Source organism: Apodemus sylvaticus, chromosome 12 (assembly GCF_947179515.1).
Source record: "Apodemus sylvaticus chromosome 12, mApoSyl1.1, whole genome shotgun sequence".
NCBI classification, from domain to species: Eukaryota; Metazoa; Chordata; class Mammalia; order Rodentia; family Muridae; genus Apodemus; species Apodemus sylvaticus.
In genome coordinates, this window is record NC_067483.1 from 90,089,842 (window position 1) to 90,197,266 (window position 107,425).

The window sequence follows — 107,425 nt, forward strand, 5'->3', positions numbered from 1 at the left end:
AAATGTGCATTGTATCTTTCTTTCTTTCTTTCTTTCTTTCTTTCTTTCTTTCTTTCTTTCTTTCTTTCTTTCTTTCTTTCTTTCTTCCTTCCCTCCCTCCCTCCCCCCTCCCTCCCCCTCCTTTCTTTCTTTCTTTCTTTCTTCCTTCCTTCCTTCCTTCCTTTCTTTCTTTCTTTCTTTCTTTCTTTCTTTCTTTCTTTCTTTCTTTCTTTCTTTCTTTCTTTCTTTCTTTTTTTCTTTCTTTCTTTAATCCAAGAATACATAGAAAGTAGTTTTAATGTTACTAACCATGTGATTATGAAAATAAAAGAAATATTAAGTGGTGTGCAATACTTTTTCACAGGGTGGGGGGGGGGGCGGCCACTGAGGATCATACCTGATCATTTTGTGGTCAAAGTCTCTTTGGTTGATTTTTTTTTTCTTCCCTACCTGACAATTTCTTTCTCCCATCCAAGTGCTGACCAGATCAGACCTTCCTTAGTTTCAGAGATAGTGTGGAGATTGGACAGATTCAGGGTGGTGTGGCCTAGATGTACCTTCTAATCTGAACTATGTTTGGGAAAAACCATCTTGATTTATTCTGCTATCGTTAGCTAGAAGATTCTTAACCACAGAGTTATTTTCACATACAGACAAGGCCTTAAAAAAGAGTAAAGTGCGTTTGCATCAGTTCTGAAGAGTCATGAAATGGATTTACCAACAATTTATGTGTACCTGACCTTTGCTGCTAACATGTTAGCTGTTACACCCTGTGGAAAATGACTGGATTGGCACACTTTAATTAACACCACATTATGTTCTTCTCTTTAGAATTCTGAGAAATTGATGCTTCTCCAGAAGACCCCAGATAAAAGGCAACAATCTAGAGCTGAACTGGATTTACGCAGGAGGCTGTGTGGTGTCTCTAGGAGTCTTCAGCGTTGTACACGATGTTAGCATACTTCTGGGAGAAGGGGATTTTTAATGCCTCATATCGGCAAGTTAAGTTTTAGTTTTTATACCTGGGTTATGTACTTTGCTATCAGTTTAAATAGCTAGCTATATGATTTACATCCTTGCCAGGAATAGAACTTAACAGAATCTAAGCGGGCACAATCTTGTGTTTGTCTTTAGGTCTCTGTACCAACTCCATCACCTCCCCCCTCTTAATGGTATTCAGCTATGCAGTCTACTTTCCCTGGGACGTTGCTTTGCACATTTAAAAACCCTTTCTAGAACTACCTGATTTTCATTCATGCTAAGGTTTGTGTAAGGGCAAGTGTTCCTCGTCTCTTCTGGGCATGTTTGTAATAACCAAATTAATATAAGAGAACTCCAGGGTTATAATTAATTACTACCATGATGTTTATAATTTTGTACAAAATGAAAATGTGGCCATCTTCAAGCCCCCTAAAATGCTGTTAACATCACCAAAGTAAACCAGATGTGGTGGCTCACGTATTCAGGCGGCTGAGGTGGGAGGATCTTGAGTTCAAGGTAACGTGAAGGAAGTGCTGAGCTGGAGTTTGGCTTGCAGGGTGTTTATCAAGGATCAGTATCTGTGGGTAGGAAGGGAAGGAAGAAGTCAAATGTGACACAGTTGTGGCAGAGCCTTGTCTACTCCCAAGGAGCACACTTGTCCATACGGAGCCCATACACGGTCTATCAGACCCACTACAGAAGGCTAAAAGGTCTGGGTCTCTGCGCTTGCCTTTTATCATGTGTTGGATCAGAACCCCCGCAGAGGTTGGGCTGATGATTAGCAGGCAGTTACATTCAGGCTGTTTAGAACTTGTCCCACTAAGGTAGAGAGCTACCTCACCCATCTAGCTTGACTGGTATCTTCAGAAGAAAGCAATAGCAAACAGAATATAGGGAGGTATATGATGCTGCATCCCAGCCAAGAGTTTGGGTCTGTTCCAGAAACAGAGGACTGCTTTAGCCTGCTTCAACACCAGGGAAGCAGGAGCCACCATGGACTGGGTGATCTGTGTCAACAGAAGAATGCCTAAGGATAAATACAGAAAGGGCAAAACTGCAGTAGTAAGAAAGGCGCGCCATGCAGACACTAGCCACAAGAAAACCAGCACACCTCTGTTAATATCAGACAAAATGAAGTGTTGTTAGAGGCTGAGGTAAGTCATGTGTGGTGGCAGAAGCTCAGATCATAAGAGACAGTGAGGCGATCAGAAGGTGCATCAAGGGGACAGGCTGGAGGAACTCCTCCAACCAGGTACCAGCTTAGATAGCTCATTTCTTTAGAGCAGCCGTGCTCAGCCTGTGGGTCATGAGCACCAGAAAACACAGATCTCTGATGGTCTTAGGAACTGCAACCCCACTCGGTAGCAAGATTACTGTTATGAAGTGGCAACAAAAATAAATTTATGGCTGGGGGGGGGTCTCTAAAACCATCGGGAATATGTGTTTGCTGATGGTCGTGTCCCACAGGCTGAGAACCACTGCTAGAGCATTCTTGTGTAGTTTTGTTTTTTTTTAAGATGTCATTAAGTTATAAAAAAGCACGGTGGAAGCTGTAATTCATGTTTAGTGACCGACAAGGCCTCATGCTGCATAATTGCTATGAAGGATCTTCTGGAAAAGACAAAACTATGCAGACAATACAAAGATTGTTGCTTTGTGGATGGTGGAGAGGGGAGGCAGGGCAGTATCACATGGAGGAGGTTTAGGGCAATGAAACCACTCAAAAGACACAGCAATGGCAGACCCATGTTGGTATACATTTGCACAAGGCCACAGAATGCCCAGAACCAAAGCTGAACCCCAACAAAAACTGTGGTAACAGTGATATCCACAATGTATCCCGGTAGCCCAAGACATTAACAGAACAGCAACTGTATCTGAGAGTGAGGGAGTATGTGGGAACTCCATGTTTTTCTCTAATTTTTCTGCAAACCTAAAAGGGATCTGGAGTCTACAAATTTAAAGTGTTACCAGCAGACTGTGTATAGCGATTCTTCTGGTGTAAGTTACAGAAATCTCCTCAGACTAAGCCCAAAGTGAACATAAATATAGGATAGGACTGGGCCCTGCGGAGTGATGACTTAAGTCTAAGGGCATGATAAACGTATGGAGCTCGATGCCAGGCTGTGATGGTGCGGGACTTACACAGAGGGCTCGTTAGGGCTGTGAAGTAGTGAGCAGCCAGGCTGCGGAAACACGCTGTACATCTAGCATGTGAGAGCAGTTTGCAAAATCACCAGCGTGAGGAGGAGGAACTGGGTAGATCTTTGGTGGGGCTGCTAAGCATCAGGGTACGAGGCCCAGAGCCAAGCCCCCTGGCAGGAGCGGTCACTCCCCTTTCCTTCCACAGCCCTGCTTTCTCTACAGTGGACGGAATCCTGCAATGCAAGTTCATTGCATTGCATTCATATACATTGCCGGGTATACACAAGCAATCCTAATGGCCAGCAAGGAGAAACTGAGTCAAAATGTAGTCCCAGAGTAGCTACCAGGGGCTGGGCAGAGAGACGAGTAACTTTTTCCCCCATAAGCTTAGAGTTTCATTCTGGGAAGATTAGAAATAGTTTCCTGAATGGGTAGTGCTGGCAGTGGTGCGCTACAGTGTGGATACGCCGGGTGCCACCAGTTCTAACTTTGTTTTTGTTGCTTTGATAAAGTAGCCTGACGGAAACAATTTGGAAAGAGGAGGTGTTCATTTAGCTCTCAATTCTAGGTTATACCATCATTCTGGAAGCCAAGGGGGAGAACTTGAACCAGTCAAGAACAGAGAGGAAAATGAATGCAAACATGCCTGTTAGTGCTAGCACCCCTCCCTCTGCATTTATAAGGTCTAGTGCTCACTGTCCACAGTGGAACAGCTCTTCCCACTTCAGGTAACGTGAGACAGAATCCCTCACAGGCATGCCTATGGGCCAGCTCGATGTGGACAACCCCTCGTGGAGACTCTTTCCCCAGGGGATTATGGGTTGTCTCAGATTGATGATACTGACCCCCATGCCACCAAACTGTTCACTTGATAATAAGTTAGAAGACTGTATGTCATATGAAAACACAAAAACTGAATGTAGTGTGCAGATTCCAGGATGGCGCGGAGGACTGTGGGTAAGAAAGTTCAGTCTCAGGACAGGAAAGCAGAGGCATGGAGCGTCGCTCTCCACATCTTGTTTCTTGCTACAGGCCTGGAACGACACTGTTCTTTATACCGTTCAGATCATCTGTGTCTGAGCCTTCTTATCTGTTCATTTTATCAGTTGCTAAAAGTATCAGATTACCATCTCGCAGTCAGATGTTGTATCTTGCCTCCTTTGACCTGCTTCATGCATTCTGAGGCTGTGTTGAGTAGACAGAATTAAACTAGTTAGTACATCTTCCCAGTGGGCACACCGTCCACCCGTCTCGCCTTACCACTGGCAATTGTTTGCTTTCAAGGCAGTTTCTGCGATGTTAGCTCAGATCTCCCAATTTTCTCTTAGTAGCTTATGCATCTTCCCTGTTCTTGCATCATCACCTTTAAGCTGTACCACTCGGTCATTTTGCGCTAGTCTAAGAATTAATTCATCAATTAATTGGCTTTTAGTTCTGGGCCAGATCCTAGGGTCTTTATTGGTTAATTTTTATTGTCAATTTGACATAAACTAGAGTCAACTGAGTCAAGCGAGAATCGTCTCAGTCAGATTGGCCTGCAGCAATGTCTGAGAGATTGTTTTGATGGATACCAGAGAGCCCCACCCACTGTGGGCAGCGTCTTACCTAGGCAGGTGGTCTGGGTTGCATAAGAAGCTAGCTGAACAAGCCAGAGACCAAGCCAGGAAGCGTGTCCTGCAGCCCGGTTCCTGTCTTGAATGCCTTCCTGATTTCCCTCAAAGTCAGACTCTGACCTGGAACTCTAAAAGGAAGCAAAGCTGTAAGCCTCCCCCTGCCCACGCTGCTTTGGGGTAGAGCGCTTTATCACAGCGGCTGAATGAACCGTTCTGGGCCTTAAGCCTGTGCTACACACTGAGCTATAGCCCAAAAGATGTTTGTTTTCAAAGTGTAGTTACTAAGTCCCACCAGACCCAACAGACCCAACAGAACCACTGATTTATTGGTGTCTAAACCTAGCACTTCCTTTTTTTAAAAAAAAATTTCCCTACTGCTTCTAGGTTCTTTTCCTTTTCTCTCTGTGTTTTCTCTTTGGTCAACTCTTTCAAATTATTCTATTTCACCAGTAGACAGGTTAGTTAGTTATTCTGCTCTTTTTGGTGGTCACCCAGAACATGTTAGTCAGGCAGGGGGTGAGAAATCCGTCTTCATCTCCTATTCCTCTACACCCAGTTACTCTGGAGATTTTGGAGAAGACAGAGCTGCTCTCAGGTGGCTCAGGTCATTCTGTTTTAGCGTATCGCAAGACAGCATGTCCCAGGCACAGATGCTCAGAATGACAAGAGGCTTGGGTGTCTCAGCCTGGCCTGTCCGTCCCGAAGCTTCTCATTAGCCTTTTAATGTCACCATCCTTGGTGACAGCTGCCACTATGCCATTAGGGACTGCAAAATGTTGACTTCTGTCACCTGTTCCCTGATAAACTGCAATTCTTCCATAAGGAGAAAGATTATCAATTATTCTTACTATTTTGAATTAAAATTTTTATTTACATCTATCTATCTATCTATCTATCTATCTATCTATCTATCTATCTATCTACCTACCTATCTACCTACCTACCTATGTTTGGAGCAGGTATCACTATATAGCCCTGGGTGGCCTAGAATTCACCATGTAGACCAGGTTGAGCTTGAACTCATAGAGATCCGCCTGCCTCTGCCTACCGAGTGCAGGATTAAAGGTGTGCATTCCCACACTTGCAATTATTTTATTTCATTTATGTGGATGAGTGTTTTGCTTACAGGTGTGTTTCTGTACCGTGTGTGTGTGTGTGTGTGTGTGTGTGTGTGTGTGCGCGCGCGCGCGCTGGGGTTCACAGAAGCCAGAAGAGGGTGTTGGCTTCCCCAGGACTAGAGTCACAGATAGTTGTGCGCTGCCACGTGGGTGCTGAGAATGAACTCAGGTGCTCCACAAGGGCAGCCCTCTTAACCACTGAGCCATCTCTGCAAGTTTTATCAATTATTTAATTATCCTGAAAGGCAGTCCATAGGAAAGGCAGGGCAAATGCCCAGTCTTTTTCCTTTATCAATTTTCAGTCACTTAAAAATGATATGTTTTGTAGGTGTTTTCCAAAACACCAGTGAGACCAGCAAGAGTGGCTGTTGCTGCAGAGGTGATGCTAAACCAGGCAGTTTTAAGCCATAGGCTTGTTGGGAGCAATCTGGGTCCTAGAGGGCAGCAGAGACCAGCATCTGCTGCAGTGGGAGCAGCTTTGGTTTCTTACCTTTCACCATTGTCACCACTGATTTGAGCTATCTCACATGCTGTATCCCCATGATCTCTACAGAATACCCCATGGGCCCTTGTTACATGTCTCCTGGGGCGGGGTGTGTGTGTATCTCCCAGGGACTTCTAGTGGGAACCTTGTAGTCCCCAGGGGGTTCTTGAGACTAGATAGCACCTTTCAATGGTTTAAGTCTTTGGGAAGATTCAACATGCTGTAAAGTGATTCTTGAGCCATTAAACTAGTGGTTCTCAACCTGTGGGCCGTGACCCCTTTGGGTGTGTATATCAGATTTCCTGCATATCAGATATTTACATTATGGTTCATAACAGTAACAAAGTTTAGTTATGAAGTAGCAACAAAATAATGCGACGGTTGGGTGTCACCACACCTTAAGGAACTGTATTAAAGGGTCACAGCCTTAAGAAGGTTGAGAACCACTGCTTTAAAGAAGTGCCAAGTGTATCTTTGGACCGTGGTATTAACTGAGACAAATGAGCTCAAAGTTTGATTCTGTTAAGGATGGGCATTGTGATGAAGCCCCCTTCCCCCATCTGTAGAGCATGGCTGATGGTGTTGGGCATTGCACAGGACTGATGCACACACAGGAAATGGTACAAGGTAAGGCCCAGCTGGTTTTGCTTTCTTGAGACAGGGTCTTGCTGTACATCGTTGGCTAGCCTGGAACTTGCTGTGGGTAGAGTAGGCTGGTCTTAATGCATTACTATGCATCACTCCTGCATCACTGTGGTGGCCATTTTAATTACTCTTACAATCAAAACAACAACAAGAGAAAGAGCAGCAGCAGCAGCAGCAACAGCAGATTTAACAATAAAATAAACCTTCAAATGAAGCTGGCAGTTAAAGGGGAGCCACCATACGTCTGTCAGAACCCTGAGGAGCACATGCTGGTAGTGGCGGGACTTCTTTTTTTTTTTTTAATTTTATTCAATGTATTCTTTATTTACATTTCAAATGATTTCCCCTTTTCTGGGTCCCCACTCCCCTCAAGTCCCATAAGCCCTCTTCCCTCGCCCTGTGTGACAGGGTTTCTAATGACCTCCATGATGGTCGGTAACGCGGGCTCTTGTGCCGTTAGCTTCTACAGAGTAGAGCAGGGCAGGCTCCAGGGAGTGCGTGCACACTGATCCCCAGAATGCAGACGCAGAAAGGGCTCTGGAGGCTGTAGCTGGAAAGGGGGCACCCATCCCCACCACAGCCACCAATCGCTGACCCTGTCCATGACCTCTAGGGCCCATGTGACATGGTTCAAGGAAAGATCTGGGACAAACAGGATCTCCCCTCTTAGGAATTTAGGCTGAGAAACAATGGAATCCTGCAGAGGCTGTGAGGAACCAGTGGGGGTTCTTTGTTGTGCTGGGACAAAGATAATGAGTGTCTCAGGAGGCTAGCTGGGAGCGGGACTGGACTAGATGGTTGGTTGGCCCATGCCAAGGTTAGCAGATAGGTGAGCAGCACTGCTCCGGACCTGCATGTCCTCTGGGCTCCTGAAGCTGTGCTTAACCATGCAAATAACCTACCTTCTGAGATCTGGAGGCTCAGCTCCATGCAGTCTCTGGTCCTGGACTTCCTGTTCTCAGGCCTAAGATTTATTTTATTTATTTCATGTAGTTGAGTACACTGTAGCTGTCTTCAGACACACCGGAAGAGGGCATCGGATCCCATTACAGATGGTTGTGAGCCACCATGTGGTTTCTGGGAACTGAACTCACGACCTCTGGAAGAGCAGTCGGTGTCTCAGTCTAACCCTTCTTAATCCAGCATTTGCCCACAACCCGGCTGACCCGCATAGCAGGGCATGACTGTCTTAGGGCACACGATCAAACTGCAGTAGTTCAAAGATATTCCCTTAGAATCTCTCTTGAAAGGGAGTGGCCAAACTCTCCCTGATGAGAGTGGGTTGGGCACAGCCATTGCTTTAATAGAATAAATCGTAATTGTTCGTCACTTCAGACTCTGCTCTTTCTCAGGATCACGTGACCTAAAACATGGCAGTCCCTGTGTCATAAGGATACACAAGCTGCCCAGTCCCACTGAGGCCACAGGCCTGTCTGTGACCTCGCGGAACCATGCGTGGGAGCCATCTTGGTTCTAGCTCCCCCGCCCCCCCTCATGCCATCCTTTGAGTCCAGCCCCCTTCCCTCCCCATATCTTCCCAAGCTGCAGCCCCCTAAAAGTCACTCCAGGCCAGAGCCACCCCTAAATTCACTTTCCTCAGAAACTGTGGGATAATAAATGTTTGCTGTTCTAGACCATTAAGCTCAGGATAATTGGTTAGTGGTGATAGATAAATCATACACGTGTGGATTGGCCTCACATTAAATTAATGCTCTCCAACGTGAATGCCCCTGAATGCTGCCTTCATAATTATGTCTCTTGTTCTTTCACTTAGACTCAGCCTCTCCCTCCCCCCCCCTCCCTCCCTTCCCCCCTCCCCCACTTCATTTTCATGCTTTCCTAATAGCCTGAATACCTATTTCCAAGAGAAAGTCAACCCAGGCTCTCCCAGGAAGAGCTTCCAGGCTCTGCGCTCACATCTCCCTCCCCACTGGATCTGCCATGCCCCTGGCAGAGGCCAGCCTCTCCCCTACACTCTAGGTATAATCTCTTCTGGCTTCTTCTAGGGTCTGCCTTCTGGAATCCACCCCAGCCATTTTAGGAGGAATGGTGGCTAGCCAGGGTGTCTAATTCGCTACTTGCAGGTCAAATGCAAGGAGGACTCAGAGTCAATCACTGGATGAGAAATATCAGGGGCCCAAGGGGTCCTGGCCCGTGGTTTACCCTGAAACTCTGCCTGGAGGGACAGCGAGCAAGAGACAATGAATGCACACATTGATTTCAGTAAACTTTATTGTGAAAATAAAAGCAGAAACCAGATGTGTTGGTTCACAGTAGCAGAACCAACTAGTGTTGGTAACTCTAGCCCTTAGAAGGCTGAGGATAAAAGATTATCTACATTTCAAAGTCAGCCTGAGCCATACAGTCTGGACTAGCTCAGCCTGGACAGCAAAGACTGTTTCAAAGAGCTGAATTGAATAGTGGTGATGGTGGTGGTGATGGTGATGGAGGTGATGGTGGTGGTGGAGATGGTGGTGATGATGATGGTGGAGGTGGTGGTGATGGTAGTGGTGGTGATGGAGGTGGTGGTGGTGGTGGTGGTGGTGGTGATGCAGGTAGTGGTGGTGGTGATGGAGGTGGTGGTGGTGGTGATGGAGGTGGTGGTGATGGAGGTGATGGTGGTGATGGTGGTGGTGATGGTGATGTAGGAGATGGTGGTGATGATGATGGTGGAGGTGGTGGTGATAGTGGTGGTGGTGGTGGTGATGCAGGTAGTGGTGGTGGTGATGGAGGTGGTGGTGGTGGTGGTAGTGATGGAGGTGGTGGTGGTGATGCAGGTAGTGGTGGTGGTGATGGAGGTGGTGGTGGTGGTGGTAGTGATGGAGGTGGTGGTGGTGATGCAGGTAGTGGTGGTGGTGATGGAGGTGGTGGTGATGGAGGTGGTGGTGGTGATGGAGGTGGTGTTGGTGGTGGTGGTGGTGATGCAGGTAGTGGTGGTGGTGATGGAGGTGGTGGTGATGGAGGTGGTGGTGATGGAGGTGGTGGTGATGGAGGTGGTGGTGCTGATGGTGATGGAGGTGGTGGTGGTGGTGGTGGTGATACAGGTAGTGGTGGTGGTGATGGAGGTGGTGGTGATGGAGGTAGTTGTGGTGGAGGTGGTGGTGATGCAGGTAGTGGTGGTGGTGATGGAGGTGGTGGTGGTGGTGGTGATGGTGGTGGTGGAGATGGTGGTGATGATGATGGTGGAGGTGGTGGTGAAGGAGGTGGTGGTGGTGGTGGTGGTGGTGGTGATGGAGGTGGTGGTGGTGGTGGTGATGGTGGTGGTGGAGATGGTGGTGATGATGATGGTGGAGGTGGTGGTGAAGGAGGTGGTGGTGGTGGTGGTGGTGGTGATGGAGGTGGTGGTGGTGGTAATGCAGGTAGTGGTGGTGGTGATGGAGGTAGTGGTGATGGAGGTGGTGGTGGTGATGGAGGTGGTGGTGGTGATGGAGGTGGTGGTGATGGAGGTGGTGGTGGTGGTGGTGATGGAGGTGGTGGTGGTGATGGAGGTGGTGGTGATGGAGGTGGTGGTGGTGGTGATGGAGGTGGTGGTGGTAGTGATGGAGGTGGTGGTGGTGGTGGTGATGCAGGTAGTGGTGGTGGTGATGGAGGTGGTGGTGATGGAGGTGGTGGTGGTGGTGGAGATGGTGGTGATGATGGTGGAGGTGGTGGTGACGGAGGTGGTGGTGGTGGTGGTGATGGAGGTGGTAGTGGTGGTGGTGGTGGTGATGCAGGTAGTGGTGGTGGTGATGGAGGTGGTGGTGATGGAGGTGGTGGTGGTAGTGGTGGTGGTGATGGAGGTAGTGGTGATGGTGATGGAGGTGGTGGTGGTGGTGGTGATGGAGGTGATGGAGGTGGTGGTGATGGAGGTGATGGTGGTGATGGTGGTGGTGATGGTGATGGAGGAGATGGTGGTGATGATGGTGGAGGTGGTGGTGATAGTGGTGGTGGTGGTGGTGGTGGTGATACAGGTAGTGGTGGTGGTGATGGAGGTGGTAGTGATGGAGGTGGTGGTGGTGGTGATGGAGGTGGTGGTGGTGGTGGTGATGCAGGTAGTGGTGGTGGTGATGGAGGTGGTGGTGATGGAAGTGGTGGTGATGGAGGTGGTGGTGATGGAGGTGGTGGTGGTGGTGATGGAGGTGGTGGTGGTGGAGGTGGTGGTGGTGGTGATGGAGGTGGTGATGGAGGTGGTGGTGGTGGTGGTGATGGAGGTGGTGGTGATGGAGGTGGTGGTGATGGAGGTGGTGGTGGTAGTGGTGGTGGTGATGCAGGTAGTGGTGGTGGTGGTGGTGGTGGTGGTGGTGATGGAGGTGGTGGTGGTGGTGATGAAGGTGGTGATGGAGGTGGTGGTGATGCAGGTGGTAGTGGTGGTGATGGAGGTGGTGGTGATGGAGGTGGTGGTGGTGGAGGTGGTGGTGGTGGTGGTGATGCAGGTAGTGGTGGTGGTGATGGAGGTGATGGAGGTGATGGAGGTGGTGGTGGTGGTGATGGAGGTGGTGGTGGTGGTGATTGAGGTGGTGGTGGTGGTGATGGAGGTGGTGGTGGTGGTGGTAATGCAGGTAGTGGTGGTGGTGATGGAGGTGGTGGTGGTGGTGATGGTGGTGGTGGAGATGATGGTGATGATGATGGTGGAGGTGGTGGTGATGGAGGTGGTGGTGGTGGTGGTGGTGGTGGTGGTGGTGATGGAGGTGGTGGTGGTGGTGGTGGTGATGCAGGTGGTGGTGGTGGTGGTGGTGATGGAGGTGGTGGTGATAGAGGTGGTGGTGGTGGTGGTGGTGGTGATGGTGGTGGTGGAGATGATGGTGATGATGATGGTGGAGGTGGTGGTGATGGAGGTGGTGGTGGTGGTGGTGGTGGTGGTGGTGGTGGTGGTGGTGATGGAGGTGGTGGTGGTGGTGGTGATGCAGGTGGTGGTGGTGGTGATGGAGGTGGTGGTGATAGAGGTGGTGGTGGTGATGGAGGTGGTGGTGGTGGTGGTGGTGATGCAGGTAGTGGTGGTGGTGATGGAGGTGGTGGTGGTGGTGGTGATGCAGGTAGTGGTGGTGGTGATGGAGGTGGTGGTGGTGGTGGTGGTGGTGATGGTGGTGGTGGAGATGGTGGTGATGATGATGGTGGAGGTGGTGGTGATGGAGGTGGTGGTGATGGAGGTGGTGGTGGTGATGGTGGTGGTGGAGATGGTGGTGATGATGATGGTGGAGGTGGTGGTGATGGAGGTGGTGGTGATGGAGGTGGTGGTGATGGAGGTGGTGGTGATGGAGGTGGTGGTAATGGAGGTGACATGGAATGATTCAGATATGATGACCACTTGGCATCAGGGACTAAGGGCAAGGAAGTGTGTCAGTGAGGTGCCCAGCAAGAACAACCTCCAATCCGTGTGTCCAGCCTGAGATGCTCGGGGAGTCTGTGGAGGCCTTGGGGCCATGAATCACCGCAGCTCATGTCTCTATGACCTTTTTTAAAACCGTAAGGACTCCCGGTGTGTGCCACTGCTTTCCTGGAGAGCAGTTTCTTTTCAGAGGAGATGCCAGCGTCCTTCCTGTTTCCCTGGACGGTAACTTCCGAGCTGCCCCAGTGTGTGGGGTGTGAGGTCAGGCTAGTGGGGTCAGGACGATCCAGTGCTGAGAGACCGGAAGCACTGCCCACTTGTCCCTGCCTACAGCCCACTCTGTTTCGGACCCAGATCTGGGCTTCTCCCTCCTGCTGACCAGTTTTCTAATACAAGCTGTATCTTACAGTTTATTAGATTCTGCAGGTCCTCTGAGGCCAAGGTTCAGACCTACAAGACTGCCCACTCATTAGATCTCATTGCCAGGGATGGGTACCCACTGGACCCACTCCTGTTCAACCTGATCAAATCTAAGATATATCAATTTGTGAGAGAAGGTCTTGTCTTGCTATATAGCACAGGCTAGAATCAAACTCAAGATCCTTCTGCTTCAGCCTCCCAAGCAATGGGATTATATGACATTAAGTGTGCTGCCACCCCCTGTCCCTCTTGGTCACATGGGAAGGTTCCCAAGACATTGATTCCATTGATTTGAATAGCTTATCCGACTTGAATCAGAGTAGGTGTACTTACTGAGGTACCAGTTTGGTATAGAAGGATAAAATTCATAAGTAGCCTGTTGGAAGGAATGCTGGGAGGGGGTGGGGGCTGAGTGTGTGGGGAGGAGGTGGAGACTCCAAGCCCTCCGTAGATGTACCACCGCCCTTGAATGCCACAGGGTCCACATCGTTGTACTCAGAAGATAACCGCAGTGGAGAGTAACTCAATCCAGAACTTTCATTCCTGGAGGATGGGACTCTGAAGCAAGTTCCTGGCTCCTAGTAGCCACTCCTGATCCAGAAGCCTGCCCAGAGACACTTCATTAAAAGGAAAGATGTTTCCCACCCAGGAAATCCCAGGGACGTAGGAGGTCTGTGTTGGGGACTTTCATCAAAGACTTGTCATTGGTGATAAAAGAAAGAGAGATGGGGTGGGGGTGGGGGTGGGAAGAGGAGAGAAGGAGGAGAGAGGGAGAGTGAAAGAGAAACACACACACAAACACACACACACAAACACACACACACAAACACACACACACAAACACACACACACACACAAACACACACACACAAACACACACACACACACACACACACACACACACACGGTGAGGTAGAAGAGAACCCTGAGCACACCTCCTCTTCATTGTTACCCATCTCCCATCACCCACAGCCTCTCAGAGATGGCAGCTTGGGAGCTAGTTTCTCCCTTGTTGTCACTGTTACCACTAGTCTATTGTGTCACAACCAGTTCTTGCCCAGTTCCAGAAGCTGCCTTCTAACAATGAGAAAATGTCCTTGCCAGGTAATAGCTATCAGGGTCCCTCCATATCTCTTCATCTTGCCTCTCCTCCACTGCACTGAAGTGCATCGCAGATACACTCTTAGTGCCCAGTGCACGGCGTGCTGTGTGCAGGGTCGTCCTCACTGCATGCTGTGTGCAGGGTCATCCTCATTGCATGCTGTGTGTAGAGTCTTCCTCACTGCATGCTGTGTGTAGAGTCTTCCTCACTGCATGCTGTGTGCAGGGTCATCCTCACTGCATGCTGTGTGTAGAGTCTTCCTCACTGCATGTTGTGTGCAGGGTCATCCTCACTGCATGCTGTGTGTAGGGTCTTCCTCACTGCATGCTGTGTGTAGAGTCTACCTCACTGCATGCTGTGTGCAGGGTCTTCCTCACTGCATGCTGTGTGCAGGGTCATCCTCACTGCATGCTGTGTGTAGAGTCTACCTCACTGCATGCTGTGTGCAGGGTCTTCCTCACTGCATGCTGTGTGCAGGGTCATCCTCACTGCATGCTGTGTGTAGAGTCTTCCTCACTGCATGCTGTGTGCAGGGTCTTCCTCACTGCATGCTGTGTGTAGGGTCGTCCTCACTGCATGCTGTGTGTAGAGTCTTCCTCACTGCATGTTGTGTGCAGGGTCATCCTCACTGCATGCTGTGTGTAGGGTCTTCCTCACTGCATGCTGTGTGTAGAGTCTACCTCACTGCATGCTGTGTGCAGAGTCTACCTCACTGCATGCTGTGTGCAGGGTCTTCCTCACTGCATGCTGTGTGCAGGGTCATCCTCACTGCATGCTGTGTGTAGAGTCTACCTCACTGCATGCTGTGTGTAGGGTCTTCCTCACTGCATGCTGTGTGCAGGGTCATCCTCACTGCATGCTGTGTGTAGAGTCTACCTCACTGCATGCTGTGTGCAGGGTCTTCCTCACTGCATGCTGTATGCAGGGTCATCCTCACTGCATGCTGTGTGTAGAGTCTACCTCACTGCATGCTGTGTGCAGGGTCATCCTCACTGCATGCTGTGTGTAGGGTCTTCCTCACTGCATGCTGTGTGCAGGGTATCCTCACTGCATGCTGTGTGTAGAGTCTTCCTCACTGCATGCTGTGTGCAGGGTCTTCCTCACTGCATGCTGTGTGCAGGGTTGTCCTCACTGCATGCTGTGTGCAGGGTTGTCCTCACTGCATGCTGTGTGTAGAGTCTTCCTCACTGCATGCTGTATGCAGGGTTGTCCTCACTGCATGCTGTGTGTAGAGTCTCCCTCACTGCATGCTGTGTGCAGGGTCTTCCTCAGTGCATGCTGTGTGCAGGGTCTTCCTCAGTGCATGCTGTGTGCAGGGTCGTCCTCACTGCATGCTGTGTGCAGGGTCTTCCTCACTGCATGCTGTGTGCAGGGTCTTCCTCACTGCATGCTGCGTGTAGAGTCTTCCTCACTGCATGCTGTGTGCAGGGTCTTCCTCACTGCATGCTTCGTGTAGAGTCTTCCTCACTGCATGCTGTGTGCAGGGTCATCCTCACTGCATGCTGTGTGCAGGGTCATCCTCACTGCATGCTGTGTGCAGGGTCTTCCTCACTGCATGCTGTGTGTAGGGTCTTCCTCACTGGCATTGCTATCCTGCTTCCCACGTCTTACATGCCTGCTTCTCACCGTCTTTTCTCCACATCCTTTCCCTTAAGCCCTTTCACAACCAGAAACCTCTTCCCGAATCCCTCCTCATACTCATGAATCTTACGGTCCATCACTCCGCCGTGATTGCACCCTTCTTGCCATGGTTTGGAGGGGGCAGGCTGTGCTCATCTGTGGCCCCTGCCCTACTAGTTCTCTCAGGATGGCACATTCCATCTCATCCTGTTATACAGATGCCTTGGGAATTGTAGGCCTTAGTGGAGATAACAAGATGTCAGATCAGACTTGGCCTCGAATTTGCTACCAGAGTAACCTCGGAGGAGCCTGGCTGTAGGCTGGCTGTGAGATTCATCAGCCATTCAATGTGAAAGCCCTGTGTAGACCCAGCTTGTTCCATTGAAGGGTTTAAGCACCCTCTCTTAGCCAAGCTGGTTCAGCTGGACCTGCATTGGCCACTGGAGGGCAATCTTAGCCAGCCTCCCAACTGGACTTGATTTGTTCCCTTCTTGCCAGAGATGAGGGCCTGAGGTATAACCCCAAGGTTCTCTCTCTCTCTCTTTCTCTTTCTCTCTCTCTCTCTCTCTCTCTCTCTCTCTCTCTCTCTCTCTCTCTCTCAGCTAGAGAAGGTTCTGCACACAGCCCAGTACTCTGTAGCACAACGAGCCATTCGATGTCCTGGGCAGAAGGCAAGCCAGGCTTGCATTCATTACTGCAAGTCTTCCCTTATATAATATTTCCCTCCCTCCTTTGTCTTTCTGTCCTCCCCACAGCCCCACCCTCATTATGATGTCATCCAGTCTGGCATCAGATTCACCTTGTAACTCAGACTGCTGAGTGTTGACATCCCAGGCATGAGCCACACAACTCTCCGCTGTTTAGATTGCGCGCTGAGATGTAACACACACAACACAAGCACCACCATTTTTAGCCATACATTTAAAGGGTGAGTTTTAGTTGTACAACCATCACCCCGAGCTAAGACCATCACCACACAAAAAGAAGCTGTGTACCTAGTAGCAGTCAGTCCTCATGTCCCATCATCCCACTTCCCGGCAGTCACTTTCTGTCTCTATGGCTTCGCCGCTTTGAAAGTCTCATGTAACTGGACGTGATGGTTGATCTTGATGTCAACTTGACTGGACTGAGGAGCGCCTAAGAGAAGAATAAAGCATTCTGGGTGAAGGCATTTTCAGAGGCTGCTAACTAAGGGAGGGGGAAAACCTGCCTTGAATATAGATGGCCCTATATTTAAGAAGGCTCAGAGGTCAGAAAATGGGAAGAACCTTCTGGATGTCAGCCATTCTTGTTCTGGGACTGCCATGATGTGAGCTTCTCAGCTCTGTCCCACTGTCCCTGCCGTAAGGATGAAAACGTTGGAACCTGATTGTTAGATGTTTCATTACAGTCACATGGAAAGTGACGTCTTCAGGGAATAGCTTCATTTAATTTTGCATAAAGTTTCAGTGCGAGAAGCAGTATTTCACTCTTGGGGGATGGAATTTGGGGCTGTGCTCATGTCAGATGAATGGTGTACTGTGAGCTACCCCCCTCTCTTGCTGGGTCCTCTGGGCTAGCTTTGAGCTCATGATCTTCCTGCCTTTGCCTCCCGAGTGCTGAGTTCCCAGGTGTATGACATCACTCCTAGGCGCTGCATTCATTTCTTATGACTAAATACTATTCCGCCCTCATCCTCAGGAAGTACCACACTTGGTCCGCTCACCCACTGATTGGTGTGCGCTTGTCTCTCCCCTCTACCATGAGGAGCTCTTCATCGTACAAGGTGTGAAGCGACATCTCCTCGCTACTCTCTAACGGTGAAGTGCTGCTGGGAGCTGGCGTGCAGCTCCACGTCTGGCATTTTGCAAAACTGCCAGACGGTTTTCCAAAACATCTGCACCACTTTCCATTTCTGCCAGCCGTGTAACAGAACCCCGAAATGCTCGAGACATTGAATCCAGCTCTTGCTTCCCTTAGCATTCTGAACATGGGAGGCTCAGGAGACAAATCCACCAGCTTTCACCCTGCCTTTCCCAGCGTTATAGCTATGCAAGACAACAAGCTTTACAAATTTTAATTGCCTGAGAGGCATACTTGGGCCCTTGGGTGCAGCCAAGGTGATCTATCTTTCTTGCTGAGGGGACACTTACTGCCTGGCTCCCCGTAGGCAAGGAGGGTTTGTCTGTGGGTGAGATCCAGGGCCTGAGTTGGCTGTTCTGCACTTGGGCTATTTGCCAAGAGGTGCTTTTATTAAGTAGGAGCTGCCAGGCAGGGGTCTGCACAGACTCCTTGCCTCTGTAATGGATCCTGAGACTTCCTGGCAGGGAGCTGGCTCTTACTCCTGCAGCTGTCTCGGGCTTAAAGTTGGGAAGACATCTGTCCAGATGGACAGAGACTGTGGGTACAGGTTGCGTCCTCCTTGGTGCCTGGCTGGATAACAGGTAGACATGTCTGCTCAAGAGGAGCTGCTGAGCTGGGGCCTCTCCGCTCCATTTACTTTTTTTTTTCCGTGACTGGGCGAATGAGGGCTCTATTTGCAGTGGCTCAGATCTGCCTGAAGAGGAAGGGCTTCTTGGTTTAGCATCTGGATCAGGAACGAGGTAATTTAGGAAGGGGGAGTGGGAAGGAAGAATAGATGGCTAACCCCAGAGGAGCTCCCTCTCGGGGAAGCAGAATAACCAGCTGTGCAGCTCCTGTGCTGGGAAGAGGAAGGACCTGCTCATTTTTGTCAGTCTGAGTGGGGGGATGCTTTGGGAAAGCTTAGGGAAAAACACAGAAAAAACCTGCTCCCATGAGGTCTTTATTAACTGACTAGTGACCCTGTATGGGGTTGCCAGGTCTGTAACGTCTTGCCTCTATCTGTCTACTGGAAATCTAGATATATGGTTGTTTCTTCATATAACAAATATTTACTGTGTTTCTGGGAGTGTCCTAGGAGCCAGAGACTGATTGACAAATAAAACTGGTCTCAATAAGTGTCCTTGTGGGACACAAACCCTGACAGAGCAGAGAGCTTTAATCCACCGATGGCAAGAGTCCGGGCTGCACAAGGCCTTGCCTACTCATCTGATAATGTGTGTGTGTGTGTGTGGGGGGGTGTGAGCTAAATTTGAGGGTGGGGTTGGGGAAAAACCTTCCTGGGGCTCCGGTCTGAAGGATGAGTATACATCGGCGGAGCAGAGGAGTATTTCGGTTTGGCAACAGAAAGCAATGCTCCTGGGGAAGAACGTAGAGGAAGGAGAGACATGGGGACAGGTGGCAAAGCCAGCAGGGCTGGTGTGCTTGGGCTCGCACTAGCCGTGCAGAAGCCTCCTGTGTTTTTTAGCTTGTTGGGGCTGGACAGAAAACTGTGCTCAGAATGACCACTGGTTCCTGTGATTCAGCACAAATTTCAGATGATTAGGCGATAGAGTTAGGAATAAAAATACCTCCCTCTGCCCCAAATTAGGGCTGCAGGGCTCCTAGACTCCTCAGTGTTCCAGGCAAGCTCAGGGGATGGGCTGGAGCTGGGGTCCCAGTTTAGAGGAGGGTGGGTCAGCTTCGTGCAGGGTGAAAACTCAGCTGTGACTCCTCAGGGAGCCCAACATTGAGCGAGTGTTGATTCAAAGGAAAAGATGTGCTGAGGGAATAAAGGGGGGGGGTCCCAAGGCCTGGGGGAGCTAAAGCTTTCAGATAACCGCGTTGAGCGCCTGAAGGTCATGTTGACCTTGTATTTCTGGTGAATCACGGGAAACCCTGTTTTTGTCTGTTTCATGTTTTGGGAGATAATTGTGTTTTCAGAGTGGCAGGCCTCAGTGGCCATCTGGTTCAGAGTCCAGTGCAAACCCCTGTTTCAGAATCATCTGCAGGCGAATGGTCTAAAGACTGTCATGTGGGTCTTTGAGACTTATCTCAGAATGGCTGAAGCATGATTATTTTATATTTTGTTTTATTTCATTTTAGAGACAGGGTCAAATGTAACCCAGTCCAGATTTGAAGTCACTATTTGGTCCACAGTGACCTCGGACTTCTTATCCTCTGGTCTCGTCCTCTGAATGTAGATTGTCCTGCTTGTGTGGCAAGGCCTCTATCCATGGAGGCCTCTTACGGGCCCCAGAATGCTCTTAGAGATGGTGGCCATAATGCAGACTACTAGGGAGACTGTGTCATGGGTAAGTGGTTCCGAGAATTCTTGTCACACTGTATTGGTTGCCTGTATCTTCTGTAACAAATGAACACATGTGACTGAAAGAGCAGAAGTTGGAGACAGAGCAATGGCTTAGGGTTTGAGAGAGCTCTGGCTGTTCTTCTAAAGACCTGTGTTTGATTCCTAACACCCACAAGGAGGCGAACAGCTGTCTGGAACTCCAGGTTGGGGACTCTGGCACCCTCTTCCTGCCTTCCTGCCTTCCTGATCACTTATTTAGTGCACAGGTAAACATGCAGGCAAAGCACCGTGCACATTAAAGATCAAAGAGCAGAGGGTTATTCTCACTCTGTTCTGGAGACTCATAGACCTAGGTTATTTCTACTAGACTAAAACCAGGGTATGGGCAGGGCCGCCCCTTGTAGAGCCTTTGGAGGAGCCCTATCCAGCTTCTGGAGACTTCTGATAGCCTCCACTGTGGCATGTGAATAGTCTGTGAACAGCAGGAGAAGGTGGGGCAGACTTACCTGCTCCTTGGGTACATATTTGACCCTGTTTATGACTCATGTCCTTTTGGGACAGGACCTCCCTCAGGCTGGAAGTTTACATGCCCCGCCTCCCTGTGAGCTGCCTTATAGGGCAGCACCCCCAGAAGGCAGACGTCTGCTTTCCTGTCACCTGTAGGTCGCACAGCCAGGCCATGGCAGCCTCGGCAGCCGGAATATCCAAGCAGCGTGCAACTGCTGAGGGTCTTGGCTCTAACCAGAACGCTGTGAAGTATTTGGGCCAGGACTTCGAGACCCTGAGAAAACAATGCTTGAACTCAGGGGTCCTATTTAAAGACCCAGAATTCCCAGCATGCCCATCAGCTTTGGGCTACAGGGATCTTGGACCAGGCTCCCCAGAAACTCAAGGCATCATATGGAAGCGACCCACGGTAAGGCGGTAGGGAAGTGGCTATGGCAAGGCACAATTGAGTGTCACATGGGGTGAATTGAGGTAACAGTGCTGGATTCTGTTTTCGGATCCCATAGTTCTGATATCCGTTTACTTCCTAAAATTACATCTAAGGAAGAACATACACAGGCTTTAGAGCTGGACAAGTGAGTCCCTCATGAGTGGCTCTGCTGATGTGGCCTTGAGCGACATCTCTCTGAGCTTCAGTTTTTCCGCCCTAAACATAGTACAGCTGGAGCCATTGTATTTCAGTGTGGTTAGGAGAACTAGAAATGAATCTCAGGGTGTAATTACCCTGCATGTAAGAGGCACAGAACACAGGGCACTTAGAACTGCATAGTGGCCCCAGGCCAGCACACAGGGGAAAAAAACCAAGGTTAGATACAGTCAGCTATGGGCAAACGGATAGCATCGCTGCTGAGAGACGTGGATTACTGGAGGTCATAGAAGGTTCCAATAAGGCTGGAGAGGAAAGGTGGAAGCCATCCCAAAGGCAGTGGGTGTGGTCACACTGCATCTCCCTGATGATAATGGATGCTGGATGTTTTCACCTTTGTGCTTACAGGATACACTGGTGTATCCTGTAGAGAGACACTGGTTTAAATGCTTTACCCGTTTCTCAATGGTTCTGTTTGCTTTTTGTTTCTTTGCTTGACTTGGTACTTTTGAGGATAACCCTTTCTTTACTTTAGGAGCTGCCTTGTGTGTGTGTGTGTGTGTGTGTGTGTGTGTGTGTCTAGTAATCCTGGGAATTAACCTGTTTTCTTCATTTGCTTATCCACATCCTGATAGCTATGCCTTTACTTCTACAATTTCCCAAGTTTCACATACAAGAGAAAATATGTAATATTTATCTTTGTGAATTGGGCTCACTTCAGGTAAAATGATGATTTTTTTTTTTGCTTCTGTCCATTTTCCTACAAACAACACAACTCTTTTCTTTATAGTGAACAATACTGCACTGTAAATACATACGTTGTACCTCCCCCCACACATAAGTATACATTTTTTTTATTCGTTCGCCTGTGGATGGGTACCCAGGTAACTCCATGACTATTGTAACTAGGGCTTCAATAAACGTGGTTGTAGCTGACTGTGACTCTTTTGGATCTACACCCGGGGAGAGTATGGCTGCCTCTGCTTATTCTTAAGCTTCTGAGTAGAAGGTCTACCTAGGCTCTTGTGTCAAGGATCAGAAGACACATTTGTCTACCTGAAGATCACACTTGGGTTCTCAAGATGAACTTTCTGTTGGGAGGTTGAAATCCTTTAGGGCTTTTCCGTCTCTGGAGGGCGAGTGCAGCAATTCTACCCCAGAGACAGCGGCTGGTTGCGCTGAACTCAGTGCTCTTAGCTCCTCGTCTCACAGTCTGCACTCGGCATCCATCCCAAGCTCCTGGGATGCATGCAATGCCCTGTGTAAATGGACTTAGTGCAGCCCAGTCAATATATTTTTTTTTCCGCCAGAAGTATCCTTTTCCCTTCCTTGGCAATTAAGCAGCTTATTGATCTTAAGGAGAAATACACAGTCAGGAGTGGAGCCACGTCAGGCAATAATAAGGACCCCAGCTAGGAGACACCTGGAGGGTCGAGTTGTTGGAAAGTTAATGGATGGACGGCGATAGGCTCAGTTTGGTGCATCTGATCTTTCTCTAGCTGTTACCTCTTGGATAGTGGCCTTGGGGTTTCCAATTCAGCCATGATTTGCTGTGCACTTCTCCTGTGCAGGGAGGAGTCGTGAGGAGCTTTGGCTAGTTGAGGAGGGGGGCAAAGATTGGGCAGACAGCCGAGGGATACTGTGGTGGAGAAGAATGTGGGCTTGGATGTCACGCGGTGGTCAAAGTTCTGGTCCCTCATGTATTATCCACTGGCCGAGTGACTCTGGGTAAGTTACCAACCTCTCTGAGACCCAGTTTCCTCATCCGGGAAGCGAGAGCCACAGTATTACACACGTCCGTGGGTTACGAGCGAGCCTGGATGGAAGAATATGTAAATCCTTAGAAAATGCGTTGTCTCTCGGTGGCATTCCCTGACAGAATGTCCAGAGAGTAGACCATTAACGGTTAAAATGCACGGGCGCTCAGTGACGAATCACTGAAGCTCAGCTGTGCAACCGGACAGAAAAATTAGGAAAGAGGGCTGAGCTGGGATTGGTGGAGAAAGAGGTCATAGGTAAGAGCCAAGGTGCTGGGCTGCAGAAGGCTGTGCAAGCAAGACAGAGAGGCCGTGCTGTTCAGAGAGGGCAGTGGTCCTCAGAGAAGACAAGACAGGGTGGGCAACAGGTGAAGCTGGAAGCATTCGGGGGACCAGGCCTAATCTCTCTGTGGGCTGTGGAGCTGAGGACTTTCTGTGGCCCTTGAAGGATCCATGTGACATTCTGGTCATGGCTATTTTTTTTTCTTTCTGGATGACTTTGCCAGCATTCAGTCTTCTTACCCAAACCTAAGATTGTAACAGAGATTAACAAACACTGGACACACATGGCCTTAGCTTCTGTCACATGAACAGTGTGATGGAATTAAGCAGACAGGTCAGAGAGTCACTTAGGAAGCAACAGCGTCATTTACGGTTAGTAGTTGAGTTTGATTGATGTCCCCAATACCTTGCTCATGAGGACACAAGGGACATGACAAGAAATGGTGGATGAAATGGGGCCGGGGCAGAGGCCGAGGACCAAGTTCAGGGTTCCTGGGTTCCTAGAGTGAGAAAACAGGAGTCCACAGGGGAAACTGAGGTAGTGTATTGAGAGAAATGAAACTCAAGAGCTAGCGAAGACACATGCCTCAGAGAAGGCTTTTAGAGGGAGATCAAGCCAATGGTAGCAAACATTAAGGAGCGCCCAGTGAGATGGGTTGGAAAACGCTCATTCTGGGGTTGCTGGTGGCATAGGGGATCAGTTTTATGGCACTATGAGGAAGGTGGATTTCATGGGAGTAATGGACGAATTAATTAAAAATATTTTTTATTAAGTATTCAAGAATTCTAGATATGCTTACAATGGCCATTGGTCATATTCACCCAAGCGCTCTAGCTTCTTCCAGACCCGGCCCCCTCCACCTTCCCACCCTGTCCCTGCTTCACGAGTCCCCGAGTGTCCGGCCCTGTCCAGAAGACACTGCTTTGCTCTGGCCATCCCACCCTCTGGCTCATCCAGTCTTTCTGACCCCTCTTCTGAGATGGCCCCTGAGTCCTGAGGGAAGGAAGTGTGACCCGGTTGTCCCATTTGTGACTGAGCATTCCGGTGACACCCAGTCTCTGCATTTGGAGGCACTGCCCTGCTGTGAGAGTCGGTGGTGTAGAGATTCACACTTGGAGGCCGGTTTGGCACTGTGTGCTCTTAGCAGATTAACAGTAGGAGGGGATTTTTTTTTTTTTTTTTAAGAATTGCTTAAGGAAAGAGACTCTTTGAAACCCTCATGCAAAGCGCTTTCTTTTCTTCTGTCTCAAAGTTACTTCCTTCTTTCTACAAGCAACATTTAAATTAAAAGATTTTCCAATCTGTTACCTTTTAGCTAGTGTTTTCGAATTCCTGCACCTTTTAGTTGTCAGGAAATAATGGTTCAGAGGATAGGAGCTCTTGGGCACCTGAGAGCAACACTGTAGCTACAGTTTTTATATTTAATGCAGTGTGTGTGTGTGTGTGTGTGTGTTATGTGTGGGGATGCATGCTGTATGTGAGTGCTGTGTGTGAATGCTGTGTGTGTGTATAGGGTATGCCTGTGTGTGTGGTGTTTATGTGGTTTGTGTGTATGTGGTATATGTGATCTGTGTGTAGTATGGTGTGTGTGTATGTGCTGTGTATTTGCTGTGTATGGTGTGCATGTATGGTGTGTATGTGGTATGTGTGTGTGTGTGATGTTGTATGTGTGTTGTGATGTGTGTGTTTGTTTGTTTTGTGGTGTGGTGTGTGTTCTGTGTGTGTGGTGCATATGTATGTTATATGTGTGTTATGTTGTATACTGTGTGGGTGTGTGTATTGTGTATATATGGGGTGTGTACCAATGTCCATCATGTATGAAGGCAGAGGAAGGTTCTCCTCTTCCCTCAAATGAGTCCTCAGGATTTGAACTCAGGTTGTCTGCCAGGCTTGGTGGCAGTTACCTTTACCTGCTGAGCCTTCTCCCTGGCTCATCATGCCCTTCTTTTCTTTGCCACCAGAGACTGCAGAAGATTAAAACAAAATAGAACAAAAATTAAATCTCCCTCACTGGAGGACTGGCTGAATGATTCATGGTACTTTTAATGTAACTGTAAAATTCTCTTTGTTCTAATAAAAGATTTAAAAGGTACCTATGATCATGGACTCAAATGTAAGCGTGTGAGCACACACACACACACACACACACACAGTGAGGTGGTCAGTCTGTCTGCCTCACCACAGACCCTCAGACAATGGAACTGATCATGGACTGAACCTCCAAAGATGTGAGCCCGAATGGGATTTTCCCTTCCTCTCTCTCCTCCTCTTCCTTCTCCTCTCCCTCCTCTCCCTCTTTCTTCCTCCTCCCCTTTCCTATTCCTCTCCTTCTCTAAATAGAGTCTTTAATGTAGCCTCAAAATAATGATCTTGCTTCGTTCTCCTAAGTGCTGGGATTATGGATATACACCACCATGCCTGACAGCTTTTCTTCTTTGTAAGTTGATTACCCTGGCTACATTCTTATAGCAATAGAACAGTTGACTAGGAACACACATGGACATGTTCTATTACATTAAAGATGGTTTTTGGAAGGTTGTGTTAGAAATCTTAAAGGGTTTTATTACTTCCTGTTGGAATTTTGTATCACTAACACTTTCTCAATAAAAAAAATGTAAATAAAAAGTAACACGTGGGTGGGAAAGTGAGGTGTTAGGGGAGAGGTGCTGTGACTGGGCATGAAGGTGGGAGCTGATAGATTCATATAGAACTGTAGGACTGCCTTCCAGAAAGTTCTCTCTCCTACTGTGGGATCTCAGAACGCCTGTTCACAGCTCCACCTGGGCCCCACCCTTCTCACTCAGTTCACTTTCTTGCCTCCTTGTCAGGTCGTACACATCATTTCTTCATGTCTCTGGAGTGAGCAATGCTTCTCACTCTGTAGCTAGCCAGACCCTCTGTGGTGCAACCCATTGATTTAATGCCTCTCAGTAAATGTAGCCCGAGCTCCCTTTGATCCCTTGAGGTCCCACCCTTTCCCCTTAACAATTTGTCTTGTGTCCTCCCTGACTGTCTCCTTTGGACACCCCTCTGCAGACTGTACTAGAGCCTCTTTTCTTAAAATGTATTTTAAGAGTTATTTATTTATTTATTTATTTATTTATTGTATGTATATGTGTATACTGTAGCTGTACAGGTGGTTGTGAGCCTTCATGTGATTCCTGGGTATTGAATTTAGGACCTCTGGTTGCTCTAGTCGGCCCAGCTCGCCCAGTCCCTGCTTGCTAAGGCCCAAAGGTTTATTTATTATCATAAATAATTTCACTGTAGCTGTCTTCAGACACACCAGAAGAGAGCATCAGATCTCATTATGGATGGTTGTAAGCCACCATGTAGTTGCTGGGAATTGAACTCAGGACCTTTGGGAGAGTAATCAGTGCTCTTCACCACTGAGACATCTCTCCAGCCCTGAGCCCACCGTTCTAGTAGAGCACCAAGGCCTACGTGTGTCCAGCTGGTCAGCCAGGATTCCTGTTGGACTTGTAATATGCACTAGTCTTTTTTACTGTTTTCCAATAATGTCAGCTTGATTTGCCTGCGCAAACCAAAAGCCCTTTCAGGCCAGTGTCTTACCTCTGTTCTTTTCAGTCCACCATCCTCCCCTCTCCCCTGCCTGCTGTGAAACCATAGTATCCAGAATGGGGCCCAGCAGAGCCTTCCTGGGCAAACAAAGAACACTGCAGAGAGCAAACCTCCTGGTCCCTCTCCTCTAGCCCAGGTGACATCACAGTGAGCAGAAGCCAAGTGAAGGCTGGTGAATGACCATGACCATCCGAGTCCTCCTGTCTGGAAATGGTGCTTCCTGACAGGGAGTGCCCCACTTGCTCCCGGACACCGTCAGGATCCCATCAGCTACAAGATCCCTGTTTCCTAGTCAGGTGTTCAAGGGGTGTCCACAGTGTGCCTTGCTTTTTGGCAAACAGCCCTCTAATTGGGCCTCTGTGTAAAGAGGGCTGTTGTCCAAATGGGCGGGGTCATTTCTTTAGTGTATTAGCGTCTCAGCCTTTGCCTTTCTCCTGCAACAACACACCCTGCAGCCTCTCCACACCCACTCAGCACACACCCACACACCCAGTCTGCAGAGTAATCAAAATCCTGCTCGTTACAGGGGCTTTGAGCTCCAGCTTTTATCCTGTGGACTGGTAGCTGTGTGTCTCTGGGGTCCTCCCTTCTCTGGTCTGAAAGATTTGCCAGAGGAGTAGTGATGCATGTGTAGTGGTAGGCGACTTATGGGCTTCTTCCAGGTCTGAGCTCTGTGTTGATGTTTTAGTCTGTGCTGCGTCCACCCTGAAACAGCATCTCTGACTTGTGTTTTCTCCTAAACTGCTTTCAGGAATTGTGTCCCAACCCCCAGTTTATTGTCGGTGGAGCAACACGCACAGACATCCGCCAAGGGGGTCTTGGTGAGTAACTGGGTTGAGTCCTGTTTATTTAGGGCGAGGGCGGGTGAGTGTGCAGAATGAGCAACAGCAGATTAAGCTGTTAAGGCACGGCCAACCCAATTACGCACATATGGGCTTCTGTTTTCTGCGGCTGCGTGCATCATGGTGGGTCTCAGTGCTGTGACTAACTTTTGGCTTCCCTTAGCCGGCCATTTTCTGCCAGCTCATTTGAACTCCTTTTACGCTAGAGTGAAGAGCCAGGATTACCTTCCTATGGTAGAAACCCCGGGATATTTTCCATAGCTGCCCTTAAGCAGGCAGAGCTTGTTGTGGAGTGACCTTCTCTGTGTAATGACAGCAGAGGAGATGCCTCGGTCGTGAGTGTGAGTGAGAAAACATGATCCTATCTTTTACAGCCGAGCATTCTTTCACAGGTGGGGGAATCCTGGAAATAAGGGCTTCCTTTTAGGTGGCTAAGGAGTCCTGGAGGAATGGGTACCAGCCAGGAGGAGGTCCTGGGTTCAGTCTTCCAGACAAATGAAAAGGGAAACAAAGAAACAAATTAACAAACACCCACCTCGCTCAGAAGAACCACCATTTCCCCAAGTCTCACAGTCTTTTCAAGCCAGCAGCAATTCAATTTAGAAACTATTTTTATTTCTATTTTGTATGTTCTAGGCTTTCAGGGGTGTACCTCAGTCCCTGAGGCCATGCTGGAATACAAGAGGCCTCCTGGTCCACTCCCCAGCACCAAAACTAATAAAACAAAGTTTACCTATCAGAAGAATTTGAAGAAACACAGTAACAATTCACTTTGCCCATTACAAAGTTTGTATCTTATTTCCAAATAGGCAGTTCCTAATCACTAATTTTTCATATCTTGTCATCAGAGTTTAAATATGCTGAAGATATGAATAGAGACATACCTAGGACATTTTTTCAGGTGGGGGTAAATTTTATCCTAAGTGGCCCTGAGCTGGCTGAGGCTGGGAATCGAACCCACAGCCTTTGGTGTAGCAGGGCAATCCTCTATCCACTGAAGAACATCCCCAAAAGGACTTTTTTTTAAAATATCAGAATATTGTTGGGGACCAAAAGTTACCAGTTCTTAACTGTTTAAACACAAACTAGGTACAGCTGTTGCCTTACTTCTTTAAAAGAAAAATAATGATCGGCTCACAGGAATAGCGTGATCAGGAGCTGTGTGACTGACTACCTTTTCTTAGTATGGAGAGAGCATTCAGAAATGCTGTTCTCCGGGCAGGGGCTCAGTGGTGGAGTGCTTGATTAGCTTGCAGGAGGCCCTGGGTTTAATCCCCATTGCTACCAGAAAACAAACAACAAACCGCCCTCTCCACACCGCGTGGCTCCTCAGTCCCGTTATATAACTATTTCCAATGTTTAAAGGGTATAAATCTCATCAAGAAGGAAGAAGCATAGGCTGTCCTTGGTAATGGGTTAGTTCTGTTGGCCTCCAGTCCTCCTGACCCCACAGCTTCCCTGATGGGAGTTTCTACACAGAATTGGACAATATTTAATAGGTTTTATGGGACAATGGGGTCCTAAATTAAACTTGCTAATCTTCCATATTGCCTTGCTAACTCTCCTAGTTAGTGGAGAGCTACAAAACACAGATTAGAGATGAGAGAGAGAGAGAGAGAGAGAGAGAGAGAGAGAGAGAGAGAGAGACTACTTGATGAAAATAAGCAACACCCTCTTTCTATACCAAACCTTTGACTTTGTTTCTTAGCCAATTCCCCCTTCTCTTCCCTCCTCTCCCCCTCTCTCTTTCCCTCCCTCCCTCCCTCCCTCCCTCCCTCCCTCCCTCCCTCCCTCCTGGTACAGCCTGGAGAACCATTTTCTCCCCAGCCTGTGGGAAACCATCATGACTTGGAACATTGCAGGGCAGTTGATTTTAAATGCTTTTCATGTTGTGCCCCCCAGTGAGTACAGCAAATAGCTTAGTCAGAACTCAGGCGTCATGACGACAAAGCAGCAAACACAAATGCGGTGCCCCACTCCCAGAAACACATACCCCACATCTCCCTGGCCCTGCTGTGAGGCCCCCAGAGCGGCGAATGTGCTGACCTTTTGCATGCCCCGGGTGAGGACACGCTGCCCTTTTCCTTCAAGCTAAACAGTTCGTTTAATTTAGCGCACAGCCCAGGGAAACACAACTTTGAATGTCTGCCTCTAATGGTTCCTTGTTAGAGACCTTTTAACTTTGGGAAAGGCTGTTAATGAGAGCTTTTTCATTGATTGACTTGGTGGGATTGTCCTTTGATTACTGTTAAGCAAGGAGATTTGAGAGCTTCCAGAAGGGGCTGGAGCGTTTCCATGGAGAATGTGTGCAGTGGATGGAGAATGTGTGCGGTGGATGGAGAGCCAAACCAGAAGCACAGGAAATGAACCTGACTGGCTCTGACTCCTGCTCACATTGAACCGACTGGAGCTGCTGCCATTGTGGTGGTGGATTTTAATGAAGAGAGCTAGGAAAGGGGCCATGAGCACCTGAGGTGAACAGGTGCCGGGTCCCTGCTTATCAAGACTGCATTTAGTGTGCAGAAAAGAAGGTGTCTCATGGCCGAGGCTGAAACCAGTGGCCGAGCCACTGCAGCTCATGGCCTGTGAGATCGGAGTCAAGGTCGGTCCTGAACAAGGAGGGAAGATTCCTCACTGGATATAGCTCACCTTCCCGAGGGCCCAGGAAGCTTGGTAGCTCTTGCCAATTTGGGCGTGGCAGAAGGTAATGCTTGCTTAACGCCTTGTTTGCATTCCAGAGTCCAACACCGGCACTTGGGTGTCATAGTTTTTCTTTATTTAAAACTTTAAAATAATTTATACACTAAAAAGAGGTCATTTGTTTATTTCTATTGTACTGGGGCTTGAACCCAGGGCTATTGGGCATGGGCGGGAGTGGTACCACTGAGCTATACCAAGCCCTCCCTCCTTTTAAAATTCATTTTAGCACAGAATATTACGAAGTTGCAGAGACAGGCCTCACGCTCACTCTGCGAGCCAGGTGGGCCATGTTCTCATGCTAATTCTGTCTTAGGTTTTTCTGAGTGCTGGGATTATACGTGTGTACCAAAACACCAAGCTGAAAACGATATCTTTTTCATAGAATTTTTATGATAATTTTTGGTAAGCACATTTAAAAATCAAAACGTTGTAGTATCTCTAAACAATACTTGAGAGTTGTGACACTCCTTCACTGACCCCCATTACAGTCCTCCATTCCTCTATAAAATGCCTATTTTCTTCACAATGCTTCAAAGACCCAATTAGAGTGTGTCATTGTCCCATCAGAATATTCTACCATCCTATAAAGGTGTTCTACTGCCCCATCATAGTGCTCAACTATTCTATTCCAGTGTTCTACCATCTCATCCCAGTGCTCCACCATCCCATCCCAATGCTCCACCATCCCATCCCAGTGCTCTACCATCCCATCCCAGTGCTCAACCATCCCATCCCAGTGCTCTACCATCTCATCCCAGTGCTCCACCATCCCATCTCAGTGCTTCACCATCCCATCCCATCCCATCCCAGTGCTCCATCATTCCATTCAGTGCTCCACCATCCCAGTGCTCCACCATCTCATCACAATTATTTACTGGCCCATCACCATGCTGCATTGTTTCATCATAATCCTTGACTTATTCTAATGCTATATTCTACTGTTCCATTCTACTGTTCTACTGTGTCATCCCAGTGCTCCACTGTCCTGTCACAGTGCTCCACCATATCATCACCATGCTCCACTGCTCCATCACCATATTCCCTTGTTCCTTCATAATCCTTGACTTTCTTATAACAGTTTTCCATTGTCCCATCCCACTGCTCTACTGTGCCATCACAGTGCTCCAGCATCCCATCACAGTGCTCCAGCATCCCATCACAGTGTTCCAGCGTCCCATCATAATGCTTTTCCGTCCTGACTCACCACAATGCTCCACCATATTATCACAGTGTTCTAATATTCTATCACAAGGTGTGTTCAACTCATCACAATGTTCTGTTCATTGCTTCATCATAGTGTTCCACTATCCCAAGATAGTGCTGCATGATCCTATCCCTGTGTACCACTGTGCCATTGGTGTTCCATTGTCCTATCACAATACCCCATTGTTTCATCACAGTTGCCCTTCTATCCCAATGTAGACCTGTCTCATCCCAGTTCTCTGTCCCATTGCAATTCTCTACTGTCTCACCATTCCATTTTCCTATCATAGTGCTCCACTATTTCATCACAGTGGTATTATCTCCGTGCTTCGTTGACTAATCACGATGTGCCTCTGTTTCATCACAATGCTCAGTCCCATTATAATGTCGCACTGTCCCATGCTGGTGCTCCACCATCCCATGCTGGTGCTCCACCGTCCCATCAAAGTGCCCCATGTCCTATCACAATGCTGCATCATCCAATCAAAGTTCTTCACTTGTACTATTGGAAAGCTCCACTGTGCATCAAACATTATTACAATGCTGCACTGTCTTGAAATGACAGTCCCTTGTATCATCCCGGTGTTCTGTCTTTCACAATGCCACACCATCCCATTGCAATGTTGTACTTCCTCTTTATAATACTCCACTGTCCCATCAGAGTGTTCCATGTCCCATCATGGTACTCTACTGTCCACCACAGAACCTCTGTCTCATATCAGTGCTCCAGTGTTCCAAAACGATGCTCTCAAAGCACAGTGCTTCCTATGAACTCTCCCAATGTTTTAAATTTCTACCACACTGCTATACCTTCCCTGTATAATATTCTACCATAGTGTTCCACTACCTCATCACAGTGCTCCACTACCTCATCACAGTGCTCCACTATCTCATCACAGTACTCCACTACCTCATCACAGTGCTCCACCACCTCATCACAGTGCCCCACTATCTCATCACAGTGCTCCACTACCTTATCACAGTGCTGTACTACCTTATCACAGTACTCCTCTACCTCATCGCAGTGCTCCACTAACTCATCACAGTGCTCCACTACCCCATCACAGTGTTCTACTACCTCTTCACAGTGCTCCACTACCTTATCACAGTGCTGTACTACCTTATCACAGTACTCCTCTACTTCATCACAGTAATCCTCTACCTCATCATAGTGCTCCTCTACTTCATCACAGTGCTCCACTACCTCATCACAGAGCTCCACGGTTCCATGATTGTACCCATTTGAGCCATCACACTTGTCCACCATTGTACCTCAATGTCCCTTTGTCTCTATCTTAGTCTTCTAGTGTCTTGCCATGGTGTTTCCTTACCTGTCCTTGAATTTTGGCCAGTGCATGTCCCAGAACATCTGATGTCTCTGTTTCACTGAGCTTAGTGATTGTCACACAAGAAGGTACATTTGGGTATCAGAACTCATTTGGTGCCTGGCTTTAGATGTCCAACCCAACTACCCTAAGGAAAATGAGGAATATACTGGTTCACAGATAGGAGATTTCTCTGTTGGCATTGGTGGAACTGGTATCCATGGATCTAAATGTTTCTAGAACACCTTCTGACCATCTCCAGTCTCTGCTAGTTTGTATGGGTGGGATGTTATCCCTTCCATGGAAGAGAAGACCCATGTGATGGAACATCTGGCCACTACTGTTCTCCCATTCTCGCCAGTAACTCTGGCTTTATAGATGTTATAGGAGGCTTCTGATTGGACAGTTGGGATGGTCATCCACACCCTGGACCAGTGGATGCAGACAGAAGGGTAAACTTCCTTATAGCCTGGACTCATTGGTAGGATTGTGAGCACCCTACAAACCACAGGGAAGACTCTCCAAAAGAAATGGGCAGACACTCTTGGTAGACAGTATAAGAAAGGACAGTGGAACATTTAAATGTATGTGTATGGGGTAGGGACAGGGGTCTGTCTTAGCCAGGGTTTCTATTCCTGCACAAACACCGTGACCAAGAAGCAAGTTGGGGAGGAAAGGGTTTATTGAGCTTACACTTCCACACAGCTGTTCATCACCAAAGAAAGTCAGGACTGGAACTCAAGCAGGTCAGGAAGCAGGAGCTGATGCAGAGGCCATGGAGGGATATTTCTTACTGGCTTGCTTCCCCTGGCTTGCTCAGCCTGCTTTCTTATAGAACCCAAGATTACCAGCCCAGGGATGGTACCACCCACAGTGGGCCCTCCCACCCTTGATCACTAATTGAGAAAATGCCTTACAGCTGGATCTCATGGAGGCATTTCCTCACCTGAAGCTCCTTTCTCTGTGATGACTCCATCTTGTGCCAAGTTGACACACAAAACCAGCTGGTACAGGGTCTGACACAGTTTGGGCTTTCCCACTGCTAAGTCATATCTATCCTCTGAGCCCAGGGTCCTGGCTTCTTTCGTCCTCCAATCCATCACCCTGGCACACCCATCCCTTCCCTGGGGATTCCTGTTCTCTCTTTGTATTAGTAATTAGGCAAGACTCTTGGCGCATGTGTGCAGACCTGGGTCTTCATGGTTGGCTGATGAGTGTCCTCTCTACCATTTTTACAGTTATAATTAAATCAGTCAGGTAAACGTGGTTAGGGGGCTAATACTTGCTTCCTTATCACCCTGGAAGAGGTCACTACCATGAATGGAAATGGTGGCTAACAGCCCTGGGCATCACAACCAGGTCCCATGGGGCGGGGTATGAAGCAGCATTCAGAGAGGGTTTGCAGCACTTTGCTCTTTGACCTAAGCCCTCTGTCACTGGGTTATTATTGAAGTATTAAAACTGATATAACCAAAGCTGATATAACTTCTGAAAACATTAACATGTGGTGTCCTTGGTGCTCAAGACTGTGGAAAGGCAAAGGACCCAGTGGCCTTTAGTGTCTTATGGGCCCAAGTGCCACACGAGGGTGCACTCCCCAAGCAAGGCAAAGACCTTGGTCCCTGGAAAATGAAATGTGGAAAGTTCGCTGCCTTCAGAAGAAGAGCAGTTTTTCTCTTTAACAAATATGGACCAGAGCTTCCAGGATGTAGAGAGAAGTCAGTGAGCTTTCTGAATAACTTACCATAATGTTTATCCAAAATTTAAACCTATTGGATGTTTTTTTTCTTTCTCTTTTCACCCTCCCTCCATCCCTCCTCCCCTCCCTCTTCCCCTCCCTACCTTCCAACCTGCCTCCCTCCTTCCCTCTTCCTTGCCTTTTCTTTTGGGTTAGGGAAGACAGACCCTCCCCCGCCCCAGCACATAAATGCTCCACCACTGACACATTGTCTCTCTCTTTTATATTTCATTGTCATGTGTGTCTATGTGTGGTCACTTCCCCCTATGCTGAACCCCCCCTCCCCCACTCCGTGGTTCTCTATTGACCTGAGTTTTCTGTTCACCTCTCTGGAATTGATGTCTTAGTCATCTCTGTTGCATTTATTGAACAGAGTTTTGTATTCTGTATTCATGTTTCCAAAAGAGAGTGAGTGAGACATTTCATTTCTCTAAAGATAATCGAAAGTCCTATGGCAATGACATAACCTCACCACCCTCTTGGATGGAGCCCTGGCATTGATTTTCTTCGGTGAGCCAGCGTTTCCCCCATGGGCAGGGACTGGAGTCCTGGGGCAGAGACGGGCATATGCACTCGACAGTAATTGAGAGTAGTGTCAGCCACCTTAAGACATCTTCTGATCTGTAACATCCTCCCAGGACTGGGGCGAAGTAGATCAATTCACTAGGTCCGGATGCTTACTTTTAATGAGCAACTGGGGAAGCTTCTGCAAGCACAAAGGACCGAGTCTGCTCATTGATTCTGGAGAGCACAGGGTCAGACCTCCCGGGGGTGGGAGGAGTTGCGGGGGTGGGGGGGGGGAAGCAGTTTCATGCTACCCAGGGGGGTAAATGGGATGCTGGTGAGTTGGATTCTGATGGGGTCTCATCTTCTGTTTGCTGTTGTTTCTTTCTGCTCTTGTCCCCAATGCTCTCCTGTTCTGTTCCACTGTGACCCTTCACCTTTCTCTTCTGAGCAAAGGCGCAGGGGACAAGCATTAACATTTGCTGTGAGTTTGACACACTGAGTTACTAAAAGATATCATTATTGGCTATTATTCCAGAACATGGAAGAATTCCACGCTATGCTCTCAGTTCCATTCGCCCTCACTTACCTGTTCCCTTCTTGTAGGGCTGGAGTGCAGAAAAACAGGGCTGGCAACTCTAGCCACTTAGTATCATAGAAGAATTGCTACAATTACACAAAGTATCACTTTGCCTGACACTTTGTCCCTATTAACGTTCCTTAGGCACTCCCCCATATCTTTAAAGAAGCGAATGAAGCACAAAGCATTGTAATTTCAAAACAAAATCGATAATTCCCAATAGACTTGGACTTGAAGAGCATCACTTTTTATTCTATGCATGTAGAAACACTATTCTGAGATCAAACTTATGGCTTCACTGAGCTGCTATCAGAGTTGTGACACAGGCAAGATGGAGGTCACATCATAGGCAAGGTAGAGGTCACTTACAATACGCCAGTCCCCTTCTCCAGGTGAAGATTTGTCAGGTTGTTTTTTGTTTGTTTGTTTGTTTGTTTTTTAATTTAGTATATTCTGGTTTTGTGTGATTGTATAGAATCTAGCTCAGTGCAGCACTTTCTGTCCTTGAGGAAGGAAATACACTTCTTAGCTGTAAAAGGTACAGGTGAGCCTCTGAGTCTCCCGGGAGGCATTCTCTCCATCCCAGGAGGAGGCAATGTACGGGCTCAAGTTACAGGCTTCTCTTTATGCCTCAGTCTTGGCTGAGGAGCCTGAATTTGGATGTGCAAGCTATATCCCACAGTGTGGCAGGTTTCTATGTAGAGGGTTCCGTCTGAAATTCACCCGTGTTATTTTAATATATCCCACACTGTGCCCCACTGGAAGCATAGCTGCTTCCTCCCCTCTCATGGCGTGCATTTTGAGGAAGTCCATTGGAAACCTAGAGAGGCACTTTTCATCATTGGCCAACCATAATGGTTGGGTTTCTGTGTTCTCCCTGGTGCTTCAGGGACCCCTACCTCAGACATCAGGTCAAGGCACATGGCTGGTTACAGGACAAAGGTACAGGAGGCTCTGGGCCACCTGGGGACACACTGATGGAGCACTGAGTACTGGCAATATGATGCCTCAGTCCTCAGAAACCTGGGATGCAGCTGAAGATACAGCTGAAGAGAAGATGCAGGCTGGGGGCGGGGCTGTGAGGGTGAAGCCTCAGTATAAGCTCAGGCCCTTTCCATTCATGGAGCTTTGGGGCATCCGGGGCTGTGGCTCAGAGATGTGTACTGTCTGTCAGTCTCCTGTCTGAAACACGATGGAACCCACGTGGGCATGGAACCCACGGCACCTGTTGACACAGTTCCACGAGGCTGCCATTCTGACACAGGGAATCAGACAAGATTCCACAAGGCATTCAAGGCATCGTGCAGTTTTGGGTGCTTTCTCCTGCCCCATCCCTTCCTGTCACCTCTTGATTGGCATCTCTGGCACATTGCCCCAGCCCCCGCCTCCAGCAATCTCCCTCCCACCACCCAGCTTTATTTTCTTTATGGCTTTTACCACCACCAGGAATGTTGTTTATCAGTGGTCTTCCTTACTAAAATGCCCACGCAAGATGTCAGAAATTGTCTTTGACACGTACACGTAGGGCCAGGAGTCACACTTGGCCCAGAGCAGCTACTCGGTGACCACTTGTGAGATGAGTTTGTACAGGAAGTCTTTAGTAGCTTCCCCTGCAGGGCCCCCGCCTCCCTGTTCAGAGCTCAGCTTTTGTCCTTTCTCCTTCCTTTTACTCCTTTTGCTCTTGTGAACTGTGCTCAGGATCTTTACCCAGCCTAAAAATGCCTGGTTTCTATCTCTAATGCTCTTGCATTTTGACGGCTGAGCTGCTTGCGATTGGAAAGCCGTCCTCACTTTCCAGGGAGATGCTGGGCTAGCCTGTGCTTGACATGCGCTGTACTTTAAGAACCCACACGTCCCTTGAGGCCTCTCAGCTCTTCCACGGCCTTCGCAGCACCAGCCAGCTTTTTGTTTTGTTTTGTTTAAGATTTATTTATTTTATGTCTGTGAGTACACCGTAGCTGTCTTCAGACACACCAGAAGAGGGCATCCGATTCTATTACGGATGGTTGTGAGCCACCATATAGTTGCTGGGAATTGAACTCATGACTTTGGAGGGCTTTAAACAAAGCTTTAACGGTGGCTGGTGCAACTTGCTGGGTCTTAGTAACACTTTCTTCCATGGTCCTCTCAGCATTCAGTATTTCCCTATTATACCTGTCTTACAGCGTTTTTCTGTATTCTTGTCATTCCAAAAGGCATTATAATTAAACACAGTAAGCAAGTTAGGCACTGTGTGACATATTTACATAAATCCCGAATGTATATACCTAATGATATTCCCACTCTGGTGAATCAGTTTCATTTTTATAATCGTCGAAGAATTTCTTTCCCTCTTGATAGCATTAAAGGTCTGATTTGTGGTGGTAGTAGCAGGGACTCCCTAAATTGTTTTATGCCAGAGAGTCTGATTGCTTCAACAATAGCTTAAATCAGATAAGAGTTGGTCTACAGGGCTTCCCAGGCAATTCCAGGCGTTCTCTCTCTCTCTCTCTCTCTCTCTCTCTCTCTCCCCTATTGTTCTTTCTTTTTCTCCCCACTGATGAGTTAGAAGACAAAACATGATGGTCTTGCATTCACACACCTGATACCCCTTTCTGCTTTTCTTCCCCCCTTTTGTGACTACATTAAGTCTGGGCTGCTCTACAGCTCCTAGAAGCAGAGCCCCCCCACCCCCAGAACTGTCCTTGGGCAAGTGCAATTATTCACTGTAGCTGTCCTCCATGCTGAGATGCCCCACGCGGACTGTGGATCTGCTGTCAGGCCTGAGAAGCCTTTCCTGAGTCACCATGGGAACCAGGAGTGGAAGTGTGGGGCGACCTGTGGGGCAACAGAAGTAGATTATTTAGTGCATGTTATTATTATATGTAGTACAGCCAGAAAGAATTATTTTGAGGACAATGATTATAGCTGCTTTGAGGGAATAGGCTCCTGCCACACAGGAAAACATCAGGGGGACTCAAGGCTGACTTTTGAAAGTAGCTGTCCTAAAGGTGACCATGGAGTACTCCACGTCCCACAGAGAACATGACACTGGGCTCTTAAGAATTTCTGGACGTGTACAAAACATAAGATTGACTCTTCTTCTAGATCAATGATAACCGTCTGTAATGAAGCTATGGGGCTTACACGATGCTCCAGAAACCGTGCTAGATAGACCCTTTACTTGCATTTGCAACTGAAGAGGTCATTTGACGGTGGTAGGTCCAGGGTGACAGGAGATGCTTCTAAGGGGTAAGAAACATGTGATTCACCCTGCACATACTTACTGGTCAGAGTTAGGAAGGATGTTCCCAGCTTTTCATTCAGTTGGCAGAGTAGTATGTTTCTTTCCCATGGTAGGAAACAGGCCATGAGCCAGTCCCTGTCTCTTTTCCTCTGGCCTGCAGGCAGCTGGGGGAGGATTCTTGGCAGTAGCGATTTGAAGCAGCTCTCTCACCTTGAAGAACATGGTTAGGGTGCTAAGATGGTGTAGGGTAGGGCAAACAGGAAGTAGGAGCTCAGAGGCCACACAGGGGGCCAGATCATGCCTAGCCCTGACTGCGTGTGGAGAATTTGAAAACTTCTGGATTATTCCTAAGGATAATGGGGCAGCCACGTGGATTGTGAGCAGAAGTGTGTGCGGGCAGATGTGGAGTGTGGAGAATGAGGACCCCAGGCAGGACACAGTTGTACCATGAGAGACCCTCACTATCCCCAGATAGTCATAGATCCATAGAGGAAACCTCATTTCATAACAAACTGTTTCTTTAAAATGATGTGATTAGCACATCATTTTGATAAATGATCTAAGAGATTATGAAGCATTTTTTTCATAGCTCACCTTACTTAGGAAATAATCTCACACAAGACAGGGGCACCGTACTCTCGGTGCCTCATTTGTACTGTCAGAGCAAGATCTTGAAAGCACTGGCAACTCTGGGTTCTTCCAAGATCTCACTTCACCCCTTAGCACTCAAACTTACCCCATCCCAGGTGCCTGTCCTGCCTCAGCTGCTGAGGTTTCTCTTCCTCAGCTGGGCTCAGGTCTGTGGCTAACAGCACAGTCACTTCCCAGCTCCTCCCAGTTCTGCAAATGTAGCAAGTCATTCACTGCCACTATCTTAATCTATGTGTGCTACTGTAACACAATACCACAGGCTGGGTAACCCACCAATCACAGAAATGCATGTGGCCAAACAGTCCAGATGAAAATGCAACAGACTTGATGCCTTTGTCTCCAGAACAAAGGTTTGTTGCTGTGTACTCTTAGAAGCTAACATCTTGTCCTTACACAGCCGTGGGGAGCAGGGCAAAAATGTGGCAAGCCCTGTCAACCCTGGGAATTACCCATGTGTGAGATCCAGCCTATCAAGGTTTGGTTTCCTGTGAATAAGTTCCCAAATGGGGGTGAGTCCCACGTGAATGTTGAAGGAGACACAGACATTCAGACCATGGCAGTCACTTTGTTACCCATTGGCCTTGTGTTCGCAGATGTGCTGGCTTGGTTGGTGGTTAGGACAGGTAATAGTGTTAAGTGGTGTTTGGCTGTCTTTTTGTGTTATGATAACCACTACGATTTCCTAACTATAGTACTAGGTAGTGACTATTTGGAGAAAGGGTCCCTTAGTGTGGCAGTAGGAGCAGAGTGCCGGGGGAAATGGGATTCCAGAGGCCTCTAGGGCAAAATTCAAGGGCATTTGGCCAACAGTTGGATGTGGGGAAGGAGAGGGAAGAGCAGAGGGGCTCCCAGGCTCAAATGGAGACAACTGTAGTGGCAGTGTTAGTTACAGTGTGTGTGTGTGGGGCGGGGAGAGGGGGTGCTAAGTGGGAGCAGGTGGGAATCAGACTACGCTTCGCTTCCCTGGTGACTCAGGGAGACCCCAACAACTAACTACTGTCATTGTAAGTTTTGTTTACTTACAGGTAGCAGATACTCCATAAATGTCTACTGATTCATATTTTGGGACTCCCCATGTTTGGATTAATTGTCGGTGATAATAGAGAATAATGTGGGTGCTTATTGAGGGGTTCTCAGGTGTCAGGCATCAAGCATTACACGTCTTACCTCATTTTTATCTTCCTAATAACCCTAAGGGGTAGTGACTGCTTCATGCGTCTGCCCGGTAAGTAGGTGCTATTATGTGAGGTAGGTGCTGGGTGAACTCAGTGCTAATCAAGGTAGGGAGAGGGCGGTCAGGAAGTGGAAGGAAAGCGAAGTGGAGGGAGAGGCTGAGAAGCTGCCTGTGGGAGGTGCAGAGCAGGGGCCAGTCCTGAAGACTCTGGTCCCCTTTGTGCAGAGGTGCAAGGCATCTATTACAAACGGTCATGATGGAGGAGCGGTGGTGGCACATGCCTGTAATCCCAGCACTTGGGAGGCAGAGGCAGGTGGATTTCTGAGTTTGAGACCAGCCTGGTCTACAGAGTGAGTTCCAGGACAACCAGGTCTACACAGAGAAACCCTGTCTCGAAAAAGAAAAACAAACAAACAAACAAGCAAACAAACAAAACCAAATGGTTATGATGATGCTGGTTTCAGCCTCCGGCCCCACAAGGAGAGGCAGCAAGCTCATCGCCCAGTTGGACGCTGACCCTCTGACCTTGGAGATCACTTGGCTGGTCAGGGCCTCAGTTTACTCATCTGCACGTGGGTATCCAAGTTACAATCTACCTGTTGAATGCGTGTGGAGAGCCAGGTACAGGAACGAGTCATCGTCCTTGGGCGGCCCAGCAGTGAGGGGGTGAGGTCTGAGAGTGAGGGACCTGCTGGAGGGGGAGGGGCTGAGACTAGAATGAGTTTTCCTCATCTTTATTTTGTAGAAACTTGTTGGGGAGTTTTGGATCCCACCCCCCCACCCCACCCCTGCTCAGAATGTACTTCTTCAGGATTTATGGTGTGCAGGAGACTTTCAGGCGTGCAAGGTGTATTAATCCTAAGGACGTTGTTGTTGTTTTCAGGCTGACAGGACGTGTAGGGAAAGGGCATTTTGAAGCTGACTCCGCAGGTGTGTGGTGACACGGTGACCCACTTAGAGCAGAGCCCCAGTGAGGGGCTCACAGGAGGTTATCTCTGTCTCCATATTGTTCCTTCAGGGAAGGCAAAGTTACCCTCAGACACTGACAGACATCCTCTAACCTGCCATGATTCAGGACACACTGAAGTTACTGTTTGCCCTGGTTACAGGGAGGTCAACGGATTTTCCATTTTGAGCAGAGAAATTGTTGCTGACTGAGGGAGACTTCACTGAAGTACCTAAGTGCATAGCAAGTTGCCTCCTTAGTAAGCGCCTTAGTTCCTAGATTGGGCACGAGGACATGGCTGACATCTCAAACTGCTTTGATCTTTTGTGAGAACCCTCACCAGAGACCCGGGAACCTAAATTTACTCTCATCTGGTTTATAATTCTGTCCAATCCAATAACTGAAACCGTATTTCCAGGATAACTTAGTTCCGTTGGGGTGAGTGTGCCTCTGCCCTTCTCTCTCAAGATGGTGTTGAGTGTGTGGGGAGCTGGCTGCTGAGGTATGAATGGCCTGGGCGTCTCCATGGGGACCTTCTGCTTCTGTTCCTTGCTTGCACTGAGCACTTCTCTCCTGTCCGTTGTCTTTTGAGGCTACAGGGAAGCTGAGGGGGCTCTGCAGAGCCATTCCTGTCTGGTTGTGGCTCCATCCTCTTCCAACCCAGGAGTTGCCCAGGTCCAGGCACGATTCCTCCTTTTTATGTTGTTTTTTCTGTGAGTCAGCTGAGACAGAGGCAAAGCAGCCCTGGGTCATCCACACACTTAGCCACAGCCAGCTGCTTTGTCCGTGCTCTGGGAGTTTGGAGACCTCACCTTATTCTTCTCGCTCTTTCTTCCTGCTTCTCTTGAGTGGCATTGGCAGATGGACTCAGGGAGATAAGTGTTGGTTACCCATAGGGGAAGGCTAATCAAGGCACTCACCTGGGCTCCACAGATACCATGCTCTCTGGTTCACGCATCTCATGCCCACGTTCTATGCCATCTTCATAGATGGCCTCCCTATTCGACTAGAGATATTTAATCATACACCACCTAATGACAGAGGCAGATTCTGAGACATCTGCTGATAAGCCAGTATTGTGTACTTGCCAACCACTGGTACAGGCAATTCCTTGATGACATTAGGAGATGTCACATGCGAATGTGTGAAGCTAAGGCTGGGGTAACAGGGGATAAAGTTTACAGTAAATTCTACAAGTAGGAGTTCACTCTAATGATAAAAGCAATTACAGTATAGTAAATAACAAACTGAAACATGGTCATTTGTTATCATTATCAAGTACTGTGGTTTGTGTGTAATTACCCATGCTAGCCTTTCATAGGACCAGCTGGCCTCTACAAACAGGCCTAGCGGGTTGCATTAGGACTATAATAGCTCCAGTGTCACTAGATGAGGGAATTTTTCAGTTCCATTATGATTCTTAGGGGACCCCATCAAATATGTAGTCTGTGGCATTTGAAAACAATATATGTTTTTATATCTATTTAAAGCATGTAACATGTATAACATAGTTTTCATATAAATTTCATAAATTGTATATTTACAGATATAAAAAATACATAGAAAGCTTATATTTTATGCCTGAAAAAGAGCATGTCATTTTATATATTTTATAATATATTTACATACACACTTATGTATATTAGTACCAAGATGCTATATACTTAGTATCAAGATATTTGATACTTAGTGTCAAGATATTTGACCCTTTACAAATATCTTTACAAAAGCTGTAGGGCACAGACCCATTTTATAGATGAAAACTCTGAGGTTCACAGGAGTTGAATCTGGCCAACCTGCATGGATATGCCACCAGAGGTGATATGTCTTGGGGGGCAAGTGACAATAATCTTAGAGTAGACAAGGTGTCATGGAGATGCCAAAGGCCAGAGCTGAGTTAGAGCCGGGTGCTACCAGGCTGACCTGGGGAGAGGGCAAAGGTGAAGGGTGGCTTTAGAGGAGAATCCAGGTTGCAGAGGTTCTGAAATGTCTAGCTTGTCCACAGGAGTGAGAGATAGCAGCTCTGTTGTTTGAGCAGAGCCAAGAATTACATCACTGTGTGGCGTGAAGGCTCTACTGGAGGTCAAGAGGCCAGCCACCCAATTCCTGGGGGACCTGAGAGACTACTGTGTACTAAGAACGCTCAGAGACATGCGTATCAGAAGCTGTTGCTGTAGCTGCCAGAGGCAAGGCAGGGACTTCCTGTAGCCGAGAGATTTTCTTTAATCAGAGAAGGCAGGCACTAGTAAAAGCAAGGAGAAGCAGAAAGTGGGTCTCAGGAAACGCTAATGGTGTCAGGCAAAACTAGAGCAGGAGACTTACCATTAGTGACAGTTATAATATTAAGCAGTTGTATAGAACTGTGGAGAGAAGTCATTCTGTCTGTTCTCCTACCAGTGTGAGGAAGCTTTCTTCAGATCTCCGCCTCGTGTGTGTGTGTGTGTGTGTGTGTTTGATTCCCCTTCCTTTCACACAGAGGACATTTGGCAATATCTATATCAATTTTTGCTTGTCACACAGAGGTGGGGGATGGGGAAGCTGCTGTTGACACCCATCAGCTACAAGTCAGGTACACTGCTCAACATTCACGATGGCCCCTACCATAAAAAATAATTTATTTCATAATGCCAGCCACGTTGTAGCTGAGAACCCTATGCTTGCTCATTGCACTTCTATCGTAAGAATTTTGCTCTGATCTAAGCCTGGTTCTTATCTCACACAGTATCGACACATGCCACGTTGAGTTTCTCTGTTGGAGAAGCCTTCAACAAGGGCTGAACAGTAGGACTCCCTTAATGGTCCAAGTACGTGACCTGTAGGACTTGTGTTCAAATCACTTCTGACAGCGCCACCCTGCGGTGATGTGATGGATTGTGTGCTGGGGTCTGGGTGGAGCCCCTCATCCACCTGCAGCCAGCATCCAGTCTAGGCAGAGCCTAACCAACCAAAGCAGGAGCAGCCAGAAGCGCGCGTGTGTTCTGGCGCAGTCAAACTGGCATGGATGAAGTGCAGCGGACTTGAAAAGGCATGCTCACCAACAGGAGGGAGGAAGGATGCTTCTGAGATTGCTGGGCAGTGAAGTGCCAAGCCAAATTAGTGCCCTGTGTGTAAGAACATTTTGAGCAGTCTTATGGAGGAAGAACAGGCAAGGGTGCTTTAGCTGTGATAAAATATTGAAGATTTTTTTTTAAACAAGCATTTGTTAGTGGGGTCAAAATCTTTGGATTGCATCTGAATGTGTAATCAGGGAGACTGTTTGTCTTGGCTATTTTCAGCTTGCTAGGGTGCCCCCATTTCTAGTGAGCGCGAATGGGCGGGAGGGAAGTGGAAACTAGCCAATCAGAGGTATCATGACTCTCCCTGTTCTAGGTTCTTGCCTCTTTAGAACACGTAGTCCTCCTTCAGTTATTCTTTGAGAGAGCTATTATACAGGGGAATGGTTTCTTTGTCCCTTTGAAATTCATGAAAATCCAACGGAGTAGAGGACGTAAGGAGTTGGTTAAGTCATAAGGGTGGCACCGTTATAAAAGAGCCTCTGGTGAGCTCTTCTCCCTTCCACTATGTCAGGATGTGGTAAGACACCCCTCATCTATGAACCAGGAAGAGGGCTCTCAGACGATGCCGAGTCTGCCAACATCTTGATCTTGGCCTTCCAGCTTGTAGAACTGAGAGAAACAGATTGGCGTTGTTCACAAACCACCTAGTAGGTAGTATTTTATCTTAGCATCACAAGTGGACTTTCTCAGTGTCTTGTTGCTCCCCAAGATGGAAGCTCAATACAATGAAAGCCAGAATGACTTCGCAACAGAAGGGGGACCAGATGGTTCTTGTACAGCCTGGCACTGGCTGCCTCCTGAGAAGGTGATGGTCTCTTTTATGGTCTCCTTTCCTGGTTTATCAGGGCCCAACAGCCGTGCCTCAGGTCCCTCTGAATGCCCCCGAGCTCTACCCACATGAGCCATCAGTTCTTCATCAATTCATCTGGTATCTGAGCCCTGAGACCACTCCAGGCCTCTGCAGGGGGATGGGCCTGCCCTTCTTTCTCCCTTGCCTTGGGCACCGTGATGTCATCTTCTCCTGGACTCTGTGCCTCAGTCCTCCATGTTACCATGTTCCAATGCCTCTAGATTTCTGAGTTGGCAGCTGGGCACAAGGACTGCCTGGGCCGGCTTCCTCTTCAGTTTATCTGGGGTCGTAATGTCATCTGTCCTCCAGTCATTGCATGTCCCAAGGTGAGGAAGGTTCCCTTGCTGGGTTCCAGTGTTTACCTTCTCCCCCTCCCTCCTCCTCATCTACCTTCAGTCTGGAAGCATCTCTTTCTACCTAGTGTTTGAGAAATTCCCTGAAGCTCGAGTTCTTGTACAATGGCTCTTGACATATGCAGGCTTTAATTTTTTTTTTGTACATGTATCATTTGCTTCTTTGTGTTTCAAGACAGGTGCTTGCTATATTGTCCAAGCTAGTCTCCAGCAACTAATCCTTCTGCCTCAACCTCCTGAGCAGCTGAATATATAGAACCATAATTAAAACAATAGGTGTTGTTGCTACTGTCTCCACATTGCTAATTGCAATGGTCAATGTTCAGTCTTTATCATCTCAAAATTGTGTGCAATATCCGTCCTGCTGCTGACCCGTCTACTTCATGCCTCCTTCCTTTGGTTGCCCAGATACCACACTGGGATGGTTTTGTCTCTTTTCCTGGCCCTAGCAGCCACTTAGCAGCCTTTTCTTTCCCATGAGGAACTGTAATTTACTGAGCTATAATTTAATGGCCCCTTTCTGTGTTCTAGCTGTTACAGATCCCATGTGGTGAGTTAGTACCCATCCCAGTGGGGATCAGTTAACACTGCCAGGGTGTTGATGGTGAGCCTCTTGTTGGGTCCACACAGCTAGTAAATAGCAGAGACAGGAGTCATTCCTACTTGTGTTATATTCCCATTAAGGGAACTGTACCCTTTCACTAAAGTCAACCTGAAAAACCTCTGGGAATCTCTTTCTCTTCGGCTTTTTCAAAGAAGCAGCCTTGAGTGACATTTCACATTCTTCATGAAATGTAGAGCCATCAACAGCCAGTACCTCTCTCTGTTGACTTTATGTCTTCAGCCGGTCTCTCTTGGAAAGCATCATACTTGGGTGGGTATCCTGTTTTGAACATGAGAAGTATGTCTGAAAAAATCATTTTTGTATGTTTGTACTTGCATGAGTTTATGTGCATCACACGGGTGCAGGAGCCCACGGAGGCCAAACGAGGGCATCCAGTCCACTGGTACCAGGGTTATAGATTGTTGTGCGGCACTGGGTGGGTGCTAGGAACCGAATCCTCATCCTCTGGAAGAACAGTGAGTACTCCAAACTGCTGAGCCATCTCTGCCACCAGGAAAACTTTATCTTAAAGACAAGTCATTCCTAATCAATGTTGAGAACAGGCTCTTGGGACTCTGGCTCTCACTCATGGACAGGTTTGCCCTGGTAAGTGTTTTCATATCCCTGTCCCTCTGTGCTTCCGGTGAGGCCCACTCCTTCCCAAGTGTCTTCAGATGCCCACTCTCTCACCAAATGGAGACACTAGTGGGAAAGGCTGTCTCCAGTGCGCCCTCTAGTGAGTCTGTTTCTGTCCTGTGTGTGCTTGCCATTCACAAAAGACCTTCTAACTCATTCTGTACACTGGATAAAGAGAGGAGAGAGTCTTCTATTCTCTTCAGTTCAGTCTTATGTTAGTCTGGCTCGGTTGGGCCAAGGGGATCTCAGATTACTCTGACCAAATTCCTCATTCATTTCTCCCTCTCCCTGTCAAAACACATGGTATCCTGCCTCTCCCTCTCCCTCTCCCTCTCCCTCTCCCCCCCCCCCCCCCCCCGTTGTCTCTTTCTCTCCTTCCCACACCACCTGGACTCAGAACAATTATTTGTATTTTCCATGGTTTGAATAGTGAGTTCCCACTGAGACTCTTGAAGTGTGCTGGTTTGGGGGAGGCAAGGCAGCTTAAGTGATGGCTGAGTTTATTTGGAGCCTGAAGAGCCTCTGGGAATCTCCTGGAGAAGGACTTGGCCACCACAGGACATCAGGCTTCTTTCCGCTTTGCATGCTCTCACTTGCCCATCTCTTGTTTGCCATGAGTTGAAATAGCATGAGACATTTGCTCTTAGATTTCCTAAACTCTCAGAGCTAACCATGAGCTAACTGGAGTCCTCTCCTTTTTAAATCGCCAGACTCAGGTATTCTGTTAGAGCAAGAAAAAATAGACAAAAATGCCCATGTCCCTGTCTTAGTTTCATTTCCTGCCACTGGAAAAAAAAAAACCAACAACAGCATCTTTAAGGAAGAAAAGGACTATTTGGCTACAGTTCCAGGTTCCAGTCCATCATGGTGAGGAAGTCAACGTGACAGGAACGTGAAGCAGCTTGTCACATCAAGAACTGGGAGAGAATGTGGGATTGTGTGCTCTGTTTGCTCTCTCTACTCTCACACAGAGTGGAAGGGCACCACCCACTAGTGCAGTGTAGAAGGGCACCACCCACTAGTGCAGTGTAGAAGGGCACCATCCACTCTTGCAGTGTAGAAGGGCACCATCCACTAGTGCAGTGTAGAAGGGCACCATCCACTCTTGCAGTGTAGAAGGGTGCCACCCACTAGTGCAGTGTAGAAGGGCACCATCCACTAGTGCAGTGTAGAAGGGCACCATCCACTAGTGCAGTGTAGAAGGGCACCACCCACTAGTGCAGTGTAGAAGGGTACCACCCACTAGTGCAGTGTAGAAGGGTACCACCCACTAGTGCAGCGTAGAAGGGCACCACCCACTAGTGCAGCGTTGAAGGGCACCACCCACTAGTGCAGCGTTGAAGGGCACCACCCACTAGTGCAGTGTAGAAGGGTACCACCCACTAGTGCAGTGTAGAAGGGCACCACCCACTAGTGCAGTATAGAAGGGTGCCACCCACTAGTGCAGTATAGAAGGGTGCCACCCACTAGTGCAGTGTAGAAGGGTACCACCCACTAGTGCAGTATAGAAGGGTACCACCCACTAGTGCAGTGTAGAAGGGTACCACCCACTAGTGCAGTGTAGAAGGGCACCATCCACTAGTGCAGTGTAGAAGGGTATCACCCACTAGTGCAGTGTAGAAAGGTACCACCCACTAGTGCAGTATAGAAGGGTGCCATCCACTCACTCAGTTTAGAAGGGTGCCATTCACTCACTCAGTGTAGAAGGGTGCCACCCACTAGTGCAGTGTAGAAGGGCACCACCCACTAGTGCAGTGTAGAAGGGTACCACCCACGAGTGCAGTGTAGAAGGGTGCCACCCACTAGTGCAGTGTAGAAGGGTACCATCCACTAGTGCAGTGTAGAAGGGCACCACCCACTAGTGCATGGTAGAAGGGTACCACCCACTAGTGCAGTGTAGAAGGGTGCCACCCACTAGTGCAGTGTAGAAGGGTACCATCCACTAGTGCAGTGTAGAAGGGCACCATCCACTAGTGCAGTGTAGAAGGGTACCACCCACTAGTGCAGTGTAGAAGGGTGCCATCTACTTTTTGGGTAAGTCTTCCCAATGATGACAATCAAGACCCTTCCTCTCACAGGCGTGCCTAAAGGCCAACCAAATCTGGACAGCTCCTCACTGAGACTGTCTTTCTAGGAGATTCCTGACTGGGACACACCCACAATTAGAACTCACCATCACAGTCCCTCCCACAAGGCATCCTTCCTGTCCCTGGAAGCACACCTATATTTGCTGCTGCTGAGGAGTGCTTGGGCTTTCTCAGCAAGCTCCTCTTCCATGTTTCGGTTGACTGAGACTCATAAGCAAATGCTACTCTCTGGTTCCATACTCCATGATTCTCTATGGTGGTCAGACAGACAACCCAGACAGTATCCCCAGAACACAGACAGCCCAATCAGTGTTTAGGATAATGCGCGTATTTCAACTCTCCCTACTTCTGATAGTTTTAAGAACTCCTTTAGTAGTTTCTTTTAGAACCATTTCAAAAAGCAGGTTAATCACTTTGTTATTAAGTCCAGGAAAATGTTGGCTGAAAGAACTATCAACCTCTGCTTAAACAAGTGGGGATGAGGAGGTCATAGTTCTCTGAGATGGGAGCTGGAGGTGGGTGGCCCTGGGCTACTTCTTAGAAATCCAGACACGGGCTGGAGGGATGGCTCAGTGGCTAAGAGCACTGACTACTCTTCCGAAGGTCCTGAGTTCAAATCCCAGCAACCACACGGTGGCTCACAACCATCGGTAATGAGATCCAACTCCCTCTTCTGGAGTGTCTGAAGACAGCTACAGTGTACTTATCCAGACACACCCTGGGCTTCTGCTCTGTTTCCCCACGTATCCTACTCTGTAGCCCTGGGTTTCTGAGATGTGTATGGATTTCCAGGCATAAGACAGACCTTCTGGGAAAGGAGATAGAAGAGCAGTAGGCAGAAAGTCTGCTACACTTCATTAGGAAAGCTATTATCAAATTCCCACTTCAAACTTAAGCTCTTGGGAGTGCTACCCTGTGCTCACTAGCTAGGAGGTGGCTGAAGAGAAGAGACCTGTCTGTGGACACAGTCCTAGGCTTTCTTGTCTACCTCAGTTGCCAACAACTTTGCCAATGTGGATTCCAAAGCGTCATGACTGCTTTTGGAAATCAAAACTGTGCTCGGAGACCAAAGTGCTGTGGCTTTGAGGCAGGGCCCTCAAACAAATGTGTAAAGTGTTTTAAGCAGAAGAGAAAATGCCTGTCATTCCAAGAGTGCCTTCGGAAGGAAGCACATTTGTTTGGCACTTCAGAAAAAAACATCCTCGTCAGGAAGAGTCACTGGAAAGGCATGTAGTATTTGGCAGGGATCCACATGTCTATACCTGTGGCATTTTTTTTTTTTTGTATCCCATTGTGCTTACTGCAGCAGCTGAGTGGGCCCTGAAAAATGCCAGGAATGAAAGAGAAAGAAACATTCAACTTTTTGTCGGCTGGGCTGACATATTGGATGTTAGCCGCTGAGGGATGTCTTCTGGCATGCCTTATTGTAATGTCTAGGAAGCACTCAGGGTGTGGTGTTGCAGCAGCTCAGACTGTGAGAATTGTCATACCAGAAGGGAGTCAGGGCCATACCTGTCTTCACGGCTGAACAGCAAGCATCTCTGGTTCCCCTGAGAAGCTACCTGCTTCAGACATGGCAGAGCAGTCATTCTGCCCCTCCCCTGGGGCCTGTGCCCACCTCACCCGCCACCGAGTTTTGAGTAGCCAAGCATCTTGTGTAATGCGGTGTCATGTCTGAGAGTTATGAGGTTTAAAGCACAACCCCATTCACTTCAGCCCAGATCTGGAATCGTCGGGTGAGGGTAGGTGTTAGGCAGGATTATTCACTCCCCAAGGGACAGAACATGATTCATGAACTCCCTTGGTCATTTGCTGACATGTTTTTCTTTGTCAAAAATTCACTGGGTCATCTTGGTCAGCTACTGGGATGCTCCTGGGAGAAACTCCCTGCTCCTTCTCATCAGGAGGAGATCAAAGAGGAACAGGTTTGAGAGTCCCATATCAGGTGGTCTGTGGAGGGAGGGCTTAGGAATGTAGGATTAATTAGGGATCACAGGAACATGTCGCCTTGGAGCCTCCCTGTGAGTGAACTCGGGGGTCCAGCTTGTGTGCTGTGATAAGCTGAGAGGGATAAGGAAGGTCTCCAGAACATACAACAGACAAAAGAAGCGTCTTCTGAGTAGACCCCAAGCCAGGCTTAGAGGGGAGGTGTGTGTGAAGACTCAACTGGCCAAGTTGTAGGAAGCACCAGACAGACAGACAGACAGACAGACCGACCAAATAAGAAAAGATCAGGCAGGAAAAGTGATCAGGGTTCATTTTGTGCTTTCCAAGTTTGACTGGAGGCTAAACTCACAGAAACACAGCAGGTGGGGTGGAGTTACTCTGGGAAAGGCTTTTATTTTGTTTCTAAGCAAAGCAAGGCAGAAAAATGACATTGTAACATGAGTTCACAGGAGAGTTCACAGGAAGAAACTGAACTGTGGGGAACCCGGTGCTGGGGAAGGGAACTCTTGTTGGTTTTCCACTCTTAGGAAGTTGCTTGTTGAATGACTTACCACCCTGCTGCAGTCTCCTGGGTAAGGAGCAACATTGTGCAGTGCACTCATGCAGGGCCCATCTCTAGCCTCACCCGGAACTCCACCTTGAATCCCTGTGATCATCTGAGGCGTAGCATTTGTTGGTGCCGTGAGGGAGGTATAAGACCATGCCACTTCAATTCTTCAAAAAGGAACTCTGCGTGCGTGTGTGTGTGTGTGTGTGTGTGTGTGTGTGTGTGTGTGAGAGAGAGAGAGAGAGAGAGAGAGAGAGAGATACAGAGACAGAGACAGAGACAGAGACAGAGAGACAGAAAGAGAGACAGACAGAGACAGAGAGACAGAGAGACAGGGAGACAGAGACAGAGAGACAGAGACAGAGAGACAGAGACAGGGAGACAGAGACAGAGTAGGGGAGAGACTGAAGAAGAACTTAGTTTGGGATGTAGTCTTTCTTGAGCCTCCGTTTGTTTTTTTGTTTTTTTGTTTTTTGTTTTTTGATTTTTGTTTTTTTGAGAAAGGCTGGGGGTGAAATTGTGACAGAGCTCTTGCTGGTGGTGATAGACACAGATCCTGGGTCATAGTTTACTGACTACATGCTCAAGCAGTCTAGCTGTGAAATACCAAGTGTGTTCACTACTCCTGGGTCGTGGAAGTAACTTACTTAGTCCTGCCATTAAGAAGAGAACATAAAGTTAGGAAAGGGCCTGGAAACCATGTAAAATGTTGCCAGACTTTTAGTCTGAAAGATCATAGGAGAGGTTGAGTACTTACTTACTTGTTTGTTTGTTTGTTTATCTGAGCATCTTTTTATCATATATGTATATATGTCTCTTGATCATATCCATCCCAAAGACATCCCCCATCCACCCTTCCAAGAGTGTGGGGAAGGGGCATCCACCCTTCCCAGACACCGACCAGCACATCCCCTCACCTTCATGTCTTGCTTTTTCCTTTTAGATTTAGTTTATTTTATGTACATGGGTGTTTTACCTGCATGTATGTTTGTCCTCTCTCTCTCTCTGTGTGTGTGCGTGTGTGTGTGCGTGTGCGCGTGTGCTTGTGTGTGTGTGTGTGTGTGTGTGTGTGTGTGTGTAAAATGCCTGTAGAGGTCAGAAGAGGGCACAGAATCCCTAGAACTGAAGTTAAGAAGTGTTGTTGGCCACCATGTGTGTGCTGCAAGCCAAACACGGGTCTCTGTTCTTAACTGCTGAGCCATCTTGCCAGTCTCTTCCTTTTTTCTCTTTTTCCTTCCTTCCTTCCTTCCTTCCTTCCTTCCTTCCTTCCTTCCTTCCTTCCTTCCTTCCTTCCTCCCTCCCTCCCTCCCTCCCTCCCTCCCTCCCTCCCTTCCTTCCTTCCTTCCTTCCTTCCTTCCTTCCTTCTTCCCTTCTTTCCTGCCTCCCTTAAACAAATATGACCCTCTGGTCCAGCTGCTGCTGCCTGCTGAGGTGCCAAGGATCTGCTGCCTTGACTTGGCCCAGGTCTCGCGCAGGAAACAGTGCAGTGGCCACGCCCTGTCTAGAAGACAGCATTTCACAGCGGTCTACCTTCTGGCTACTCTGTTCTTTTGGCTCCATCTTCCACAATATGTCCCGAGCCTTGATGGAGGAAGGAATGGTATCTGTGTCCTACTCAAGACTGAATGCTCAACGGTCCCTTGATCTCGGTGCTTTGATCTGTCGAGTCTGTGCTATTGCCAATGCAGAAAGGGGCTTCTCTGGCTAAGGCTGAGAGATGCCTGGAGGGCACAGGGAGGTGTTAGAGCAAGAAGAACCATATGAATAAGAGAAGCAAGGACTGCTTCGCCAAACCCTAGACTCTGGAATGCACCGGAAGGCTGGTAAGAAGCAAGATTGCTCAAAATGACGCCATATTGCTTTATACAGCGTGAGAGACACTAAGGATATTTTCCCTCGCACTCTGCAGAGCTATGAGCATTTACACAGGTGTGAGCAACTTCACATACCTTCCAAGATGCTGGTCCCTCCCACTCAGGAGGTCAAGGAAAGCATGTCGTGTCCAAGGCCTGTGAGTCATCAGTCAATGCTGTCGCCAGGAGTCAGTGGCACTGTCTCTGATGTGTCTTTTAGGGGCCTGGGCGGTCTGTCTCACACAGAAGGGGGCTTTCTATTTGCTTTTAAATATTCTCAGATATTCAGAGTGACCAACACCAAGCCCTGGGATGTTTAACCTCTCTTGACTTTTATTTCTTCTGCTTCAAATTATGATGATTTCATGCTAATCAATACCTCAAGGGTGTTATATAACCAAGGCTCTCACGGTGAACTCTGAAACACAAAAGGACCATTATCCTCCACACAGATCATACAAAATCAACCCAAGGCCATAATGGGAAAGGATTGATCAGTCAGTCACAGTTACTTCTCTCTCTCCCTCCCTTCCTTCCTCCTTCCCTCCCTCCCTTCCTTCCCTTTCTCCTTCCCTCCCTCCTTCCCTCCCTCCCTTCCTTCCCTTCTTCCTTCCTTCCCTCCCTCCCTTCCTTCCCTTTCTCCTTCCCTCCCTCCTTCCCTCCCTCCCTTCCTTCCCTTTCTCCTTTCCTCCCTCCCACCCTCCTTCCCTCCCTTGCCAGGATCTTATATCCTGACTGAATAGGTTCTCTGTTTTCCCCCACCAAATGTATTTGCTGACAACAAATGGATCAAATGGACGGATTTCTTTCTCTCTTCCTCTCTATTTCCATCCCCCTGCGTGCGAGCCTGGGAGCTGTGAAGTGCTCCTGTACAAGGGCGGCCCAGTAATAAAGATGAGCAGAGTCTCCATGCCTGAGTAGCACCCTCCCACTGAGGCCACAGGAGCTGAATGTGTGTGCACTTCAGTCAGGAGAGGAGAAGCCACCTGCATGACTTAGGAGAGCGCTGTGGTGCCTTTGGTCAACTATGTGTCCTCCCAAGATCCGGTGACAGCCCCCAAACCCAGTGTGATTATGCTAAGAGGTGGGCCTTAGGCATCGGTGCTCCTCTGATAGGGCCGGAGGGTTAGCCAGGTCCTTTTACCGGTTCATGTTTCTGTCAGTCATCAAGCAGAGAGAGTGGCTCTCACCAATCCCAATTCGCCCATCAGCTTCTCGAATGGTGACGCTTGCATTTCTGTTGTTTATACACAACCCTCTCAGGAACTGTGTTACTATACGCCAAGTATAGTAGAAGACACAGACTCTGGAGCGATGGGGACAGCGAGGGCTTGGCCCATCAGTCATTGTCTCCTCTGATTCCTCGCAGGAGACTGTTGGCTTCTGGCAGCCATTGCCTCCCTCACCTTGAATGAAAAGCTGCTTTACCGAGTGGTTCCCAGGGACCAGAGCTTCCAGAAGAACTATGCGGGCATTTTTCATTTCCAGGTGTGAGTCCCTGCTTGCGACCTTTCCCACTACTTTTGTATCATAGATATTACTTCAGATCAGTGGCATCAGAAACTCTGCAAGTGAGGCTGAGTTACTGACTGTAGATTATCCCTCTGAGTGATTTGGGTATGCAGTCCAGTTTGAGAGCCATTTTATATATCTCTCCAATCATCTCCATTCTGTCTCCTTTCCCCCCCAGACCACAGGCCAAGAGAATCTCTGTGGACTAGGGACCAGGAGAGAGATGGGTGTCTGAGTCACCCGGCTCCCTGGGTGGTGTTTGAGCAAGCTCTCTTCTTCACAGACACCAAGAAAGACTAGATGCTTCTTGGTGTCTGTGGCATCTCCTGGGTGCAGATGGGGCATAAATCCTTCTCTCAGAGTGTTTAAGGCTCACGAAGGTTGGGGACTTGCTCACTGACTGCAGAAACCCCATCCAAGGATGCCACTGAAGGGCCGCCTCTGCTTCTGCGTGTGATGCGTGTTCTGTTTCCCACCCTTAGTTCTGGCAGTACGGAGAGTGGGTGGAGGTGGTCATTGACGACCGGCTCCCCACCAGGAATGGACAGCTGCTCTTTCTACACTCCGAAGAACGCAACGAGTTCTGGAGCGCTTTGCTGGAGAAAGCCTACGCCAAGTAAGTGGGAAGGTGGAGAACTGGAAGACCCCGTAGCCTCCCTGAAGGTTCTCTCCCGCCCTCCCACTCAGGGAGCCATGGCCGAGTCCCCCGCCCCCCCCACCCCCCATCCAGACATCCATAGGCTATCCAGGAAGCACCACTCTGAAGAGAAATGGAGATGTGGGCTGGGAGTTCTAGATCTCCTCTCTGGGGCTGTGGATGTAGCTCAGTGATAGAGTGGGTGCCTAGCATGCACATAAAGCCCTGATTCAATCCCCGGTACCAACTTAAGTAAGTAAAAAAAAAAATGTTATTTCTTTTTTAGACTCTAGCTCTGTCTCATAAGTATATCTCTCTAGCCATTATCTTATTCTCTCTCAAGACCCAAGGTAAGATCGCAGGGCAGCATGGACATTTAAATAATAATGAAGATGATGAAGAAGAAAAGAAAAGCAGTCAGGGCAAATTCTGGAAGGTTATACTTGGTTTTGAAGTTGGGAGGCCTGGAGGGTCTGTCTAAGGATCTGTTTCTAATGAAATCCTGGGGTATCTGTCTGAAACGGAAACCTGTGCGGTGATGAGGTGGCTGTCTGAAACAGTAGCCTGTGCGTGTTCTGAGGTGTTTGTCTGAGTGTTCTGAGGTGTCTGTCTGGAACAGTAGCCTGTGTGTGTTCTGAGGTGTCTGTCTGAGTGTTCTGAGGTGTCTGAGTGTTCTGAGGTGTCTGTCTGGAACAGTAGCCTGTGCGTGTTCTGAGGTGTTTGTCTGAGGTGTCTGACTGAGTGTTCTGAGGTGTCTGTCTGAAACAGTAGCCTGTGCGTGTTCTGAGGTGTTTGTCTGAGGTGTCTGTCTGAAACAGTAGCCTGTGCATGTTCTGAGGTGTCTGTCTGGAACAGTAGCCTGTGCGTGTTCTGAGGTGTTTGTCTGAGTGTTCTGAGGTGTCTGTCTGAAACAGTAGCCTGTGCGTGTTCTGAGGTGTCTGAGTGTTCTGAGGTATCTGAAACAGTAGCCTGTGCATGTTCTGAGGTGTCTGTCAGAGTGTTCTGAAGTGTCTGTCTGTACAGTAGCCTGTGTGTGTTCTGAGGTGTCTGTCTGAGTGTTCTGAGGTGTCTGTCTGAAACAATAGCCTGTGCATGTTCTGAGGTGTCTGTCAGAGTGTTCTGAAGTGTCTGTCTGTACAGTAGCCTGTGTGGGTTCTGAGGTGTCTGTCTGAGTGTTCTTAAGTGTCTGTCTGAAACAGTAGCCTGTGCATGTTCTGAGGTGTCTGTCTGAGTGTTCTGAGGTGTCTGTCTGAAACAGTAGCCTGTGTATGTTCTGAAATGTCTGTCTGAATGTTCTGAGGTGTCTGTCTGAAACAGTAGCCTGTGCATGTTCTGAGGTGTCTGTCTGAGTGTTCTGAGGTGTCTGAGTGTTCTGAGGTGTCTGTCTGAAATGGAAGTCTGTCAGTGGTTTGGGCTTCTCTTCACACTTGGCCAGCATCTCCCTGGCCCTCTAGTCCATCTTGGCATTGTCCCTTTCTACGGCCCATGGCTCTGGATGGTGCATATTTTCTTTCTTTTTCCACAGGCTCAATGGTTCCTATGAGGCTCTTGCTGGAGGCGCCACAGTGGAGGGATTTGAGGATTTCACAGGTGGCATCTCTGAGTTTTATGACTTGAGGAAGCCTCCGGGGAATCTCTACCGCATCATCCAGAAGGCCCTCTGCAAAGGCTCTCTGCTGGGCTGCTCCATTGATGTGAGCCTTAACTCTGTCTCTTTTCTCTGGTGACATACTGGCTTACAGTATACAGGAAATGGTGAAGCTTGTGAGTGGGTGGAACCAGGATTGGCCACATTTTAAGATTATCTTTGGCTGGTAACTCTTGGAACTGCTTTTGTATGGCTAGACTCATCCTGAGAGCACAGCCTAGATCCCAGGTGTGATTTACTTACCATCTTTGTGCTAAGTCACCTCAGTCTTTGGGAAAACAAACATGGCAGATGACAATATTTCATGGACTTGGAGATTCCTGAATAGAAGTAGAGGATCCAGCTCTGACAGGAAGGTTGACTGAATGCAATGCCAATGTGGTCTTTGAAATCAGATCTGGAAGGCACTAACCTGAGGACCAGTTGTTATCTATCTGGTCGTGTGCTCTCTTTTCCTGTGTGTCTGTCATCATGGGTAGGTTTGTTTGTTTGTTTGTTTTGAGGCAGCATAACTATGATCAATCACACTGCAGCCTTAGCAGCTGCTCAGTGCCTGACTGGCTTATTAAAGTGGGTTCTCTAGAAATGGGTCCCTCTGCTCCTGGGTCACGGCGACCCCTACATTCTTCCCACCTGGGAGATCCCTGGCTGTGTTCTATACTGTTAGAAAGCACAGGGCTGGAGAGATGATGGCTCAGTGGTTAAGAGCACCGACTGCTCTTCCAAAGGTCCTGAGTTCAAATCCTAGCACCCACATGGTGGCTCATGACCATCTGTAATGTGATCTGACGCCCTCTTCTTGTATGTCTGAGGACAGCTACAGTGTACTCACATATAATAGATAAATCAATCTTTAAAAAGAAAAAAGAAAAGGAAAAAGAAAGCATTGTAGTGCTGACCCCAAAGAGGTCAGGGTCAGCCTTACTGCTTGGACTTTCTTCTTGACACAGGTCTCCAACGCAGCTGAAGCAGAGGCCACCACCAGGCAAAAGCTGGTTAAAGGTCACGCATACTCTGTCACTGGAGTCGAAGAGGTAGGAAGGGGTTAATATGAATGACAGCCAAAGTCTGGTGCATCCCAAGAAAGATGTAGGAGGTGACACTGAGAAGCCTTGGAACTTCCCTGTTTGTCCAGGGCAGGTTTCTCTCTATATTCAGAGCCCTGGACAGATGTGCAGTTAATGCCTGTTCATAACAGGATGCCCCCATGGTTGGCTTCTCAGAGGACAGTGTCTGAGCCACTCTGGCATCTAGCTCTGGTTTTAATTAAATTCAACTCTTTTATGAGGTGTGGTCAGGAAAGTTATAGGGACTGACAGTTAGATTCTATATACATTTCAAACAAATGTTCATGTAGCTGAATCAGTATAAATCTGTAGGAGTCCCTAAAAGAAATAACAACTTCTATTGCTGTGTTCAGGGTGATCTTTAATAATGAAAAGGCGCATAGTCCTCACTTCCTGGCCCCAGCATTTCCAAGTACTATACATGATTTTTATTTTATATGATTCATCTATGTCCAAATAGGACTTGAGTAATTTGGTTTATGGTTGAAAGCATAGATATAAGTGGACCAAAAGACAAAGGTAAAATACATCAGTCTAAAGGGTACAATAACTGAGAAGTGAATTTTCTTTAGGTTTTCTAGTGGTCGGTGCAGAAAGAGCCACACGCCAGTTCTCCAACTTGATGTCTGTTGTAAGGGTGACAACATTTACTACACCCCTCCCTGTTGAGTGTGGTATTATAAAATCAAGTCAGCTCCATAAACATGGATTGAATATGTATGAGGGAACTTCAGGCTGGCGTTTCATGGAAATTATGAGGATAAAGACTAATAGACTGGCATCTTTATGAGTGTATATGAGTCCCAGCATGTGTGCAGGGGTGCACGAGACCAAACTCCAGTGTTCACTAAATAGTAGGGTGAGAGAGTGTCTTAGTTCATTTTCTGTTACTATAACCCAATACATGAGTCTGGGTGACTTATTTTTTAAAAAAAGAGGATTTAAAAAAAATTTCATGTATTTAGAGGCTGGGAATTCCAATACTGGGTAGCTTCATGCTGCTTCCTAACAGCTTCAATCGGAAGGATAAGTGGGCACAGAAGACAGACGAACGAGTCAGGCAGGATTTGCTTTCTATCACTCTTAGCAACTAATCCAGTCCTGAGAGAATAAGAATTCACACCAGAAGAATGAATGAACTCAGGCTCTTAAGACAAACATTAATTCTATTTCATGTTTTAATTTCTTGAAAGCTGTACATGCAAGTCTCATAACAGCAGTGATAAAAAATTTACCACAGCTGTCTGTAGACATTTATACACGTAGACTGTGGGGATCCTCTGCTGGGGTCCTGTCCTTTCTGTGGAGAGGTGTGAGTAAACATCTGCTCACCTGGATACAGCACCAGTGACAGATCAGAGAAACAGTGCCACCCAGATCTACCTCAGTGAACCAGTGGTTATATTGGGGTTGCTTCCTAGAGCCAGTATTCCTCAAGCACGGTGGCACATAGGTATCCCTAGAGCTGCTTGTGTGATCTGAAGGTAGCACTCACTGAAGAACCTCGCTTGCCCTGCAACTGTTCACTACTTTTATAACCTCAGGGAGGGGATTTGTGAATCTTGTCACTTTCAGGAACATCCTGGGCCTCCATGTTTCCTTTAGTCCCCACATCTTATGAGTTTTCTTCAGGAGGTGATAGTTATACAGCTAAGTGATTTTGAATAACTGACCTTCTCCAAGTCTCATATTTTTTACGTCAAGCTGTGAAGTTTAAATGCAGTGATTGTGTGTTTGAAAGGCTTATCACTTAATACCTAACCCAGTATTAAGCAATGAATAAAACTGGACCGGGTGGTGGTGGTAGTGGTGGTGGTGGTAGTGGTGGTGGTGGCACATGCCTTTAATCCCAGCACTTGGGAGGCAGGCAGGCAAGCAGGTTTCTATGAGTTCAAGGCCAGCCTGGTGTACAGAGAGAGTTCCAGGACAGTCAGGGCTACATAGAGAAATTTTACCTTAGAAAACAATTTTCTATCTATCTATCTATCTATCTATCTATCTATCTATCTATCTATCTTTCATTCTGTTGGCTTTGTTTATGGGGTATTCATTAGGTGCTGTCTTTGATACGGAAAATGAGGTCCAACTTAGTCAACTGCAAAATTTAAATCTAAGTTTAAGTAGCAATATAGTTTTTTGGTTTTTTTTTTTTTTTTTTTTTTTTTTGTGTGTGTGTGTGTGTGTGGTAGATCCACTCTTTACTTGTTCTAATAATTTGCGAGAAGAAAAGAACATTTGACCAAGGCTTAAAAACAAGCATGGGAGGGAAATGAACATGCAGTTTTATGACTTTTGGAAGGCTGACCATCCTGGGTGCAGATAGGCACTGTGGGCAGCAGGAATGGTGACTCTCCTGTGTGCTGTGTGGCTCTTGTAGGTGGATTTCCGCGGCCGCCCAGAGAAGCTGATCAGGTTGAGGAACCCATGGGGTGAAGTGGAGTGGTCGGGAGCCTGGAGTGATGAGTATGTCCCTCTTCCCCTTCCTGCTCAGCTATCCCTGGGCAAAGGTGCCCTAGAACACACACTATACACAATGAGACCCATTGCTCCGTGGGTCTTACCTGCTGTAGATTATACAGTCTGCTGTGGAAATAGTTTCTAGGATGGAAAAGCAGAATAGAAACCACTCTGCTGACGTTTCTGGATTATGAATTTCTGCTTTGGCACTTGAAGCTTTGGCATCTCCATGGAAATTTGCCTAGTGCTGAAGGGGTACTTATTTCCTGCCTACCACACCGGGTACTACAAGGGTCAAATCGATAGCTCACAGATCTGGTGTTTCCATGCCACAAACACTGCTCCCTCAGTACCAACAGAAAACTAAGATGCCAGGAGAACCTTGATCCTGGGATCCGTGGCCCATGAGGCACTAACATATGAGAACATTGAACCGTGAGTTCAGGCCTGGATAGGTGTTGATCCCTGGCTAGAAGGGAAGTCTTTGGCTGCCTATCCAGGGCTAAGGGGAGTCCGTCAGAGGAGGTGAGCTTTACTTTGGTACCCATGTCCTTCATGTCACCTACTATCCAGGAACTGCCTGGGCTATTTACCTGCTGGCTGTTGGGAAGGCCACCAAAGGTCTGAGATGACATGTCTAAACTCAGCTAGCATCCAGCTGTGTTGCTGACATTTGAAAACCCCAACAATGACAATAACAAAATCAAGCTAATCAGTAGATTTAGATTAGATCTACAGTTCTCCATCAGATCCCTAACCTTTATTTTTATTTTTTATTGGATATTTTCTTTATTCACATTTCAAATGTTACCCCCTTTCATGGTTTCCCCTCTCCCGGAAACTCCCTATCCCATTCTCCCTCCCCCTGCTTCTGTGAGGGTGTTTCTCCACCCACCCACTCCCACCTCCCCACCCTCAATTTCCTTACACTGGGGCATCTAGGAGCCTTCATAGGACCAAGGACCTCTCCTCCCATTGATGCCTGACAAGGCAATCCTCTGATACATATGCAGCTGGAGCCATGTGTACTCCTTGGTTCATAGCTTAGCCCCTGGGAGCTCTGGGGGGTCTGATTGGTTGATATTGTTGTTCTTCCTATGGGGTTGCAAACCCCTTCAGCTCCTTCAGTCCTTTCTCTAACTCTTCCATTGGGGACCTTTATTTTTTTTTAAACAAGCACACTGTGGGACTCAGTACTGATTGAATGAATGTTTCAATACCTTTAAGAAGTCCCAGAATTCAAGTGCTGAAGGGAGAAGCTGGGTGTGGCTTTCTTCTCGGCTGGGGAGGGAGGACTGGGGGGTGTTTTCTGAGTGTGCTCAGAGAAGAGCTTTAGTTTGTTTTTAGGACTGGTTCTATCCCTGTTCCCTTATCTAGATATTGCACTTGTATCTCAGGAAAACCCAAAGATGTGAAAGTCAGGCAGCTGCAGATGACATTTGAATAAAGCACATGGATATCGCCACAGAAAGGCCACCAACGGAACACTTGAGAAAACTTTCTATGAAACTGGACCTGATGATCAAAACTGTAGACTTAGGAAGTGGGCAGTGTCTATGTATCCAGCGCTGGCTGGCCCCAGTCTGACAGAAGACGAGACTGGCAGACCACTAATGGATAGAGGAGTGCATATCTTCTGTGTGTCAGGACCTCCTTATTCTTACTGTCAGATGCTGGGAGTCTTAATTGGAATGTAAAACTTGCCCAGAGAGTGAAAATCAGACAAAGCCATCACGGTTCAGCTGCACGCCCAGGCTGTGCAAGAGCCCGCATCCGTGGCTTCACCCGTTTCCCTAGTGATACAGTACTTCACACCAGGTCCCGTCTGCTTCTTCCCTTGATGGGGTGACTCCCATGTGTGGTCCTTTGGGGACATTTAATTGCAGTAAACAGCCTGAGTCTCAGGAATGACCACCTCTGGCTCATTTTTTTCCCACACCACAGTGCACCTGAGTGGAATTACATAGATCCAAGGAAAAAGGAAGAGTTGGACAAGAGAGCAGAAGATGGGGAGTTCTGGTGAGAAGCTGCAATGAAGGGCCCTGTGGCGGGTCTGCTCTGAAGTATACCAGAGGGCCAGTCTCTGGGACTTGCAGAAATGTGACAGTGTCCTGAACACGGGCTTTTTCCCCCTTCCCCTTTCTCTGGTATAATTGTATAATTCTACCTCCATTCTCATATCTAAAGCATTGGAACACAGCTCTCTGTGCCCACAACATGGCCTGGCCAGCAGCCTGTCTGCCTGCTGTGAGCGTAAAACACCCCCCCCCATACCCCCTCCCTATGCATTCTAAGGCCTAGCTTATAGTCAAAACAGGATTCTTTCCTTTCCTGAGAGATGAAGGTGGGGGTGGATCCCTTGGAGATGGAATGTTTTAGAGGAAATCTCTACACTGTATATCATGGAGAATTCCTCAGAAATGAGCCTTCGGTGGCCTTAACTGTGATCCAGCCTAGAGGTGAGGGCTATGTTCATGCCCCCGCTCCCAGGAGGAGGGGAGGATTCCTCTGGTTCACAGTTCCAGTTCTGTGTGGCTGGTAGATACACTGGGGAGATTCTCTAGGAACTGAGACACTGGCCGCAGCAACAGATCTGGATGGTAGCTCTGCTTGTTTGCATGACTGGGCTATAGAAGGAAACTCAGGCAGCCCACGGCTGTGGGAAGACAGAGCTCTTTCCTGGGCCTTGGATCTCTCTTCCAGTCCAGCCCACTTTACTCCCTCCCTCCCGGCTCCTTTGTGCTTCAGGATGCCCTTCTCGGATTTCCTGAAGCAGTTCTCCCGACTGGAGATTTGCAACCTGTCCCCGGACTCTCTGAGCAGTGAGGAAATACACAAATGGAACCTGGTACTCTTCAATGGCCGCTGGACACGGGGTTCTACCGCCGGGGGATGCCAGAACTACCCAGGTGAGGCCAAGGGGCCTTCGGCGTTCCCTGCAGAGGCTGCGTGGCTTTTAACATGGATCTGTGGATAATTAATGCTCGTGGCCCTGGGGTAATGCTTCTCTTCTGGCTCTGAGGCCAGGCCGGCAAGGTGGACAGTGGCTTTGCAGCTGCCTGACTGAGGCCTCACCTCAGCTCCTCTGTGTTTAAATCGTCTTTGCTTCACCCCCTTTGCTCTCCCAGCCTGAGGCTTTTTGTCACCTCTCCTAGACCATCATTAAGGCCTCCTGCTCTTCTCTTGGGCGTCTGCTTTCCCTACCTGGCCCAGCTGACTGACACCACCCCACTGAGCTTTGGGGCAGAGTAGCTAATGCTGTCCGAAAGCAAGCTACTGCTTCTGTGGGCTGCTATCAGAAGGGCAGCCATCCTGCTTTGTGTTACCTGAGTTAGAGTGGAAGGGGCAAGGCTGTGGGGGTCAGGAATGGACGGACATACATGGGCTTTGTATGAGTCACATTCCATCCTGTGGGGGTCACCAGGGATCTATCTATCCCTGTCGGGGATGTCCTGGTCCAACCGCTGCCTCTGACTTAACTCATCTTGCCAAGGTGAGAGCGACCTCCCTGCTTCCTACATGATGACTAATACGTACTTGTGTAGGCTCCTCCTAGGTGGAGTCCACTGAGGCAGCAGCTGAAGAAACAACTGAGAAACAACCCTTCAGCTCTCTGGAGAAACAAAGGAAAGAAAAACACGCACCTGCTTGGGTGTTTCCCGCCTTCACACTTCTGTGGCTTGCTGTCGCTCTGTTGATTTGTGTTGATTGACGAGGTATCTCTGCGCAGGGGCGAAGAGCTCTGGCTTTCTTCCCAGCCAGAGCACTGCGTGCTGTAGAAACAGCAGCATTGTGCAACCCTGTGTGGGTCCAGACTGGGAGTGCAAGGTCCTACCTCCACTCCCATCTATCTCTATCTGGCTGCAAAGACCAGTTCTTGTCAGGCCTGAAGGGGGAGCTGATGGCCTGACCCCATCAGTCAGCTTACCGATTGTGAGACCTGAGGGGCATTCCTTTCCTGGAGATTCAGTCTTCACAATGGTTCATAATTCCTACCTTCCAACTCACGGGGGCCCAGTGAGCATTGTAACTCGGAGTGCACAGGGAGGCGCTTTGTAAACTGTGCCGTGTTATACAAATGGGATGTATTATTTTTATGGCCCATTCTCTTCCTATAATACTGTTAAGGAGTAAACAAAAAATGTAGGGATTGTGGTAATGCTACATTTGGGAGAAATTAAAATATGCTCACCATTAACAAGCTCTTAGAAAAGGCATAGGAAATTCGCATGGCTCATTCTTGGAAGCTCAGAACCATAGGGGGTTCCCAAGGTATCTGCACGCACCAAATCATAATCCCATCTGTGCTGCCAGCTAGCTGTCAGGAAGAAATGGATTGTTCTTGCCTCGTGGTAATGAAGTAAATACAGAAGATTACTGAATTTTCTGTCTCCCCAGGAATCCACAGACACCTGATCTTAAAAATCTATATACACCTGAGCCGTGAGTGAAAAAAAAAACCAAAAAACTGGAAATAGAGGTTCTGGGAAGGAGGAACTGCATAAGTACTCTCGCTGTTAGGGAAAAAAATAAAAAATGTGGGTTGGCTGTATGTGACTACTATGGTGTTTTATAGTGTTGTATCACTCACTGTACGGAGATTGTGAAAACACCCACAATCCCTCCTCACCCTAAAACAAACATTCCTCCCTAACTCTTTGATGCGATTGAACACCTAGCATGGTGAAATCTGCCAGGCTGTCTTCTTCAATTATACTCTAAAATCAGCTCCACCATAGAACCTTTGCTGGTCCATGGCTGATCACTTAGATTTCTCCATGCCTACCTTGGGTGGATACAAAGTTGAGAGATCATTTTTTAAAATTGTCTTTGAATAAGGGCATCATGTGAGTGTGTGTGTGGGTGGGGGGGGTGTTGGTTTGTGCCTCTGTGTGTGTGCACACTTGCAGATATCAGGTGTCTTCCCAAATCAATACCCACCCAGTTCCATCACCCTTTGTCCCTATGCCTTTGAGACAGGGTCTCTCACTGAACCTGGAGTTATGCCAGCAGGGCCAGAAATCCCTGTTTCTATCCTCTAATGGCACTGGGTTTACAGTCACAGTCATAGCCATGACATTTGCCATGGTGTTATCATCTGAACTCAGGTCCTCTTGTTTGCACAGCAAGCCCCCTTACCCACTGAGCCATGGCCCTAGCTCTAGAAGGCATCTTTTTAGGGATCCATAGGTGGGTGGGTCAAGAATGCTTAATGACACCATGGTTTCTCTTACATTATTAAATGGTTTGTCTGGAAGGGCATGTGTCTCATCAGTAGACGCGAGACTGAACGTCATTGGAGGCTTCTTGGGCTAAGGGACAGAGGGTGGTGGATCTCAGGGCCTCGTGGGATTAAAATCCAAAGCAGGAGCTTCTCCTGGGTTTGTTGGAGCACGCGGCAGTCAGAAGGCTTTCAAACTATTTGGTTCTTGTGGGTCTCTACCCTCATCCACCAGTTCCTTCCAGGTGGAGTCTTTAGCTAAGAACAGGAAGAAACGAAAGACTTCCGGGAGGCAAGTCTACCACTTCCTGGTACAGTTCAGAGCATCCCAAGATGCTAGCCACTCAGTCATTTCTGGGCAACTGGTTGATTAAGCTGATAAGATAGCTGTTCTCAGTGTCTACCTGTAGGACAGGTCAGGGAGTAACTAACTGCCAGTTCTGCTGGGCCAGTCAGTCAGGACAGTGTTGTTCTTTCACTGGGATGATGGAGATTCTTGCCTCTTTATTGTTTCTTTCGCACCCCTGTTGGACCACCATCACTGCACGACTTCCAGCCACTTACTGGACCAACCCCCAGTTTAAAATCCATTTGGACGAGGTGGATGAGGACCAGGAGGAGGGCAGCAGTGAACCCTGCTGCACGGTGCTTCTGGGTTTGATGCAGAAGAATCGCAGACGGCAAAAGAGGATTGGCCAGGGCATGCTCAGCATAGGCTATGCTGTCTACCAGGTATCGCTACGCCAGCTTTCTCTGTCACAGTATACTGATGTCTTTGATGAGGATGTTCCGATCAGTAACTGGCCTGCATCTTTCTTGTTGCTTAAATTCTCTTAATACGATGTTGTCTTTGCTTCCTTATATTTTTAGAAGTCTCACTGAGGCTTGGGTCTTACAGTTATTCATCCCCGTGGCTAGAATTCCATCTGTTAACCCTGAGATATGCAGTTCACTCCATGTGAGAACTCAGTATAAATGTGCCTATTAGACTCTTGTCTGAGAAGAGGTGTCTCAGGGCACAGGAGCCCAGAACATGGAGGCGAAAGACATTTGAGCAATAGCATGCATTCAGAGTAGGGCAAGATGGCTGGACACAAAAGCCAGATGTATACATACACCTCCTTCTTACCATAGGAAGTCACTTGGGACTCACAGCCACCAGCTTAGGTAAGAGGCCCACACAGCCCTTTTGGTTCCAGGGTCTCTGGATTGAGGAACACATCTGGCTCTTGTCTCAGGCTTCAGACCCTGCCTCAGGACACCAAGCTTCTCCAGTGACTGCCCCTCTCTGAACTTTGTCTCCCTGACACAGTAAATCAAATCTGGAGAGTCCAGCTAGGACCACGCTGCAGTCTACGCCTTTACCCAGGCAAAGACTCCATATAACACATCCCGTGGTGACTCAGTTTTTGTTTGTGTGTTTGGTTGTTTTTTTGTTTGTTTGTTTTTTGTTTTTGGTGTGGTTTTATTATAAATGAATTTCTTGGTAAAAATGCAGTTCTAATTAGAAAACCCAGAGCAGCTTGGAGGCACAACATCTTAGTATAAATTAATGCACATGAAATAAGCATCGTAATACAAAGTATTGCAGTAACATTCATAAGGAGGAAAAATTCAGTTGCCAAGCTCATACGACCAGCCTGCAGCCCCATTGATCATATTCTTAAGCTTAGGGTTTCAGGTGTGTGTGTGTGTGTGTAATTAGAAGAATGGACTGGAAAAGAATTGTTACCTAATTGTAAGAAAAAAGAATTGAATGTAACTAAGCTCCTTCTCACTCAGACTTAGCTCTTCCAGCCCTGTCATTCATGCAGAGTAATTGCAATCTTCGATCCCCATTAGGAATGGGGTTCAATGGGTTACTTGCGCCTGCCTGTGTAGGGTAGGCACACGCTGAGCCAGTCAGTGTAGCACAAGTGCAGGCCCGGACATCTAAGGGCATCACACACCCGTTATTGCTCAATCTTGGGTGGCTGAACGCCACTTGTCCCTCTAAGAAGTTGGGGGCTGCTCGGGGGTCGAGTCACACAGCCCTGTCTAGACATACATACTGCAAACCCATCCTCGCTGCTTACAGAGATAACAGCCCAGTGCACATCCATCTTTTCCTGTATGCATCCCAATATGGCAAACTTACCTGAGCACCTACTCTGTGCTGTATGCAGAAGCTGGGGACCCTGAGGAACAGCACACACAGTTCCTGTCCTCAGGGTGCGCTCACAGTCAGGAATGGGAAAACCCAACGTGCTCAGCTGACGGCTCCTCAACTTCATGCTGAGGAGACTTTGATCAGGTCTTCAAAAGATAAGCTGATTTCAAAGATGGAGAAGAGAGAACATTCTAGCCTGAAGGGATGCCATGTGCTCCCTGACAGCTTAAAGCCTAGCTGCAGTTCTAGAGAGCTGACAGGAGCAGCTTACAGTTGGCAGGAGCAGTTACAGGGTAGCCATCAGAGACGGTGGCCAGCACTTCATCCTTTGGGGCCCTCTCATTGTGACAGAACAACAAAGCGATCTTTCTCGATAGCTGTGTGCAGTGTGGCGTTTGCACCAACAAGTGACACATACAGCATGCCTGTTTTGTGTCTCAAATTATAGCTGTTTATAAAATACAGCAGGGCATGTTATCTGTGCTCTCACTTCTTGTCACTGGAGGCATATAATTTAGAGCTTAGAGTCTGTGAGCAGATCAGTTTTTGGGTCAAATTGAGGAGATGGATGTAGGGAGCAGCTGTGGTGAGGGGAGCAGCCTGGATGAGGGGAGCATCTGGGGTGTTAGGAGTAGCTACAGAGAGCAGCTAGAATGTGCAGAGTAGCTTGGCTGGTTAAGAATATCATATTCTCACTCCTGTGTTACCCTTCTCTGGCTGTGAACCGGACTCTAGCCTGAGGTTGGAAATCTGTGGCCAGTTGAGAAGCTGCCAGGCTGCCCTGAAGGCTGAAGAGCCCTTCTCCCGCCACCCACTCAGGATCTTGCATTTCACAGATGGCTGCCCTTCCAGTCTCTGTGTGGCCAGTGGCTGTTCCTTTCTGGCCTAGGAGACTCGGGGCCAGGTGGACTCAAAGCGTATTACCAGAAGCGTGCAGGCTGTGGAGGGAAAGCTGGCCAAGGTAATTAGGAAGGCTCCTGGCCGGGGTGGTGAGGCCTTGGCGTGGCTGACTGTGTTTTAAACTTTAGACTAGGGGAGCGTGGCGTCCCTTGACCACTGTAGGTCTGCTGAGGGGATGCCAGCCAGTTCTCACGTTCCCTCAGAGCAGAAGGCAGCTGCATAGTGGGCCCAAGGCACCAGTGTGCTCTTTTGGTTCAAACAGCCTGTGTAGCAGCAGCAGAGGTAGACACAGGAGTATTGGGGTCTTCTTTTCTAGCCTGGCACGGAAACGCTGAACATAGCAGGGCTCCCTCTCTGGGTCCGAGAGCCCATCTCCATAGCTGATGTCTTCAGTTTCCCCGAGAAAGAGGCAGCTAAGCTAGTGAAAAGAATTCACTCTCTCATGTAGGCAAAGCGAAGGGCAGAGAGGATGCTTGGGGTGAGGGAGTCAGAGGCTGTGGGGATGCTTTCTCTCCGCATCCCTTTCTCTAACACCAGTACCATTCTCCTGTCTAGCTTTCTGTACTGCTTAATGTCACTAACATAAAGGAAGGGGCCCCTTTCCTTAGTTCCAATTTAAAAATCCTGGAGGGATTTTTAAAAATCCCATAGGGCCAGTTTGGATCACTATGGCCAAAGACAGGATCAATTATGACTTCAAGTTGAGTGGAATTCTCTTTCCAGGCAACTCATGGATTTGGCAGGCTGGGTAGGAAGTCTTGTGGAGGACCTTGAATCCAATTTAAGCTCAAATGTTTCTGATTTTGAAGCATTTGGAGATCCTGGTAGATTACGTAATTAGTAAACAAAGTGAAAGGTGGGAACCCAGCCCAGAGTTCCAGGACTCAGCATTGGGCAGCCTGCACAGGGCTTTGAACCCGCCAATCACATCCCAGTTCAGAAATGCTCACTCTCACCACCCTTCATTTCAGCACGAACTCCCTCCCTGTCTTTGGTCTGTCTGAAAGGTGTGGTGTGGGGAGAGAGGCACAAGGCCAGGGCTTGAGCGCTCAGGTGACCTGATCTTGTTTTTTTGCCATGTAGATTCCCAAGGAGGTGCGTGAGTATTGCCTGGACAGAGGTGGTCTTCATTTGGTAAGAAAGGGCTTGCCTTCCTGTTACAGAAACAGGCTTTCTTGTGGATGCTTTGAGGATCTGGTGAGCTGGTAGCCACGAGAGCCAATGAAAACAAGTCGTCCCACCTGCCAGGTCCTTTAGGAAGAGAGCAGGGGGACCCTTGCCCCTGTGTGCCTGGAGGCTTGGTCTGAATAAGGTGATTACAGCATACTGTAGGATCCTTCTTTGTCTGGCCTCTCCCAGGTTCTGAGCGTGATCAGGAGTGTAGGTAGATCAACAGGGCTTAGAGTCACAGGCTTGGGCCCAGGCTATGTTCCCAGATTGCAGACTACTGGTCTACCCTGCCCTTGTATCATAGCTGCCTACCATTTATCATGGAGGGGCCAGCCGGGATGGGTGGTCTGGCACATCATTTTAACTATAAACTAACGGAAACCAAACCTGAGTTAAATTCCCATCAGATTTGCTGAGTGATGTGTCCTATGTGTGCATGTAGAACTTTCCCCAGGGGCATTGACAGAGCCCTTGGTGTGGTTTGCAAGTGTCACAGAGTCTTATGATAAAACTTGAACTGATCTCAGAGTCCCTGGGGGTGGGGGACTGATAAAGCACAGACCATGTGGCCTCACATCTATAACATCTGGCTCTAGGGTCACAGCAGGCCTAACGAGTTGCACATGCCCCAGCCTGCAAGATTCACCTGCTCGCCTTAGTCTCACCCTTTGAGAATCACCCTCAGTTGAACCTGCTTGACCTCCACACTGCCATTGCTAGCTGAGTCACGTCGAGGGGCAATGTGAAGGCCAGAGACTCTTGACACCTCACTGGACAGAGTCTCCAGTAGCACAGAAGAAACCAGGCTCTTGCTCCAGTGGTCCCAGGTCCCACTCCGGCCTCCCAAACAAGGGTTCTTTGATTGGTTCCACCCTTGGATTTTCCCAGAAACTCCATTTGCCTTTCCCCAGCCAAGCCCAGGTTACAGTCAGCCGCCCATCTGCACGGACAGTGCCTTTTTTCTCTGGGCTCTTTCCTCCCTCATCTCCATCAGGGACAGCAAGAATGACAGTGAGTTTGTTATACGTAGGTGTTGCTGGTCTTGTGTCCTGGGTGTAAACATTTTTTTTAAAGATTTATTTATTTTATGTATGTGAGTACACTATCTCACATATTATGTATGTGAGTATAGCTGTCTTCAGACGCACCAGAAGAGGGCATCGGATCCCATTACAGATGGTTGTGAGCCACCATGTGGTTGCTGGGAATTGAACTCAGGACCTCTGAAAGCAGTGAGTGCTCTTAACCACTGAGCCATCTCTCCAGTCCCAAGGGTGTAAACATTTTCAGAGGGAACCCCAGCATTGTGGCTGGCCTAGTTGACACCTGGGAGGATCCCTGAGGTGTCCCAGTCACGGCAATGACAGAGGGACAGATGGGCCTTCTTTTCTCCCCTGATCAGCAAAACTGAGATCTGGGAGAGTCTGGTGAGCATTCGTGGACACTGACCACTCCCAGGAGGGCGTTTCAGCTCTTGCGGCTTGCCTGCACCTGCCTCTGTCACCAGCATCATATAAAGATTGATTGGAAGGATAGAGGGCCCTGGGGAGGGTTATTATGGTGCTGACAACATGGGAACCTGTGTTTTTAGAGCACTCTACAGTCAGTAATTAGCCTGTGTCACACAGAAGCAGCCTCCCCACTCCTCGCAACAAAAATCCGTGGGAGTATCTTATCCTGATGCACAGGAGGCTGGGAGGGACCCAGGATCAGGCCCAGATAGCTGCCTCCCCTGTGTGTCATTTTCAGAGCCTGGTGTCTTCAGTCACCTCACAGAGCCCTTTGTTTGAAGACCAGCTGGACTGTGAGATTCCATGCCGTTCTTGTAGAGACAGCTGCGGAGCGCTTGCTGCTGGAATCATGAGGAGGAATATGCAAAGCCCACCCTAGACACCCAGAGCTCCACTCTTCATTTAACTGGGGAGGCCTAGAGGGGAGAAAGTCTGCCTAAAGTCATGAAGTTAGGGCCACAGCCTCTTTGGGCTTGGCAGCCAGTAGACACCCCAAATTCCCTGGATGGTTGAGGCACAGTGAGCTAGCTCGTGACTGAACCAAAAGCCTCCTTATTCTTAGGTATTAGATACAGCAAACCATCCCTAACTCAGCAGGGTGGGGCCAAACTCCGAGGAGGAGGAGCTGACTTTGCCCATCGCTTTGTGCAGCTGGAGAGTCACACGGATGCACACCTGGGCCGGGCCTTCTTCCAGGGCCGCCAGCCCTCGACCTGCTCCAGCCCCTACGTGAACCTTCGGGAGGTGTCCAGCAGGGTCCGACTGCCCCCAGGACAGTACCTGGTGGTGCCATCCACCTTCGAGCCCTTCAAGGATGGTGACTTCTGCTTGAGGGTGTTCTCGGAGAAGAAGGCCAAGGCTCTGTGAGTCTACTTTGGGGCACAGCAGTGTGTGTGTGGGGGTGCGTGGGTGTTTTCTGAGTTAGGCCCTGGGTGGAGGCGCAGCCTTGGGAGGAACTCATTGCTAAATGACCTGCCCCAGGACCTTAGTTGATGCTTCTAAAGGGAGTTTGGAAAGCATGACATCTCCCAGGGACTGTGCCTGCCTGTGTCTCCGGCTGCCTCCACTTTGCTCTATAGGACTGGGAATGTCCTCATCCAGACAGTGAAGGCTGGGAGAAAGGGCACCGGCAACAGCCTGCTGACCAACTGTTCTACCATCTGGCAGAGGCTGATGGGATCTGGGCTAGGGCTGTGCACACGGTACACACATACTTTGTACACATACTGTACACATCAATTATATACACTACACACAACCTTACTATATATATGTGTCATATACACTAGACATATATGCAACATAGGTGCTAAATGTGTACTATCTATAAATCCCACATTAATATGTATACATACTATTTATACACTATAGGCAAACAAATACACATGTAGAGCATGCATACCATGTCTATTGTGCACACACACAACACGTGCATCAAATACATAACACAAACATGCAACACACAAACCACACATATATATTATATATACCGTATCATATACACACAATATATGACATGCAAATATGCCATGCATTATATACATAACACACTATGCATTTCAAATTCCACAGCCACACTGTGTACACATACCACTAACACATATATTATGCTTATTCATTACACATAGCACACAGAATATTTACACAGATGCATAGAAACTATGTACATATCCCATGTAGCACATAGCATGTGCACCATCCACACATACTATGCCACAGATCCTGAGCACACGGCACACATACACTGCATATCCCATGCCCTGTATCCACACTTCAGACCCCAGGCTCTCCATGAGGCCCCAGAGCCTTCAGCAATGAACTTTTCAGAAGAGAGGAAAGTAGCCACTGGAGTAAATGGGGATGTGTCTCAGAATGTTCAGTATTTTAGAATCCACGGGAGACCAGTGAGCCCCTTATCTCCAGAAACTTTAGGGTGGGGTATGGGTTGGGCCAGTAAAGGGAAAGAATTTCTTTTAGGGAGTCATCCATATAGTTTAAAACAAAAACAAAAACAAACAAACAATCAAACAAACAAAACAGGAACTGAAAATCCTGAGTGCAAAATCCCCATAAGAAGGAATTTTCCCTGAAAGGAGCCATCTGCTATCTGAACTTGCTTTTTGATGTTTAATATATTTCTGTCTGGATTTCAGGGAAATTGGGAACAATGTAGCTGGAAACCCACATGAGGTATGTAATCCTATTGCTCTAAGCCCTCACACTACTGCACAGCAGACACTCAAGTTTCTTGTTGATTAGACAGAGTTCTTTATATATTAAAGCTGGAAGCATTGTATTTCTCTGGAACATTGTACTATAGTGTCTAAGGAATGATACCAGAGGCTGTCCACTAGTCTACACACACACACACACACACACACACACATGTATACACTCATACACATGAACATGCACATGTGTGTATGCATACACACAGAGAAAAGTGCAGGGTTTGAAGTATGAGTTCAATTTCTTTTCTTCCCATATGGTGTACATGCATATGCGGTGTGCGTGTGTGTGTGTGTGTGTGTGTGTGTGTGTGTGTGTGTGGTCTTTCTGTTCCATGGAGCAGGGCCCAGGGGTGGGGAATGTCTCCACTTGACACAAGTGCAGCTATGCTCTGCTGTTCCCCCCAATGAACTGAGAATCTGTATGCAGTGCCCTCTAGTGGCTGAGCTTGCCATCCTGGAATGAATGGCCCTGGGACAGACATTCTGCTATTGGCAATAATCAAATGTGTAAGTTCGAGTTTCTACAGTTGAATAGGAACAAGGCACTAAGGATTCGTATGCCTGGGGCTGGGTATGAGGTTGTCGTGCAGGAAATGCCCTGTCATCTGTTTAATCTTATGAGTTAGTCTCCATTCAGTGTGACCACCCCCAGGGCCTGCAGCCCCTTGTCAACCACCTCCCTGCAGCATCAGCCTTTCCTGGGCGGCTTTGGTGACTGAGCTCCAGTTGCAAATGATAGCCCAGGCTCATTACTCCCGAGAGTCTTAGCATCCTCACCGTGGGGCACAGGACCGTTAGAGGGGCCACAGTGTGTTGTTGGTAGAGAATTACAAGTCTGTTTTGATTTCTGCTAAATGACTTAAAACTAAGCCCACACCCCTACTGAACCAGGTTGGCAGACGTTCACTCCTGGTCATCATGGGGGGTGGGCAGCATGACCCTGGCTCCCATCTCCCATGGTCTTCCGAAGCCCCAGAGTAACATGGAGTCTTTTCTGACCATGGCTCTGCCTTGGCATTCTGTGATCAGATGATAAGCTCCTTCCTTGATTACAGCCCACAGCCTACAGCATATGACCTGTGGCTACATGAAGTGCTAGTCTTCAGGCAGAGAGCCTTCCCAGGTCTCCAGAGCACAGCAATGAGGGAGTCTGGGACTCTAAGGCCTGGGGCTTCAGAATATTCTGGTTCACAAAAGCTCTGACTTTCTCACCGTGACTACTTCTGTTCCAACACATACATACCACATACCATACACACCAAACTTTATACACATATCACACACACACACACACACACACTCACCATACTTCACCACGTCCTCACCACAGAACATACCACACATGCATACCATACCACCATAAAATACATCCCATATATTACACATGCTTATTATACACATACCATGGATGTGTGCTATATGCTCTATTACAACACTACACATACCCTGCATGTATAATGCATGCATAAACCAGACTTGCCACACACACTACTCATATGCATTTGTACATGCCACACACATACACAGCCTATGCACACACAATACCCACATGTGTGCATGGCACACACACCACAGTAGTGATATCTTGTTGAACTTAGGACTTTACAGAAGATAGGAAGATACAGCCTTGGCATTCCCAGGATTCCTGCATCTTCACCTCCAAGTCACAGGCATCTAGATATTCAAAGGGCCTGACTGCCTTGCTTGGAGTGAGGGAGGTACACTGTGAACCAGATCCTCTCAGGGCTCAGATGTGTGCCTTTGAGTAGGGCTGCTAAGATGACATCAGCACCCTGTCCGGCTGTCACCTTATTGCCTAGTGTTTCCACATACATTCCACCGGGGCTGTAGATCCGCCTCCAGCAACACATAGTTTGAGAGAAGGGCGGATCTTGTTTACCACTGTATTTATTGACAGACCCGGGGCAGCCTTCAATTTGCACCAGGTGAGGGAGTGAACAATTTGAGGTACTTTGTCAGTATAGAAACACATCCTTCCCATTTCTTGGTTACTAAAGTTTCCACATCCAGGGGTATGGCTCCTCCCCATTGGCAGACCGCCTGCTGCAGACAGCGTTTTGCCTGGATGCATACCCTGGATTGCTATGTGTGGGTCTGAGACAGTCTCTCTATGTAGCACAGGTGGCCTTTATCTCCCGTCCTCTGGCCTTTGCCTCAAGGACCGGTCACTCAGCTCTGCCATTTAAAATGCTATTTTGTTCTCCTTGGAAGAACAGAATATTATTCCCTATCTAGAATCTGTGGGCTCACCACTAGATTTTACAGTACATCATGTGAATGATATAACGTTTTTCTCTTCTGAAAAAAAAAAAACCCTTTAAATCATGTTTGGCAAGTATCACTTTTTTTCTTCTAAAGAAGAAAGAGATCACATGTGTGGTTTTGGGTTTATGCATTTTGTGTGTGATGCTATGCGTCAGTGGCTCCTGGAGGAGATGGGTAAACAGCCCTAGAGGCTGAGAGATTAGCATGTAGGAGATAGGAAGTCTCAAGCCTTCCAAGATGGGTGTACGAGCTGCCAAGTCGTGGGCTTTTCATTCTTTCGGCAATCTCAGCTTGTCACACATGGGATAGTAGAGAAGGGGAGAGAGGGGTTTGAATCTTGATTCTATCACTTTTTAGCTGTGTGGGCTTGGCCTGACACTGTGTCTGTGTGTGTGTGAATTCTGTATTTTTAGCACTATATTTAGATTATATCCACATCTATCCTCTCCAACCTCCTCCAACTTCATCTTCATTTCTTTCTCTTCCTCCTCTCCCTCCTCTTCCTCCTCCCATTCCCTCCTCCTCCTCCCCTTCCTTCATAACCCACTGAATACAATCAGTGCTGCCCATAGGAGATGGGAGCAGGGCTATTCTTTAGAGAATGAACAATCTACCATGGCTGCACAGATGAAGAGAATCAACCCTCCCCCAATCAGCAACCGTCATCTCCCAAAAGCTCCTCACTCAGGGAAGGGTCTCACGTGCCGCTCACCTACACTCGCTGGCAAGCAGACAGGCTCCATCTTGGGCAGGTTTGTATAGGTGACCACAGTATAGGTTCTGTGAGTTCATGGATGTGTCAGTCTTCTTGTGTCTAGAAGACACCACTTTGTAGCAATCCGACTCACCGCTGGCTCTTACTATCTCTCTGGTCCCCTCTTTCTGTGATGCCACTTAATTCTCTGTTTCCCCATCTGCGAACAGCATAGTAGTGAGCCGACCTCACAGCATGGTCCCACTAAGTGAGATAATTCAGTTAATGTGCCTCACAGGCGGTAAGGCAGGAGAATACCATTCCTATGACTGTAACTTACAATCACAGCATCATTAGGCTATCCCCGGCTTTGTGTACTCATCCTAGCAATGGCTTTGGTCCCTGGAAACTCTTTGGGCTAGCTGGGAAGCTTTCTCTTTTTCATTCTTTCTTTCGATGATAGCGAGAGATCATTTTGAATGTATTTGGTCAAAGGCGTTCACTGAATGGTTTGTAATTTTTGAAGGACTGGTATGTATTAGTTCTCATCTGATTTCAAAATGACCCAGGAAACAGCCCTGGGTAGTTTAATATTAGCATTAGAAAGTGGATGCTCAGCATGTAGACAGGCTCCATCAAGCAAGCAGCTGATCAGTAGTTCAGTTCCAGTCCAGTATATCTACTAGGCTCTGCCCCTTAACCTCTGTCTGTTCGTCCATCCACCTGTCTGTCTGTCAGCCCATCTGTCGGTCAGTCCGTCTGTCTGTCCAGTCATCTGTCTGTCTGTCTCCCTTCTGTGACAGCTAGGAAAACACATATAAGCAGTCACACATTTATCTTATGATTTCTGAAGCTCAGATTCCTATGAGGTTTGCTGGCAAAATCCTTGGACATTCTCCGTACCCACCCTGAGATTTCCCTGTGTCTGCCTTTTTGTTCTCTGAAAGTGATTCAGGGTTGAAACCAAACATTCCAGGCTCAGGGGCCTGGACAGATGGTTTATCAGCTGAGAGTGTATTGCTCTTGCAAAAGACCAGGTATGGTTCCCAGCACCTGGGTAGGGTAGCTTACAACTGTCTGCAATTCCAGCTCCTGGGTTCCAATACCTCTGGCCTCTATGGGCATGGCACTCATAGGCACATACCCCTCCCCACACATATAGATAATTAACATTAAAATAAGTCTTAAAGGAAGAAGTTGGGGTTTAGAAGGCAGAGAGGAGCTCTGGCTCTGGCTCTGGCACAGCGCCCTTCCGGACTGCCGGCCCTCTGCGAGGCTCCTTCCTTACCGTCTATGTTGTTTACTTTTCTGCCGCTATAAGCTATAATCAAATACTGCAACCAAGGCATCTTACAGGTGATTTTATTTTGGCTCATGGTTCCAGAGGATACATCCGTTATGGTAGGGAGGCATTGCATCAAATAATAGGCGTGGCAGCAGGAGCAGAAAGCTGGGAGCTCACATCTTTAAATGCACATTAAAGAAGAGAGAGAGGAAGAGAGAGAGAGAGAGAGAGAGAGAGAGAGAGAGAGAGAGAGAGAGAAGCACACAGGGAATGAGGGTTTTAATATCAAAGTCTACCTCCAGTGACATACTCCCTCCATCAAGGCCACACCCCCTAAGCCTCCTCAGACAGCGCCATCCATTAGGAAACTAGAGTTCAAGTGCCTGAGACTACGAGGGGCATGCTCCATAGCCCCACATGTGCCCACAAGCCTGGCCCAGCACAGGCTCACCACAGATACAAATAGGATTCTCCGTGGTTCACACCACAGTTCCTGTTTTAACTTCATCGGTACCCACCCTCCCTTTCAGCCACATCCCTGTGACATGGATGGAGAGGATGAGCAGTTCCGGAGCCTGTTTGAGGAGTTTGTGGACAAGGTGAGTGGAGGGCCGGCGCCTCTCAGCTGGGCAGCGAAAGGCTCGGGTCAGGCTTGTCCGCACCCCCTCGGGTCTCCTGGAGTACAGGACGGCAAAGCTGCATGCTCTGGGTCTCCAGCCTCTGTCTGTCACTTGTCACTTCATCCTGCCCGAAGCCAAGCTTTTCCTGTGTTTCTGGGAGGGAGAGAATAACTATTGTCCAGAGGCCACTTTTCTTCCTGCGTTGACTGACTAGAGAAAATGGAAGAGCCCAATCTCTGGGTCTTGCCAAAAGCCTTTCAGTTTGTAAATTGGTCCCTTCAGACTGGGCCTCTGAGTAGAAAGCCAGGGCGGTGTGACCTTTCTAAATCAATAGCTTTCAGAGGGAGAACCGCCCAGCAGCAGTGGGAGGTCGTTCAGTTAACCTGCCCTGAGATCACAGACACAGCCCACTGACTTGGCAGACCAGCAGCGCTCGCCCTGTGGAATCTGAGACTGTCTTGGGTGTGTGTACGACTGTGACTGTGGTCAGGGTATGCACAGCCGGCTCCCATTTCTTCTTCTGCTCAGCTGTCCAGGGCTCATTTTGTCCCTGTCTTTTAGAGGTCCTAAGTCTGAGCCCACCCAAGATTCAGGGTGTCCCCGCTGGTCCCATAGTGATTGAGGACCCTTGATGGCATGAAGTGCTAAAAAGATCCCAAGAAACACTTTCTGCCTCTCCGGCACATCCTACCCTACTGAAGCACCAACAGACTTTCTAGACTTAAGAATGGAACGGAAGACTAGCACAGTGGTTTGTCATCCCAAGTCATCGGGAGGGAAGCTGAGGCTGGAAGATTGCATGATCTGGGAGTTCGAGGACAGCCTGGAATATATGGCGAATCCTCTGTCAGAGAGAGGAGTGTGGGGAAGAATGGAAAAACAAATTATACCAGAAAAGAAACCTTTGTATCAAAGCAAGGCAAACCTGCAAGCACAGAATACATTGATTCACTTCCCCAGTTGCTCAGGCCAGTATTTTCCCTAGCAGAGGCAAGTCTCCTCGGCTGCCAAAGGGGCGTGTTTTATTTAGTACATCCAAGGCACCAGAGAAGAAACACTGAATTTTAGGAAGATTTCTTCCCAAGCTTGTCCTTTCTCTCTTGCGATGGGGAAAGGACCTGCACACAGGTCACCATTTTGCCTCCTCGCTGGAGGAGTAACAGAGGGCCCAGGAGTTGGTCCAAGGTCACGAGACTTCATGAGGGTTACAGCCAAGGGCCAGGATGGACTCTGAGCATCCCACTGCTTTCCTGGTAGATGGATGAGTCATTCTATCCAGAGGCTTTGCAGAAGTCTCCGGTGTGACACTAAAATTGACCTATGCCCTGGGGAGGCCATCCGGAGACACAGCTTTGTGAGGTTTTAGTCTCACCTGTCCAATGCGAGCGTCTGCCCAGGGACGTAGAGGAGTCCCAGTGCAGACGTGGGCAGAGTCCAGACTGGAACCCAGCTCACAGACCACCGCTTCTACCATGGCCCTTGTTCTTCCCCCTGCCCACCTTCCATCTGGGAGGTAAGGCATGCATCTTCTCTCTGGTACAGAGTTCCCATCAAACGCATATGGGCTGCTTCAGTCCCTGCGTCTGAGTCCCAGCCTAAAACATGATCCTGCATGGAATGGCAGCCCACATATGTGGGAAATGTGGTACTTGGTGTCTGTGAACCCAAAGTCATTATAGTTCAATGATATATAACATTGTATGTATATGTGTCTGTGTGTGTGTGTGTCTGTGTGTGAGTGTGTGTCTGTATGTGTGAGTGTGTCTGTGTGTGTGAGTGTGTATGTCTGTGTGTGTGTGTCTGTGTGTGTGATTGTGTGTCTGTCTGTGCGTGTGAAAGTGTCTGTGTGTGTGAGTGTGTATGTCTGTGTGTGTGTGTCTGTGTGTGTGTGATTGTGTGTCTGTGTGGATGAGTGTGAGTATGTGCCCGTGTATGTGAGTGTGTGTTTGTGAGTGTGTCTGTGTATGTGAGTGTGTGCGTGTCTGTGTGTATGTGTCTGTGCATGTGAGTGTGTGTATATGTGAGTATGTGTGAGTATGGGTGAGTGTGTGTGTGTGTCTGTATGTGTGTCTGTATGTATGAGTGTGTCTGTGTGTGTGTGTGTCTCTGTGTGTGAGTATGAGTATGTGTGTGTGTGAGTGTGTGTGTGTGTCTGTGTGTATATGAGTATGTGTGTGTGTGAGTGTATGTGTCTGTGTGTGCATGAGTATGTGCGTGTGCGTGTGCGTGTGCGTGTGCGTGTGTGTGTGTGTGTGTGTGTGTGCATGTGTGTTGACTGGCAGTTTCTACAGTTAACTATAGTGTGGATGCAGCTTTGTTAAAGATTTAATGACACTGCACATAGGGCATGTGGGACATCAGTGCGAGTTCCCTCATCACTACTTGTCACACTGTTCCCCAACCAAGCAAGCCCATGAAACACAGGTGAGGCTGGGCTGGCAGCGTTCTGTGGAGTTAGGCACCAGGCTTGTACCATCCATCTCTCCTCTTCTTGACTAGCCCTCCTGTGCCCTGCCAGGATGCCGGACCTCAGAGGAAACGGAAAAGCTGAGTTTCTAAAGACATCATATGCTTTGAAGAATCACAGGGCTGGTGGACCTGGAATCTGGATGGGGAGGGAGTTCTAATTGGGTGCCTCGAAACAGCCTGTTGGGTCTGAACCGTCTCACACTTGGGCTCTTTCTAGAATTCTGAGATCAGTGCTCATCAGCTCAAGAGGGCCCTCAATGGATTGCTTGCTAAACGTAAGTTCTCCCCTGGGGCCTATCAGAAAGTCCATGGGCATCCGAGAGGTGCCAGGTGGGGCTGAGAGAGGGCCAGAGATTGGCCAGAAGTACCCAAGGTAGAGAGGAGGGACTCAGGCTGCCTCTGACCTTTACAGATCCCAACTCTTACAGCAAGGTGGCATGTGGCAGGTGGGAGAGGCTGGGGAGGAGGTGGCATTGGGACAGGTGAGACCCACACTTGTAAGCAACCAGACCCTGCAGGACCAAGAATCTTGACACCAACTGCAATTATTTATAAGTTGTAAGAGAAAGGAAGCCAGTCTGTGTTCGATGTATATGACACTTTTCCTACAAAATTAATGTTGCCCGAAGTTCCCTTTCCAAGCTTCTTTGGGGATACAGGTAGGAGGGTGAGTCTGACTGTTCTTGTCAATACTCAGTTGTTCAAAGCTTCAGACTTCTGCAAGCCTTGGGACTGCCCAAGTGTCAAACTGTCTCCCAAGGAGGGGAATTGCACGGCCATGCCATGCCTTTGAGCCATCCGGAGCCAGCGTGGACGGAGTCAGCCACCTTCTGTTCTGGTCCAGGCATGTCCAGGGCTAAGTCCTTCAGCTGGTTGGGTGATGGGCTCTCATGATCGCCCAGAGACAGGCAGGGGCCTGAGCAGTGTCCTAGGGCTCAGAGCTCGGCCCGAGCTTAGGAGAGCCCTTCCACACTCTGCTCTGCTCTTGCTCCTTCTGTGGCTCAGAACAAAGTGGAGGAGAGGGCTACACGGTCTCTCACAGGTGAAGGTGGAGAGCAGAGATGTCTGGAGCCCCAGAGAGATAGATGCCTGTGAGTTACCAGTGGCTACTTCATTGAGCCAGCTGGCCTGTGTTTAAATCCCGGCTCTGTTGCCTTACAGATCAACGGTTTTGAGCAAACTGTATAAGCTCTCTGGGCATCAGGGCCCCTGGTTATAAAATGAAGATGATGATGTTAACATCTGCCAAGTGGAATTATTCTCAAGAGTAGACTGTATAGTGATAGGGAGAGCCCACAGGGGCTGGGCTCAGGATGAAGGGTAGGATGGAATGGAGGATGGGTTACACCAATATCCTGGTAACAAAGCCTCGCTCACCTTACAGCAATGCTCAATAGTTCTTGGTGGCAAGTAGCATCAGTATATGATGCAGGAAACCAAAGCTTACAAACGTAAACCTGTGGGTACCAAATCTGAGGTCCACAGCTGGAAGCACAATACCAGGGCTGGTCAGTACCCCAGGATACCAGGAGGCTGGGGAAATCTGTCCCACGCCACTCACGATGTCCTCACCCCATGGAAACTGTACTCTCTCTGATGCTCTCCTACTGTCTAGGTTATTCATTTTCCTTGTCTTTAAACACTCCCGACTCCCACCTTTTCTTTTTAAATATTTAGGAACAGACATGAAATTTGATGGATTCAACATCAACACTTGCAGAGAAATGATTAGCCTGCTGGATGTATCCTTTAAATGTCACATCTCCCCCCCTACCCCGTTTTAAAGACCCCTCTACCTTTTTCCAGGAATGAGAGAGGAGTGCAGGGAGGAAATGAGAAAAAAATAATTTACTGAGCATAGGTCAGGAACTGTGTTTGAGTTTTAAAGAAGAGTGTATTATTTTGTGTTCTGCGATTGTCTTCACCACACCTGGGACTATCTCTCATTTATTCATAAACAACAACAACAACAACAACAACATATTCCACACTTGGGTGCCTGGTCTAAAATTATGGAACTTAGGGATAACAAGTGGGACCGTGTCCTCCTTCGTCCTCCACATTGTGTTGTGTGTCTCAGTCTGCTAAATCCATTCTTCTCCCCATCCTCACCCAGCCCTTCCTCAGCTCCCCCCTCCCATTATTGTATGATTTTCTTTCAGACACTTAGTAAGGCCCATGGTTATCCACTACTGATAGTTTAGGATTATGATACAAGATAAAACCTATTTGTTCTCTCTGATCTGATTTAACTCTCACCTCTTATTGAAGAACAGTCTTCTCAGAGTTCACCAGAATAGCATTACACAAAACCTTAAACTGTGTAGTTCATAAATAATAGACATTTCTTACAGTTCAAGGTGCTGGGAAACCTTGGACCAAGATGTGCAGGCCTGTCTAGTGAGGGCTCTCATCTCTGGGTTTCTGGCTGTAGCTTTACAAGATGGAAGGCGATTTCCTTGGGATTACCTTTTATTACAGCACAGCTGCCCTCACACAGGGGTCCCCTGTGTGACCCAGTTACTTCCCATTTCCTCATACCCTCCAACTGGAACCAGATTTCAACCCACAGATTTTGGGGGACACAAACACTCAATCTATTATAAATGGGTGGTAGTTTTTCTGTTGAGTGGAGAAAGTGCAGTCTCCATGTCAGAGACATTCTACAGAAGGTGCGTGGTACCGATGGGTCATCAGCATTTCCTCAAGCTTTGCTGGGGCAGAAAGGAAACAGTCAATATGTCTCCTTTCTCATGTCCTTCCTGTGCTCCCGCCTTTCTGGAAAAGGTAAAGGAGTCTTTAAAAAAGAAAAAAAAAGTGACATTTAAGGGATACATCCAGGTAACCATTCTCCATATGCTGGCGGTGAACGTGAATCCTTGAGGCTAGAGAGGCCCATTTCAGTTCTCAAGGCCTTATTCACGATGAGATCTGCCAACCTTCCTACAGGACCCCTTCATCAGCGCCAAGAAAGTCAGTAAGCCTGACGACCTTTGCACATGGCAGGGTTTGTGCAGAGAGTTGTGGTAGTGGTAGTGTGTATGTGGAGTGTGTGTCAGTCTCTGCACAAGTCATCAGTGATGGATAGGCAGTGCTGTCTAGTGACCCCAGAGCTCCAGGCGCCCACTAGTTGCACAGTGCTGGAACCTTTGCGCCCTTGTGTTTTCCCATGGGTGTGTGGTTAGCAGTTCAACCTGTGGTCGCAGATGACAAACTTGGCTTCACTCTGCTGTGGAGAGCCTTGGTGCCAGAGTCACTCTCATCAAAGCTTTCTGATTTCAGTTCAGACTCGGATTTTGTCGTAGTTACCCACCATTTGTCCTAGTGACGCCGGGTCTCCTGTGGCTGCAAAGGATGCCAACTTGATGAGTCTGACTTCTTTTGGAGTCTTTGCTCCCATATGAGGTAGTGCTTAAATCTCCCTGTGCAGTAAAAATGCCCTTACAGATTTATAAAAATGTCAAGTCTATTAAGATATAGCTCATATGTCAAAAAATGCTTAGTTGGGATGTACAGTCCATTCCATGGCTTTTGTTAGAGCCATCGCCACGTGATGACTGTCAGAATGTTGAGAATGTTTTTCTCATGTACCCCCAAATCCTGCACTCACACTAGCAGTCAATCTTTATTCTCCTCACCCCCTCAATTCCACGGTAGCCTCGGCTATATTGTCTACCTATGTAAATCTGCTCACTGTGGACATTCATATCCATGGAATGAACCCTACACCATGTGGGGCTGCCATTAGAAAGATGTTTCAAGCATTAGGCACGTCAGTGCCCCCTCACCCATGGAAACCGAAAGTGCCACTGCCTATGCCTCAGTGCCGGAGACCCTGACTCAACAGTCGATCCGGACTTTGGGACAAGCAAAGGTTCAGATTCTGTAGTTATTATTTACCAGGTATGTAAATATAGAGAAGTGACTAAATGCTTGGACTGTCAGGGTCTTTTCCTAGAGAATGGGAGGAGAATGTCTAGTTTGTGCAGCCACTGTGGAGGTGAAATGAGATGCAGGCATGGAAAGACACTCGGGAGCCGGGCAGTGGTGGTGCACGCCTGTAATCCCAGCACTCTGGGAGGTAGAGGCAGGTGGATTTCTGAGTTCGAGTCCATCCTGGTCTACAGAGTAAGTTTCAGGACTGCCAGGGCTATACAGAGAAACCCTGTCTCGGAAAAACCAAATCCAAAAACCAAACAAACAAACAAAAAGACACTCGGGACTCGGGCGGAAGCTTCCCGAGCCCAGCACTCTGAGGTGACTGGTTGGTTGTCTCGGTTGCAGTAAGGGAGTGAGCTGTGCTCCACTCAGCATTCAGCACTCTGTGGAGACGGGTTGTGTTGTAGTGAAGGAGTGAGCTGTGCTCCACTCAGCATTCAGCACTCTGTGGAGACGGGTTGTGTTGTAGTGAAGGAGTGAGCTGTGCTCCACTCAGCATTCAGCACTCTGTGGAGATGGGTTGTGTTATAGTAAGGGAGTAAGCTGTGGTCCACTCAGCATTCAGCACGAATCAGAGATACAGCCTGAGCCTGGATGCTCTGACAGGGTGAGGATGCTAGTCGGCCTCCCATGATTTTAGCAGAGCACCCGAGAGGATGGATTAGTAATGGAAAAATTTATTTGGGCTCACGATTTTGGCTTCTTTGACCTCTGACGAGGCAACACACAATGGTAGGAATGAGAGGAACTTTCCTCATGGCATCCAGGAAGTAAGGGAGAGAGAAAGAGAGAAAGAGGAAGGGGCAGGGTCCAATATCCTTTCCAGGGTCCAATGACCTTTGGTGTCCCACTTGTCCTATCTCGTCAAAGTTCCACCACCTCCTCAAGAGTTCCATGCTGTGGACTGAGCCTTTATCATGTGGACCTTTGGCAGTGACCACGGTTCCAGACAGGAGCAGAGAACTTTACACTCCTGGGTGCAGAGAGGACTTCCATTTAATCTATCTCAAGTACATGGGGAGGAGTTTCTGTTCTGGAACACAGTGGTGTTTGTTGTTTTATTGTGATTGGTGAGAAAAGGGATTGAAATTCATGAGGGTAAGGACAATGGACAACCAAAGCCCATGTGTAGTTCAGCACTCAGTAAGTACTCATGGAAGGAAGGTAAGTTGGATATGGGAAATCACACACACACACACACACACACACACACACACCAAGCTCACACCCCTCTTTTGGTTTTATTAGAGTGTTTGAGAAGACCTTGTGTTTTAAATACCTGGGTTTTTGTTGTTGTTTTGGTTTTGTTGTTGTTGTTGTTTTGACATTCTGACAATACTATTATGATTTAAATCATATGAGCAGTTGCACCAATTGCAGAGATCTGAATCTGGAATTAACACATAGCTGTAGCCACTGTCACCCAGGGTAGCGAGGGTGTGAGGCCAATCAGCGCTGTAGTCGGAGGCTTTAGGCCGATGTGGTTCTCTGTTCCTGACCTGGCCTCTGTAGTGAGTACTGAACCTTTTAATCTTAAATGTGAGTTTGCTTCCCACCATCACCCCATTGCATGGCTTGCTGAAAACATGGAAAGTTTACCAAGGTTTCAAGGCACTGATGCCAGCTCACAAGAGACAGAAACTCACTAATGACTCAGAGCTTGTCCAGATTGACCTTTAACGAACTTAGGGTGATGGAACAGGAAGCCTGCGTCCCGTAGAGTTGAAGACTCTGTGGCTGAAGATCTGCAAGTATCTGGTAACTACCTTAGGGGAGAGAAGGGCATCTCTCTGGGTCCTGGCCCCTTTCCTTCCTTCTGACCCTCTATAATACTCATTTCTAGGATGTTCTAGATTCTAGACTCTGGTCAAAATCATCCATACCTGGGTACACTGTTAAGAAAAGAGCCAGGAGGCAAAGGCAAGGACAGACACTGAGGCTGACCTCTATAATAAAAGCCTCATGCAGGAGACAAAGCAAACTGGCATTAGTCCCACTTCTATTTGTTCCAGAATTTCTTTGGAGGCAGCAATACAGCCTCTCTTGGGTGCATCCATGGCTTCTCAAGAGAGGAGCAGATTGGGAGGGAACTGTCAATGCTGGGGCTATACTGTTCTCATGTGGAATTTCTCTCTGGCTTCAGGAGATCTACCAAGAAATGGACCATAACCATACAGGGACCATTGATGCCCATGAGATGAGGACAGCTCTCAAGAAAGCAGGTGAGGAGCTGTCCGTAGAAGAGGTCTAAGTAACGAAGATGTGCTCACCGGAAGTAGCACATGTTCTTATGATAAGGGTCTTTCCAAAGAACTTCCTTACACTGGATACCACCATGACAACAAAGTCTTGCTGAAGATCCACCCTATCCAGGGAGGAGGGATGCTCTGGGCTCTGCTGCCTGCCTGTTGTTGAGGCAGTGATAGCAGTTACAAGGTGTGGGTCTCTGCAGGGGTCTACTGATACAAAACGCCTGCCTTTTCTATGTTCACATACTGTGGGTCTGTCTGTAGCTATGACTGCCCGGGGCTAGGCTGGCACAGGGAAGGGGCTGATGAAACTTCTCTACAAGTAGAGGGACTTGTTAGCAGGGTATCTCCTGGGACTCCCTGGGAGAGGCAGAGGAGTCCTGCTTTGCAGATTTCCACAGAACCATGGAGGGCCCCTGTGGTGTGATCCCCTTGGAGTTTATCAGGTCCCCTTGAAGTCTATCAGGTCCCTTTGGAGTCTATCAGGTCCCCTTGAAGTCTATTAGATCCCCTTGGAGTCTATCAGGAAAATGCAAAGACCTTTGCACCACCAATGCATGACACAGTCTCTCTTGGGCATCAGGTTTCACGCTCAACAACCAGGTGCAGCAGACCATTGCCATGCGGTATGCCTGCAGCAAGCTTACCATCGACTTCGACGGCTTTGTGGCTTGTCTGATCCGCCTGGAGACCCTGTTCAGTAAGCGTGTTTTCATTGCTCCTCTTCTTTTCTTCAGAGACACAGAGCATTGTGGGGGTTAGGCCAGGAGGTCAGGCCTGATGGTCCCTTTGGAGTCTGGGGACTAAAGTATGGATGAGATTTGTATAACTGGTACTCATGAGGTTAGGATGATAGACACTTTGGGGGCTGCAGGTCTCTGAGCTGGTCATACCTAAGGGCTGAGGTGGCCTTTCCTTGGACACCTGGAACTCTGCAGTCCTGATTACTGAGCTATGCAAAGTCATTAGACCAAAATGCTGAGTCTCTTAAGGGTCCTCTGTTATGAGCGTCTAGTGTTGATTCACCTGTACGTCACCACGAGGACTGTTTGAGAGGCTGTGCCACCTTCCAGGAGGAGGGAAGGCTCTCTTGAGGAGGCAGTAATTGTATTCCTTCTACACTGGGCTTTGGAATGCTGTTGTCTTGTAATCAGTGGGATATCTTTTTAAGGGAGGGGACCTTCCTCACACAGGGTGAGTGCAAGGTGGAAAGTCTTGGGGGTAAACTATCAGTTGACTAGAGATAGATTAGGGAGACTGCACCATCCTGAAGCCACTCACCAAAGAAACCACCAGTTTTTTGATTGAGCTTCTAAAGAGGAAGATCCAGAGGGGATCTCTGCTGACATTGTGTTTCATACATTCAGTCTGGGAGATGTCTGTTGCCACCAAACTCACCCTGACTGCTGGTCCCCAGCAGATCTGGAGGGGGGCAGAGGGGAACAGAGAGATAGAGAGTTGTAGTTTGGCATGGGCTGGGCAAAACCCAGGCACAGACAGAGCTAATTTTCCTCCTTCTCTGGTGTTTCAGAACTGTTCAGGCTCTTGGATAAGGACCAGAATGGCATTGTCCAGCTCTCCCTGGCTGAGGTAAATAACCCAAGGCTCAAGGAACTTCTCATAGACAGACTTTGAAATCCCTGGACAAACAGGTGCTCTGCTGTGGCTATTCCTACCAACCAGGCCGTTGCCATGAAAACCCCCTGAATGTTCTGTGGTAGACACGAGGAGAAGGAATAGATAGTAGTTTAAGTCAAACATATTAATCAACTAATCTAAGCAAGTGTCCCCCTCTTACCTCTTTATCCCTTTATCTTCAGGGTAAAGCCATAGATAGTTAGCTCTCTCTAAAATCATTTCAAAGATGCAAACTCTTGTTAACGGGGATGAACTTGTAGGAGCATTTGTGTCTGGTGCCGGGAGTAGACACAATTTAAAATGCCTGATTTCTGGGACTTCTGAATTAACATATAGGGGGCACCAGAAGCCAAATCTGAATCTCCAATGAGGTAGAATGAAGGTATGAAATAAACGAGTGTTCTTATCATGCATAAGTCACATTGTGCTTAATGCAAAAAATGCCAGTCAGTGCCTGTAAGGGGCACACCCTGGGTAACAGAGTCTGTCACTGACTGCCAGGGAGGACTAAAGGGAACAGGAAGTGCAGACATGGCTCAAGGTTTCTGAGGCAGTGAAACTAGAGGACTGGATTATCCCTGTCCATGCTGATTTAGAGGACTGGGTTATCACTGTCCCTGCTGAGTTAGAGAACTGGGTTATCACTGTCCCTGCTGAGTTAGAGTGCTGGGTTATTTACCCTACTGACTTGTTTGAGAATTGAGTTATTACCCTCCCCGGCATGTTAGAGGACTGGGTTATTAGCTCCCTACCATGATGGAGGACTGGGTTATTTACCCTCCTGACGTGTTCTGAGTCCAACTGGTTTTTATTCTTCTTGTTAATGGAAATGCTATTGATTACTTCCTATGATCAAAAGAAAGCTTTTTTTGAAACATATCTGGATTCCTGCAGATGCCTGAGAATTAGTATAGGACATAAAATGAAGTATACATGCAGGAATATACATTCATACATACATTACAAGAACATATATGCATATATGTGAAATACAGATATAAATGCAGGAATATATACATATATATGGAATGCATATACATATGTATATAATATAGATATAAATTTAGGAATATATATGTAAAAATGCAGAGGCATAAGTATACAGGAGCAGCATAAATATAAGGAATATGTATGACTATAAGAATATACATGTATATGAACATAATTGTCCTTTATGGGGCTTTAGTTCTAGAACCTTCCTGAGATACCTGGATGCATCAGACCTTTGTGTAAAATGGCATACTGTTTGCATAGGACCCATATTTATCCTCTTGCACACTCTAAATCTTCTCTAGAAGATTTATTGGTGATGCCTAATATAATATGCATATGCCTGATATACTGCAATAATATGGAGGCTGGGTAAACAACTGTCTCTTCTGCATTATATAAATGACAAGGGAAGAAATTTGTTCATATTCAACACAGGTGTAATTCTTTTTCTGGAGATTTTTAATCCACCCTTGGTTAAATCACAGATATGTAACTTGTGGATAGACAAGGCCCAGTGTACTCATCAACGCACCTACTTTTGGAGGCCCCTTTGGGTACAGAGGTTTTTCCAAGTTGCATTTTCTGCAGCACTCTGAGTTGGGAGCTAACAAGTTTGTTAAGGGCTTCCTGTGAGCAAGGCCCTCGCTGCAGGGTGGAGCTGTAACCATGGTGATCTATGAGGCAGGAGGGTATCTGTGGCCAAAGCCCACGCACTCCCTAGAAGCTAGGCACTAAGTTTGTCTCTTCTTTTGCAGTGGCTGTGCTGCGTGCTCGTCTGACCTGCTGTTTGGGCATCAACAACTCCCCTGCCTCCCGCTTGTCTCTTTGCAATCTTATGAGCATGTGTCCTCCAGTGGCAGGGACTGACTGACTGCTGTATTGTTCCAGCCCATCATTGTTCCTGAGACGCTGGCCTTTCCCAACAGAGCAGGCTGGGGAGCCCCAGATCTCTCAGCAGCACCGAGCTATGAGCTATTTGAGCTGATCCCAGGGCCCAACAGAAGGAAAGCAATCAATTAAAGTTGTGGGCCAGGATGGTTTCCGCCTTCCTCTAGAGATGTACACTGGTGAGGGCAACCTGGGCCTCAATGCTACGGGAAAAGACTTGGCTTGAAGCTCCTGTTGGAAGCAAGGCTGCTTCTGAGGGCTCTTGGGGAAAGGGCAGAGTTTCAGTAATGCTAAGAAAGGGCACAGGCTAGGTGCAGGGATGATGAGAACTGCCCTCCCTAGAGACAAGGAATGTTGTCAGCTGATAAGCAGCTAGAAGACTAATGCAGTTCAGGTGAGTTTTGCTTACAAGTGAACACAGGGCTGTCTGCTGCTGGTGAGAAAATTGAGACCACAGCCATAGCATCTCTGTGTGTAGACAGATGCACTGACTACTTTTCTATTGCTGTGACACAACACCTTGAGCAGGGCAACTCAGGGAACAAATTGTTGATTTGGGTTCATGGCTCCAGAGCAGAGAGGAATGAAGTTATGTTGTCAGAAGCAAGAAGCAGAGGGTTCTCATCTTGAACCCCAAGCACAGTTTAAGTTCTCGAAGCCCACCCCCAGTGACATACACTCTCCAGAAAGGTCATACCCCAAACCCACCAGGGACTAAGTATTCAAATGCCCAAGACCATGGAAAGCATCTCATTCAAGTGGCCACCACAGGATAGCACTGTATCTTCATACAGCCTTCAAAATTAAGTGTAAGGGAGACAGTATACACGTGCACACCCTGATTCCTGTATTAGTCTGACTGAGGAGTAGCCTTCTGTTTCTAGTAGAAGGGTTTGATGAATGTGCCTTGTATGATTTTGACCAGAAATCACCGTGATTCACCAGAAGGCTTTCATACCAACTTCAAATTCCCTAGACTCAGTTGGGGGAGGAGCAGTGCTAGTTGCTTTTCACTGTGACAAAGTGACACAATGTGACCTTATGGAGACAACTCAAGAAAGAAAGGTTTACTTTGGCTCAGAGTTTTCAAAAGTTTTAGACCCCCACAGGAGGGAAGGCATAGAGTCCAGGCAGTGGGAGCAGTCTGAGCTCCATACAGCATGGCCGTAGACAAGACCAGCCAGTACCTGAAGTGGGCGGAACATCCTTCTGCCTCACGTCCACTGGCTTGTCCACCTTGGGAAGGTTCCATAGCCTTCCTTAAAATACTGCCACAAGCTACAGCCCAGACATTCAAACCATGAATTTTTGGGGACATTTCACATTCAAGTAAAAATACTCTGCCCCTGTCCCTTGAAGCACAGGCCATCTCAGGATTCAAAAGACATTCAGTCCAATTTCAAAAGTTTCTATAGTTGTAACAGTCCCAACCCTGTTCGAAAATTTAACATTTCTTCTGAGACTTGAGGCAAACTCTTAACTGTGAGCCTCTACCACAATAAACAGGTTAGATGTTTTCAGTACAGAGTGGTACAGAGGAAGGGATGAGACACCAGTAAGGAGAGATTAGACCAAAGCAAGACCAAAGCCAAGCATAAAAACAGTAAATTACATAGCTCCGTGTCTGGCCATTGGGGCTTATGATGACATCATCTGAGCGTCGAGGGGCTGCGGTGGCTGCTTCCCTTCCATCCTGCTGCCTGAGTACTCATGGTGTATGAGAAACCAGAATTTCCTTCCTTAGACAGGGATGTTCTTAGCTGATAAGTGGCTAAGAGAGCTAATGCAGTTCAGGTGAGTTTTGCTTACAAGCGAACAAAGGGCTGTGTGCTGCTGGTGAGAAAATTGAGGGCCGCTTCCAATTACTGCCTATAGCTTTTATCAGCATATGTCACCTGCTCTTGGTATTTTCAGTATCCCGGAGTCTCCGCTGAAACTCAGGCTCCACCTAACAGCCCAGTCAGGAGGTCCTGTGGGGAGCCCAACCCTGGCTTTAGGCTTTTCTCTGGAATCTCATAGCAAAGCATTCCATCTACTATGACTGCATTCTTTGTTCTTGAAAACTCAGCACCTCTCAGACTACACTAACTTTTGCTTCTGACTCAGGATATAGCCAGGATTCTAAAGACCATGGCTGTGGTGGATTCTGCATTCCCAAAAGGCTTAGCCTGGGGAAATAATTCCTGAGCAACCCTTTGGCACTCCTTTATAGGAACTCTCATTTTAAATAAAAGTCATTCAACTGAATCTATACCCTGCAGTCTCCAATAGGTGTGATCTTTGCCTTGAGGCCTGTACTCCACCAACCCCCCTCCCATCCCTTGAACTTCGGCAAAGCCCTCAATTTGACTTTAAGACTACCCTGGCTTTGCCTGGAGTATTCACAAGGTTCATTACTCTAACAGTATTCAGACTCCCTTGCTGGATGATTTACAAATCCTTCTACCCAATTCTTTGCTTTCAGTGGCTTCTTGCTGCAAATTTGGTTAAAAACAGCCAGTGATAATCATGCCATAGCTTGAGCATCATGCCGTCTTGAGATTTCCTCTACTAGATGAACTAGTCTTTAAAGACCTGGGTGAAATCAATGCAGGTTCTTGGACAGGGAGAACCATGACTGACCTTGAGTTCTGTTTCCCACTAAGGTCTCCATATCTACCTGGAATGTTATGAGCACAGCCCTTGCGTGCTCTGTGTAATCCTCTGTGTTCTGGTCTTCCGCCCTCCCACCAGAACCTTACCATTGGGCAGAACTCACACTACCCTAGCCACTCTCTAACCTGCAGTTCTAAAACCTTTCTAATCCCTCCTGCAAACCAGTTCCAATGCCTGAGAGTCACAGGGTGAATCTTGTCACAGCGGTGGGCAGCCCCACAGTTGCTCTTCCCATTACTACAAGATCCCTGACGTCACCTTAAAGAAGAAAGGGCTTATTTTGGCTCATGATTCAGAACTTTCATTCCATCCTTGTGGGGAAAACGTGGCAGAGCTCACAGAAATGGGAACATACGGCCTGGGCTCTTCACATCAGCCTCAGACAAGAAACAGGAACCAGAAGTGTATAACCTTCAGAGGCTTGCCCAAAGTGTCCCTTTAGCCTAGCCAGGGCCACATCCTAAAGATTCCACAGCTCTCAAAACAGTGTTACAAACTTGATGGTCCAGGCCTGAAATCCCCACTACTCAGGGGATGAAGCCGACAAACTGTGAACTCAAGGCCTATGTGGGCTACAGAATGAGTCCAAGGCCAGCCTGAAAAACCTAATGTGACTATCTCAAAAAAGCAAGACGACCCCTGAGATGATAAATCACATTGCTTAGCATGTAGGGAAACCCTGGATTCAATTGCTAGCCCTGAAAGAAAGGGTAAGGGGGAGGAGCATGAGGTGGGTGACTGAATGTTCAAACGTGAACCTGTGGTTCAAACATGAATCTATTTCAATATCTGTGGCTACAAGAAACACCATTATCCAAAAGCAGCTTGGGGAGAGCGGGTGTTATTTCGGCTTGCAGGTTGCAGAATATCTTCAGGAGAAGTGATGGTGTCACCCCTGTGCAGGTGGTCCTGGGTTATGTAGGTCACCTGGCTAAGCAAGCCACTGAAGGCAAGGCAGTCAGCAATGTCCCTCTGTGGCTTATGCTTCCGTTCCTGCCTGACTTCCTTCGGGATCGACTATAAACTGTAAGCAGTAGTAAGTCCACTCCTTCTTACGTTACTTTCGGGCAGTGTGTTTATTTCTGCAATAGGGAGCAAAGCATGGCATAAACTAGTCCTGGAGAGTGGGCTGTTGTGGGCAACCTGACCATGCCATTTTGAAGGAGGATTATGGACAAGTTTGTAACTGGGGCTAGAAAAGCCATTGGCCCTCAGAGCTTAATGGGGGATCTGTGTGAGCTCAGAAGAGAGCACTGGGAGACATGCAGGCAGTAGAGGCCTGGTCTGTGAAGTTTTAGCGTGAAGCAAAGATCCTATCAGGGTTGTTCATGTGACGTTTTTAATTAAGCATCTGTGGTTACTGGAAAGCCGGGACTGAGGAGTCAGCTATGTTAATAAGAGACCAGCAATGATGAAGTGAAGCCTTTGCTACACCGGGACAATCAATGCTAGTTATCTGAAGCTGAAAATTCAACTGTAGTCAGTAAGAGTCTAGTATTGTTGAGCTTGGTTTCCGCTTTGATCTGACTGTTCTTCCTTCTTGGAATAAGAAAGCTTGTAACATATTTTGAATTGTGAGGGTGCTCACGATTAAGAGATTTTGGGATGTTTTAAAGAGACTGAACTTTTAAAGTATTTCCACTTTTTAAAGATTGCAGGACTTTAAAAGTTGGATTGTATTTTATATTGTGATAGTAACTGGAAATATTGGGGTAAACAAGTAAGGAAAGGTTATGGTTTAAGATTGATGCGTTTGTATGTCAAATTGATTAGGGTTCAGTTGCCATGATCAGTGTCAATTACCCACAAACTAGAGTCACTTGGGGAGAGGAAACCTCAATCTAGGGATGGACTCCATCAGACTGGCCTGTGGATATTCTGTGGATATTTTCTTTGCTAATATTTGACATGGGAAGTTCCAGTCGTGGTGCCCAGTGTCACCCTGGGCAGGTGGTCCCGGGGTGTATAAGAAACCAGGCTGAGTTGTGTCTTGGGTATTCAGAGCTTCTGGGCTAATATCCACTTATCAGTGACTGCATTCCATGTGTGTTCTTTTGTGAATGAGTTACCTCACTTAGGATGATATTTTCCAGTTCTAACCATTTGCCTAAAAATTTCATGAATTCATTGTTCTTAATTGCTGAGTAGTATTCCATTGTGTAAATATACCACATTTTCTGTATCTGGGTTCTTTCTAGCTTCTGGCTATTATAAATAAAGCTGCTATGAACATAGGGGAGCATGTGTCCTTATTGCATGCCGGGGAATCCTCGGGTATATGCCCAGGAAGATGGAAGGAGAGGGCCCTGGTCCTGTCTTGATGCAGCATTGTAGGAGAGTACCAGGACAGAGAAGTGGGAGGGGGTTGATTGGGGAATGGGCAGAGGGAAGAGGGATTATGGGACTTATGGGGAGGGGGGAGCCGGGAAAGGGAAAAATCATTTGAATTGCAAACAAAGAATATAGAAAATTTTTTAAAAAAAGAGAGAACCAAAAGAAGAAGAAGAAGAAGAAGAAGACGAAGAAAAGAAAAAAAAAAGAAAAGAAAAAAAAGAAATCAGGCTGAGTGAGTCTTAGAGGGCAAGCCAGTAAGTGGTGTTCCCCCCATGGCCTCTGCTTCGGTTCCTGCTCTGAGTGCCTGTCCTGACTTCCTTTCACGAGGAAGTAGAAGCTGTGAGAAGTGATCCTTTCCTTCCCAAGCTGCTTTTGGTCCTGGTGTTTACCCAAGTCATAGAAAGCAAACCAAGATGACAATGATGATGATAATGACGACTATGAGGACAACGACTAAGAAAATGTAGGTATTTTCTGAAGCCCCGCCAACACTGCCCCAGGCATCTTCTCAGGTTCTCCTGGTGAACAAGGCCCTGATCCAGAGCTGTGGCTTGCTGTCATGACCTGGTGCTGTGAGAGACCGCCATGCCACCCATCTCTAGCTTGGAAACAGATCAAAATTCTGAGTTCAATGTTTGGAACCGACTGGGTGTGTAGAGTGTTTGTAAAATGCGGCGTAGTTTTTCCGTGGCTGCGTTATAATCAACTTGCAAGTATTTTGTTTTAAGCCTTCGGGCTTCACTTACTTTAGGGAATGGATTGGTAATAAAACCGGCTCATTACAAAAGTGGCATTTGCTTTGATGTCTTACCATTCACCACGAGCAAGGCGGGCTGAGGATTCCGGCTTCGGCTTCTTTTCTCTGCCCTTCTCCCAGATGAGGGCATTAGGAACGTTGCTTTTAGGCACAGACTCTCCCTTGCTCCTGGCTTTAGCTGGCTTCCTGTCACTGTAATGAAATATCGAGATGATACATTTTTTTAAGAGAAATGTTTATTTTCTTTGTAGTTTGGCGGTTCTTATCCCAAATCAGGCAATCTCCTACCTTTAGGCCCCCAGGGACAGTGGAAAGTTGTGAAAGGAGACAGCAGGGATGTGAAGAAGTTCCAGCATGTGCCAGGAAGCAGAGAGGAAGAGTGCTGGTGGGGTCCCCAGTCCCCTTTGAAGACACATCCTTAAGGTCTCTCCTAAGACCTTACAGATTCTACCATCTCTCCACTGCACCTTCTAGGGAACCAAGTCTTAAGGTGCAGGCCTTTGAGGGCTATACCCATATCCGCACAAAAGCCTCCCTTGGAGGCAGCTGCATCTCAGGAGACATAGTGCTTCCATCGCATCCCACACGTCTCCATCGCATCCCATGCCACACTGCCAAGTGGACTGGCTGGCCTCCTGTGGATAGTGGGTGCGGGAATCATGTTTTTCTGGTCTCCCTGCTTCCACAGCTTAGTGCAGTGCCTGGCACAAAGAAGATACTCAGCCAACAAGATGACATTATTGCCAGAGGAGGCTCTGACCATCAGGGACTTCATTTGGTTTCCAGGGAGATCCAGATGAGTTTTCACTGGTCACATGCAGATGACACAGGAGGTTAAGGCAGCTGGAGCCCTGTCTAGGTACAGCTGTCGTGCTGATGTGATACCTTCGGGCTCCCTGCTGAGTGCTTCCAATCGCCACCCTCACTCCCAGCCCCAATGCCAAAGCAGACAAAGCTGGGGCCCTGTGGGCTGGCCCTCAAACCATCAGGTCTGATACGTGCGTGCGCTCATTCTTGGAGAGTTCCTGAATTCTCCCAGTTCCCAGGAAGCGAATAAAGGACTTAATGGGGTGCTTGACTCAGCTAGGAGGGACATCCAGGGATGGAGGGGTGGGGCTACTCATCACTTATTGTAATGAGTCTCCCCTCCCCCTGTCTCTCAGTCATTCACTTCACTTTTTAAAGGCACCATTGGTCAACAGGAAGGCTCACTTTTCAACAGTAAGAAACAAAGGCTCCACACAACTCCCAGACTCACTGGAACCCTCTAGGAACCGCGAGGCTGGCATTTAGGTAGGAGGCATTCCTAGTGTGCCTAGTATTCTGTGCAGCTCCATAGAAGCAAGAACACCTCACTGAGACAGTCTTGTGAATTAGCGTTCTCCTCACATCCTCGGGCCTAGCAGAGCTTATTGTAATTATGGATAATCACAGGAGCAGCTTGGAATGAGGCTAGGGAGAATCAGACACAGTCCATCTACAGGCCATGAGAATGTCTTCCAAGGTAGCTCTGCAGAGCTGCACCTAGGTCCAACTCAACTGGCCAAGAGGGTCTTCCCCTCGCTTAGGTGGTCCCTCCCTGGCTCCCGGCTTCCCTCCCATGCAGTTACTCTTCAGTTTATCTCTGGGACAAAGCCTTCTTCCACCACCTGTCAACTGTGCATTTTCTACTTAGCCAAGCTTCATTGCTTGACTTGTTTCTGTCCAGTTCAACCTGCCTGGGTCCTCAGATGTCTGTCACCTCCTGGGTTTTACATGTTGCACACCTCGTGAGTTCCATCCACTTATAGCCCCGCCCCAGGACACTGCTGTCCCCTGCTCTCCTACACCACTGCCTGTCTGCTCTTCTCTCACAAGAGCCCCTGACATAGATGAGTCTGTCTTCCTTCTGTGCCTTAATCATATCCTCTGGGTCAGAGATGTGGGAGACTTTATGGCTTGTGAAGCAGTCAGGGAGGGACTGAGTCTTCTGCTTATCCATGACCTCTTCGATTTCAGAAAAGAAAATGTCAGCAGGGCTCCTTTAAGGGGACTTATCTGTCATTGTTACTCTATTCTTTAGCCCCCATGTGACTGTAAGTCCATTTATAGCATAGCAGGTGCTATAGAGTTTGGGTGTCCTCCCCCAAACTCATTAATGAGATGTAGTGTTATTAGAACTAATTATAGCATGACTGTGGCTCATATACGAGTGTACGTTAGTGTTCTTATAAAGGGATCCCAGAGAACTCCTTGGTTCCACCCACCAAGTGAGGAGAAGAGAAAGTCAGACCTTTAGGGATCAGGAACTATGTTCTCATTAGACATCAAATCTTCAGCACCAGAACCATGGACTTCCTAGACTCCAAGACTGTGAGAGATGAATGTCTGCTCTTTCTGAGTGTGCGCCCTGCAACACTGAGTGTGGCAGACTAACAACAAGAATAGCGGGAAGTGTCTGTTTGCTGGGCCAGCATGAGTTCCTGCCTGTGCTGTTCGTCTGTCTCTGGGAAGGAACACACTAGCCACAGGCTGGCGGCTGCTGAATGGAGGAGGACCCACCAGCTGGGCACAAGGTGATAATGGGGAGTTTGTATCTTGTGGAGACAGATGCCGGCTCCTCACAACTCAGGGAGGCCTGTCTTGCTTCATTAGTTGCTGAAGGAGGGCCTCGTGGGGGAGTGGAAAGGAGGCAGAGGCACTGTCCCTCCACAGAGCTGTCTAAAGCAGCTGCTGTGCCTCCTCGTTCTCTTTCCCATAAAGCAGATGTGGGGACTACAAGCACGTGGGGAAAGCGGTAATCAAACTGCCAACTACAGATACATAAGACAATTCTGCCAAGACTGCTGGTGCAGGCCACCTACTCAGGAGGATGAGGCAGGAGGATCACAAGTTCTAGGCCTGCTTGGACAATTAAAATAAAAAGTGAAGGAAGTGCTGGGGCACAGTTTAGCTGTAGTGTACTAAGATGTACAAGGCTCTTGAGCTACACAATACTGTGTAAATGTGTGTGTGTGTGTGTGTGTACGTACACACAATCCTTTATTTGTAACCTACGCTTTGCAAATTCAATACTTTTATGATGCCAGGAATTGAACTTGGGGCGCCAAAGCCTCGTTCTTGACAATGCATTCTCTATTACTCTGCTGTGCCACAGCCCATCTCCTCCTCCCTCCCTGATTCTCCTCTCTTCTCACTCTCTTCTTCCTTCACCCGCTCTTCCCTCCTCCCCCAGCCTCTCTCTCTCTTTGTGGTACTTGGATGGCTCCTCCGGCTGCGCGGATGCTCTGCTCGCCTGCATCCTGAGCCGTTTCCTTTGAGGCAACTCTCCCTACGTGGCTTCAGCTTTACATCCCGAGAGGCAGGGTTATACATGCATGTCACCATGTACAGCTTCCTGTACATTATTATACATGAATGTCACCATGTACAGCTTCCTGTACATTATTATACATGTATGTCACCATGTACAGCTACCTGTACATTATTATACATGTATGTCACCATGTACAGCTTCCTGTACATTATTATATATGAGTGTCACCATGTACAGCTTCCTGTACATTATTATACATGTGTGTCACCATGTACAGCTTCCTATACATTATTATACATGTGTGTCACCATGTACAGCTTCCTATACATTATCATATATGAATGTCACCATGTACAGCTTCCTGTACATTATTATACATGAATGTCACCATGTACAGCTTCCTGTACATTATTATACATGAGTGTCACCATGTACAGCTTCCTATACATTATTATACATGTGTGTCACCATGTACATCTTCCTATACATTATTATACATGTGTGTCACCATGTACAGCTTCCTGTACATTATCATACATGAATGTCACCATGTACAGCTTCCTGTACATTATCATACATGAATGTCACCATGTACAGCTTCCTGTACATTATCATACATGTATGTCACCATGTACAGCTTCCTGTACATTATCATACATGAATGTCACCATGTACAGCTTCCTGTACATTATCATACATGAATGTCACCATGTACAGCTTCCTGTACATTATTATACATGTATGTCACCATGTACAGCTTCCTGTACATTATTATACATGAGTGTCACCATGTACAGCTTCCTATACATTATTATACATGTGTGTCACCATGTACATCTTCCTATACATTATTATACATGTGTGTCACCATGTACAGCTTCCTGTACATTATCATACATGAATGTCACCATGTACAGCTTCCTGTACATTATCATACATGAATGTCACCATGTACAGCTTCCTGTACATTATTATACATGAATGTCACCATGTACAGCTTCCTGTACATTATTATACATGAATGTCACCATGTACAGCTTCCTGTACATTATTATACATGAATGTCACCATGTACAGCTTCCTGTACATTATTATACATGAATGTCACCATGTACAGCTTCCTGTACATTATTATACATGAGTGTCACCATGTACAGCTTCCTATACATTATTATACATGTGTGTCACCATGTACATCTTCCTATACATTATTATACATGTGTGTCACCATGTACAGCTTCCTATACATTATCATACATGAATGTCACCATGTACAGCTTCCTGTACATTATCATACATGAATGTCACCATGTACAGCTTCCTGTACATTATTATACATGTATGTCACCATGTACAGCTTCCTGTACATTATTATACATGAATGTCACCATGTACAGCTCCCTATACATTATCATACATGTATGTCACCATGTACAGCTCCCTATACATTATCATACATGAATGTCACCATATACAGCTCCCTATACATTATCATACATGTATGTCACCATGTACAGCTCCCTATACATTATCATACATGAATGTCACCATATACAGCTCCCTATACATTATCATACATGAATGTCACCATGTACAGCTTCCTGTACATTATTATACATGAATGTCACCATGTACAGCTTCCTGTACATTATTATACATGAATGTCACTATGTACAGCTTCCTGTACATTATTATACATGTGTGTCACCATGTACAGCTTCCTATACATTATCATACATGAATGTCACCATGTACAGCTTCCTGTACATTATCATACATGAATGTCACCATGTACAGCTTCCTGTACATTATTATACATGAATGTCACCATGTACAGCTTCCTGTACATTATTATACATGAATGTCACTATGTACAGCTTCCTGTACATTATTATACATGTATGTCACCATGTACAGCTCCCTATACATTATCATACATGAATGTCACCATATACAGCTCCCTATACATTATCATACATGAATGTCATTATGTACAGCTTCCTGTACATTATTATACATGAATGTCACCATGTACAGCTTCCTGTACATTATTATACATGAATGTCACCATGTACAGCTTCCTGTACATTATTATACATGAATGTCACCATGTACAGCTTCCTGTACATTATTATACATGAATGTCACCATGTACAGCTTCCTGTACATTATTATACATGAATGTCACCATGTACAGCTTCCTGTACATTATTATACATGTATGTCACCATGTACAGCTGCCTATACATTATCATACATGTATGTCACCATGTACAGCTCCCTATACATTATCATACATGAATGTCACCATGTACAGCTTCCTGTACATTATTATACATGAATGTCACTATGTACAGCTTCCTGTACATTATTATACATGAATGTCACCATGTACAGCTTTTTGTACATTATTATACATGTATGTCACCATGTACAGCTTCCTGTACATTATTATACATGAATGTCACCATGTACAGCTGCCTATACATTATCATACATGAATGTCACCATGTACAGCTTCCTGTACATTATTATACATGAATGTCACTATGTACAGCTTCCTGTACATTATTATACATGAATGTCACCATGTACAGCTTTTTGTACATTATTATACATGTATGTCACCATGTACAGCTTCCTGTACATTATCATACATGAATGTCACCATGTACAGCTTCCTGTACATTATTATACATGAATGTCACCATGTACAGCTTCCTGTACATTATTATACATGAGTGTCACCATGTACAGCTTCCTATACATTATTATACATGAGTGTCACCATGTACATCTTCCTATACATTATTATACATGTGTGTCACCATGTACAGCTTCCTATACATTATCATACATGAATGTCACCATGTACAGCTTCCTGTACATTATCATACATGAATGTCACCACGTACAGCTTCCTGTACATTATTATACATGTATGTCACCATGTACAGCTTCCTGTACATTATTATACATGAATGTCACCATGTACAGCTCCCTATACATTATCATACATGTATGTCACCATGTACAGCTCCCTATACATTATCATACATGAATGTCACCATATACTGCTCCCTATACATTATCATACATGTATGTCACCATGTACAGCTCCCTATACATTATCATACATGAATGTCACCATATACAGCTCCCTATACATTATTATACATGAATGTCACCATGTACAGCTTCCTGTACATTATTATACATGAATGTCACCATGTACAGCTTCCTGTACATTATTATACATGAATGTCACTATGTACAGCTTCCTGTACATTATTATACATGTGTGTCACCATGTACAGCTTCCTATACATTATCATACATGAATGTCACCATGTACAGCTTCCTGTACATTATCATACATGAATGTCACCATGTACAGCTTCCTGTACATTATTATACATGAATGTCACCATGTACAGCTTCCTGTACATTATTATACATGAATGTCACTATGTACAGCTTCCTGTACATTATTATACATGTATGTCACCATGTACAGCTCCCTATACATTATCATACATGAATGTCACCATATACAGCTCCCTATACATTATTATACATGAATGTCATTATGTACAGCTTCCTGTACATTATTATACATGAATGTCACCATGTACAGCTTCCTGTACATTATTATACATGAATGTCACCATGTACAGCTTCCTGTACATTATTATACATGAATGTCACCATGTACAGCTTCCTGTACATTATTATACATGAATGTCACCATGTACAGCTTCCTGTACATTATTATACATGTATGTCACCATGTACAGCTGCCTATACATTATCATACATGTATGTCACCATGTACAGCTCCCTATACATTATCATACATGAATGTCACCATGTACAGCTTCCTGTACATTATTATACATGAATGTCACTATGTACAGCTTCCTGTACATTATTATACATGAATGTCACCATGTACAGCTTTTTGTACATTATTATACATGTATGTCACCATGTACAGCTTCCTGTACATTATTATACATGAATGTCACCATGTACAGCTGCCTATACATTATCATACATGAATGTCACCATGTACAGCTTCCTGTACATTATTATACATGAATGTCACTATGTACAGCTTCCTGTACATTATTATACATGAATGTCACCATGTACAGCTTTTTGTACATTATTATACATGTATGTCACCATGTACAGCTTCCTGTACATTATCATACATGAATGTCACCATGTACAGCTTCCTGTACATTATTATACATGAATGTCACCATGTACAGCTTCCTGTACATTATTATACATGAGTGTCACCATGTACAGCTTCCTATACATTATTATACATGAGTGTCACCATGTACATCTTCCTATACATTATTATACATGTGTGTCACCATGTACAGCTTCCTATACATTATCATACATGAATGTCACCATGTACAGCTTCCTGTACATTATCATACATGAATGTCACCTCGTACAGCTTCCTGTACATTATTATACATGTATGTCACCATGTACAGCTTCCTGTACATTATTATACATGAATGTAACCATGTACAGCTCCCTATACATTATCATACATGTATGTTACCATGTACAGCTCCCTATACATTATCATACATGAATGTCACCATATACAGCTCCCTATACATTATTATACATGAATGTCATTATGTACAGCTTCCTGTACATTATTATACATGAATGTCACCATGTACAGCTTCCTGTACATTATTATACATGAATGTCACCATGTACAGCTTCCTGTACATTATTATACATGAATGTCACCATGTACAGCTTCCTGTACATTATTATACATGAATGTCACCATGTACAGCTTCCTGTACATTATTATACATGTATGTCACCATGTACAGCTGCCTATACATTATCATACATGTATGTCACCATGTACAGCTCCCTATACATTATCATATATGAATGTCACCATGTACAGCTCCCTGTACATTATTATACATGAATGTCACTATGTACAGCTTCCTGTACATTATTATACATGAATGTCACCATGTACAGCTTTTTGTACATTATTATACATGTATGTCACCATGTACAGCTTCCTGTACATTATTATACATGAATGTCACCATGTACAGCTTTTTGTACATTATTATACATGTATGTCACCATGTACAGCTCCCTATACATTATTATACATGAATGTCACCATGTACAGCTTCCTATACATTATCATACATGTATATCACCATGTACAGCTCCTTATACATTATATACATGAATATTACCATTCATCACCATGTACAGCTTCCTATACATTATTTTCTATAGAAATTAACTTATAAAATGCCATCATTTATATATTTATACAGGGGTAATATAAATAAAATTGAAACAGTATACCAAAGTCCCATATATAAATACATTGACCAATTTTTAATGTTTTTCATATCTGTTGGGTGTTTTCTTGTGCTGAAGACAAATTTTTTGCTAGAGTAAAATGTCAGCTGTCTGACATTTTACTTTATTGTATGTTTCCCTGTAAAAAAAAAAAACTTTACTGTACAGCCGCAGCCTCTGGTCAACGGAACAATATTAATAACTCTTTAATTACCTTTAGTAGCCAATCTCCATTCAAATGTCATTGATTGACATTAGCATCGATTTCTTTATTAGAATCGGTTCATTCGGGTTGAGATTCAAATACTACTCCCTCATCATATACTTTTTAATCTGCAGAAAAAAGGAAGAAAAAAACCTCTTCCTTTTCTCACGCCATTGAGTGAGCAAGGAATAACTGGAATTTCAAAAAAAAAAAACGCTGGGGATGTGAATTGGTTCACATTTGTTTCTCGGTCTAATTAACTCTCAGGCGGGGTTCTCAGTCTATCTGCTCCCCCACCCCCTGGGGGTAGGGTGGTGGCACTGCGCGCAGTGTTCTTTCCTGGGTACAGCAGAGTGGGAAAGTCTCTCATTTTCACTTCAACAGGAAGGCTGTCCAAGCCAGTCTATCCTAGGAGGAGGTCTCTATCTCCTGGGCCTGATGCCTGGGGACTTCCTGGGCTAAAAGCCCCTGCCCGGTGCCCACAGCTAGTTCAGCACGCATGCACAGTCTTTCTTTCTTAGTCTCTGTGCTGCTCCGGGATGGGAAGCAGGTCCTGCTGGGAGTGTGTCCTTCCTGGCTTCTAAATCTCCTCTTTCCTTCCCACCCCTTTCTCACCCTCCCTCTCCTTTCAGACAGCTTCAGCCTGAGCTAGGTAGATAGAGTTCAGGGCTGGAGTGCTGTACCTAACCCAGCAGCTGAGTAGTCTACCGGCACCCCCCTTGGAGCCACAGAGCACAAGGCTAGCTGTCATCGGACACGTGGGAAGGGATATCATTTTTTTTTAAAAGCGCACTAGATTTAAAGTCCTTTGAATTCTTCCTCATGCTAAAGCAAACGAGTCCAAGAGAGTCTTTCTGGGCGGAATTTCCTGTGAGTAATCCCGTCATTTACTCGAGCAGATGGGACTATCTTGCCACTGGTTTGAGCCTCTTTGTCTGTTAAAATAGACTGATAGCAAACACATGCTTTCCGGGTCATTGGGAGGGTCTTTGTGGATGCAGGTGGGAAGCCAGGTTCTAAGAGGCCAGCGGTGTGGTGAGCTCAGAGGTTGCAGAGACTGCAGAGTTTCAGTCTCCTGCTGATTTTGAGGCTTGCCTGCCTTCCATGAATTAATTTCAAGCCCAAGGCATCTGAGGTTTAGCCGGCTTCTCAGAGTCCTCTCATCAAATGCTCCTTTGAGCGGCATGAACACAGCTGTCCCTGCCCCCACTCCCCACCCCACCCCACCCCCGTGCACCCCCAGCCTTCTGAGGCTCTGAAAATTCCAGGTTCCTTGGGGCATTGCTGAGACTCAGCAGCTTCTGAGGGCTCAGGAGGGAGCAGCAGGGCAGTTACAGGGCAAGCAGAAGCGAGTGCTCCAGGATCCCCCAGGGTGCTTCAGGTCAGACGCCTTCATCTCAGGCTTGCTGAATGGAGTGAGGTGAGAGCCATTATCTGCTGTTGAAATTCTAGCCCAGCCCATCCTGAAGTCAAAAGAATCCTCCTCAGCTCTGGCGGGGAATGCTGGAAAGTCTCCTGCAGGACACCTCCAGGACACCTTGGGCTCTCACACCCTGCCTCTCGCTCCCACTTCCCATCTCCTTCTGGTCACCTGGAATGGAAGCCAGTCACCACCTCAATCATTCCATCAATAAATATTTCGTAAGCAGGCCACATGTCAGGCTAAGCCTTTGACCAGGGTGGAATGCACCATGTGAGTATGGCCTCTATCCAGTGAGGAGACACTGGTGCAGGAGCCCCAGTCACTAAAACCAGCAATGAATGGCCTGAGGGTGATAAGGAGGGACAGGAGAAGACAGCCAAGTAGACTTGGTGGTGCTGGCTAGACATGGCCTTATAGGAGAGAGGAAGTTTAACCTGAAACAGGCTACCTGACTACTTCAAGAGAGGCAGAAGCAGAAGTGTAAGGCCACATGTGCCAGGACATGCAGGCCCCCCACAGAGTGCGGTGCAATCCTCCTCCTGCTAGTCTCAGGATGAGATTTCCAGGGTTTGACCCCTACCCTTGCACTGGGCCTGCTCCTCAGGGCTCCACAGCTTCCTGACCCCACACACGGGTAGGAAATTGATAGATAGGTCTTTCTTTATTCATTCAGCAACCTCGCATGCCACACATTTCTGGGTATGTTTAGACACTGGTGAGTGGGAAGGACGGAAC

At 47.4% G+C, this 107,425-nt stretch overlaps 2 protein-coding genes across 2 annotated transcripts; one reads left to right on the forward strand and one right to left on the reverse strand.

Annotated features, from left to right (window-relative positions):
- Positions 1 to 9,902: 9,902 nt before the first annotated feature.
- On the reverse strand, positions 9,903 to 17,191 carry LOC127697100 (basic proline-rich protein-like; the record flags this gene model as incomplete). Its single annotated transcript, XM_052199944.1, has 3 exons — positions 17,122 to 17,191; positions 11,045 to 12,262; positions 9,903 to 10,528 (listed from the first exon to the last, which is right to left on the reverse strand). Coding segments are annotated over exons 1-3 (1,914 nt in total), but the record flags the coding sequence as incomplete, so codon positions are not given.
- Positions 17,192 to 20,220: 3,029 nt separating this feature from the next.
- Positions 20,221 to 91,026, forward strand: Capn8 (calpain 8). The gene is made up of 21 exons (XM_052200356.1): positions 20,221 to 20,457; positions 27,008 to 27,077; positions 54,448 to 54,566; positions 55,073 to 55,206; positions 56,753 to 56,921; positions 57,826 to 57,909; positions 60,320 to 60,405; positions 62,344 to 62,418; positions 63,148 to 63,308; positions 66,177 to 66,352; positions 69,753 to 69,764; positions 72,002 to 72,213; positions 73,504 to 73,540; positions 78,377 to 78,445; positions 81,153 to 81,210; positions 82,613 to 82,677; positions 86,564 to 86,632; positions 87,018 to 87,096; positions 87,707 to 87,823; positions 88,655 to 88,713; positions 90,510 to 91,026. Exons 1-21 carry the CDS (start codon positions 20,221 to 20,223, stop codon positions 90,531 to 90,533), a joined length of 2,112 nt encoding a protein of 703 aa, XP_052056316.1. The 3' UTR covers positions 90,534 to 91,026.
- Positions 91,027 to 107,425: the final 16,399 nt, after the last annotated feature.

Excerpts from the sequence above, each read along its gene's own strand:
- Capn8 (XM_052200356.1), top strand. The coding sequence starts at position 20,221 with ATGGCAGCCTCGGCAGCCGGAATATCCAAGCAGCGTGCAACTGCTGAG. Across the intron at positions 20,458-27,007 it reads TCATATGGAAGCGACCCACG|GAATTGTGTCCCAACCCCCA; the intron begins GTAAGGCGGTAG and ends AACTGCTTTCAG. Across the intron at positions 56,922-57,825 it reads TGCTGGGCTGCTCCATTGAT|GTCTCCAACGCAGCTGAAGC; the intron begins GTGAGCCTTAAC and ends TTCTTGACACAG.